The following is a 144,179-nucleotide window of genomic DNA, read 5'->3' on the forward strand; positions in this document are numbered from 1 at the left end:
TAAATATTGTAGACCTTTCTTTTAGCTCACCACATCTACGCCACTGGGTGGACCGCAATACCTTGAAAAAATTAGAAGTAGTCTGTATCCTTGAAAAGTTCTGCCCACCCCTGGTCTAAGACAACGCACAGTTGGATTATTTGAGCAGTTACATCAGCATGCGCTTGTGACGATATGCAAATTGGCTCTATTTTTAATGATTTTTATTGTTAAAATTTACTTTCGAAATAGACTTTAATGAACCTACTTTTGCAATTTCTTTAACTCTTGATAGGCTTTGTTGTGAAAAAACGCTGTTCGTTTGATGGCTCCCCTCCCCATCCCCTTTTTTTCTGAATCTTTTTTTCTGAATATTTTTTTCAATTTCGTGCACTTCGCTTCTTATAGATATTTCTGTTATTGTTAGGCATTACTTTTTGGCCTGTAAATATTTATTAAATAAATGAGAATTCCTTTAGCAGAGAATTTGGTGAGGCGTTGTATTTTTATCTATGGAACACGTATCCATTATTCGTTTTTACCATCTAAAACTCTGAAATGATATGTTGGCTGTTTTAGGCATCATAATGTTTACATTATTCGCTTTCAATTACCTGAGAAAAGGAGTTAGCTTTTTAATCCTATCTAGCTTAGATATTGAAACATTTGATTAAGCATTGCATTATTTCGATGGTTACAGAGACTGAGAGCATAACTTGCTAAAATGGCACCGGTTATTTTATATGAATGCTTTTGTGTGTAAGCGATGATTATAACATATGTAATTTAGTTATCGTTCAGTTGGCTGATCATAAATTCAATTGTGGTTCAGCAAATGCTGTATGCCTTTATATTCGGAGTAAATATGCAAATAATGCTGACATATGCAAAAACATCCAGTTGAAACCGAACTAATTAAGTCAGTCAAGCTAGTTGATTGGCAGAGAGATCTCATCTACAGTTAATTAGGTGATCTATTGGGCAGCACACACACAATTTGTGTGTTGCCCCAACATTCCAATAGTTCATTTACTAACATATAAAGCAATCAGACGGAACTATAGGTTGACTGACAAATGCTGTGATGAACAGTTTTAGGTAAACTTACCATTGATTGTTTTCTATATCTGCCATGACAAAGTTGTAATGAGCAAGTATGATCAGCTGAAAAAATTTCTCTACGCTTAGATTCTGAACAATAATAACTGGTCTGTTTTTGCCTACAGTATTAATAAGAAATAGATTAGTTTCCAATATATAACTTATAAAATTTCAATAAATTTCAGCGATTTTAGAAAAATTGAAGAAATCATTCTTCTTCTAGACTTTTAGAATCTAAATAAATTATATCAGAAATACAGTTCCTTTATAAAAGTTTCCATGTATCTCAAAAATAAATTATGAAAAATTTTACCACAGCCAGCTGTAAAAGAGAAATTCCTAAAAGGAACTTCATAAAATTCTGAGACCACTATGAAAACCCATTGAAACCGAAATGAATTGCTTTTCCTTCTGAAAAAGCTGAATTATGAAAAATCAACTTATACAACTTCGTGAAAAAAATATAGAGAATCAGATAAGTACTTTGAAAGGTTATATTTTTGATTCCTGTAAAACTAAGTCATATATGAAATATGCCATTTGATAAAAAAAATTAAAGTAAAGCCGAACCTTTAAACATCTCAAGCGTTCTATGAATTCTGGAAACATATTTCAAAAACAGAATATGTTATTTATTAGCGTAAAAAAATTATCTTTCAGGCTGTTATCAGTGGGGTGGTAAAAAAAACCCAACCTAACCCAAAACTGATGATTTATTTTTGAAAAATTGAAACCTAGGCACTGATATCATGATTCAATGAATTCCACTCGAAGAACTTTTTGGCAGTTGAAAAAAACTTGCCAAAAACAAATTAGGATTATCGAGTTCATAACTCTTGGAAGGAAAGATTTCAAAAGCGCAGAATTTCGGCTTAACAGAAGAAAAGTTTCGCCGAAAATGGTGTGGTTTTAGATTTTTGACTATGTACTTTGGAAGATATGGATGTATGATTCAATGAATTCATCTGAAGGATCTAATTTGAAAGTTGAAAAAGTTGGAACAGATAAAAAGTTTCTGAGATTGGATTAGAAAATTTACAATTCAGTTGTAAGATTGAAAAATAGTATAGATAGGTAGGGAGGGGGGGGGATTGGAAAGGAAGATTTGTATCTAAAAATGCCCTTCCGAAATACATACATTTCTCTTTCTTTTTTTTAATTCTTCTTATGTGTAATCTGAGAGATTTAGAATTTACAAAGTTTTCTTATATTAATTTAAATGGAAAGATTTAAGGTTGCTTATATAAATATTTTATATAATGAACATTTAATTGCATCAAAAATAACAGTGAATCTTTTGTTTTTAGATCACTTAGAATATATAAAAAGAAAAATATACTGATGAATGTCTTTTAAGTACATGCTATCAAATAATATTGATAATTATACAATTTTTATATCGTTCTTTTTTAGTGAACTTTCATACTGAGAACATATATATAAAGTAAATTTTCCGAAAAATGTCCCTGCTTAAAAATGGCGATAAGAAAAATGGAAAGGCATTTTTACATAGATGTAATAAATGTGTTTTCTATATCTTCTACCAATTCAATAATTTTATTGTTACACTTGTGGAAGAAAACTATTAATCGCGTAGAAGTTAAATAATCTTAAAAAGTTTTTATTAAAAATATGAGTTTAATATACAGAATATTTGAATTAAATTTTAATATGTTGAAGTAAATTACATGAGTAGGATTTCTCACTAGAAAAAAAAAAAAAAAACCTTACATTTTTACAAAATTTAAAATATGATTTTTTTTTAAATTTAAGAAAGCTTAAAATTTTAAAAGGAGAAAATCATTAACATTTTCTTAGCTTTTTTCTACATGAAATGGATAAATTTCATTTTCTGAACAGCTAGTGGTTGTGATTTATTTCAATTATTCAATTTTTAAGCCAAATCAAAGATTAACAAACCACTTGCTACTCTTACTGTAAATAATTATGTGTATTGAGAGAACAATTATTTCTCATCTTTTATTTCGGATTGTGCACATAATTCTTTATCAACGAAATGTAAATTTTACAGAGTTCGATATTTTAAAATAATAATCTTATTGACTCTGAAATTTAAGACAAAATATATGATAGATTGTTGATATGATTTTACATATTAATTGCGATCCAATGAATAATTAAAATACTGAAATTAAAATCAGGATAATGCTAATAATTGTTGATCACAAACATTATATTTTGAAAAAACTGTTTTTTTTTCAATTAAAAAAGATTTTTTATGATAACTTTACTCAGGCAATAGGAGAGTATCAAAAATTTAATCATCCGAAATTCAGATCCTAGTCCCGTTGTAGAAAATGATGTTGAACATATGACGCACAAAAATTTTTAAAAAAAACAAAAAACACTTAACATTTGTTAATTTTTAGTACTTAACGAAATATTTCAATTAAACTTTGAATACTATATTTGATTTCAAATTGTTATATGTTGTCAAGAAAATTTCTCATCATATTCTGACAAAAAATGAAAGGAAAGAGATATTTATTTAAATTTCGCCAAGCATTTGATCAAATAATATTTTAAAGCCGACCAAAAAGATCTAAAAAAGTGTTTTGTTCTTAATGGAACGGGAGAGTGATTAAATATATGAAGCATCACTGATAAGTTGTGGCGATTTTTACTAAGTTAAGAAATATCCAAAAATTTTTACAAAAAATATTTTTTTGAAAAGCTATTCAATCCGTCAACTTTAACATTATGAGATAAATACAGGATTGCAATATACATTTTAATAGATTACATATTCTCTCCAAAAATGAAGAAATTAAACGAAATAAAAAGAAGGAGGAAAAAAAGAACCGTACTACAACAATCCAGAAGAATATTGCAACAATTTTCACCTCAGTAAACAAATAAAAATGAATTTATAATTCTGGAAATATATTGCAATTAAAATCTTTTAAGAAAAAACATTTTCTTGCCTTCTTATTTTCTGATGGATATGGTGCAGTTAACTTACATTTCAATATCAGATGTCAAAATATCAGATGGCCGTTGGACCCTTGATTTCCCGCCGCTGCAATGGGGAAAAAAGTTTTGTAAAACTACCCGATAAAAGCTTTTGAGCTGCAGTTGACATAAGGATAACTATATCTCCTGTACCTGGCAAAAGCTTCCCCACATCCGGGTGATTCGATCGCCGAGAACCTGAGATTCCCATCTATTTACTTCCGTCTTACAGGGCTTTGTCTAGCTTAGACTTTTCTTTCTTGGAATACAAAAGTTAGCAGTAGAGAAAAATTCTAATCCTTTACAAAATTTTATCGTAGTCAAGAGTTGAAATTATTCCTTTAACATTGTAAAATACTGCAAAGGTTTTTAAACAATTTATAGAAAAAATATGCATAATTTAAACGGGTCTAAGTTGTTCTGATACAACTATGTTAAATTTGCTGTAGCGGAATTGTATTTAAAAAGAAATGTTCCAATGAAACTCACTGAAAGCAAATACAAATCTGTTTAATAATGCAAAGATTTTTAAACAATTTATAGAAAAAATATGTATAATTTAAACGGGTTTAAGTGGTTCTGATACAACTACGCTAAATTTGCTGTAGCGGAATCGTATTTAAAAAGAAATGTTCCAACGAGACGCATTGAAAACAAATACAAATCCGTTTCTAAATACAAATTGTTTAATAACCTCTTTGAATGCAAAACTGGCAATAAGGAGAAATTCTAGTTCTTTTTATTTCATTCTATTTCAATATTTTTAATATTTTTTCGATTCCATTTTCAATATTTTAAAGTAGGCGGGAATCGAAATTAGTTTTTTAGTAGATGGTTTTGAAATATGTCATGGGGAAAAAGTGAATATTTTGACTAATAGTCTGATTCTGGTGAGAATGCACTGAAAAAACAAACAAACTGAGCTATTGCAAGATCATGCATTTAAAAAAAGAGTGAAGTTTCAAAGTCCCTTTTTCTTATGAAGAACAATAAAGACAAAAATCATCAGTTTCTTAACTTTAGTTGAAAAATTTACACTCAAATAAAAAATTAATGAATATATTATTCAAAGGAAACAATATTTTTTCACATTTTAGTGAACATTGCAAATTACGCTAAATATGCAACAACTAAGCGAAAATAATAATAATAATCACATTAAAATATTTCTTACATTAGGATTTCTATTTCATTAGCATTGTGCAAATTTTTATCTGTAAAACTATAGATTATTAAAGTAATCTTTTATTGAACCGCTAATCTTTTTTTGGCTTCGCACAATGTTGTCGACTTCTTCCCACAAGAAATAATTTTAGAAATAATTAAATATGCATTTCTGGAAATAAACAAAATTTGAATAGCAAAGTTTTGAAATTGTAACACCATATTCATTAGTTTCGGTAACGTCTTTAAGATTCATGATTATGCTTAACAATGTTGGGGTGTTTTTTTTCTTTTTCGTTTGTTTGAGACATTCGATGTATAAACTGTAATGCCATCTTTTTATGTTTTCGTCTGACTATCAAAATGGAACAAAGATTTTAATGGATGTACGTCAATACAACTAAAAGACGTACGTAATAAAACCATAATAACGCTAATTATGTTAATAAAACGATATTTTTATCTGACTGATGATAAGTTCAATTATTGTTCTGCTATTTATCTTCTTTTATAAACATTAATTAATAAATCATTTTTATAAATTAAAGCAATCATAAAATTACCGATAATGCTCATATTTCTTTAAAATGTAGCAAAAGCTAGGAATTATGCAAACAAAGTAGAATCCAGTTTTTTATTTCCTCATGTGTCACCTCAGTAGCATATACCTAGTGGGAAATACTGTACGATATTAAACAAAATTCGCAATATTGTATAATGTTGCTAAATCTAATACAGTTAAACTTATTTTGGGGCGATTTTTTTACGTGGTATATGAATTCCAGTGGTGTTAGCATTATAACATCATTTTAATGTTTTCTATCTGTGTACATATGTACACTAATACAATGTATATGGTATACAATGCCTGTACATATCACGTCAACTAATTCTAGTATTCAAAAAATAAAATAAATTATATATTCCAAGAATAAATAATCTCTAACATCTTCAAGTGATGAAAGTGATTTTGAACTAGTTCATTGCAAGATGATGCGAGTTTTAGATTACGATGAATAGCAATGAATTTTGTGGATTTTTAAAATTTCTCCATGTTAAAAAGGGATAAGTAAGTAAAAAATATTTCCAGGCGTAATTTAATTATTTATTTTATTTGAGAAGCACTTTCACATTATTTCGTATATTTTCGACAGATTTACTTTTTTTTATGCCTGCCCCTTCGCCATATAATTTTTTAAAAATTTATTATAAAATTTTTTTTATAATAAATTAAAATTTATATAAAAATTTATATACATTTAATTTATTATAAAAAATTTTCATAACTGTAAATTAATTTTTACAGTTATGAAATTTATTGTAACATAATTTTTTCATTAGTTGTTTATGATGTTTCGGTATATTTTTCATGCGATTTATTTTATACGGTCTTTGTGAACTGCAAAAAATCAGGTTTGACTAAATAATATAATATTGTGCAACATTTTGTGCTACCTGGGTAACAAGAAATGATGGTGCAAATCAAGATTTGTTTGAGAATGGAATAAAAACTCATTGAAAGTAAATTTTTAAGATAAAATGAGATTTGGGTACATTGTCTCAACAGTCAAATAGGAAATGAGCAACAAAACAAAGTCTAATAGACATAGGTGAAATCTTAATGGAGATTTTCCATACTTGATCTCTAATAACAACTAGCTTTTAAAAACTAGATGATTCCAAATAACCCTCCATAATCGAAGATTCACTGATGCACTCCCCCATATTTCTATATTTATTAAGATAAGTGTCTGAAAGCTGGCGTCTTAATCATCCGCGAAATAAAGGTCTTTCTGCCTTTTGGTGGATGTAACATTTATCGAATTTAGTTAAAATGATGCCGGCGTCCTGGCATAGGGGATGCGCGTCTTCCCCATGGCCTGGGCGTCCTGGGTTCGAGTCCCGGTGCGGGCATGGTTGTTCTTCATCTGTTCTATCTGTGAGATGTGTGAATGTGCTCCCCTGTAAAAAGGGGTTGTGCAAGCGAATGTGATGCGTGAGTAGCTAAAACGTACTCTTGGCCCTAGTTGGCGCTACTAAAACAAGAGACGCTCCCTTAGCTTAAAATCACTGACTTGGTTAGTGAGCTTGTCTATGGCAAGTGCCTTTATAAACAACAACAACAGTTAAAATGATTTGGAAACAGAAAAGTTTCTTTGTGTTAGTATATAAAACTGAGAGAAAGGTTTGGAGAAAAATTCCCCCTTAAAGATCATTTAATTAATTCATAACTAAAGAATAAAATTTAAAGTTTTCATAATTCTACTAATATTTTTAACTTTAATCATCTTCAAAGAGTAAGTAAGAGAAAGTAATATAAAATATATAGAAAATAAGAGTAAATAAAAATTCTATGCTGATGCTGTATTTTTAAATTGATATAATATATAAGGAAAATCTTTAAAAGTCTTTTTCCCATATAAATATGACAATTGAAAAGTGTAGAAATTTATATTTACATGAAAATCTGCTTAACTGCAAGTACATTAACAAAAAAAAATATTTATTATTATTCAAAATAATATGCAATATGTTGCAAAATAAAATACCCTAAATTATTATTACAGCAAAATTATTTTGAAATAAATAAACTGTGAATAATAAAAATAGTGTTTTTAAGAGTGAAACACAATCTCTCCATTAGAATTTTCCTAGGGCTTGGAATTTCAAGCCCCATTTTGACCAACAATGCAGTTTAATTTTGTCTGTCAAGCCAGTTTTGCCTTTATTTATTAACATTTTAGTTGTTAATATTTAATAAATAAGTAATAAAAACAAAAATTAAATAATAAAGGATGTAAAACTAGAAGTGAGTAAAGTTAATGAGTGATAAATTTCTGAAAATGGTCATATGTTTTAAAGATTTGTATGTATTTTTATTCAAATCGAAGTATTTTATGACAGTTTCTTGACTATTCTGTTGTTAGAATTAATTAGAGAAGAACCTGGCCGATATGAAGTGCAAATATTGATTATGTTGGTTGTTCTTTGTCTGTGCATACGAATGTGGTTATATGGAATAATATAACCATGTGGTTAATGGTTATACAAATGTGGTTATATGGAATAATTTGTAATCTACACCAACAGAGAATATTCATATCAGGAATGATCCTTTATATTTGTTTTCTTCTCACAACATTTGACATTAAATATACCACTGCGATTGACAGGCATTATTTAACCATTTTTTTCATCCTAAAAGAATAGACCTTCCCCACCGCCCTTCAAGAATATTTGACGCCAAGATTTTCAATTTCTGTGATATTAATTGATTACAGAAATTATTGCAACAATGTTAGCACGGAAAATGTATGGGACATTGATTCACCGGGGATCTGATTTAGAGGGTGCCATGGATAAAAAAAATAATGAGTAAATATCCATATTTAAAGCTAAATATGATAAGGGGACATTAAAATTAATACTGTACTCACAGATGCCCTTTACACTAGCTATGGCATTAATGATTATTAGTGGGGGAAAATCATATTAGGTGCAGTTTTTCCTCACTGATGTATAAGACAAATAAGCATAATTTTACAAGATAGATTTTTTTTTTAAAGATTTTACTCACTATTACTCAATATTAAAATTTTACATTACTCACTGTTGAAATTTCTTGTAATAGTAAGTACACATCACTATTTAAAGCTATATATGATGAGGGGACGAAAAGGTAATACCATGCCTCACAGATGCCCTTTACGCTTTCTATGGCGTTAATAATTATTGTTGGGAGAAAAGTCATATTGTGTTTAGTTTTTTCTTACTGATGTACAAGCCAAATAAGCACAATTTTAAAAGATAGAATTTTTTCAATAACAGTTATTGATTTCATTCCATTCTATCGATCAATAGAAATATTCACATTTGAAACGATTCCGCCATTTTTTTTTTTTTTTTTTGAAAAAGACAAATTCGTGTTTAATGAGGCACAGGACTATCTAATATCAGATGGAATTCGAATATCACATGATTCGAGAAACCCAGAGATCATAGGAATAAGATTTTATTCGTTCAATGATACGAGTTGACATTATAAATTATAATATTTTAATTGCACTTTTTACATAATCATGGTAAAAATTCAGAAATAGGATATCATCAAATGATTCATTCAAAAATTGCCTAAGAAAACCCCACAATCTTTCGAACTATAAAAGTAATTTTTAAAAAAATACTTGATGAATGTGATTTTTATATTCATCATTTATTGTATAGATATTTTATTTAAGCGAAATATATTTTGCTTGAAAAGAAATTGTTTCAATCTAAAAGTCTGCCTTTAGTGAAAAAGATACGATGTTCCTTATTTTAATTTAAGTAATCAATACATAAACAAAAAATTACGTACTCTCAATGCTTGTCAATGCTTGCATAAAAAATTGCATTCCGGAAAGCATTTAAAAATATGCCTACGGAAAGTTGGTTTGCTCTTTAAGAATAACAATCGTATTTGTTATTTATTTTTAATTTATTACAATTATATTTATTGTTCCTTGTTATTAATAGCATTATAAATCATGTCTTAATTTTTGATACTTTTATTCCTTTATAAAAAGCCTTATTTTTCTGTACTTGAATTTACAGTCAAGAATACTATTGATGCAAATGATACATACATTCGTTCCTTTGCCTTTTTGGAATATAGATACTCAACAATTTTTCAACTGGGAAGTAATTTTTGAAACAGTAAAAGCATGCTTTTTGTCTAAAAGTAACATATTACTTTAACGCAGCTTTATTTTTAAATAACGTTGCATTAAGTGTCCTAAACATCAACAAAAGTTGGAGGGCATTCAATTTCCACTTCGAACTAAGAAACGGGAGTTGTAACCAACAATTGTTATCACCAAAACTAAATATGTGTTGCGCAACTATCCTCACAATTAAACAACAATGCCTGTGACTTGTACAAAGTGCCATCAAGTGTGGAATCCTTCCCCCCTCCACTGTCCTCTTAGCTTATTAGTATGTGAAGAGAATGAGTAGCAAATTATATTTGTCTTCAGCCTTCTTTGGAACTCTCCTGACGGCTGATGACTCAAATTCAAGTCCATAAAGGCCAATATCGAGAGTGAACTGACGTCACCGAACAAGAGCGTGTGCGCAAATATTTGCTCCAAATATTGCTCCGGGGTCCCTAAACCCATTGATATCTTCTAGAAGGTGGGGCAGGAGGCATCAGGTGCGATTAATTCAGAACGTCGATGGCCGCAGGTAATCAAGACGATCGCCCTTGGCAAACAGCATTGGATCGGCTCATTTTATTGTTTCTTCTTTGCTGACAGCTTTTCCACGACAAATAGGCGATTAGAGGGGTGTGCGGCTTAAAGGGGGGTTACGACATATAGGTCTATGACGAATGGAGTTACGCCCTCTGACCTTAGATAGAGGGAGGTTAAACGAGGGCCCTTCTCTTTGTGATCATGATCTATTATGTGTTCAGTTACCATGGTGATACCTTGTTGTTTGGAACTCCAAGGGGGTTGGTACAAGACAATGTCGCGGTTTGGGAGCAATCATAAAACGTCAAGCGGTCACACGCGATAAAAGAATACGACAGGAGGACATGCGAGGTGGAAGGGAGAGTAAGTGAATGATCTGCTCAATAAAGATGAAATTGTCAGGAACAGCAGATACGGAGATTGTTTCGGATATTGAAAGTAAAAGAAGTCGATGAGAACGCACTCGGTTAATATTTGTGATTAAGTTACATTTTTCTCAAGAATGTTTATTAGAATCGAAATTTTTCTTGAAACAAGAAAATAACTAAAATAGGGAAGCGGAAAAGAAATAATAAAAAAGTACATTCCACAAAGAAGAATTTGTAAAAGCTGTTATTCGACTTGGATACTATAAATAAAAGGAAATGACCCACCGAATTTAAAAATTAACTTAAATTTTGATTAAAATGTCGCATTTTACTATAATTAAGCAAACGAAAAAAGGAAGAGTGCAAAGAGGGAATAAAAAGTAGAGCAACAATTAAAAAATAGCAAATGGTGATCAAAGGTTTATTTAATATTATATTTATGGCAAGACTGCGATTTTCGTTTAAAAGACTGCAATCAACATCTAAAAGTGACTACATTAATCTTTACCATTTTTAAAATCGCAGATAATTTTACAAACTTGAGTTCTATAGTTCTATCAGTTGAGTTCTATCAATATTAATACAATCATTACAATAGCAGACAGATATTGTAATTAGAAAATGATATCCTACATTGATTTGAACATGACATTATTGTACCGTACAATATTGCATAGCGTACAATTGCATGGCATTGCAATACCGTACAATATTGCATAATATCGGAAAATATTGTACAATATGTTTTGCTACTTGGAAAGGGAAAAATAAATGAGTGATGAATTAGAAAGTCGCATAAAAATGTATCAACTAAAATAGAAAAAAGGTAAAATTCTATGATTTTCTTACTATTATCAGGAATTGTGATGCCAAATGGCATGATAACAGTCACGTGCTTTTCTATACATTTTCACTTTTAATTAGAACTGGATAGAGTTCGATGGGACCACAATAGTAACGTGATCTCGATGCAGCTGAATAATGGATGAATGATTTTAATTAATTAAAAAATTAAAACAAGACATTTCTAAATTGTCAAATATGAACTGTGGTGTCATTCTAGAAATGTAATTATATAAGTCTTTAAACTCATGGAAAATTATAGAAAAGACAGACGCTTTCGTTAAAAAAAAATAGTTATGTCAATTCATTAAATATTTTTTAAAATATTCAATTTGGTTCATTTAACGTGACAATTTCTTCTTTTAGCCAGCTTTGTATTTAAATGCCTATAAGTAAAAATGCATAAAAAGTTAAGAATAAATAAGTTAAGTTAAAATATTAAATATCAATGCAAAACTAATTTTATTTTTTATATAAAAGACAAAAAGAAGACTTTTTGACTTCTTTAAATGTTATTTAGATAATTTCTTACTCTGCAAAAAACTTAGTAGGAAATTGCCATCACTATTTAAAAAAATTCTTTTTATTAAAACAATATTCACCAATCAAAGACAATTTATAAAGTCTACGAAAACATAATTAACCTTTGAAATAATTTGAAACAACATAAAACATGAATTGGGAGCGAGAATAATTGGGGAATTTAGCAAAAAGTAATTGTTTCAACATTTGGCAAAGTAATAAACTGTATTGTCAATTACTATTTACCCAATGAAATATTATTCAAGTTGTTTAACAAGAACAGTGTTACATTTAGAAACAATTTCGATTGTACAAATCGTGCCGTAATTTCCTTTTTTGTTTGTTCAGATTCCTCGTAATTATGGAATTATTCGTAATGTAAATAATCCCCGTGAAACTTAATTCGCCAACAGAAACTAAAAAAACCTTTTTGAAAACAAAGTTTTACAAAATTAATTGTTCAATAGTTTTTCTATTGGGAATTATCATGTTTTCCAATTCAGAATCTCGCTTACAGCTCAAAATTTCGTCTTTCTTTTTTACGCAATTAAAAATTATTTGCCGAACTATCAGAAGCTTTCAAAATTGTTTTGAAAAGATTAAAATGAAAACTATTTAACAGAATAAATGAAAAAAAAAATTAGTCGGAGAATCAAAGTTAGTTATGAAGTGAATTCTGCCAATTGTTTTTAAATGAAAAAAAGGTATGGAGGGTATGCATTTGTAATAATTTTTGAAAGTAACTAGATATAACCTTAATTTATTTTGTTTGTTAACAGAAAAGATGAACTTACAGGCAAAAAGGAAAACCGTTCAAAATATTGCATTATAGAAAACAAATAAAGCCATAGTTGTTATTATGTTTCTGAAATATGAAGAAATAATTTAAAGAAAGTTTTTTAAAAATGATGTAATGTTGATTTGTAAATTACTTTTCGGTTAGGAAAAATAAAGAAATAAAAATGTTTTTTACTCACCGAAAATTATTTAGAACTGAACATAGTTGCTGTGTTATTTAAGTTATATATTAAATTAAAAAACAAAAACAAAACAGGGAATTTTTTTTAATCTCAAAATCAAATTGCATCTAACTAATCTATTTATTGACATGATTATTTCCTAGTCTAAGAAAAATCGTTTACAATCCATCTGAATAAGTTTGATCATTCAGCAAACCATTAAGAAGTTAAAGCTAACATTTGCACACTGACCCAATTCTTTTCAACTCTTAAAAATTTCAATATAGAAACTGAAGCAATAATTGAAGAAAGCATTTGAATTTAAATAATAATAATTTTTAAGCAACACCATAATAAGATTCAGTATTATTGATGCATTTTATTCACGTATTTATTCTTCAGGAATAAAAATTATTATTTATAATTGACAAGTATTGAGTCAGTAGGATCAATAGACTTGCCACTTGAAAAAGATTTGGCCAATCTATCTCTATTCTAAGATTAAACTCTTAAAGGAATTTCATAATATAAGCAATTGCTGGTCCTAACCAAGAGATATTTCGCAAAATCGCATATAACATTTTACGATACATATTGGCGCCTTGTAGTTATAATTCTAGTCCTTATTTTAATATAATAAAACTGTTTTTTCTCTGCAAAATCTTCTCATATATGCTTTTAAAGATTTGAATTTTTATTTCAATGTAATTTCAAACATAATTTAAACAACTTGTTGATATCATGTGTTTACAACTTTGAAATTTTTGAAAAAAAATCCATTTTGGGCTAGTTAAATGACAATTAGCAAAGCTAACTAGTTAAATGAGAGTAATTAAAGGAATTGAAGTATTTCATTGGGAGGTATTGAGTATGAGAGTTTCTGAATCGTATATACAAAAAATCCAATTGTAATTGTTGATATTTTTATAGTTCTTCAACACATACAAAAGAATAAAAGCCAATCAAGGCGAAGTTGCCTATCAAAAGATGGAAAAACCGCCTTTTCATTCATCCATATATTTTTTAGAATTGAAATACTTATTTCATGATAATTTTAAATCTTATAGAAATAACATCAAGTATTTACAATTTTAATATGTGACATTTTTTGAAGACGCTTAAAACTTTCTGTTAAATAAACTTATAACTCGCACAGATTTCTGCAAAATTTTTTTTAGAAAACCCATCGTGGTTATTATATTAGGATATAAATTTTTATTTTTTCGTCTCAAGGAATGCAATTTCGTCAATGCTAGGGAAAAAGAAAAAAAGTTTTTCTAAATAAAAGTTTAAAAAATATTTAAATCTGTGATTTGCAAGCTTTTTTTTTATATATATTCGTGAGTTACTTGAACAATAGAAAAAAATACGCCCTGTCTCTTTTGGGAATGTTGAAAAATATTTTTATTTTAGAATTATGCGAATTGAATTAACCAATATATATATATATTAAACACATATCACAAATGCAACAATAGCACGCATCACAAATGCAACAAATGTCTTAAAAAATCTAATAACTTAAATAAAACTCACAGCTATAAAATATATTTCGTGGCTACATAATGTCTATTCAGTTTTCTCAAAAATTGTGAAATCTATCCCCGAAAAATTCATTAACTTTAGATTAAGAGAAGCATTAACCTAAAAAAGAGGGGTTCAACTTGGGGGTCATCCCCGAAATAAATAGGCTTTGACAGTTATTTAAGTAAGAGTGCTCAATAATGGTTAGTAATAAAAATAAAACCAATTTCAATTAAAATTTACAAAATAAACCCATAAAAAATTTGCTTACTAGTTGCGATTAGTTATTAAGTTTCATTTCATTCATTAATTTATTTCATTCTCTTACTTTATTGACATTACGGATTACGAGATATTAATTTCCACGAAAATGGTTCTCTGAAAAGATGTATTTATTTTATTTTATTTTTGGCTGGAAAAAGATTATGAGTGGAAAGCATATTTAAGGTTTTAAACAAATGAGAAATATAGAACCTCATTCAAAACATCAATCTATAAAGCAGTTCGTTGAAACCAATATTCATTAGGTTGGATTATTGAAAGTTAAGAGTAGTCTCAAACATTTTAAACAGAAAGAGTTTTATTACACTTTGAAGTTCCATCTTATCAAAACTGCGCAAATGGGACATCTATGAACATAGTAGAAACTTTTGTTATAGTAGAAAGGATCCATCTATAAAGCACATTTTTACAACGAAAACCAGTCGAGTATCATTATAGTTAATGCCCTGGTAGAATTAGCACTGCACATTTTTTGGGGCAAAGCAAATGTCTGGGAAGAAGAACAATCGTCAAGGATCACAAACTAATTGACTTACCTCATCCAATGACCACTAGCTGTTAACCAGAGATGCGAAAGATATCTATCTCTCTCTGTTTAATAAAGGTTCTGCCATACGTGAAATCCTAACGAAGATTGGTGGGGTGGGGTGCTTTCTTTGAGAATGAGAGGGTTGTCCACTGCACGGGAGCGTCCCAAAGAGTGCGTCGACCATCCCATAAGTTCTGTTTCTGGTGCATTGTGGTTGGACGGTCTGAGAGCGCTCGAGATTTATATAGAGTTAGCTGTGTTTGCTAGACGGTGGTGGTGACTGTTGACTCTCGCCGAGTCCATAGCCTGACTCGAAGAGAAGAAAACTAATATTTGCTCTCCGTTGACAATATTGATCTAATATTGGAAGTTCCTCTTTTTCTTAAACCGCTGCACACTGTCATGCAACCAACCGGTTAGTTTCCTACAGGAGAATGAAAAGTAAAAGAAAAAGAAAGCCGCAGAAGTTTGCACCGTGGGGGCAATGGGGAAAGTACATAAGTTTTTTAGCTTCCCCCTCTTGCTGACTGGGGATGTCCGTCCAAGTTGGGCGCTTCTCAACCCCTTGTGACGAGAGGGGTCCTGGGAATGAAAGGGTGGGAGGAATTGATTAAATGTAAACAAGAATTGTAGTTGTGTGAGTCAATTACGTGTGTGGAAGTGCTGAAGAAGTTCAATTTGCTAACTTCTCTTTATCGTATGAAAATGTATGGAAATAATTAAAAAAAAAAGTCCAATTCATGGAAACACATTTGCCTATTTTACTTTTTTCATTAGCTGGAATATTTTATCTAGTAAAAAGAAGTTGTCATTTGAAAGATGAATGCTATCTATTTTAAATGACATTAAATGACTATATTTAAATATTTATTATCAAATAATACAAGTTTTTACGTCTTATTTCTTATTTGGATTGGCATATTTGATGTTCTATGATATATATCATAGCTTAAAATGGATATGAATTTCGGAATATGATTTCTGTCACTGAAATGCATATTTATTCATTTAATTCGAAAAAAAAGCGCAACATTTTAATAATTTTCTTCTTTGTAAATAAGTAGCCTGAAATATAATGCTGACTTGTCGATGTACGTCTCACTTGACTTTACTTCCGACTATATCAATTAAAAACATTTCAACGCACTTCCTTTGTTGTTTAAATAAATGATACAAAAAATTCTTTTGATTAATATTAATCCATTTACAAAAAAAAAAAAAAAAAAAAAAAAACTGCGGAATATTTTTGAATATTTTTTTAGTTTTTGTATCCATATTTTTATTACTTTCATTTTGATTTTGCCATAAAAAAGACAGGAAAGTTTTCATATTTTTTCCCCCACACAATATAAGTAAAAGATCAATATTCGAATCTGATAAATAAAAAGTCATTGCTAACGGTAAAGTATCTTAACTTATTTTGAGCAGCCAATTCTTTGTGAATCGATTTAGGGTAAGCAATCTGCGAATATAATTTTTTTTTTTTTGGGGGGGGGGAAAGGTCAAAATTTAAGTAAAAATTTTGAAGTGAATTTTCTCCTTTCAGAGCCATGTTGTGATTAATTCCTTTATGTTCAAATAAATTTATAAATAACAAAAAGAAACGAACTCTTTTCAAAGTGACTTTTATTGATTAATTTCTTTATATTTCAATAAACCTATAAATAACAAAAAAAAAAAAAAAAAAAAAAAAGGAAAACTGAACATTCAATAAAATTGAATATTACAAATAAATAAAAAGATTCGACAGTATGCTTTATCGAAACAAAATAGATAAGAGCTATTCACTTTTTTAAAGTCAACAAAAAAAGATAAAACTTCTTTCCAGGAATTAAATAAGACATTATATGGGGGGGGGGGAATAAAAATTTAGAAACATGTTTTTGTCGAAATTTTTCTAATGATAAAATGTTAAGCCAATGCTGGAGAAAGTTTCGATTTCGATAATCAAGCTTCTAAAGCTAAGCAATTTCATATTCGCTTTTATTAATTAAGTAAGGCGATTTGATTTTTTGATTCTTATTTCTTTTGAAAAATTCGAAAATTTGAGCAATTTTCAAATAAAATAGTATAAAATAGCTCAAATCACAAAATAATTCAACGATACCTGAAATGATGACCTCTGTTCTGGAAAAAACTCCTTTCTACTACTGTTCAATCAACTGATTGGAAACTACTGTTCAATCAACTGATTGGAATAATTCAGAGTTCACTTTAGGTAAAAATTGTTTACCTCAAATATTTCAAGAGAAAAATTGCACTTTATTGAATTAAAATTTCTTTACCTCCTGACGTAGCTTGATTGACTTAACTATCAGTGAGACTAAAATTCCTGGTTGCAAGTTAAATAAGTTAAAGAACAGTTTTTAATAGCACACTTTTATTAATGTAATAAATTGCAGAAATGTTTTGTCTTGTTTTGATTACTTTCTTCCTTCGAATCTTGAGATCTATTATTTCAAAATCTTATAATAGGCGACTACACGGGAACGAAATCAAAATTAAATTTAATTAAAATTTAATTTCTGAAAATTTTAAAATAACATAATGACATCGAGAATATCTGACACTATAGGAAGTGAATGAAAAGTCTCTTACAAAATTCCATTTTTATAAATATAAAACAAGTCAGTTTAAGAAAGAGTTTTAAAACGCCAGTAAGCAGTCACTAGAAAATGAGAATTCAAATGCTATATAGGCTATTCATCCATTTTCTCAATGTTTATAATGAAATACATAAGCAGTCGTTTATTTTAAAATACTTTGATTTTTACAATAATTATTTACTCAGATTTTGAATTATTATCTGTTATTATAAAATTTTCTTCGAGTACATAATGGCGTTTGTAAATAAGCAGTAGACAGAAGTTTTGTTTACGTTGTTTCGAATGAGAAATATCCTTACTCCGTAATTGAGAATGCTGTAAAAGCAAAGAAATCTCTCTCTCTGTATATATATATATATATGGGAAGAATACGTGTGATTGTTAATTAATTAGAAAGTAAAACAAAAAAAAAAAAATTAAAATTCACTCAAAAATTCCACATACGTATCTTAAAAAAAAACAACAACATAAAGTTGCACAGATTAATATTTCTGGGGTAAGATCTTTCATTACAACAAAATTAACAATTTAAAGAACTGTTTCAAAGTCAAAGTTATTAAACTGCTCAATTTTAACCCAAAAATAATAAATAATAATTTGAATATTTAATAATAACCCCAAAAATGTTGGGTTAATTCCCCCTCCCCCCTCCTTAGAAATGTGGTTAAACGTTGGTCGTTAAAAAAATGCACATATTTGCTGAAAAATGGTAAAATGTTGTGGTATTATATGAAGCATATATGCATTTAATTAATGTAAAAAAGGGATGAAAAGTGATAATATGCTGCAGTAGCATAGATGAAGCATAGTGGCATCTACAAGATATCAATAAAAATATGTATATTTCAGACCCTAAGAGAAGGAAAAAGTTTAAAAACTTGACTCAAAGAATGTAAAGAAATTTTGGTTACTACAGCTTCCGCCATGTAATGGAAAAGTAAGAAAATGAGAGAAATTTTTAAAAAAATATAAAATTAGGTTCCTGATATTATCAAGATAACATCTTGCTGTCAATATTTAGCAAAGAAATTCCATCTTTTAACCTACAAATTCAACATAGAGTATAACTACATCAAGTCAAAGCAAACATTCTGAAAAAAAAAAAGAGTAAAAATTCAGGATTTATGTAATAACTTTACCAACCTATTCAGAAAGATTACTGAATGCACCATACGTTTTGCACTTTTTTTATTATTGCAGTTGCCAAATAATTAAGTACAGGCCATCTTGGCACAAGATCTACTCTGGATAAATCTCGCCGAAACCATTTGAGAATTTATCGTCTTAAAAACTACGTTCGTGTAAAGAAATTCGGCATAATATAACATTATCGGCTATAACAATACACTAGACTGTTGGTTATAACAAATGCCATAAAATAACAGTCGTATGAAAGTACAGAACCAGAGCAGGGATTAAAATATAAGATATGTAGTCAAAACGTTAAATTTCTTTGATAAACCCAGTTCCATTTAAATAATGTAAGAGATTAAAAGATTGTTTTGCCTAATTATTAAAGGCGAAACCGCAAATGATCGAAATAAAATGTTCAATTTGCAATCATTCAAGAGATAAATATTCATCCAAATAAGTAAGAAAATAGTTGTCTCCACAATGCAGATTTATTGGCTTTACAAGTTTTGGAGAATTTGGAACCATTTCAAGAACACATATCTTGGATTATTGAAAACAGCAATGAAAAATGATATAAACTATTAATAGGATATGGAAGGTTGATGTAAAGGAGTGGGAAAAGGCATTTACTTTAATTTTACAAAACGAGCTATTATCACAGAAATAAAGACGGAGAATGATTGTTAGGAGCAGTATTAACCCAACATAACCTTAAAAAGATAAGAATTTTTTTAAAAAAGATAGGAGATACAGTAGAACTTTATTCATCAGAATTAAAATGAGATCTGTTCGGATCAGATATGTGGAAATTCGGATGGTCGAATGAAGTTCAAAAGTTAAGTAAAAAAAAAGGTTCATACATAGAAAAGCAGAAACTTTAATTCATGAAATCAAGTTTAATAAAAGCATAAGCTATATATTTCTTGTGACGATAATGTTGTGTCCGCGTTTCCTCGGAAAGATAATGCAGTAGCTTCTGAGGGTAAAGACCCCTGAGGACCCGAGGGCAGAAGTCTGACTTCTAGCTCATATGAAGATGACACACACATATATTCGCTTACACAACCCCTTTTTACAGGGAGGCACATTCACACACCTCACAGATGAAGACCAACTATGCCCGATCCGGGATTCGAAACCGGGACGCCCAGATCACGGGGAAGATGCGCTACCCCTATGCCAGGGCGCCAACTGTAAATTTCTTATGATTTAAGTAAAAAAGTTCACAAATTAAATTATGCATGAAGTCTGATTACTTACATATATGTATTAAAATTATAAATGAATAATACAATATACATGTAAACTATTTTAGTAGCTGAAAATAACCTTCTTCATTTGAGAAAGAATGCTTCAAAATTGTTGGCAAAGCTTCCTTTATTATTTTCCCAATTTTGATATCCTCTTCCATTTCTCCCAAAATCGATTCAAATTATTGGAGATTCGTATAATTAATATGTGGATGATTAAAGTTTACTGCATATTTTGAAAAACCATTGATGAAAATAATATTCAGTTGGGCAAGAGCGTGTCAAAACCGCTGACAGCTCTCCGAATTTTATTTTCCAATTTTTGATATTTTCTTTTCTTTTTTCCTCCCAAAATTAATTCGAATCTTTAGTAATTCGAGTTATTGGATTTTGGATAATGAAAGTTCTATTATATATTATGAAAAATATACGAAATATGTTTGAACATTAAGCTGAAAATTTTATCGAAGAAAACTGGGATAAAATATGTTCCTTTAGACATAAATTTTATCGTTTTCTGATCATACATCATGGCATCCTTATACTGAAGTATTGGATAATGCCTAAAGGAAAAGACTTCAAAATTTTCAAACATGTTTCTACGCTTTCCAATCAAATTCAAAACGAGAATGTTGCTTTCTTAAGAGAAGGAGCTTTCATGCCCTCTTTAAAAGAAGAGAGGGAATTCCGAGCAATGCTCTTAAATGGGTTCAAGTTACTTGCCAGTTTATAACGTGTGATTTGTAGACGTTAAAATTCTTATTTTGGAAAAGAAGTTGATAAGAGCATAACGTCTCTATAGTAACAAAAGATTTCTCGGCATATCTGGTTTTTCTTGACGGCTGCTTCGAGTGTAGAGCAAAGTATGGACGACGATATTTTAACACGGTGTTTTCAAATATTCATTGATGTACTAACCGTTTAGTTTTCTTTATCAAATTATTCAATTCTTTTTTATATATTCTAAATAATTCGTCTAATATAAAAATTTGTCAGCTAAGAAAATTAATGCTCGAAAGATAGTGATTTTTCCAAGTATATCTGCATTTTTTCAAGAAAAAGAAAAATGTGGGACACTTGTAACTTTTAGTATTTACAGCTGAACATTACAAAATGCACACTGTTTCTTAATTTTTATTATTGATACTGGATGTTTGAAATTCAGAAATTTCTGTGCTTTTTTTTTGTAACCAAATACTGTATGTATGATTATTCAAATTTCATCGATATTAGGTTAATTCTATCAATAAGAATGCTTTCTTTTTCTATGCAATATTTCCAAAATTATTTTTTTTAAATATAAGTTTCATGCAAATCTGAAAAAAACAACAAAAAAAAAACAGTTATTTATGTTTTTCGATCAAATATTAATTTTTTAAGTAGTTACATCGGGTTGAAACTGAATCAAACAAAATAAGAATTAATGTTATGGAAAACAAACTTTGTCAGCATGCTAAAATTAAAATTAATTTTTAAAATCAAAAATGTATATGCCAAAAAAAAAAATTGTAAAGGCGTGAACCATTCATTTTATTTATAATATATTCCTAATATTTAAGAAATGTTTAGGAACTTCTTTTCTTATGATATTCTTTTAGGCATTATCTAATATATTGTTTTCAGTGATCCAGGTTTTTAAAGTTTTGTTTTGTCTTTAAAGTTATATATATATATATATATATATATAAATTAATTTTCAGCTTTTTATGTTCCTCATAAAAGTGTTTAGGAAATCCATTTTATTTTAACTATTTTAGATTTTTTAGTCTTTAATGAATTGCAAAGTTCATTATTAGTGATTTTTTGGAACTAAAAGAAACAAATTCATAACCAAGCAATAAAAATTTTAAAAATTGCATTGTCCTTGGGAATTTATAATGGTGCAATCTTTCAGGATTTTTTTTTTTTTGTAAAAAAGTATTTTATCAATCTCTCTAAGTACTTTTACACATGGATTTTGCTAACTTTTTAAATTAGCAAGACTCGTCTATTAATTTTGAATTCTTTAGGTTTGTATGTTTGTACCATAAATAGTGTAGAGTTCTCAGGTTTGATTCTTGTCATTTGAATTTTGTTCATTTGAATGAGATCTGTTTCAAAATAGCCTTTATATAATTTTTAAACGAGGGATTAAATTAATCAAACTGAACTATATCACAGAATTTCATATAGCTCTTTTTTGCATACTTAGAATGACGATTATAAATTGTATCTAACATTGAGTTTTATATTTCGCAATGCAAACAGCTTTTAAAGGATTAATTTTTATTCAAAGTTAACTGAAGTCGCAAAGTTTTTCTATTGGAGACAGGCCTAATTTTCTAATGAATATTAATGTCCTATCTTTCTCGTAACAAAAATTCCAGGGAACTCTTTTAGAAAAGTAAACATTAAGATTTCTACTTAAAATCAAAACATAAAACATTTTCTTTTCACATTTATTACGTAATCATGAAAATTTTTATCGTAATTTATAGTACTTTTCGCTTTAGATGAAAGTCTTTTTGCATTAAAAAATTAAGACGAATATTAGTTAGAGATTCGAATTCCATTGCTAGACAATCATTTTCAGGCACGAAAAAAATCTATAATAATAAAAGTGAAATTCAAAAATTGGTAGTCAGCTATAGAAATCCAAATTTTTAAAAGATTTTCTTCAAGATTCATTCACAAATGCTTTATGAAATAAGAAAAGTTTCAGTGAAGGATTCGTGAAAATTAAGTTCATTAAGTGGATAATTTGTATTCATTAAGTAGATAATTTGTATGTAGGTAGTTAGCGTGCTATATAAATCAAATTTTTCAAAAGATTTTCTTCAAGATTTATTCACAAATGCTTTATGAAATAAGAAAAGTTTCAGTGAAGGATTCGTGAAAATTAAGTTCATTAAGTAGATAATTTGTATTCATTAAGTAGATAATTTGTATGTAGGTAGTTAGTATGGTATATAAATCAAATTTTTCAAAAGATTTTCTTCAAGATTTATTCACAAATGCTTTATGAAATAAGAAAAGTTTCAGTGAAGGATTCGTGAAAATTAAGTTCATTAAGTGGATAATTTGTATTCATTAAGTAGATAATTTGTATGTAGGTAGTTAGCGTGCTATATAAATCAAATTTTTCAAAAGATTTTCTTCAAGATTTATTCACAAATGCTTTATGAAATAAGAAAAGTTTCAGTGAAGGATTCGTGAAAATTAAGTTCATTAAGTAGATAATTTGTATTCATTAAGTAGATAATTTGTATGTAGGTAGTTAGTATGGTATATAAATCAAATTTTTCAAAAGATTTTCTTCAAGATTTATTCACAAATGCTTTATGAAATAAGAAAAGTTTCAGTGAAGGATTCGTGAAAATTAAGTTCATTAAGTGGATAATTTGTATTCATTAAGTAGATAATTTGTATGTAGGTAGTTAGTATGGTATATAAATCAAATTTTTCAAAAGATTTTCTTCAAGATTTATTCACAAATGCTTTATGAAATAAGAAAAGTTTCAGTGAAGGATTCGTGAAAATTAAGTTCATTAAGTAGATAATTTGTATTCATTAAGTAGATAATTTGTATTCATTAAGTAGATAATTTGTATGTAGGTAGTTAGTATGGTATATAAATCAAATTTTTCAAAAGATTTTCTTCAAGATTTATTCACAAATGCTGTAAGAAATAAGAAAGGGTTCAGTGAAGGATTAGTAACATTTCATTAAGTACTTAATTTTTTATTGATTAAAATTCTGCTTTCATATATAGATAATTTTGTTTGTACATTTTCCTTATTATAATTAAGAGCACATTTTTTAAAAATAATATAAAAATAAATTAATCTCATGCTACGATGTTTTGGGCTAATCTCCTTTAATTTATGGCTAAGATCTCTCGATTCTAAAGTAGTCCGATTAATCTCCAACCTAATTACCTGGATTATCCATATATTACCCTTATTATATGGATCGTCCAATTGAACAATTTATTATTTTTTAAATCAATATCAGATTAAGATTAAAGAGGAGGCTTTTCTTAGGAATAGATTCAAATGCAATAATTTCGAACCATTTAAAAAAAATTTAGAGCGTAGAAGCATTCGTAAGTCTTTTTGTCCAACTAGAAGATTACAGAAATTCCTAAATTTTAGTCCTTTTTTATACATTTAACGCTTTTCATGTTTGTAAAGATAGAATATCGTAATTGTAATTTCACTCACTTCTATATGTGCTACGGTTTTGAAATTTTATGCAAATATGTTTTCACAATGACGACATATTAATATTTTCGGAACTTGATTCCCTTTTAATTATTAATTAAATTAAAAATTGAATTCAAAATCCCATATTATGTACAATAATAAATCATAAAATATATTCGAGATTGAAAAATAGAAAAAAAATTTTCTTTCTTCTTACGCTAATAAAAATTTACTTTTAAAACTGCTTTCATTAAATTTTTTCATAAATTTCAGTTTTTTTAGTTATTTAAAAAATAAAAAGAATAGAAAACAATAAAACTTGAATGTATTTTGGTCATATAGAACAAGAAAAGTGTGTTCAAACGGAATTGAGTGTGTATGTGGTGGAATGGTTTCTAGTCGGTTCAAAATTCAGGTCCATGCTTCTTCACGTTGAATTGCTTCAGAGCATTTTTCAGTGATTAGAGATCACAGTTCCGAAAAACCTTTATTCTTTCTTTATGATAAAATTAAATTTTTGTAAAACATTTTTAATTTTTTCTTCTTAATTTTTTTTTCATCCAGTCACTTCTTCGCTTCATTCTTTTAATGCAACAAAACACAAATTTAATCGATGAGTATAGAAAATAAAAGAAATAATATTATTGAAAAATTAAGTTGATGAAAATAGCAAAACTGCGTAATCGAATGAGCCAAGAGAAAAGTAGGTAATATTGACTTCGTTTGAGATACGACATCTTTCATTATTTTTGAAATAAAAAAGTCGCATTATTTTTACAATGAATTTAGATGAAGCACTATAAAGCTCCAAAATGTTTTGTAACACTTGGGTAATCGCGAACATATGTTTTATTTAGTTGCTTAATTCGTATAAATCTTAAGCTACTTTAATATTATGGCATTCACTTAGCTATGCAAATCAAATAATTATTAAATTCTGACTTACAAAGTGCTTTGAAAATTTTAGATCGCTTTTTTAAAATCTAATTCTTTGTTTTGTTTCGACTTCAGTTTCAAAAAAAGAACATGACTTGTGCTTTCATACAGAGTAAAAGAAATGCAACTTTTATAATTCTATATAAATAAATCAGGAAATAAATTCTTAACAAACTGCTTCATTTGGAATTTTGAAATAATTAAGTAGTTACTTTTTTTAATTTATAGATTGGTACTAAATTAAAGACGGAAAAAATATGCATTTAACTAATTTTCTTTTAATTATTGCCAAACTTAAGTAAATAAAATTGACATAAAATACCTTTCCTAAAAGCTGTAGACTGTAAATATAAAAACAATATTATATTTGATGTCTTAAATAGTAGTCATGGGTTCCTAAGAGATAAAAATTTACTCGTTGAAAAACAGCCACACAGTTTATACAGACACTTCACGTGCCAGATGAAAAATTGCCATATAAGTAAAAAGGTTCTGGGCTTCCTTTAGTTTTTCCCAATAATAGCTTCTTAACAGCTCAATAGCCGCTATCTGGACGTTCTTTCTTGTATTCTCATAATTAGGTCTATTCTGTATGGTTATAAGAATCCGTTCCTTTATTATAATGTGGAAGCTTGGAGAAAGGGGTGTGGCTCAAGTATCGTCCTGTTTATCTGAACACGACTAAAAAAAGATAACGAAATTCGTCTCAAAATACCTCTAGTGTTGCTTACAAACGGAATGCAGATATCATAGATTTAATACTCCGACCCGCCCGAAAGCACACGTAAAAACTTGAATATACAGGACCGCCGCGACAGCAACACTGTCTGGAACTGTGGTTGAGTCCTAAGGGCCCTCACCGGCCACGATACAACCCTTCCCTAAGGAAGTACACCACGTCATCGATGGGAGGTAGTCACCCACACCCTTTCGTATACCCTCAAGGGTGACGAGAACCAATCACCATACCGGAAGTTTCTCATCCTCGATTATGAGGTGCCTCCCGAGGGACATGGAATGTAGATATAATTAAACTAAACTAAACCAAACAGTTCTAACATCTGTGTTATTATATCTGACAGTCCGGTCACTGAGATTTCCCATGTGTCCAGCAGTAACAGGCACGAGAACTGCTATGATATTATCAGCATATTTTACAAAATAGGTGACTTTTTTTGGCCTCATTGTTAAGATAGAAAGAAAAAAAAAAGCAATTTCACATTGTGACGATTTATCTACTATACGTGCTTTACAACAAAAAGCCTCCTAATAGCCTCTCTTAATACCGCAATTGAATCAAGATGTCAATAATTTGAACTTAGTGGATTCGAAATCTTTATTCCTAATTTTAAAAAATCCAAATCATTGATGGCAATAAAAACTTTAATGAATTTCTTGATTTTTATTACAAGACAAATCAAGAATATCTGAAATTGAAACTTTATTGAGTTTTAATCAATCATAAATTTGACCTTAAGTATGTTTCATTCAGGTTGACAGATAGTGAGTTCTAATATTATATCGTTACATGGCTTTTCGCGCTTGTTCACAGTATTCTAAGAAAAATACACAGTGCCGAATTATCAAATAGGCAAGGTAGGCACCTGCCTAAAAGCTCCCGAAATTTCTGTACATTTTTTGCGATATTTTCGTATTGTAGGAATTTTATGCTTTCATTTAATTTGAAAGGGTAAAGCAATCAAATTGAAATTAAACATTAATTAAATACTAAAACATTCTATTCTAGCGTTCCTACTTAATATTCTTTTACAAGTGTTATTTATGTAATTTAAAAACTTAATCTTGGAAAATGGGATTTTCAAGGTTTACTTTATCTATTGACCTCTGGCAATAAACTAAACTAATACTTTAAACGCTGTACAAATGGATTTGTGGAATTTCATCTTCTTCTATAATGCTTTTCTCAGAATGTTCCAATTTCTATTGAGGCCTTCTTTAGACCTTCTACAGTGCAAGGGTGTGATGGAAATCTCCTCTATAATCCTTCATTTCACTTAACTTAACCTCACTTCACTTTAATCCCTCAATAAACGCATTTATTATTCCTGAGAAAATCTCTATTCCTTTGTGAGAAATCTCTATCGATGTGTGGACGGATTTCGAGGAATGGCAACTGAACTGAATGTTCTCAATGTCCAATGTTCTCCAGATGATCAATGCTTTATTTGTTTCCTAGTATTCTTCAAAACGTATTCTAAATTTAAATAAACGAACTAATCTATTGTTTTCGAGAAAATCCCTATCACCAGCTTCTATGAATGGATCTGCACTTTCCAGAATTCCCAAGATGATTAAAGAGCCATCCAATGGACTGTTATTTTAGACATTTCCTAGTATTTACAATGTCTATTGCAGCAAATCTTTCATTTTTTGATAGTTTTGAAAGTCAGATTCAATTTCCAGTGAATAACAATTTCAATCTCATTGGCGAAGTATAAACATCAAAGAGAAAGCTATAGGGCATGAATTCTCCTCCAGGTGGCTAAATTCTGAACATGGAACTTCATGATAACTTGAAAAATTTATTAATGTGTTCATAAGAATGCAGTTGTGATGGTAATTCCATCATTTTTATTCTTACCGTCTGTCACAACCGTCAAGGAAATGGATAAAAAAGTTTGTAAACAATAATTCACAATTTATAGGGAATCGTAAACTCTGATTTTCAACGTAGATTGATTTCAGCATAGTTTAGAGTGTATCAGTGAATACAGAGTCCAAATTTTAACAAGTTTCTATAGAATATTGATAAATTTTTTGTGCGTTTTTAAACCCACAAAAATGAATTTTGGGTTTTTTTACATTTTAATAGCAATCTTACAGAGGAAGTTATAACGCCTAATTTCTTATCGAATAATGGGGCTATTGCATTTCGGCGGCTTCATCAAATTACCTGCATGGCCTCTGGCTAGGTCTGGGTATCGCACAGTATAACATGGGATGAGTTAATGCATTAAGCGCTATGTAATCACCGATGACTGCTACTGAACTTTCTGTTCGGACCTCGTCAGTCACCGGTGATTTTGTACATTTCGTTCAGATCACATCAGTCACTGTTGATTGACAATCTAATTTTCATTTAGGCTATTTCAGTCATTGTTACCTGATGATCTAATTGTCTGGGCTAGATGGAAAGAAACCTCAAACAAATTCTGCGTTTAACCAGGGGCATACGGCGCAGTTACCTCGGGCTCCCACATCAGAGGGGACCCTCAAATCAAAAAATACCATAAACAAGTTCTATGCACGGTTCTTTATTACTAAAGTAGTGAAGCAGAAGGGGCCCTCAAAGAAGTTTTTGCCCGGGTCGCAATTAAGCTAAGTCGGGTTCTGCGTTTAACGAATTAAATTATAAAATATGCCATAAGAATTTGCTGAATATCCTGCTCTAGAGAAATTTTAGGATTCGGAATCTTTCCATTTTACCATGATCAGTAACGAAATCAAAAATTTTGTTAATGTTTTTATAGGTAGGTTGAGATAATAAAAATAACACAAAAAATGAATTATCCCTTTACATTTTTATTCTTGGCTAGTTTATAAAACAAGTGTTCGCTAAAAATAAATTTTGAGGAATCACAGAATTTATCCTTTGACATACGAATTCATTTAACCACCTAATTATGCATTTATTTTCATTTTAATCTGTATAAGGACGTAAAGCAATCTTAAATACTTAAGTGTGTTCAAATGATTCTCGTCTTTTAAATTAATTGCTGCACTGACTTTATTACAGATTTAAATACCAAATACTCCTTAATTCGATGCACCAGTGAGACGTCATTGCATGTGAAAGAGTGAAGGAAATTTGCTCAGAAAATGTTGCCTATAACTCCTGTTTTAGATTAGTTAACATGAAGTATTAACATGATTAGTTAACATGAATTATCAACATGATTAATTAACATGAAAGAAGATTTATTCTGCAATATTTTAAGATACAGATGAATAAGATACGAATATTTTCATCAATTCTTTTTAACGGAATCTAAAGCCAAATATTATAATATGGGGTATTAAGAATTTATATTTTTGTCCGTATGCTTTTAGAGCGTATCACTGTATTTGTGCCTTGCTCTAGTTTTTGGTCAGCTTTTCATGTATTTTTTGACACATTATGAAGGCAATTGGAGCCTTGTATGTTGAATGAAATTGTTTTGGCAACTGTCATTATTTTCAAGAATTCACCGGACGTAAATGCGTTTCTCTTTACCATCTAAAAAATTAGCTAAAAATAGCATTTACACTGATACAACATTGTTCTGAACGTTTTAGTAATCATCCAGAAAAACGGTTAACGGTTAAACGGTTATCTCATATCTGAAAAAGCAACATCACCTATCTCAATATATATATATATATATTGCCTGGTGTGAGTATGGGCTTTTACATTCATACCAGTTACGAAAAAAATATTCGTTATAGGTTACGAGAAATCTAATTCAAATATTTTCTTTTGGCAAATTGTGATATGTGATGTTGCTTGTGAAGTGAAGATTTACATTTTTCGATTTCAATAAGTATCAGTAAACGATTTTCCTTTTCTTTTAAAAAACAAATGAAAAATCGCATGTTAATCAAGTCTTATTGTAACCATAAAACAATAGAGTAGAATATTGGGCAGAGTAATTATATTTGTAGGATCTCTAAAAGGTCGTTTGCAAACTTTATACCAGACATAAAGAAACAAATCATCTTTATAACAGAACATTGTACTGAAAACCTAAAGAGGGACGTACAGGGGGCTTTTTTGTCAGTGGGTTAAGTAAAAGAAAAGGGTATAAACTGGATAAAATGTAGAATGCATATTTAATGGGATACAAATTTTCAACAGCACAGTCCATTGCAAGTTGCATGCAGTATGATAGACGCTATAGTGAATAGTAAGTACGCAGTATCAACAATATATAAATATTTGAAGTAAAGTAAGTGTTCAAAGGGCTTGCCGTCTGAAGTTATGCATGCTTTACATATATGTTATTCATACAACTGTGCTGTATAGTTATCGTGATTTTGTATTCCATTATACCTAAAATACATGCTTTATGTGATTTGTCGACTTCTGTGACTTAATTCATTGACAAAAAATTTCCTTATAGCAGGCTCCCTTTGCGTTACGACCCTATGTTCTAATGTAAAAATGACAAATTTTGTGTATTTCATCTACCTTTACAATTTGCGACACCTTGTATACAATTGTTTTTGAGGATGCATATTGCCATACTAAGCAGCAATCATGGGAATTATTCTGTATATTTCGTAGGAATTATTCTGGATATTCGCCCACCAGAGTTTATTATTATTATTATGAACATAATATGAGATGTATACACCCAAAGTAATTGCTTAGTAGTTGCATGCATATTTACATGACGCTGTCGAATGAATGGTTGAGAAACGTGTCCATTGCAGACAGTTATTTTCGAGCATATTTATGTTTTAAAGAAAAAATCAACAACAAAAAATCCCACTAAAGTCAACATTCTATTTGGAAATTACATGTGCTTGTGAGTGAAAACCAAATGCAGCGTAAAAATGACGCTCAAACATTTTGAATCATCTCGGTTAATCGATTTTATTTCTTTTCTTCCATCAGCACCAAGGAGGTTGAGCTTAAGGAAAAGGAAGACTGGAGTTCCATCATGGCTCATTACAGGTCTTCGGGTGTTCCAGACACGGAAATTTCATCAGCGCCAGAAATCCAGAAGGAAGCTGATGATGAGGAGGGGGGGGAAGAAGGCATTTTCAGAGAAAGAAAAAGGAGGAACAATGCTTTCCATTTAGCTGACTCAAGTCTGCTGATTTGAACGCGATTCAAGAGTACCACAGTGTTCTTCCGCTCATCCAATCAGCAGGCCGCTCTTGTAATCTGGTCACGCGCCTCTGCGGTTAGCAGGCGGGATCCATTTTAACTGTACATAGACGTGGCAACAGGTGATTGGTAGCGGAAGATTCTGTGAGAAAGATAAACAAGGGGAAAATTAGGAAAGTTCACTCTCATCAATAAACTTTAAAGTTTTAATAAAAATAGTCTACAAGCGGAGCCTGTTATTATTAAAGGCAAAGCCTGCTTTTCTCGCTCCTGTTTATCGAAAGGAAAACCGAACTGAGAGGGAGAAACCGGAAAAATAGAAAGAAAAAAAAAAGTTGTGAACTGTGTTAGCTTCAGCTCTTCTTTTTCTTCCTCTTCCTCAGGAGAATAAAGACATTCCAAAGACAGTTGTGTTTTCGACGCTACTTTTAAAAGGCGTGGACTCGGGGGATTCGGGCCAATTAATAAATCCCGTAAAGTATTTGTAGACCTTGCCTACCATTCTTTTATTTGTTAGGCCTTTTCTCTTACTGCAGGAAATTTCCTGCCCCTTCAGCACAGTGTAATCTTTTTTTAAGCGAGTTTGCTTTTTTTCCCCCCTTCTCGTCCGAATCGATGTTTTCCTCCCACTTTTTTTCATTCTTTCGCACAAAAAAACTTTTCACATTCATTCTTTTTCTTTTCTTTTTTAGCAGTAATGATTTTTTTTCCAACTGAGATTTTTTTTACGTTGTTTTTTTTTCAGTTCCTTCTAAATCATAGATTTTTTTTTTCTCCTAGAACAAAAATAAACGACTAATTAATAAAAAGCACAAATCTGCCTGATGGTGGTGTATTTGAAACACGATGAAAAAGTTACATTGGTTCTGCAAGAAATATTAAATACATCAGCAGAACATACAGAATTGAAAATTTAAATTCACTGCAAGCAAAGAGATTGTTAAATCACGAAATTAGTTAATGTAATATGTTGGAGTACCAGTAAAAATAATTTGAATTACTACATTTTAATATGTGAAAAACTACTGATGGACAACACATATTTTTAAATCTTTCATTGATAGATAACTTCTGTAATTATTTCTAGTTAAATAACATATTAGCTTCATTAATGAACAATCTTACTTTTAAACGAAATGAGTGTCTATTTTACAGCTACCATTAAAAATACGACATGACTTTGGAGGAAATTTTCACAGTTGTTCAAATAACGATAGCCAATTTTTAATAATAAATTTCTGTAACATAAAATTGAAAATTACGAAATAAACAGTTAAATAAATTTTGCACAAAATTAAAAAATAGCTGTATAAAAATATTTATTGAATTCAGTCAACTTTTAAACAGCTTCGAAACAACTTCTTAAAAATAGAAAGTGGTAGAAAGAAAGAACTACGAACTTTTAACTTTTTAAGATAAACTTTCTATATATTTATGGCTTTTTAACATAAATAAAAAATCTATATTATTCGTTATATTATGAATATAGAAAGGCATTTACAAACGGCAAGAATGAGTGCTTTTGATGGCATTTAATGTGCTAAATGGCAGCCTTTATTAGTAAATGTATTATGTTGGTTCGTCAGTAAATATATTCTTCATAACCAGATTTTAAATTCAACTTTTAATAGGTGAAACGAGTGAAAATTAATTATTTATTTATTCTCTATCGCTTTTCGAAGATATCAAATACATAATAAGACGAAAAAAACGCTGCTATTATAATTTCTCTGCTGAAAATGGGTAAATTAGAAAAAGAGTAAATAATAAATGAAAATAGAACTAAAATAAAAAGCTTTCCCTTTATAAAAAATAGATACAGCATGTGATATTTTTAAATACGAGCTCTAATGTTCTTTAGGAAAATAATCACGTCTTAGCATCTGGTAGAAAAAATTTTAATACAACAAATTTTACAGCAAAAAAAAAAAAAAAAAAAAAAAAAAAGGTGAAGCAAAATTTCTTTTAAAGGTTGCTTTATGAAGGGAATAAAAAAAGATATCTTTCCTCACAATTTAAAAATTAATATTAATTTAAACCTTAGACAATATAATTGAATGAAAATTAATGAAAAATGGAAATAATGCACCCCAATACAGTGAATGAGCGAATGCCGGAACTCAAATGTAAAAAGTAGGTTATTTATTCATTTTGCAAATCTATACCATATATCTATATCTAACACTAAACACACAAAGACTATAAAATGAAAAAAAAAAAAAACGAAACATAATTATTAAACGAATTTCAAGGAATATTCCCCCTTGATATTCAAAATGTTGTTTTTTCTTCTTCTGCTTAATGACCAGCATATTAATGCCAAAACGAAGATAATTTTCCCCAAAAATATACCGACTTAAAGAGAAAAAAAACTATTCTAAATTTAAAAAAATTGCAAAATACCCAAATTTATGCAAAATTATATACAATATTTATACCTGAAAGAAAAGTTTAAAAAAGCAAAATAAATAAATAAATCTCCCATTGCTTGAAGAAAAAGAATTGTGATAAGCAAATGAGTTACTGGTTTGATATGCATTGTAATTCGAACCGTCTTTGTGGATTATCTATAATATGCGTATTTATTCATTACTAATGTATACATATTTATCCTTTGTCAATCTTAATATAAATAAAAGTCATTCTAGGCATTGTACGTGTATCATTGTATGTATATATGTACGTATGACTGTATATTCCATATCGCTTCCTAAACGATTGAACCGATTTCAACGAAACTTTGCACACTTATTCTTTAAGATAAGAAAAAGATTAATACGAAATGTTAAAGATTAAGTGATAATGTTAATTAAATATTCAATTAATTAGAAATTGACTGCAGTTTTGCTGCTTTTATGTAGTAACTTCAGAGCAAATTATTTTGTAAGAAATATTTTAATCCCATCTTAAAATGCAAAATTTTATCATTTCAATAATACTAAATTCCTTTCTCTGCAATCTTTCTTCGATTATTATTATTATTTTTAAAATTTAACGCAGACGATTTTGAAAAAGAGTAACTCTAAGACCCTGATCATATATACCACTATCTTTTGAAATATTTTTTTTTCATATTTCTTGGAATTTTTTATTGGTTAAAAGTAGTTATTTAACGATTCCTAAAGGAACTAATATATCTTTCATTTTCAAGCGATTGTAAATGATCAAGTCTCAAGAGAAGTCAATCAGATGATGCGGTATAATCAAAGGATTGTGCGTATAGTAAAAAATTGCACTAAATTATTTTTTATATTATAAATATGGTGCATGAAATTATTTAAATTCAGTGAATATAGCAATTAGTATATATATATTTATTTATAAATCAATTAGTATATATATGTTTATTTATAATTATAAGAAAATTTCGTATTCGCCTGTTTGTCTTCCCTTATTGAATGAAACTATTAAAATCTACATTATGCATTTAGAAAATCTTAACTGCAGTTACTTCATAAAATTCAAATTATTTTATTATTCTGAAAGGGATGACCCGAATAAGGTTCTATAACATTTATTCAATCTTAAATGAAATAACAAAAAATCCGTTATGCCATCGAAATGGTTTGATTAAAAATATAAATTGTAATTCATTTATATAAACACCTGCTAATCGAAATAAATACAAAATACTAAAAATGCATTTAAAAATATCGAAGTTCGGGAGCACTTATAACGGTTCCAAAAGAAAATTTCAAATCTACATCCATTTTTATATCTCAAAATAACACATCAGCGATACTAAAAATAAGGTTAAATCTTTGGATAAACTTTATTGAATTAAAACACACACACACACATATATATTTATAATTTTTCTTAAAAACAAGGATATTGCAATGCGTATTAAACAAAGTAAATTGAAATCCATAAATGTTCGGGAGAGTTTACGAGGTTGAAATGAAAAATAAAAGAATAAACTCCTATACTTTTGTATCGAAAATAAAGTGTTTAAAAAATCTATTATACTTTAAGAAAATAGAAAAGAAATGTTAATAATAAAGTAAAAGCAAAATAACCGACAGGACACTACCTACTTTTATTTTTTTTTACACTTGATATTTCGCCCGTTTTATTCCTAGGAAGAAGTTAATTTTTTTTCTTCTTGATTACTTCTTTCATGGATGATATTTTTTCAGCGACCGAATTTCTCTCTTTTTTTTTTTTTTTTTTCTTTCTTCTAATAACTTTTCTCATTCTTTTTGCCCAAAGAGCTTTCCTTTATTTTTTTCCTTAACATTTTTTTTTCTGCCTTCTATTCCATTCATGCTTTTTCTTCCGTTTAGAGGCCCTTTATTATTTTCTTTCGGAAACCAATCCAAAATGCGAGGAATAAATTAGTCTTTTTTTTCTCTCTCTTCTCTTCTTCTTCCTTTTTTTTTTTTTTTCCTTCTTTCTTCTTTTTTTTTTTTTTTACCTAAGCGCTTTTGATTATGCCTAATTGTAATTAGTTTTCGAATAGAGTATTAAACTTTATCCCCTTAGGGTTCTTGTAAGCCCTTTTTTTTTCCACCTTAACTGGAATTATGTTAAAATTTTTCTACGCAGAATCTAAGTTTATTTTTTATTATTCTCTTTTGTTTGAGAACTAATATTGGCTATATGCTGGAAATGTGAATATCAGTTTAGATCTCATTAATAATTTACAATTCATCTTCCGTGTAGTGATTAACGTTTTTTATTTTTTTTTCTTCACACCTTTTATTATAAGATAAATAACGTATGCATATCATCTTTGAGACTCGGCATTCACAAAACTGTTGATTAACTCTGGATTGTTTGCTTATCAAATGAGTGCTTGAGAACAGTATTTTTTTTTCGGTTCTTCTTTTATTATATATGATAATAATCCTACAAATAAAGAATTGATGAGACGCTTAGGAATTTTGCAATTTTACTGAAAAATATTTGAGTTAATGTGTGCTTATATTATACAATGAGTTTTTCAGTTTCATTGCCTGGTTCTTACGAACCGTCTCGATGCATGTAAAATTTACTACAACTTTTAGTCAGATTTTAAACTAAACATTTTAATGAATTACGGTAAAAAAAAAAAAAAAAAAATTCACACTGTCTCAGCATATTTCATAGACTACGATATTTAATATATGGCATCGGAATAATTTTTAATTAATATTTGGATTAGCTGGAATATTTAAATATTAATTTTCACTAGTGATATTTCTTTGGAAATATTTTACTTTTATACGAAATAAAGACATACTTCTTTATTTCGAATAAAATACATTTCAAATGCATTTTGATGTTCTGTCTCGAAAATCATCTTCATTTATTAGCAAAATTCGTAGAGCCATATTTGATACTAATAGACTCCTAGGAAAATTTTCTGAGATATTCATTTAATAAATAAAACTTTTTAACAATAAAAAAAAAGACTACTTTGATATTTTTCAGTAGCTTAGGAACATATATATGCTATTAGATTTTTTTTTTTTTTTGTATTTTATACTCTTCTACTAATTGTTTAAAGGCGAATCGACGTTGTACTCATTAACGATAATGAATAACAGATATAGCTACTTATAAAAGATGTGGGAAAAGTGGGAAAATTTTATAAGGGCATTGGTCATTAAGTTCAGATTTGGATCTGATTAAATATGCACATATTATTTGAGGAAAATGGTTTTAAGATTGAATTGTTTACCATGAACCTTGATAAGTCTTTTTCTTGAAGAATGTATTAAATTCTCTTGAGTTAACTTGTGAGAATATATTTTAAACAGAGTATACGTTGAGAATCAAATATCACAACTAAATCGATTCTTTAATGTGCACCACTAAAAGCTGATAGCCTTGTTTAATACCGGTAATCAGATGGTCGTGGGTTTGAATTGACGATTCATCCTAAGTGTGGGACTAGCCCTTTTTAATACTTTTGTTGCCAACTGCTAATATAATAAAATACAACGGCGAAATTCTGAGTTAATATATGTGTCATAAGCATAATACTTTAAAGCACAATACTTTTAAAAATAAGCATAATACTTTAAAGCATTATACTTTTGTTGCTAACTGCTAGTATAATAAAATACCACTACTAAATTTGATTTAATATATGTGTCATAAGAATAACACTTTTAAAAGTAAATGACTTAACTTTTTTTTTTTCATAATAAGCTTTTTCTAAATGTCTATAATATTTTTGATTAAATGAAGAAAATCAAATTTCAAGAACAAATTTTGCAGAAAAATAGTACTATTTTCTAATATAGTCGAAAACGTTTCCTATAGAAGATTAAAACAAATAGTAAAGACCAAATAAGAGCACATGTAGGAAGCAGTCTAAAATGTTTTAATATATTAAACTTATCTCTACAATAATGGCAGGCAAAGATAGGAATCAAGAAAAATTGTTTAAAATTCTAAACATTTTTATTAATTCATGCCTAACTCAAGTGTTGCTTTAAAACGGACGTTAATATAACTAAACTAAACTAAAACTAAATTCATGCCTAATTCAGAAGCTGGAATTAGTTGGGGTTAATGAATATTTGTTGAAATCTTGCGGATATTCTCAACAGGAATAGCAATTCTTGCCACGAATGTAATATGATTCTGATGAAATTGTATGCTATGTCTATAATTGTGTGCCAATAAATTTCACCTAATGAAACGTTTTATATTGTTTCCAGTATTTTATATTTGTTTAGGTTTTGTATAACTTTTAATATATGCGGTTGACACTACTATAGGTCATGCTTTCCTACATGAACCTGGTTCAAATCCATGTTTGTTACTTCACCTCAAATTTTTCCAAGTTAAATTTTGGAACACTCTGTATTGGTAAAATTGTATTCACCTTCTCGATCATCTTCTACTTAAGCATGTTTACCATGTTCATTCGAAAATAATTCCATAGCTTATTTCTGTGAAACAGCTGGTTAATCAAAGTTGTTAACTTATTAACTTAATCCTTTAGACATTATTAAATAATGATGAAATTAAATAGTTAATTGGTATTTTTATATTACTAAAAGACAAAAATTTGCACTTTTCACCCAAACATTTTAACATTTCTATCTCTATTTATATACGCTTATTGCGGACCAGGAAATTGAAAATTGACCTTATTAATTATTTATATGCGAAACCAAATAAAGGTAATTAAAGGATAAAATTCGGTAATGCATAAGACATATATACTCAGAAATTCGCAAATGTTTAATACATGCTTCATTAAAAGATTTTTCAAAATCTTAATCTATTTCTTTTCCAGTCTTCGTTGAATTCTCCTTATTAAAAGAGTATTAAATAGTGAATTTGCTGTTTTATGTTACTAAAGGACAAAAATTCCTACTTTTTGCCGAAACATTTAACATTTCTTTCCCCATTTATATGCATTATTGTGAATTAGGAAATTGAAAATCGACCTTATTAATTACTTTTATGCCAAACGATATTAAAGCAGTTAAAGGATAAAATTCGTGTAATCTATACTTAGAAATTCGAAAATGTATAAAACCTACTTCGATAAAAAAAAATTTCAAAATATTCATCTATTTCATTTCCAGTCTTCATTGACTTCATTGAATTCTCTTAAAAAAGATTTAAATAATGGATTTGCTCTTTTATATTAATATAGAATAAGAATTTGAACTTTTCTCTTAAATTTTTATTCATTTTTCTCATTTATGATACTTATTGCGGATTAATAAATTGAAAATCACATTCATTAATTAGTTTTATACAAAACATAACTAATCTAATTAAAGGATAAAATGCAGGCGATCCATAAAACTTATATCTAGAAATTCGTAAATGGAATGAGTTAAGAATTCATTTGAAAAAGTCAGAATAAATTAGTTAGAAAAATTAGATTATTTCAGTCTCAGACTTCTATGAAATTTCTTCTTAGAAAAAAAGGCATTAAACATAGAATTTGATCTTCTATATTACTAAAGAACAAGAATTTGAATTTTTTTCCTCCAGTATTCACACATTTCATTTTCCATTTATGAGCAAATATTTTGGATTAGAAAGTTCAAAATCTAACTATTTAATTAGTTTTATGCTAAACGTAACGAACAATCATGCATATGGAAACATATATCAAGAAATTCGCGAACTCATAATACATGTTTCGTTAAAAAATTTACGAATTTTTAACTTACTTCATACCAGATTTTTCGAAAAAATGTATTGAACAGTGAAATTGTTCTTTTACATTACAAAATGGCAAATATTAGAACTTTTAAACATGTGAAAATTTCGTTTCGTATTTATGCACATTTATTGTTGACAAGGAAGTTGAAATCCATCTCATTAATTACTTTTGTGTCAAACATAACATACGTAGGTAAAGGATAAAATTCATATGACGCATAACATAATATAGAAAGAAATTCGTACATACATAATACATGCTGAGATAGAGCCACGCAAAGGTAGTGCAAATATACCAACAGTTCATTTCCATAAAACACATGACAGAACGAGTCAGGGGGCATTTTTTTTCTTTTTGATATGTGTGTATGTGCGCTAATAATGTTTTTGATCGATCTGTTTTTCTAAAGGAGTATTTCGTGTAAAAAAATATGAAAACACATGGACTAGTGTTAAGTACTTAGTTGCGTGAAACTACGATCAACTTGCCTGTGTGATTCTATTGATCCTTTTTAAGTGAAATGCAACAACAATCTTGTATTAATAGTCTTTCCTGACTTTTTAGCTTTAAAAAAATCTACCCTTTTCTAATTATTGCCGTTTCTTGAGTCGATATGCTCGTTATTTCCGAACTTTTCAAATCGGATATAAAGCAGCATTGATTTCTTTTTGCAATATTTTGTGCCCTTTTTACGCTTCTTTTCGAAAAGGAAAGAATTTTTTACTCGTGTATTTCAATGACAAATTTTTTTTATCAGGTTATGCATTTGTTATATAACGAGATATATCCGATGCATTTATCATAAAATCAAGACTGAATTCATGTTTTCTTTTCCAATGCAAATAACCACTGAAATTCATTGTAATGATAGTGTAACTGGACTATTGGAAACTGAAAGCCCGGCATCATGGAAAATGAATTCGTTTTATTCAAAAATCAAAATTAAAAAACAAAAAATATCTTAAAATGAGCAAAAGTGGAGAAAATAATTTAAAAAGTAAATTAAAAATAATAAAAACACTTATTTTTTATATTTATTAACTCTATATTGTATTATAGAAAATAAATGACTAAACAATGAGTTATTTTAATAAATAAAATAATAATTATTGTAAGTAAAAGATTTCATGTTTCTTCAGTAATAATTTTAATGAATAAAAAAAGTAATTTTAATAAACAAACAATATACAACAAACTGAATGCAAATGCATAAAAATCTTTAAAATAAACAGTACAATTCACATGGAATGCATTAAATGATTAAAAAAGGCTTCCTTTTTTATTGTATATTTTCTTGAATGCTATGCAGGGAAGTAAAGTCCGTGAATGAATTAAGGATCTTATTCATTTACGATCATGGAGGAAGGATACAAGGCTAATAAAAACAATTCAGATTTTATTTTTTTTCTTCCAATTTTTATTTTTGAATTCTACTTAACAAAAATAAATTCTAATTAAAGATGATATCTGGATATATAATAGAAAATCCTAGAAATCTGAGAGGAAATTTGATGTGAAAACGTTGAAATAAGCCAAGTTTATGTGCTAAGATGAATCTCTGTTTTAAAACCATTCAAGTTAAAACATCTGAGTTTGCTTATCACAAGCACGATTATTTTAGAAGTATAATAAATAAAAATTGCCTAGAATTATTCTGAAAGAAAAAAGGCCTACGGAGTTTTCAATTTACTCTCTAGAATTTTATGTCATTTCTCTATATCATAAATTTGAAATCTCAGATGGATTTAATATTAACAGCCCGTTATGCACAGATGTTTTTAGGCAAGATTAAAATTTGAATCTGAAGAATAATCTTCCGCAAATGCGATTGCAATAGAATGAATGCTCTTCGAAATAAATTAGAGAGTACAAGATTTTTTTTTTTCAATTATATAATACTTCGATATGAGTGCAGGAAAAGTGGGCAATCTTTTGAGAATGAAAATACAAATATTTGATGTATTTTGATTTAAACGAATCTTTCTTTCCACTACAGTGAAATAAATAAAGCTATCTTCAAGTCCTTATTGTGCTTAGCTGTGCGTTATTGTTATTTCCGCGCTTTTGCACATGCTCCAATCTGTTTTGATTTCGCCGAATTAGGGGGGAAATGACAGCTGGAAAAATAGATGTTTATTTTTCACCAAACATATGATAACATTACACAGTTTCAAGTTAAATCAAAACAGTGTAATTCAAAAACCAAATAAAAACAACATGGTAAAAGAATAGCAGTAAATTCATTATTAAAAACGCGCCTAATAAAGAACCCCAGAAAAGTGTTCTTAACTCATTATTTATCAACGGTTTGTGGCGTAAAATCTTCTGAAGGTCGTAGGCACGTGATTATGAAATGAGCATTAGAAATGGCGTTTAGTTCACGCGAGCTTTTTGATACATTAAATGATAAGTGAATTATTTGTTGAGAAAATATTAGCATGCTTTAAATATAATTGTAAGAGTGAGATTTTGACTTTTAGTACTTGCGAACTTGTTTCGTTTGTGCGTTCTTGTCACTTATGTCTTGGAGAGTGCTCTAAAAATATTTTCATCTGAAATTCCATTCGAATTGCAATAAAGTTGCAATCCTTTGGACAGAAATCTTATTAGACGCCCACTTAGCACCTTAATGCTATGGTAGTTTAAAATATGTGAAAAGGTTCGAAAGACGCAAAAAGCAGATTATTTTCAAGCTTTTAGAAATAGAATGAGTTTTTGTTCTGTGTAAATTTCAGTTACTTTTAGTAGTTAGAAAACGAATTAAATTCGGAAATTTAAGCATTTTTTCCTCAATTTTTTAAAAAGAAATGTGTTTCTTAATGCACAATTTCAATGAAACGTTAAAAGTTTGCTTAGTAGATTTTTTGATCAGTGTGATTTTAAAATCAGTTTATTACACAATTTTACTGTTATGTGTTTGAGTTAGTAATTATGAAGCAATTATAGGACAAAAAGAATTTGATTCTCATGCATTTGTATGTTACATTCTAAACAGGATTTAATGGCATATATTTCAATAGATTTGCTTTGAATTTTGGAATTGGAAACTGAAATGTTGAATATTCTTGCTAAAATGTTAGATTTGACGCTTTGGAATAACGCGGCTATGAAAAAATTCGATTTTGTAATTATAATAATCCAGGGTTTATCAGATTATGATAAATGCACCACTAATTATGCATTGTATAATTTTTAGAGGTACAGTTTTTACACAAAATGTTTAAACAATATTCAAAATAAAAGTAAAACATCATCCCATCTAATATCTTTTAATCTGTATACGTGTATAATTTTTCAGCTTTATCATTATCCACTATTTGCTATAATATATTTATGCTTTATTGCAATGTAAAGATATCATTTATAAATAGAATAAAATAATACAAATTTATGATGTTTTATTATTTTATTAGAAGCATTTCATTTAGTATGTATCGATTTGCATTCGGAAAATGCTTTTATGGTACATGAGTGGTTTTTTATATGTTACAAAATTCAGTATTTGCGAACCGCTGCTATAATCTAACTATACCAAACGTGGAATTACAATTTTTATGCATATCGTCCAGAAAAAAATTTTCTTTTTAATCGCGCATTTTTTTTTTCTTTCTTTTTGGTCCGTTCTCTTAAAAATTGAATGCTATTTGGGATGGGACTATTTGGGATGGGACTTTAGCAATGCGTATTTCATACATTTTTATGATTTCAGCTAATTTTACCATTTTTTCTAAGGAAAAAAAATGAGGTTTTAAAAATACTATCTGATAGCGAATTAGATTCTGTAAAAAGGATTTATCTTATAACAACTGAAGTCTAGACAATGGGAACGATTTTTCCGGTTGTGCCTTAGTTACGGAACTCTTACGGTTAGAAACAATCAATAAAATCTCGCTGAGCAGACGATATCAAAATGCGGGCACATTTAGAGAGGATTTCTTAAAACGAAAAAAGGTAGAACTCAATTCATTTTCCGGAGGAACTATTTCCTTGATAGCTGCGGGATTGTTGTGAGGATGTCTTTGGGCAAGATAGTGTATTAGGAATTTCTGTTGGAGAGCAACTATTCTCACACTGAGTTGCTTTTCCATATTCGTAGTTATCTCTTTTCACAAGGCAGCGTGAGTGGAATTTCCAAGAGAGAATTAATTTGCTCAGTCAGTTGATTTTCTATAATTTCAATTCTCTCAACTTTTATGATTACACTCATCATTTGTTTATTGGAGTTATGAATATATGTTTGTTGCATGAATTCTGAATGGATAATTGTAATGTACAATTAACTCTCATTTGACATGGTTAAATTAATCAGCATTGAATTGTAAATGTGTTATACGAAGGTTAAAAATAAAACATGTAAAAATTTATTTCATGCTATATTGAAACCGCATTTTTAGTAACACATAAATGATACAGATCTGGGAACATGTACTATGTTATATATCGAAACCCTTTGAGCAAGATAGTGTATTAGGAATTTCTATTGGAGAGCAACTATTCTCTCACTCAGAGAATTTAATTCGCACAGTCCGTTGATTTTCTATGAAGTCAATTCTCTCAACTTTTCAGGTTACACTCATTATCTATTGACTGAAGTTATGAATATATGTTTTTTGTATGAATTCCGAAAGGATAATTGTAAAGTACAGGGTGGTTATAATTAAACTTCTCCTATAAACAGCATCCTATAACGCAAACGGATGAACTGATTGCAACGAAATTTGGTGTCTAGACTATATGTGAGATGCGCTCCCGGAATTAAAAAAAGTTCCAAAATGTCCTCCAGAGCGCGCCTTTTCCGAAAAAACAACATTAAATTTAACACAATAAACGACCAAAATGGAATACAGAAATAATATTAACAATCCAGAACAAGAATTATGAGTAATAAAAGGTAAAAACTGGAAAAAGCTGTCAGTTCTAGGAAAAAATGTAAAGATTTGCATGCTTGCGAAGAAGAGCAATTTGTATGCTGGCGAAGAAGCTTTATGCAAAACAGGTTAGGGTAAGAAACGTTTGCAGTCGTTGTCATGTTTTATGTCGATGTTTCCGGCTGTAATTTTGACGGTATCTTGTTGCGACGTTGAATGACTTAAAGATCTCCATAGCGCTTCATGTGCAATGCATCGCAACAGATTAGTTACATCCTGCTGCTGAACATACTGTCCATCGACTTGAAATCTTGCAGGTGAATGAGGGTGGTCACATGGAGCACCTTTCCCTACATCATCCTGGACACGATTAATAACTGCTCCTCTTGTGCAATTTCGTCCTAATAATGTTCTTGTTTCTGCAAACTGAACTGTTTTTTTTTTTTTTCTTTCTCTCAAACAACAGTGTGCTGTTATTTTTTCCTTACCTTTACTTAATGTGGTTCGATGGCAAGGTGATCAGAAACTAGTCAATAAATGTTAATATTGTTTCTGTATTCCATTTGGTTGTTTATTGTGTAAAAATTAATGCTTTTTTTTGGAAAAAACATCCCCTGGTGGACATTTTGGAACTAAAATTTTTTTTTTGAAATTCCGTGAGCGCATCTTGTGTACAGTTTATATACCAAATTTCGTTGCAATCCGTTCACCCGTTTGCGTTGTAGGATGCTGTTTATAGGGGAAGCTTAATTATAACCACCTTGTACAATTAACTCTTCTTTGACATGGTTAACCTGATCAGCACTGAATCGTAAATGTGTGATGCGAAGGTTAAAAATAACATATGTAAGAATTGTTTCATGCTATATTGAAACCGCCATTTTAGTAACACAAAAATGATGTAGATCTGGAAACATGTGCTATGTCATATATCGAAACCCTTTATGAGAAGCATATATATGATGGAGATCTAAAAAAGTACATCTTGTTATATTGATGCGCGATCTGAGAATCACAGAAGATATACAGATAAAGGAATATGTATTATGTCATACATAAGTTGTGTTTTGAGATATGGCATATTGTTCTACATCATGCATAAGAAAGCGGAAGTAGAAGTGTATAATTTTTAAGGATTTGAAGAGATGGAGTTTCCAATAACAAATTTAAATCATCAAAAATTAGTTAATAAAATTCAATTCTAGAAATGTAATAATTTTTTAATAAAGAAGGAATAAATTTGTGTCACAACTATTTTCTAAACAAGTGCCATTTTAACTTTATTATTATTTGCTGAAATACCTCATCAGATATTATAGGAAGGAATTTGATGTAAGCATCATTTTTCCCCTATAACAACAAAAAAAAATTATGGAAGAATCTTTTCAGGATTCTTTTAAATTTTTAAAAAATTAGTTTTATAACTATTTTTTAAAGAAGAGAAAGTTGCCTAAAAGAAAAAAATGGATATATAGAGCCAATTAAAACAATGTTAAAAATTTGTGTTTAATAATGGTATCTTAAATAAGTTGTGTGATATGGTAGTCGTGTTATTTGAATGACGTGTTACGGTTAATTGTATTCAAATAAAAGGAAAAAAATGGTAGATTGTGCCTGTTTATGACTGATAAAATGTGAAATCTGAATATATTTTTCATGAAAATGTCTGATTTTTGATATATATATTTGAATTACAAGAAGAAATAAGTCATAATAAAAATGCTCTTACATTATTATAATTATTTTTCATATAAATAATTTTAGAACACAATAGCACAAAATTTCACGATATAGCCAATATACAGAAAAGTTTGGAAACGATAATTTTCTTAATGATCAAAAGATGTGGAAGGAAAAATCTGATACAATATTGTGGAGAAATGTTGTTAACTTTTCGACTAAATAAAGCTAAATTTCAAAACTTCTTTAATTCTCAAAATTATGCAATTAAGGAAGAGGTGAAATATTATTATTTCGTATTCTTAGAAACAAACGATTTGTGTGTGGGAAAAATTTATAGTATCGTTTGTTTTTCTAAGAAATAAATCCTGTTAATATTCAAATTTAGCAAATTTCGCCCAAAACATCAATTTACTGATAAAAAAAATATTCCAGTTTAGACAGTTTGATTTAGCGATTGGAGAATATAAGGATAAAAGAATAAAAAAATGCAATTTAATAAAAAATTCTTCAGTAAAAATACAATTTTTGGTTATTGGCTGCATAGTCTTTGTGGTTTATAAATCACAAAAATGATTTTATTCTTTGAGATATACAGATATTAAATTTCATTAGTGTAAATATGAATGGAAATGGTGAAATAAAATTTAATTAAAAAAGGAGGGTGTCAGAAAATATATATTAGATTAAATATTTTCATAAGGCATTGTCTTTCACTTCCTTATGTTTTCAAAGTATCGTTGATTTTAACGGTGGGTATCTAGACACTCTGAAGTTAAAACCGCTTAAATCAACTTACAGAAACAATTTAATTACTCTTTTTTTTAAAAAAAATAAGTATAATGAATAATTTATTGATGTGTTTTAATACGATGCCATTCATATTACCCACGCATTAATAGAAAGAAACATTTTTCTTTAAAATCTGTTTTTTTTTGGTTTGGTTATATTAACTTCCCGTTTGAAGCAACACTAGGGTTATTTTGGGACGGACCTCGTAATTTTGAACCGCGGTCAGATGACGAGGACGACACCTGAACTGGCACCCCCCTCTCCACACCACACCACACCAGCGGGAGGACGTTTGGTCATGACTTCTTAGGTGGAATTGGGTCACGAACCTCAAACCCTCCGGTTCCGAAGCCGAGACCTTACCACCAGGCCACCACGGCCCCTTTAAAATCTGGAAAAATAACTAATTTGAATTGCCTGAGAAAGAGTTTTAAGAAATTGCACATTTTTGTTGTTTTTTTTTTTGTTTGTTTACTCGATTTCTTTCAATATCTGCTTATAAATACGATAGACAGATGATATAAATTAAAAACTTATTGAAAATGAAGTTTCCAAAAGTTGCTGGAAAAATAACCGATGAATCAATGATATATAATCCAGGATGAAAATATGAATAATAATAATATTTTCGTATACCTTTTTTATCTTGATATTTTTCAATGAAGTTCTTTTTTTTTTCAGAGATTTTATTCGCTTTCATTTGAAATAACTTTTTAAACTTTTGTTATTGGAATTTTTTTTCTTGCTTGTATTACTCGATGCATATTTACAGAGAACGATACTATCTTTTAGTTCAGGGAGGAAAAACAGAAAAATGAGGAAATCATGAGTTCGTATAATCCTTCGAATTTATTTTTTACAAATTTAAAATATCTACATAGTTTTTTTTTTTTTAATTCAAATGTTTAACCGCGAAACTGAAATCGGAAGCAGTTTAGTTTAGTTATATTAACGTCCAGTTCTAAAGCGACACTAGGGCCATTTTGGGACTGACTTCGTACTTTTGAACCACAGTCAGGTAACGAGGACGACACCGAGGGGCATCCCCTCTCCACGTCACGCCACACCAGCGGGAGTACGTTCGGCGCGGACGGATTTAATGTGCACCGGACCCACTTACACGACGGTTTTTCGGTGGAATCGAGCCACGAACCTGAAATCCTCCGGTTCCAAAGACGAGACCTCCCCACCTGGCAACCGCGGCCCAAAATCGGAAGCAAGAGCATATTGATTAAAACGTCAAAGGGAGAAAACATATTCAGTCGAATAATTTTTTATTTTATTTCGGCTATGCGATTACATCAGATGCAAAAAAAAAAGATACCTTTAACCTTTTATTTATGCATTTAAGTTATGTCAACACAAAATTATGTATATAAATAAAAGGAAATGATTCCTAATTTCCCTAGTCTCTTTACTTTTGATTCAAATAGATTAGGCTTATAATTGCTTAAACAATATGTACGTTTGTAAATGTCTTAATTCTGATTCTAATAGATTAGACTTAAAATTATTCAAAGCATACGTACGTTTGTAAATGTCTTAATCCTGATTCAAATAGATTAAAACTTATAATTGTTCAAACAATACGTACATTTTATATGTCTCAATGAAGTTAATTCATACTCACGTTAAACAAGTTATAAGCCTCACGTGAATTTTATTATGGATTTCAACATGCAAAGTCAGGTAAATATTAAATATTATGATCATTAACTCTTTGAAAACGGATGATTCTTCTCAGGGACATTCAAAACAGTGCATCATTTTGACATTTCATTTATTTATTTTTTAATTTTGACTGTTAAAAATATTTATGGCGTGGTTAATTTTTCGGGAAATTCAGTTTAAAACAATTACATATATTTATTTTTCAGTTTGATTGGTTTGTTGGATTTTATTGGCGAAAGACTCATGTTTTGGCTAAGTTGCGCGATACAAATGGTTAAAATTTTGGTCAAATTTATTTTTTGGAGCGATAAACAAGTAATTGCAGTGGGTGAATAATTATGTATCGAATTACTTTTCAGAATGCAAAGGATTAACTTCTATCATGTTAGTTAACTTTACTTGGTTTTTAAGCTAGATTCGGATGGATTAAGCTTGGACAAGCATATTTCATTCATATTTCGAAATAAATTCACTTTGACCTTTGAATAAAACAGGAAATTATTATTCCGTATCTAAATTAAATTTCACTTGTCATTTTTTTTATTTGGATCTGTAATAAATAAGTCGTGTTAAAGAATTGTTCAAGCTTTATATATGTAATTATGTTGTCTTAAATTATTTTCAAACGTAAGGTAAAATAAGTAAATAATTGAAAAAGATTCGTTCCAAAACTAGCCTACTGATTTTTATTACAAACAGATATTTTTATGAAAATTTTTATTTAAAGTCTTCGTGAAGGCAATTCAAACTCAAATGAAACACATTATATGCGTCGTGTGAATTTAATTTCAGAATCCAGTGCTCAATTTGTAAGAGAGAAAGCATAAGGGATTGTTCAGTTAAAGAACATGGGCAGTTACTTTTGTCACGTACATGTCAGTTTTGTCCAATTTCACTTTGGTTTCATGTTAACCCTTTCTAGGGCCATGGGAAATATGCTTCCCACCAAATTTATCAATCTTTGTATGAAATTATGTAGGTTGGCATCAATTCTGACAAATTTTTTTAGTAAGTCAGAAACTTAGAGGCAGGCTTCAGTTCTTTATCTCACACAAAAATGACGCGTCTTGATTTGATACTTAATTATTAATTAACCAAATTAATTAATTAATAAAATTAAATTTGTCTAATAAGCTAAATGAATCCCTTTTCTTATTCTAATTTCAAGCCTAAAAATCTTTTAATATAATATGACTAGAAAAAAAGGGCTCTTTGAAGGGTTAAATTCAGACAGATTAGATTTGGCCATGTGTATATCATTCATATTATAACAAAACATAATTTGATACTTGATAGGGATTCTTGAGTTTTTAATAAAAACTAGAACCTTTTTTTTTCGTAACTAAATAAAAATTGCAAATTGTGATAATTGAGCTAGTGGTTTAAAAAAGGTAAAAATCAAAATTCTTTTTATTTTGGTGCCAAATGCGCATTATTACACATATGCTCACTGTCAGTTACAAAAGAAAAAATGAATATGGCTAAATGCAAAGAAACATATAAAGGTTTGGTTAAATATAAAAAGTAAGGAAATTTAGGATGGTTAAAAAATTTTTAAGACCCTTCCACCTCCTTCCAGAAAACTGTTTTGAAATTCTCTCCATTTTTTAATCTGTTGGTTCAATTTTTTTTTTTCGAATTTATGACTACATCAGACTTAAATAAGATGTATGAATATACTCTTGATCCTTTATTTATTTATTTCCATATATTGTGTGAATCAGTTATGAATTATGTTCTAAATATTGATTAGAGTAAACAACAAAAAAATTATCCAAAACTTTCTTATTAACTTCTGCTTCAAGGTGATTTAATATTTGTAATTGTGTAAACAGCTACAATTTTATATAATATTGACGTCTTTTGTGTTGATGGCCATATCCAACAACCTTTTCGAGTTTGCTTTGGCGTAGAAAATTGACTCGCTCGACACTTAAAAGCGGCGACAAACCTTTCATCTTAAACCGACTCGACTCATTTCTGAATGTATACGAACCTTTCGCGATCTGTTGACAGAGTTCCTGCGATCAAATTTGCGAACGCAAATTATCCGCGAACAAATATGTAAATCTCACGAATATCAAATATAGAACGTGAGGGTGTTTAAAGCGACAATTCGAAATATTTAGATGTTCGACGAAATTCGATAAGCTGTAACAAATGAGTAGCTGAATTGCTGAATAGGCAACCAGTTGGCTGAAAAGAATGTAAACTTGTTTGATCTCTGCAAATATGATTGCATATAAGTGCGAAGATTTTAGCTCTTAAGATATGAATTCATAATGAAAGAAATTTAAAGGTAGTCTGTATTCAAATAAAAGGCTGAAGGAATAATGTGGTATCCATATAATTATTGAAGTGAGAAATAATTTTGTTAAATATCTGGAGAAAATCAGCATTTAGATGCGCTTAACTATTTTTGTGCGTTATCCAATTATGATAAAATGTACATTTATGCATGATTCATTACTCGCTGTTGTAAAGAATTTACTTTGCCATTACATATACATTGTTTATTCTTATTTAGGTAATTATGCTTTAAAATGCATTTTAGACATTTTTATGAATGATGTACCTTCAACTCTTAATTTCGTGATGTTTATTTTTCAGGTAATTCTGAAATTCTATCTATATGTGTTTTTATACTGCAAATGTCCTGTAAATCTTAACAGAGATAAAAAATCATTGTATCTGTTTATGTATAGATGAATATTTCACATTTCCTCCTAAACGACGGAACATATTTCTACCAAACTTTACACATTTATTCTTTGGGATAAGAGAACGAATGCTTTAACTTTTGAAAGTGCAAAAGTTAATTAAGTATTCAATTAATTAGATATCATCTGAAATTTTTCCGGATTTCTGCAGTATCATCGGAACAATTAATTTTGCAAGAAAATATTTTAATATCCTCTTAAATTTCAAAATTTTGTATTTTTAGTGATACCAAATTTTTTTTCTTTCGATTTTTCCTTTAATTTACATTAATTTCTTTAAAAAAATAACTCAGACGATTTTGAAATAGAGTAAGACTTTGATCATTTCATATCGTTTGGATTTTTTCGTTCAGTTTGATATCGTTTGAATTTATTTCAATTTCATATCGTTTGGATTTTTTCGTTCAGTTTGATATCGTTTGGATTTATTTCAATTTCATATCGTTTGGATTTTTTCGTTCAGTTTGATATCGTTTGGATTCATTTCAATTTCATATCGTTTGGATTTTTTTATTCATCTAAAATAGTTATTTAACTGTGCCTTGAAGAACTGAAGGAAGGAAATAATATATCTTCATTTTCAGCAATGACATGACCAAGGCCAGTCAATCAAGTTGTGCAATATATTAAAAGGATTATAATAATTTATAAAGAAAAATTTCATTTAAAATAATTTAAAATCAAAGAATTTAAATTCAGAGCAATGCCGGGTATATCAGTTAGAATATTTGTAATAATTAAGCATTATATTTATCACTTCTTCTCTAAGTTTGTTTTTGAAGGATTAAGATGGGTGAAATCTCACATAGTTATTGTATAACCATATATTTTATGTTTAATTAAATCTCTGTAAATTTAAAAAATATATTTTTTAAATCGGAAACATATACTTTAAAATTTTGCAGTTAACGCGTATAACACTTTATTTCCAGTAATGGCATTATAACGGCAATGACACATTTAGCACTATGTTACAAAGAATGAAAACATAGCAGAGCGGAAATTTAAAGCATAGTTTCATGGTAATGTTATCCTCAAAGAGCGTATAAAATAGTAAATTAATAAATTTTAGGGCGAAAATTACTTAGAAAATAACATAACCGACAATATTTTTAACTTCGCGTATCCTGTCTTAGGCAGAAATATTTGACGTTTCGTTGTATATTGCATGAAAAATAGTCATAATTTACTGTTGAATTCTAGGGAATATGCATTGCTCATGTATATAAAAAATGTCTGTTATCAAGAGAGAGTTATAACTAAAAAAGAAACTAATTTTGACGCATATATCTAGAAATACATTTGAAATTATCTGCATATTTTTTAAATATTGATTTTGTCTTTATTGTGTCATTATCAGTTAAATGTATCTGAGACAAGAAAATATAATTTTTAATTAAAAATAATTAAAACTTTGTTGTAAAATTTTTTGCTATGAAATCACTTCTTGTAATTTTTAAAATAGAATACACTTCTAATTAAAAGTTATTAACATTAATAACATTCAAACAAACAAAAAAAGACAGGGCTACGTTTTTGTTGCACGGACTACTTTATCTGCTTAAATGGCAGAATTTAAAATACAGACAAGTAGTTTTGAAAAATTTTCTTTAAACGTGGCTTTTTATTTTGGGAACTGTTCTGAGCAATTGGAAAGCAATTTATACAAATAATGTATAATGTATTGATACAAAGTTTATCGCTATTTATGTAACAATTTCATCTTAAATATAATAGCGCTTACCCGTTTATAATAGTTATGTATATATGTATAAAAGCGTTGATCACATTTTGTCAGGCAATTTCTAACCAGTCACCATGTTTTAATTTAACTTAAGATTGGCATTTTATACCATGTCGCGCGAAGTACAATGGACAACAATCTTCATTTTCCTCACCAAATGTCTTAAAATAAAAGGATCTTCTTTATCCATGAGCCATTATAAATATACTTGAGGTTTATTATTTCAACAATCTTTATGTAAAATCGTCTACCCATTTATAATAGCTACATCTGTATGTATAAAACTTTGATCACAATTTGTTAGGCAATCTCTAACCCATTACCAAGTTTTAATTTAACTTAAGATTGGCATTTTATACTATATAGCGCGAAGTACAATGGACAATAATCTTCATTTTCCTCACCAATTGAAATTGACTTGTCTTAAAATAAAAGGATCTTCTTTATCCATAACCCAATATAGAAATACTTGACGTTTATTATTTCAACAATCTTTATTTTAGAGGACTTTCTTTCTCAGACACTATCTCACCAAAAGATGCGAAAGAGATAACAATGAGGTAGAAGTGAGATTTAGAAGGGGGGGCAGCAAACAGAGGGTGGAAGGAAGCACATCGAAGAAGGGGGGGGGGAAGAGAAGGATGTTAGGGGCCGAAGCGATGTGTTTGTCCAATCCTTGTGTTCCGGGAAATATCGATTTCTAACTGCCATCCAATGTTTCTGGTCATCGAGCCGAACACACGATGCCTCGGGCATACCAATTTCAATCCCACCCTTCGGTCTACGCCCTCACCCCTCGCTTGTCTCCCCCTACAGAAAGTCGCAGGAATATCAAGATAAGTGTGCGAGAAAAGATTCGGCAGATTCTTCCGTCGCTCTCCCCACATAAAAGCTTCCCGTATAAAAATAGACATAAAAAAAAAGAAAAGCAATTTCCGGCAAAAAAGAAATGTAACATAAACTATTTCGTTTCTTTCTTTTATATTCGATATAAAAAAATAGGGAGAAAGAATCGCTTTCTTTTTATACATTAGTTTGGGAAACAAAAATTCTTGGTTGGGGGTTCTTTTGGTGGATATGTGTTCAGCTGGATTTTTTTTTTCTTTTTTTTTTCTTTTTTGGGTTCATTTTTTGATGATAGTCTTGCTCAAAAGAAATTTTCTTTGTTCATCCAATTGATTTCGTCTTTTTTCATTCCGTTCGCTCTGATGATGTCTTTATTTCGGGGAACTCAATATTTGCTGATATTTTTTTGTTATTTTTCAGTCTGGTTAATTTTTTTTTCATGGCAGATTTTATTTCTTATGAACAAAAATAACATCAATAATAATAAATAAAAACTAACAGTATTTAAGTGTTAGTGAGATATGCTCCATATGCAATACGATCTTTTTTCGCAACAAACTACGCCACGGATATATTTTCAGTTATAAAGTGATTTACAGAAATATTTTTTATTCTGTGAACTAAAAAATTCGAAGCTACATTTCAATTCTAAGAAGATACAAACGTGCCAAACTCAAAGGTCTGTAAGAACCAAATGAATTATGTGCAAATGTATGTAGATTTTAAAAATACTCCATGAATTTATTTCATAAAGTAGAATATCAAAATAGTAAATAGAGGGATGATATTTTTGCTTTCTTCTTTACGTTTGTGTCTTTTTCCTGCTGTCAATATTTTTACATAGCTTAAAACTCCTTTCTTAGTAATTACTTTGAAAACTAGCTGAAAATGAATATCAGATATTTTGAACCTTTCAGGGCAAATATTTACTTTCCTTTATTGTAAAAAATAATTGGAAGTGCAGGTAGCAATATGCTAACACGAGAATATAATCATACTTCATAATTTTACGATAATTTCAGTTCTGATTGGCAAGTATTAGTAAAATTCACGCAACTCGGCTTTATTAGATTTCCAATCAAATTTTACTTGGCATGTATTCTTTACCGCCATTTTGAAACTGTTTAAGACTATTCTATACTGAACTAGTAAATCCGAAGAAAAAAAAATGCTGTCTTTCAAAGATTAAATTTCTGAATGCCTTTTTTTAAAACTGAGTTTAAAGGATTAAAATTTCTCTATATATTTTTGATTCGATGAAGTTTTTCCCAAAAAATTAAGTAATTATTACATGAAACTTGAAATAAAAAAATAGGTTTAATATACATACTTTTTTTACGAAATTTTTTTTCTGTATATAATTATATATCAAATATATTAATTTGTTTTAAATTCCTACCATAAAGGACTTTTGAGTTCTTCAATAATCGTTTGCTTCTAACCTTTGTTTTTTTTTTCCTGGACTGCATGCAGATGCTCATTATGTTTACCGAAACGAAACGAAATAGAGACACACAGTTTAGATAAATAACATCCAGCTGATCAAAAATTATGCTTTCATTATTCTGTTTTTTTCCAACGCTATTTATAACCTTTGAAGCCAGCCATTGGAGGAATTTATAATTCTACAGATTTATAAAACATGCCTTCCCAAGGTGTGTTATAAGATGCTCATAATATTGAGATATGTTTATATTACGGTAATATTTTAATTTCCTCATAATCCACAAATTTCCATTTTCAAATACTACTGAATTAAATGCCGATTTTGGTTTAGAGTAAGGTTTTATTTGTCAATTTCTTATGAATTCAGTCCCATCTACGTTATTTCTGAGTCGCTTGATTCAAAAATTTAAACGATACATTAAAATCAATATATAATATATATATATATATATATATAAATTTTCTCTTTGGCAATAAGGGACAGGAAATTATTTTCTATTGTTGGCAGAGAATATCTAAAATATCATGCATATGCTTTGAATATTTATGTATGATGCTAATTTCTCAAACGTATAAAAAGTAAAGTTAAAAGAACAATTTCTTTTATCGATGCAAAAATCCACATATTTTCATCATACCGAGAGATATTTGTAGTATTTGATTTTTTTTTACCAAATTTCGAAGGAATACCTGAAAAAGGCAATATAACTGAAGAGCAGAATAAAAAGTATTCTATTAGAAATAAATGGAGAACATTATAATTTTCCTCTTTAGTAGAAAATAAAGATAGTCGGACGAATAGTTCGAGAGCTGCATGATTATTGTTTTTTATGATTATTTTCAACTTATGAATCATTTCTATAGTTCGTAAAAGTTCTATATTAATGGGAAAAAGATACTTTCTAAATATAATAAAAGGCAAGAAATCTAGATGATATTTTTGCCACTAGAAAAAAATAATCAATAAAAATATCTACAATATCTGTGTTGAAGATATGATAAAAATTAGGTACATTAAAAACCGAAATATCATTTATTAATATAATACCCCTGTTTTTGAATTTTCTATTTAAAAAAGTTTTTCAATGAATCGTTCGAGTTCGTTCATTGTACAAGGGAAAAAATATCTAATAAAATTAAAGTTACTATATTATACTGGGAAACATCATAAAATTTTTCAAACGCATTTGAAAAATTATTGAATTGATGATGTTGTTTAAGTAGTAAAAATATCATCGGGATTTCTTGCCTTTTAATAAAATTTGTTTAGCAAATACCTTTTCCCCAATAATACTGAACTTTCACGAACTATCGAAATGACTCACAAGTTCATAAAAGACAATAATCATGCAGATCTCGAACTATTTCTCCGATTGTCTTTGTGAGAGAATGAGAGGAGGAGGATGGGACATTGCAAAATCGAAACAACAAAAAGTAACGTTCTTCGTACTTTGGAGAGGCTGAAATATTTTTACAGTTCACTTGAACAACTATATGTTTGAAAAACTGTATAAATAAAGATGGTGAGAGGATTGCTCTTTTAAAAAACATATAAAATTTGCAGGATTCCTTTATACTGCAAATTATTGTAATGCATATGTCTGGTACACCTAGAAAAATTTGTCGTTTTTAAAAAATAATTATTAAAAAAAATTAGTACTAGAAATTAATGATTGCAAACAAACAGTATGCATGTATGAGTAAATGAGAATCTTTTTAAGACAAAAGCAAGATTGCTAGATTTCATATTGGTAATTGAGTCATCCGCAAAAAATAAGATGAATTATTCTGATACATCGCTAACTAATCTTTTTTTTTTAAATAATGCTATTTTTTTTGGAAATTACAATGAAATATATATTGTTTTATTATACATGAAATTGTCATAAATTTGCAGCAAAAAGAACTAACAGAAGAAATCAGAGAAGAAAATCAAGTTATGAATAAGATGGAACAGATTTTTAACCTGAGTTTAAATCGAGGTATTTGATTTTGAGCATTTAAACAATTTAAAGACGACTGTATAATTATGAAATAGAATGGTTGAATTATTATAAAACTCACTTTTAGGTTTAGATGTTACAATTAGCGACTTTTCAATTCTGCTTTTAGAAATCATAAGCAATTTTCAGTACTTTTCATTCATTGAAGAATTTCAAAGCACTCTGAAAATTGGGTGAAGAAATTTTGCATTTTCAGAGTGAAGGAAAGAGAATAAAAAGAAAAATATAATAAATTTGAATTCTAAATATGAAACCACTGATAGTTTACAGCTTGGATAAAATAAGATTTCAAAATGATTACTTATTCAATTGAAAGGTGTATGAAAAGTCTTCACACTATACTTATTTGAGAAGCTTGAGGACTAGTAATTCAAACTTAAAGTCAGATTCCGCTAAAGATCCACATTCATACAGATCGACATTCACTTCTTGTCATGAATGTGGATCTACATGGTGTTAAATTTAACCTTATTCTACTGGTGTGGAATTGAAGTTCAAATGTGATGTGTTGGCTTAGATGTCGTCATCTAACCATGTTTTTACATTACCAAGTCAGCCCCAAAATATATTGCTTCAAAGTAAGATGCCTCTGTAACTAAAAATCGAGAGCTGATATTATAAACTTTTCAACTATGTTTTTAAAAATGCTAGGCAAATTTTAGGAGTTCTGTCTTATTAGAAATAGTTTCAAGGCACTCCGCACGTACGGGAATTTTTTATTCATTTCCAAAATGTTTGAGAGAAAAAGCAGAACGAAACAAGAACTAGAATTCCGCATTCGACTAAGCAGGACCGTTTTCTCGACGAAGGCAAAATCACGAAATTTCATATTGGCCACTGATTCATTGGCAAAGGCGGGGAAATAATAATATATACATATCTGTATTCCATTCTCTTGCCAGAATGAAGACGACCGTAAAAATCCGGAACGAAGGACTGAGGAACTCTCGACATCTATTGGGGGATTTGCGGAGACCATCGTCGGATATCTCCTGCAAGAGTCAGCTCTATCCTTTTACGGTTCCTTCCTCTTCTCATGCAGAAAGAAATTCTTCCCCCAAATAAAAATAAAAATGTTTCCTCTCCTGAACGTGATACAAATTTCTTCCGCGGACTCGAGATGGTAAAAAAAAGTGACAGAAGCGGATAAATGGAAAAGATTCCCAAGGAATATTGAATGAATTATTCATGGATTCTCCTTCACTCTTCAAGAGCTGCAGAAGAAGCGAAGGAAGGCAGGGAGGCAGTGTCTGTAGCAAGGAGGCTGCAGCTTCGGACAGAAATTCCATTTCGTTCGCTTTTCCAGTAGTGTGGGAAAGGGAATATTCCCTGGGAGTCCACCGTCTCGAAAATCGGGAAAACTTTTTGATTTCTTTCCAGGGTTGCTACAGCAGAAGCGATGCCAACTTGATTCCGGGAGGGGAAATAAAATAAAATAAATAAACAAAGAAGGAATAAAAAAAGATTACCTTGGGATTTTGGCACCGGAAACTGAAAAGATAGATACTCCAGCTGTATTTGGAAGGCCGTGGAAGCAACGAGGCTTTATAGAAATAATAAAAAAAAAAGTTTATGATTACTATATTCGAATTCTACCAGACATGGATGGCATCAAACTCAATGAATATAGAATCTTATTTTTGTTTTTATGAGAAGAGATTGTTCCCAAATGAATACGAAGGTAATACTCCCTCAGTGTTTCAGTTTGCTATTTTGAAGTGGATTAGCATCTTATAAATTGCAATTATTGCCATGTAGATGAATATCTAAACTTGAAAGCAGTATATGTTTCAGAATCAGATATTTTTCTTACTATGCCAGAATAAAAGAAAGTTTTTACAAAAATTATGAATTGTGTTTACAGGAAAATTATTAAAATCAGATAAATAAACAAAGAAGGATTAAAAAAAACTTACTTTGAGATTTTGATGTCGAAACTAAAAAGATAGATTTTATAGATGTATTTGAAAGGCGTTTTATTATTATTATTTATCATAGAATTTTTCCCAATAAAGTATAATTTTTTCTTTCTATTTTAAATAAAAATATTCAGCTTGTTCTATTACTATATTCGAATTCTACCAGGCATGACATCAAGTTCGATAAATCCAGAATCTTATTTCCCTTTTTTTGAAAGCGGATTACTCCCAAATGAATAGAAATTCGTCTACTGCTTTTTATTTTGTAGTGTTTTGAAACGTATTAATATTTTATAAACTGCAGTTATGATTCGGCATGATATTCCACAAAACACAACGAATATTGGCACTTTGAAAGAGTGTATGATTTAAAATCAGTGGCACATAATTATAAGAATTTTTCTTCATGTTTCGATTAAATAAGCGTCGAATTAGATGAATATAGAAACTTATTTCATTTTTATGAAAACAAAGTTTTCTTATATCAATAAAAACACAATGTTTCCTGTATAAAACAATTTCAGAGAAATTATGCAAAAATGAATAGATATTATCTAAATTATTTTTCGAATAAAACTGTTTTAAGATGAATTGTCTTTTAAACTACTATTATAAATCATTACTACACTCTGTAAGATAAATAATGTTATTTCACATCTGTATATTATTTAAAACCAATCATGAATCTTTGTGGGAATTTCATTTTCAGGCGTAGTTGAAGTAAGCATGAAGTTTGATGAATATTTTTTATTTTTCTATTCTCTTTGGAGAGAGAAAAAAGAACTTTTGTGCTCAAAAGTTCCTTTTTGGAAAAGTATTGACGAGAAATGTAAAATTCCATGTACTGAACAGTTTCAGTGGAATTATGAGAAATGGGTAAAATGCTTTATAAATTATTAATATGACTCAATGCCCTCCTTTGTATATAACATTAACAAATAACATTATTTCATATCTACATGCAATTCAAATCAGTCCTACATTGTTTGAGATGATGCAGAATATGCCATTGTTAATACTGTACAACATTTTTTATCTGCTGCATTCTTTATAAATAATTATTAAGACTGGAGACGTTAATCTTTAACTTAAGATAGAAATCATAAAATGTTTCATATTTATTTTCTGTCGTATATCAATGCAAAACAATATATATCGAAAGTCACAGTTTTAAAAAAAATTGTACCATAATTGTTTATTTAGAAATGTAAGATTTGCTGTATTTTGTTAAAATATAAGTAGGACTGGAGAGGTTTATCTTTAAATTAAGATAGAAAGCATAACATTTTTCGTATTTATTTTCCGAAGTAAATCACTGCAAAATAATATTTATCGAAAGTCACAATTAAAAAAAAAACTTTTGTAATATAAGAGTTTCCTTAGTCATGTAGCATTTGCCGCACAAGGAAAGATGGAGAGGTTTATCTTTAAATAAAGCAGAAAACATAAGATTTTTCGCATTCATTTTTTATTGTAAATCATTGCAAAATGAGTGATAGTTAAAAAAAAAAAAATTCTTTTCGACATGATCTTTTATTCAGAAGTGTAAGGTTTGAGGCTCTATGTTAAATATAAGTCACTGGTGTTCATCATAAGCATCTTAGATAGTGGCGGCGAGTTTATTTTAAAATTTATGAAAGTAAAACATGCGATTTGTCCTTTTTTTGCTACAGGTGACCAATAATTTCTTTTATTGGATTTAAATATGGATAATTCTTTGATAGAAATGGGGTTTATTTTTAAATCAATCTAAGGACTTTTCAATTGAAATTCAAAATAAAGTGCTCCTTTGAAAATTTTTGAAAAACATGTCCTAGAAGGAAAACGGTTCCAGGTCGAATTTTACTTGGTTAAATTATCGTGTTTAATTATTTAATACAATTCAGATAAAGCTTCTTTTTAAGAAAATATTAAGAAAATTACTGAAAAGTTATAGCATACTGATATTCTAATAAAAAAAAAAAGAAAAAAATTCTGAAGAAAATAAAAAGTACTTCGATAAAAGTTGATGTTATTTTATCACCATTCTTGAAAACGAATTATAATATTTCAATATAATGAAATGAATTTTGTGCATATTTTTTTTTATTTAGACTTTTTTGTGGGCATATAAAGTCACAAGAATGCAAAGGAAAAATTAGCGTAAATTTTAATGAAAGATCGAAGATTCTGTTGTGCTTTCAGGACAAACAATCGAAATTTATTAATAATCAGATCCATCTGAATATATTCTATAAGTTAAAAAGGAACGCAATTTAATCAATAAAATTTGAAATGCCAATTATTTCGAAATACGCGAAATTACCATAATCACGCTTTTTCTTTTGTCTTAGTCAACAGAACGATTTTAAAATATGGACAAGTTCTTAAATTTACTGAATTTAAATTCCATAGACTATATTAATTACTATTTAAGAAATACTTTAAAAAATATTTCTGCTATAATCTCAATATAGATTGAATTTTAAAACAAACCTTTCAGTACAACTTAGGTAAAATTTATTCACCCATGAATAATAGGAGACAAAAAGAATACATAACATATTAAAAAAAAAAAAAATTTATCAGAACTTTTTTCTCTCTTTCAGTATAAATTAATTCCTATATTTTTATACCTATGCATATTAAGAATAACATATTGTATCTGAAACTATTCTTTATAAGAAGCAATGCCAAGGAAATTTCTTCTTATGTATTAAATACAGTCTTCTTAGAAAATTATTTATTATTCAAATCTTTTGAAGAATTAAATAATATTAAGATTTAAAATTTTTTACATGATATGTAAACCAGTTTTTAAATTAGCTGATAACAATTTGCAAAGTAATCATGATTTATTTTCTACGAAATGCTAATGTCCATCGTGACAAAATCCCTAGTTTATATATAGTATTTTTAAAGCGAATTAAAAATTGCCAAATGCAAGCAAATAAGACGTGATAGAAAACTAAATTGATTTGTAATCTAACTCTTTCGGCGATAATTCTTTAAAGAAGATATATACTTTTTAATGTAGAAATAATTTCCATTATGGTAGTATATGAGTCAATTAGAAGAAGAAAACTCCTCTTCTAGATATCAGATTTTTAAAGCGAAACTTAAAAATTATCAATTGCGAACAAATGAACCTTGTGGTGTGAGAAAACTAAATTGATTTGTAATCTTTATTCTTCGGCAATAATTTTTGAAATGAGAAGAATAATTCAATTTTTATGAAGAAATAATTTCAATTGTGTCAGTATAAAAGGAATAAAACTCCTCGTCTAGAGATAGCATTTCTAAAACGGAACTTGAAATTGCCAATTGCAAACAAACGAGTCTTGTGGTGACAGAAAACTAAATTGATTTGTAATCTTTATCCTCCGCCAACAATTCTTTAAATGAGAAGAATTCTCGCCGCTCATCCTCCATCTTCAGCAGGTGGGAATAATCGAGGTAGAAACATAACACAATCAAGTTATTTGAAAACCAGCTACAACTCAGTTGTTTGCTTTAGAATTTGGATGGTAATGCGGAGCAAACTGCTTCAAGTCATCTTAAAAGAAAGACTTCTAACAACAGTTCTTAGCCAAATCCTGTCCCAATAACACCGCATCTTCAAGACAACCTTATCCCAATCTTTTTCTGGCAGGTGAGCCACCTCAATGAAAAATTCTGTTTCACCCTAGCCTGAAAGAACATGGAAGGGGGGGGGGAGAGGTGGGAACGCACGAGAAAAATGAGACATAAAGGTAGGTGGGATAGAGGAAGATAATACTGGGCTGTATACCCCCCTCTTGCTTGAACCCTCCGAATCGCGGCCAACGCGAAACGTCAGAGCTCGTGCGTTCCTCCGCCAATCAATGAAGACCCCAAGAACATAGGAGCCCGAAAGCTATGCTCGGCCAATCAGGAACAATGCTGGTGCCTGGAAAATCGATAGGGCCTTCTGTAAACACCCCTGCAGTGGATGAAGATATGGATGAACACTTTTAGGAGAAGGGGGTGAATTCACGGGCAAGAGGAAGAGGGGTTGGGGTACTTCAAGAACAGACTCCATACTTTGGCGACAACTCTCGTAGTTGTATTGGCGGTGTCACACAGTTTGCAGGAGTTTCGAAGTGGTTGATGCTACCCATTCTTAACCCACAACTAACTTCTGATCCTGAACACACAAACGTATCTACTTTTGTAGAGCTAAGCGAATCGAATCCCGACAAGAATTGAACCCATTCTACCGACTTTTCAACACGTTTCAAACCCTTCTTTTGAGCTAAGGAAATTTTCAATTCGATTTAGACGTTAGGCTGATACAAATCTCCTATATGTATACTGTAGGAGCCTTAAGCGATTTCAAATGTTAGAATAGGTTTTCCTGTATTAAAGAATTAATTTTCGGCTTAATCTAACACCACTTACTTCCTACAGCGGGACTTACTAAAAAAGGCTTATAAAGGTTTAAAATAAATGAACTTTTTTGAGAAGGGGGGAGGAGATATATTATTAAAAAATGTGCTCTTCTGAAAGAAAGAAAGAATGAAAAGCAACGTTAATTAAAATTTCTCTTTAAAAATTGTCTTTGCGAAAATTAATTTTCCTAATCTAGATTAGGAAAATTAATTTTCACGAAGATTATAGTATTTTTGAGCGATATTTTTTTAATTATTATTTTTTAGAAATATGTGTGTGAAAAGAGAATGTACTAGTTCTGAAAAAAAATAAAAAATAATGATATCGGTATTTTATTACTTTGTTTTATTAATAGTAAGTAAAAGGGCGTAAAATGATAATATATAAAATGAAACAGGCTGATTCTTCTCTAAAGATACGAGCGATGTTTGCCTTTGAAAAATTGCATTATATCTGATTTGCTTATATAAATTCAAATTTCGTTACTCTCAGATTAAAATCAGAATAATGATTTTAAGTGTGTTTTTCCCTCTTTTTAAAAATTCGTTGTTGTTGTTTTTAATATATTTTTGTATAAACCCTTGCAAAGACCGACATGCCGTCAAAAAATTATGTTTAGTTTCTAAAATCATTCGCCTTTTTCTACATAGTTCAGGGTGAAAAGTTTTGGGATTAACAAAATAACATTATTTAACAAGCCTCTAATTTATAAGTATCATAAAATTCAAACAAGAAAAATTGAGAGTAATCAGTTGCTGCAATTATAATTCAGGTTTCTTCATCCAATCTGTTTTTTTTAATTATATAAAATTGATGAATTTATGATGAAACTGGCAAGCGGATATAAAGAAACGCCACTCCACTATAAATTTAAAAATGCAAAGAAGTAGAAAATCATTTTGTGATGAGCTATTTCTTTGAAAACTATAACACCTAACTAATCTAGACTTTCTAAAATTTTGTAGCTTTTCTATAGACAAGATTTCGTGAGAAAACTAAAAAAGAAGTTTTTAGAGAAACGAAAGTCATTAACAGATTTATAACAAGTTGGGCGATAAAATTTTTACAACAAGAATGTTGTTAATTATTTTTGTATTAGGAGATTTCAGGAGGATTTCAAGAAATTCATCGAAATATACTTCGTAAAACATTACAAAATATACTTCGGCTATCTGTCTTCATATTAAAAACCAATAAATCAAAGTCCAAAAGTTTAAATCAAATTACGAGAAAATAAATTTTTAAACTGATTTCCTAGCTGACAGAAGCGGTATACTCATTGTTTTTGAATTCTCAAAGATTCGTAATTCATTTTACCAATTTAGTTAACAATTTTTTTTAAATATGAACTTATAAACAAATAACTGCAGTATATATATTTTTTATTTATGACAAATAATTGTAACGAACGAAAGTAAATAGTTGAAGAAACAATTGCTGCTTATATTTTCAAACATTGTTTCGAATTTGTTATGCACCAGCAAGTATTAAATTGAGCTTAATGATTTTTAAAATAACAAACCCGTACTTCCGTTTAGTATTTTCATTCCTGTAAGTGGAATAATAGGTCCACAACTATGTGATACTCCATTTTGAGAAGATATTCATCGTTTAAGTGAGCGACTTTAAGTCAAAATACCATTGATTACTTTTGAAATAAAAGACCGCTAGTTCAATACCTCTAGGTTTTTAACGTTTCATTTCATGTTTCTAGCTATGTTCAGTACATAACTGAAAGGTCAACAAAACGCTAACATTTTTCCACCATCCTGATGGGTACTCGACTTTTTCCAGAGTACAGTCGCCAGGAAGCACACCCCTAAAGAAAACCTAGAGTCCAATATTCTGTCTAGAAAAATTCTTTTCTAGTGTGGAAAGATCAAATGTAAAATGGGCGGGGGAGAAGCAGTGAAGCAAAAGAGAAACGTTCTATCCAATCGACAATTCATGCCCACGGTCTTCTCGCAACAGTCTTTATTAAATTTGGAGGGATTTTTTTCCCTTTTCCCCCTGCTCCCTTCTTTCGATTTATTTGCTGGAATACTCGAAAGGGTGCAAGACTGACTAAAATAGGTACGACTCGTTTCAAATTCTGCGTTTCCAACTGAAAATGTCGGGCCGGTGAATTGGACTGCGTTACACGTTCCGGGTTTTGATTCACTTCACCGGGGACTTCGGACTTGAAGGAAAATAGAAAGAAAAAGAAAGGGGAGAATGTTCCAATTGCCTGGTACTCTCCAGAAGTGTTTTGCATTAGTTGTGCATAGCAGAAGTGGGAAATCTCATTCTTGAAAAATATGGTGGCGGAAGGAAGGATGGGTTCAACAATTTCCAGACGATCCTTCGTCGATGCAAAGTTACGAACCGTTCAACATTCTTGAACAAGGAAATCGCTATTTTTCAAAATTCTTTAAGAGAGTAAAAGAATTTTAAACAACAAGCTGCAATTTACCTTTTAAAAATATATTAATTTTAGATACATTTCAATTATTTGAACTTATTAGTACCGCATTTCCAATGAAGAATTCTTAAATTTGAAAATTATTTCTCAAAAACAATTAAGAGAATAAAAGAATTTTTAACTACTGATGAGTTATTTACTTTATAAATGTCCTTTTAAATAATATAACATTTCCCATTACAGCTATAAACAGTACAATATTCTTGAACTTGGAAGTCCCTATTATTCGATATTCGTTATGAGAGTAAAAGGATTTTAAATAACGAACTGCTATTTATTTTTTAAACACACTTAGGCCACATTTCAATAATTTAAATTTATCAAATTATATCGTCATTCTTGAACTTATGAAATGTCATTTCCCACAAATCATTAAGAGAGTAAAAGAATTTTAAATACCTAATTTAACTAACTAATTTGCTTTATAAAATCTATTCCTTTTTTAAATATCATAAAAATAAATTAAACTAATCAATGAATCAAAAACCTTTTCTCATGAACCAGTATACAAATCATAACCTTATTTTCTGATTCTGTTTGATAATTGGTCGATCACTAAATCGCCAATTATTTATTTGTATTTTGCAATGAAGAGCTTTCAACTAAATTACTTATTTTTAATGTTTTCTTTTGAAATATTCCATTGTATTTATTTTTTGTAATGTATGTTAATTCATAGAACTAAAAAGGTCAAACGGATATCAAATATTTACAAAAAGATGATTTATTAAAAAAATGATCAGTTAATTTAATTTTATTAACGATTAAAGTTTATCTTATCACGAGATCAGATAAGCTTTAAAACTAATTTTGTCACTTATGTATAGAGAAGTTGATTTTTCATTACCTAAGAAAAGTTCAATCACATACAATTTCAGTTATAGTTTAGTTTACTCCTTTGAATTGGAAGATTCTATGCTATAATTTGAAAAAGAAGTGAAGCACATCAGTCATATTCGGAAATGTGGACATATTTTCGTTTTAGAAGATCAAATTATGTTTGATAATTTATCATTTCAAGAAATCATCATGAATTGTATTTTGTAATGATGGACTCATTTCAAATTTACATTCGAGATATCCCATCATTGGAGTCTTTCTAAGTATCAATAAGAGCGAAGTTATTTTGGATGCATTTCGACCAATTTTTCTTCTGTGGTTGATTGTTCTCTGGAAGTAAAAACTTTTTTCGTTTATAAAATTCGTTTATAAAATGAGAAACAATTTAATTAATTAAACAGTAGATTTCAAGGATCAAACATTTCATCGTTTAACCAACAATACAACATATCCCAATTTTCTAAATTTTACAATGGGAAGAAAAAAACTGAATTTCTCACAAACGAAAAGAATAAGTATAAGAGATTAAAATTATTTAATAACCAAATAATACATTTAAATGAAATAATATAGTTTTAATCAAATAGGAAAACATTTGTTAAAACTAAAACTTTTTTCTGATCATAGAAGTTTGAATGAAATTTGTCTTCAAAATGAATAGGTTTTAATATAAGCATTTATAGAAATTCATGCATTATTTCCATTTCTTAATCGATATTTCATGAAAAGTGAATATATCTAGCACTAAGAAAGAATCGGGTAAAGGCATTCTTAGAAAATTAGACTTTAATTTCTTTTTGGCTGAAATATATATAAACATCATTAATATCATGAAATAATCATTTTGAATTTAAAAAACGGAATGGTTTAAAATGGTCTAGGTTTAAAAGTTCCAAATGAAAAGCAAAAACGCATATATTCTTAAAAAACTCAGAAGGCTGAAAAGTTTTCAGCATCGTTATTGGATTTATGAAATTGAGATTTAAAAGCAAAAGCAAATAAAATATAGTGATTTAGTGTATTCGCAGACAATGACATATAAACCTTTGTGAAAATTTTAGTAAAAACTCCCTTCCACAAGTGCGTATCCATTATCATACAGAAATACAATTCGAAATGGAGGAGCATTTTGATTAACAAAAGTTTAGCTTCCCCCCAGATCGAAAACTCTATTCTTTGTATTAAATCGAATCCTTCGGTATTTTAGTCCTTAAAACGGAGTCTCTTTTATTCCTAAAATAAAAATAACCTTTTTTTCGACCCAGCTTGTGAAGTTATTGCCTTTTTAACGTAAATCCTTATCTGCAACGTCGAAGAACAAGAGCACAAGCAATGCAGTTGTTCGTCAACTGAAATATAAACTCAATATTAGTTTTTTTCCGACGTTTTACTAGGATAATTCAAATGATTGAAAGACTTATTTGTTGTCGTGTTTTCTTATCGTCTTTTATTTCTGGGGAGATATTGTGCCTGGCGTAAAGAAAATGAAGCTGCTCGGATCCCACTCGTAGCGGAGCAATCCTACCAGAGCAATAGGGCAGGAAAATATTCCAGCTATCGAAAAACGAAAAAAGAAGTTCTTTTCCGTTTAGTATTGCAAATAGGACTTGCCGCCGTTTTACTTTCGCGAAACATCGAAATTCAATAAACGCATCTTTCTTTTAGAAGAAATGCTTCCTCTTGCGAGTGTTAAGAAAAATGGGAAAAGGGGAAAGCAGTTTTCGAGATCAGAAAAATAAAATTGTTAAATTTTTCACACGGAATTGAATTCTACGGGACGTATTCGAGGAATAAGAAAAAGGAAAAGGCGCCTTCCTTTTTTTATTGTTGAGATGACTCGAAGCTTTTCCAGCGACGATAGACTATACAATGTGTTAATTTTATTAAAGAATGCTCAGTTGTAAGACATGAGATGTGGATGGTAGCTATATTAAGTTTGATTTTTCGTTCCACCTCAGAAACAGTTGTTCAGAAGAACGAATTGTTTCCTCTTTTGTTTTTGAAAGCATTGTTTTTAAAAAAATCCAGTTTTATTAAACCTGTGCAAAATATGTTTTTATTCTTGGGATAAATCCTTAATCATTTTCATAGTAAGGATAAATGACGCCCTGAGCACGACAATGCTTTCGCCCTTTCTTGGTATTTCTATTTAAATAGTGATGTCAACATATTAATGTCTGTTCCCTTGGCATCACTTGCGCCCGGAGCATCTATATCTCCTGATCACTGACCACAGTCATTTTATTCTTGGGATAATTCCTTAATCATTTGCACAGTAAGGATATATGACCCCCTGAGCATGGCAGTGATTTTCGCTCTTTCCATGATATTTTTATTTTAAAAATGATGTCAACTTATTAATGTCTATTCCCTTGACGTCACTTAAGACTTGCGCCCGGAGCATCTACATCTCCTGATCACTGACCACATTTATTTATCATCTGCTAATCACATAAATAATACACATGCATTTTTCTTTTATTAGCTTCTTTTAAAACATTAAATTTTGTATTTTCCTGTAGAATACTAATCTACAGGACTAATATACTACATTTGTATTAGGATTGGGCATTAATACAGGACATACTCTGCATTTTTATTAGGACTAATTATCATAGTTTTGTGAAGAAAAATGATCAAAACCGGATGAACATACCGTAAAAGAGATTTTATATTTACGAGATATATTGCGATATTTAAGAAGGAAAATGACTGAGACTTGGGTTAAACAGCCAATTTTTAGCGATGAATATATTGAAGAAATCAAAAATCAGGACCGGACGAGCCGGATCAACATATCGTGAAAGGGATTTTATATTCACGAAATATACTGTGGCATTTAAGAATGAAAATGAATGCGATTTGGGTAAAATAATCAATTCTTAGAGTTGAAGGAATTCAAGAAACCTAAAATCAAAACCAGCTAAACACACCGTAGAGTAGAATTTACATTCAATATTCTTCTGCGACCATTTAAGAATGAACATAATATCAAAGTTTAGATATTATATTCTTCCACAAGGTACATTGTTACCATTTAAGAATGATCATAATATCATAGTTTGTTGAGGAAAAATGGTCAAAACCTGATAAATATATCGTAAAAGAAATTTTATACCCGCGAGATATATTGAGGCGTTTAAGAATTAAAATGATTGAAACTTGGGTTAAGCAGCCAATTTTTAGAGATGAATATTTGAAGAAACCAAATAATCTGAATTAGATGAGTCGGTCCAACATATCATAAAATTTCATATTCACGAAATATATTGAGGCATTTGAGAATAAAAATGAATATGGTTTGGGTGAAATAACCAATTTTTAGAGAATTAGAAACCAAAAATCAAAGCTAACTAAGCACACCATAGAGGAAAATTTGTATCCAACAGTATTTGTATCCGATTTTTAGATATGAATCCATTTAAGAAACCTAAAAACTTACCTTTATTCATCTTCAATATTTGTAAGTAATTGTCGTTATATATAATTATTTTGGGTAACTTTTTCAGACAACATAAGTCCTTTGATATCTTAGTATAAAGACTCATTAAATATCTCTGATTTAAATAAAACTGAAATAGTCATTGCATGAAATGTACTCCTTATATATATATATATATATATATATATATATATATATATATATATATTGTAAAAAAAAACTTCCATACCCAGCAATTTAAATGAATTCAGTTAGAATAAAAATAAACATTAAATAAGCACAGTCTTTAAAAATGAATGAAATAGCAGTGCAAACAGAGCAAATCTCTATAAAAGATAAAAATTGAAAAAAGTTTTAATTCTTCAATGAATTCGAAAATAAATAATATTATATCTTAAAAAACTTATTTTCTCAGTTATTTAAATTAACCTAGCTAAATTAATAAAAAACATGAAATGCAAATTATTTTATTATGAAAGTAGAAAGGAAATTCATTTTTTTATCGATAAGTCTGATCTTATAGAAGTTTTCCCGCAAGCCATAACAGATTTTTCGAATATAAGACCCAGATTGAAGCTTTTCTCTTCCCTTTTTCTTTCTTTTTTTTTAAATAAGATATTTTTCGATAAATACAGTAATAAATTCTCCCAGCATATGGATATTCATAACAACTAAAAATATTAAAAATCGTCTGAATTTTTCAACGGATTCAAAGGTTGAATCTTTTTTTTAGAAAACGATTTTTTCTCGGTGATTGAAATTAATGTTCTAAGAAAAATAAATACAAACGAGATTTAACTTTACCTATAGATAAACAAAACAAATTCGAAAACAAAGCACAATCTGAGTTTTAAAATAGTTATAAATGGAAAAAATGTGCGTTAATTTTTAAATGAACACTTGAAATTTGTAAATAATTTTTTGAAAAAGCCATCGAATTAAATAATTCTAGTTAGAACAACAAAAATCACGCAACACATTTTGTTATGAAATTACCAAGAAATCTTGTTTTTTCATTGCTAAATTCGATATTTTAGAATTGCTTTGTAGAAAACAGTAATAGATAGGAAGGTTTTTAGTTCTAAATTCCATTTTTTATTCATTTTTTTTGTAACTTGGTGTACAATAAATTTGATAATTAGTTCTCTCATTTTATAGAGAATTAAATAGAATCTACATTATTTTTTTAAAATACATGTTCAAACAAAATAATACGAAATGATAAAATATTTCCTCAATTTTACCTTATCATTTTTATATTATTTCACTTACCGTTTGAGTGCATAGCTAAAATTATAATCCCGATGAAAACATATAAAATTAGCTCCGAGGAGAAAAGTTAATCATTGAATACGAAAGTCAATGATGAAATAAATTTAAAAGGAGAAAACATGTAAATATTAATAAAAGCACATCACAATGCAGAGTTAAAAATTAATTGAACCAAAAGCTACTTAAATATATATAAAATATGCAGTCTCTGACTTTTATATTCAAACAGAAATAAAGTCGTTTCTTACAGGTAAATAATAATAACCGTTTTTATCAAGTTCAATTTATTATTATTTTTTCGTTGTGTTGACTAGAAAAATAGATATATTCCTGACATAAAAATGCATGATATTGTTTAAGAAATAGCTTTTGCTAGCGATAAACAAAGACATCAGTTTAGACGAAAGAGAAAACTTGCTGTTGAGTGTTTTATTAAAAAATAAATACATAATTAAATTGTTGTTTGGTATTTAATCTCATATTTTGTTAGGCAAACAAGGATTCCCTATTGTCAAAAATATTTTCTTTAAAAATTTAATTTAATTGCTTGTGATGTTCCTAAATCGTTTTATGAAATTTTTTAAACAATATTATTATCATTTGACAAAGAAGCGGGATTAATTTTTGAGGAACTGGGGAAATTAATCTTTATATGCAAAGCGCTGACATTGATATTATTTTTAAATAAAAAATGTATTGTTAGGTAATTTATTTTGCATGCGTCTGTGTTTGAAAAGCATTTTCTAAAATATCATATAATATTTAATGCAGAAATTAATATGCTTTTTTAAAGCAGAGAATATACTGCAATTGCTTTTGCTTAACAACAATTAATTTTAATATTTCTGTGTTTTCGTTATTACTGAAAATATAAAATATCAAACAGAAAGCGAATCTAAAATCACATGTTTGTTCAATAAATGTTTGAATTATTCTCTTTTACAGAAGATACTGCTTCTGAAATCTAGAAAAAGATTTTATATCTGATTTATTTTCATTAAATTGAAGTTTTTGAAAATACATGCATAAAAAATTCTTTTGTAAGCCGTGAAATCACCCTGAAATCAACTTAGCAGGAAAACCAACTGGATTAAAAAAATATCAGAACATTTTATAGTTTCTGTAACATCAAAAAACTTATAGCTTTACTAGCATGTGTAAATGAATTAGATTTAGTTTTTTAATAATAATTACGTACTTCTGCATTGAAGTTTCGTTCAAACTGTGAATAAGCCATCAAAAATTTAAATATTTGCCTAAAATTTCTAACATGGCAATTCAAACATTCAGTTTCAAAATCATAACAATTGTCGGATAGATAAGAAAATATAAGCTAAAGCACACTTTTCAAAATTAAATAAATAACAGCTTCGAAAGAATGTTCGCAATATAATTTATAATAAATTTCTAAAATTTATGAAATATTTTGGAAAATGGTTTTAATGAAGAACTGACTCTTTTATTTATTGAAAAGGAATATTTGAAGAGAGTAAGGAAATGAATGCTTCGTTTCGAATATTGTACATATTTTTATTAAATTAAATAAGGAAAAACTGTATAGCAGTTTTTCCTTTAAGTAAAACAAATAATGAAATAGTCAAACTAACATTTACTCAATGCAGTTTTAATCCTTTTCCTAAATAATACCTATTATATCCAAAACAATTGTTATAGTAACTTCACAAATTCAGACAGTGCGTAGTATCTTTATACAGCATCGAGTTCTGAAATTTATAACAATAGGAAATCGAACACAATGACGAGAAATTGTTTTGATAGCGATAAATGAGTGATGGAATCATAAAACAGTTAAGAACCGAACGCTTTGTTACTGAGCTAATTTTATGTCAATACGTGCGCTCATAAATATATGCGAAATATTTCTTTGGAAGATGCAGCAGAGCTCTTCAGATTAAATTATCTTATTATGATTGTTTAAATCATGATGTGCATTTTCAATTTAAAATAATTATAAATTGTATTAAAATGCCTATAATTCTGCATTTTGAGATTTGTATCTCTTTTATAAACAAAGCGTAGAAATTTCATGAAATATTATAATACAATGAAAGTTTTCTAGCAATTTGTTGCTAAATGTTTTGAATTTAATATATTTATTCAAATAAGAGTGGGTGGCCGAAAATGTTCCAGAGTTTTCTGGAACTCACGGGACACTGGAAAAGATACCTTGGCTTATTTTTGAAAAGTAAGCTTTGAATATGAAGCCATAAAGTGTGCTCTTTTTACATAAACGTTTCTAATGCATAAAGTGATAAATTTTGATTGTTGATAAGTTGATAATTAAAAAAAAAACCTGTCCTTAATTTTCCCTTATACTTCCATAATTTCTGAGATTATCTTAGTTATATAATGAAGAGAGTCAAGTACACATTTTAGATGTCTTTTCTTACACTAATTGGATCTAAAATTTGACGTAGATTTGCTACTTAGATATCAAGTCCACATACCAAATTTCATTTATCTATCTAATTGCATTTTTGTGGTTCACATTAGACAGATAGAGAGAATACAAATCAGATTCTTGAAATTTTTTTTTCAAAATACGACAAACAAAATTGTGAAATAAAAGAAAATACTGCAATTCATTAATTTTCTGAGTTATCGCTTTCGCAAACACAAGAATAGATAGACTGAAAGATAGTTAATCCGTTTCAAAATTAATCCATGACTCGATGCTGACTTACGTTCCAAATGACACAAACATATGTCTAATATGACATAACTAATACCTTGCGTTTTTTGAATGATCATATTCACATATACATAAACCAACAGGCATTTTACAGATTTCATTGAAAATTTGATAGAAGCCTATAGTTTTAATAATAAAATACCACACCAAATTTCATTCGTCTAGCTGAATTAGTTTTTGAAAGGCATATTCTCAAAAATACATAATTCCAAAAATGGAATTTTACGAACTCTTCTCGGTGTAGAAGATATACAACAAGAAATTTTATCGAATTTATGACGATTACAATATTTTTTTCGTATGCTACAATATTTTATTTTGATATATGAAAAAGTAAAAATACTTGAAAATCACATATATGCAAAAACTGCAAGATTCAAAAATTCAAAATATTCAGAATTACACACACACACATAAATATATATAAATAATCTTTTAAAATTTATCAAAGAGCAGGGATAAAAAAATGTCCATGATTTTTCTATGTAATTCTAATTGTTTCTGCTCAGCAAAAGCGAATTATCGAAATCTCACTAGTCTAAAAAATACTTAATTTTAAAAATTACAACAAAAATCTCAACAACAGCCAAAAATTTAAAAAAGAGCACTATTAAATTATCACAAGAAGCTTATTTCAATGAAAGATTAATAGTTTTCAGCTAATCAAAAATCAATTAGCAAAATCGGTCTAATTTAAAAAGATGCTTGATTAAAGAAATATGTGAGAAGAGTTTAGAAATCTATGATTTGGTTGAAAATGAATTGCAAGATCTCCGATTATTAGCTAAGAGTTGAATGAAATGAATAATTTCATGAAAATAATTCAATAAATCTACCTATGGTTGAAACAGTCCGAATTTTCATATCCAATTCATTCAATTTCATGAATTAGAAATGGAAATAACGAGATTTTCGAACAGTTTAATTTCTATGAAAACATATTGTAGATCGGCTTTATGATGATCGATTGTACAGAAATAAAAGTCCCGTTTTTTTTTTTTTTTTTTTTTTTTTTTGCTCTCTACAATTAGTTGATGCGACTGGCATTCGAAAAATCCGAAATTAATTAATTAATTAATTAACCATTCGAAATGCCTCGGACAGTGTTATGACGATTTTCAGTTTCCTCAGCGAAATCTGCCCAAGTTAAGTTATCTTTAATTTTTTCAATTTACGATTACAAAGGCATACTTTTTTTATGTTTAGTGAAAATAATTGCTTGTTACCGAAAGAAAAATCATTTATTGGTGAAATAAATGCTCTTTAGCGAAAACAATTGCAATTTTTTAACAAAGCCTACGGAATCTACGATAGAAATATTTCAATTCCTTATACTATTTCAACGAACATTAAGAAGAAAGTAACACATTGATGAAATCGCTCTTTGTTGTTTACTTTTTGTTATACTCTCTTAGTTTGAAATTATTGCCTTTTAGAGAAAATAATAATATTTGGAGAAATAAAATCTCTTGGGTAAAAGCAATTGCTTTTTGAGCAACTGATAACCTCTGAAGAAATAATTACATTTTGTTGAAATTTGCTGCTTTTTGGTGAAAACAATCCTTACTCAAATAAATGTTTTGGTGAAAATGATGGGGTTTTTTTGTAAAAATAATAATCTATGCTGAAATAAATATTTTTTTATAAAAATAATTGCTATTTTTTAACAAAAAATACAAGGCTTAGGACACCATCATTTCAGTTCTTTATATTATCTCAACGAGCAATAAATAATAGAATGGGCCCAAAAATTCCATAAAATCATTAAAAGCAATCATTATATGCAAAGAACGTATAATTAATAAGGTATTAATCTAGATGTAAATATTCAAATTTTGATAAATTTAAATTCAGTATGAATATTTAAACATACGAGTTGCAAGAAATCAACGCGTGAATTTGTTTGTATACCTAAAAGTGTTCAAGGAGATGGAACTGAATTAGAAAAAAAAATAATAATAAAAGCGAAAAAACTTTTAAATTAAACGAATTAGATTAGAAAAATAGCAAATTTTGCAAATTTAAAAAGTAAATATACTCTTTAAAAGTCACCGCGAAACACATAAAAAGGCAATAGTATAAGCTTTGAAAAATAAAAGACATTATAAAGAAATGAAAGAAAATGTAATTTTCAGAATTTGCTTGCCTTATATAGAGAATCCTTAACATTGTTATTTTTTCAAGGAGTAACGAAATTAGCTCCTTAAAGCTTTATTTAATATAAATTTTGCTGATTCATTTAATCTAAATTTCGAAAAAGTAAGAATTTAGAATCACATTACATTGAAAATGTCCAATAGATAAATATTTGAGCTGGTATGTATTTTCAGCTTTCCCAAGAGTGAGAATAATTTCTTGAAACTTCAAAAATTTAATTAGGTAGAAATTCTAAGAAAGAGAAAAGAAGAAAAATGAAGAAAAGGATTGGAATTTGAAGATTTTTTTATTATTCGAAGCCTATTTAATGCTCCGTATTTATGCTTGCATCTATAAAAGCAAAAAGTAAATAGGAATCAATGTAATTTTCTGTTAGACTTAAAGTCATGCTGAATTATATACATTATTATTCGTAATGCAATTGAAATAAATTGAAAAATTCTGAATCTTTTTGTAACAAGAAAAATAACTACTAAGTTACAAGATTATATCTTTTTTTATTTACGTATTTTTTTAAATAATTGAAAAATTGGTAAAAAAGTTATTGCCAAAATTATTAGAAAATTAACTAAAATGGTTAGACTTTAGAAATGAAACAAAATTTCTTTCTCCTTATATTTAATAACAGTTTTATACCTTTTTCCTTCTGATTTACTTTAGCGTTGTAAAACTGTTATGAACAATCCCATTGCCAGAAACAGACATTACAAAAAAGCTGAAGGAACATATTGACCTTTACTCGATATAATTTTTACTTATTTATTTACAAAAAGTTTATAGCAAAAGACTTTAACAGTAGTAGTGTAAATTAATAGAACTTATTGAATTAAACTTTTTAGTTTCATATACAAAATGAAATTTGTTAATGTGTTTTAAATTATTTAAAAAAACAGAACATATGAAAAATAAATTTAAATATTTTCCTGAAAATCATACAGTACGCTCTCACAAACTTTATTTTTAACAGTAATTGTATGATAAATATAACAGGTAATCAAGAGCCTGCTTACTAAAGAATAAAATAAGTTTATATACAACATAAAAATAATATCAAGATCATTATCAAAGTTTAATTGAATGCTTTGCTTTGAACTGGGAATCTGACAAAAAATAAAAGCTCGATAAATTAATTTTCCTTAAAACTTAATATTTAATAAAATTACTCGATTTAAATCTGACAATTAAAAAAATCTTAATTGGTATTAAAAAATATCAAAACACTTATTTTATATACATTCATTTTTAAAATTTTATACGAAATATATAAAATTCTATTTTTCTGTTGACAAAAACTGTAATTATTTAGTTTGCGGGAATTTATTAAGAAAGACGTATCTACAATAAAAAAGGCGAAAAATTAATAATTCTTAAATAAGTTACTATTGATAATCAACTAGATGCAAGTAATTAGGTTTGAAACAAAGTTTTCTAAAGTACACATAATTATGAATAATTAAATAGGCTTAAAATGATATACTTAAATATATTTATTTGAGAATATTATTGATCTTTTAAGAAGGAAACAACTATCCAAATACTACTAAGAGAATGTGAATCACAGATATATGTGCAAATATACTTTATAAAAACATTAAATTGAAATCTAGCTATAACAACATGTTATAAAAATTATCTTATCCTGTATCACAGGGCATTCTATTTGTTCTTTTATAAATTTTCTTCATTTATTTTAGGAAGCATCATTTTAAAAATATAAAAAAGAATGGTATAACATTTACATGTTACAAAACTCGTCCTGAAATCTAATTTCTTAATAGGAGCAATTATTTTTATTGCATTTTGATATCACAATAGCAAAATCTGAGTTTGCAGAACCTTAAATATAAGAATGTTATATACTTGAACATGAATTGAGAACTGAAATATTTCATGATAGAATTATACTTAGACTTCAAAATTTCATTCAAATTATACAAATAAGAGATAGAAGCTAAAATAATTTCATAAAATCTTTTAAAAAATGTGATGAATCAATTATTTAAAACATAAAAATACAAGACAGGGAAAATCCTCGACAAAAAGTCTAGAATTACGGAAGTAAAAATTTTAAAGAAATTTAAATAAGTGAAGAAGAAAAATTACTAAAATTTTAGAAATAATGAAAATAATTATTGAAAAACGAGGAGCCAGATCGTCAATTTTAATATACTCGTCAATTATAATAAAAAAGCGAGCATTGCATATTGTAGCACTTGATGCCAGAATTAAAAGTTAACATATATTCCGAAATTAGAAGTTGAAATCATTTGATACAATTTAAACCAATGGGATTGGACAGTTGATTTAAAAGCTCATAATCTAATGATAGATGAGTAATGCGGTGATAAGGAATATAATATCAGAGGAATAAAACTTTTAAAGAAAATTGAGAAGTTCAAAAATTACGAAATAATGCAATAAAATATTTGAAAATGCAAAAAAAGAAGATATTTTTTAAAAAAATAACTACATAAAAAATAAAGCAACCCACGATATCTGTAACTTGCATTTCAAATACAATAATATTATTATTATTTTAAATATCTGTTTTCAGAACGGACTCTTAAAGTGACAGAACCGACTTTTCCTATTCTTTAATTTCAGCTTCAATGCTTCCAGCTCATATAAACTTATTAATTAATTAAATTCTTAAACATAATTTTAAGAATAACTTTAAAAAGAAATGTATCAGTTCCGTGGATTAAATATGAATCTGAAATTTGTATTTCGACATTTTTTTTTCTGTAACTTATCAGTAGTTTTGCTGATCAGTAGCGACGCGCATTGTGATATCAGTTTTAAGAGCTTACTCACAGGTGAGTCACCTTAAAAGAGAGTTTTACTCTTAGATTTACTTTCACTCGCCGTTTGAAGTTACACATTTGAGTTAGAAAGAATCAGAAACATTATTCAAGTCAATGAGCTTGCACTTGTTATGTGTAAGCAGTGAATAAAAACAGATACAAATGGATTTTTTAAAAGTTTTATCAGCTGATAGAACACACCTGGATTCGTAAATGACTCACCTTTCTAGTATCTTCAAGAGCCAGTTTTCTTGCGAATCTCGAGCATGAAACATCCTTAAAAAGTGTTTACACATTTTATAATCCCACATTCTTTTCTAGAAACTCAGATGTTTGTTCTAAGTGAAATAAATGTGTTGTAAATGACAAAAACGCAATACCTTTCTCACATGCAGCATATAGCTCAGAAAAGATACAAGTAAACAATTAATAAAAAAAGTCATTTTTAATTTTCAAGCACATGTTTTCTATGTAAACAACCAATTAAAATTTTTTTTCGACTCATCAGAATTTACGAATTACATGTTTATTTTTTCATTTCTGAATCAAGAAGTTAGAAGGTTTAGATACAGAATTAAGATATGGAAGCCTGTGCAAAAGTAAAAATATTAAAAAAAGAAAATTGAAATATAATCCAAATAAATTTCCAAGATATTATAGGAATCAAAATTGATATATAAATTAAAAGTATTCTGATTTTTTCTATTTTTGTCTGACAATTATAAATAGCTATGTTCAGCTTTATTAATGTTTAACATAGCAGCACTTATCCTTTTTTTTTCCGTCGAAATCTGTGAATTTTGAAGTACCAGGTTGATTTTTTCGGTTATGAAAACAACTTTTACTAAAGCTTAATTATTTGATAAGAATTTTTTAGTGCATCTAAATTTTGCAGTTGAAGCTGCATCCATGGAATCCGACAGAACTGAATAATCAAACGTTCGCTATTAAAATTTCATATTCTAAATATCACTTGTTATATTTAATCAAAACTGAGAATTAAGTTGTTTCTGGGAGTTCATTGTAGAATAATTGTATAAGAAAATTGATAACAAATTCAGTCTATGCGATTTATTTTTTAATCTCTGATAATATTTTCATTTTCAAATCGCATTATTAGTGACGTTATAATTAAATACTGAAACATCTTTCCATCAACCGTAATGTCTTTGCATGCTTAAACTTGCTCACTTCCTTACACATACATAATAAAAAGGCAATATGCAGTTGTTTTCTGAGTTTTTCTCAAAAGGAATATCAGGAACTAAGTTTTTGATAATGGCATCTTAGAATTTTGCACGTTTAGAGATGACTAAGAATCTTGTACATTTAGAGATACTAAAATCTTGCACATTTAGAGATGACTAAGAAGAGGTGACTAAACCATCCTAATAGAAATATTTTGACATATTCACGTGATAAAAAAATGGTAAATGTAGTTTTATTTATGAGTTTCCATTGAAGAACTGCAGCAAGCAAATTTTCTGGTAACGAATACCTCAGAATACTTCTTATTTAGAGTTGATTCAACCTTGCCACAATCCACACAGTCACGTATTCACATAAGTATTGTTTTTATTTATGAGTTTTCCTTTGGGAAAATACAATGTACTAATCTTCTAGTAGCGGAAATTTTAGAATCCTGCACATTTAAAAATGCCTAAACCATATCAGAAACCATAGAGATATATTATCACGTTTTCCTTTGAAGTTGGAATAGACGATGCACACACTCCGGATTCGAACTCAAAGTATTTTTCTGCTTGCCAAGTGAAAAGGTCAGAACAAATAATCGTGCATTCCATTATTCAAGGCGACAGATATAATAATCTCCTTTTTTTCTTAGACATGGCAAAAAAAAAAAAAATATTTTAACACAGTATACACGAAGAAACTTGACTGTTTAACAAATATACTCAGATACAGCTTGACCTTAACCATTCAGATCTAAAATCCAAATATAATCTTCAAAGAAAAAAATATCTTGAATTTTTTAAGTTATGCACATAACACGATTCCGATTTGTATATTAGTATTATAATTCTTGCACACGAAACTATTTTAGATTTTGATTACCATTCTTCCATGTATTCCTGAACAAGAACTTTGCACGCATTCCAGACTCGAGTCGAAAACCGTTCTTTTTGGCGGCTATTATTATTTCCCCGATTTGAAGTCCGTCAGAAAGACATCGAGAGAGCTAAATCCACGATCTCCTTATCCTTTGACGATCAGTTGAGTTCTGGTAAAAGCTGGGCTCTTTCTCTGCGAAACGCTGACAACGCGAAGAGAACCGCTCATCTTGGTACATATTTGGTCTTGAAATATTTACATATTTGTTCAAAGATAATTTGTAAGGTTGGCAGATTGTGGGTAAATATATTTCATATGCAAACAGTCCGGAATTGTCATTATGTTGCGGCGCCTAGATTCCAGTGCAAACACTGACAATCTTCGAGCAATATTTGGTTTAGAAATAAAAGAGATAATTTTGCTGGGGACGAAGAAAGAAAACACGCATAACCACGCACACACTCACACACACGCACTGTGCCTGTCCAATCAGATTCTGGGAGTTGAGTAAACTTTGGATATACTGTGGGATTAAACAAACTCGACGGCTGGGCTTGGGGGCAATTGTTGAAATAAAAGAGAGCGAAAGATACAAATGCTTACAATTCAGCTCCAAACGAAAAATAAGAACTTTTTACCACTAAGTAGACGGTCGAAGAAGAAGTCCCACTTTCATAAAGAAGGATTGAAATAAAAAGTAAAAAAATAAAATGAACGAAGAAAAGAAAGCGATATGGATAAGGATAAAAAAAAATGTTTCTTGTAGTAACTTCATTTTTTCTTTTTATAAATTCTTATTTCTTAAATGTCGTATAAAAGCGCGTCAAAAGAAAAGCAAATAGAAGTGTTTGTCTACCAAATAGCGTCACAACCGTTCCCATAAGCTCAAGAGATAAACGAATCTGGAAAAAGAATTTGTCAAATATAAGGCAAGCCTCTTATTCTGGGAAGATTGGTTAAAGGAGGGGGGGGGGGTAGAGAAGGGGGGTGCAAAGAGGGAGGTTGTCGGAACAGGTCGCAATCAATAGCGAGTGAAATAAAACGTTTTCTTTTTTATTAATCAATTGGAATTAGTATTGACCATATTTGACGGTGCTCTTTGCTGCAAATGAAAAGCGTTTAGTTAAGAAAGGCAGAATAAGTGAAGAACATTTCCAAGAAATTAAATATGCGTTTCTTTTCTACCGAGTGGCTTATTGCTTCTTCTTCAGTGCCGACGTGTTTCGCTTATTATTATTAGCATTATTACTGATGTTATTATTATTTTTTTATTATCTCTCGCTCTTCTTATTTTTCCTCGATCTATTTTTATTTCGGTTCTTTCTCGGAATTAATTGCCTCGGATGCTTAAAAAACGAATAAGGTTTTCATATTTTTTTTTTTTTATCGCTCTTTCTCCTTCTTTTATTCCTTCTTCAGTTTTCCGGGAGAATAATTCTTAAGGAATGAATGAAGGTTGAGGACATTTCAACCGGGAATATCCGGGCTGCGTTTTCTGCTTTATTGAAAAATACAGTAATTGTATTACATTACAGCCAAAATGAAAAAGACTCCTTAGGCAGTTGGAAACGGTTATGTTTATTTCATTAGTATCCGAATTTTAACTCGCGATCAAGGATTTAATACATCCTTTTCATCGCTCAACAGTTATCGCACCGAATATTATTAATAAAAAGAAAAGAATAATTACAACTTTGATGATATAAGTGTTTCTCTTTTGCATTGTGAAAAATTTTAAAGGAGAAAAAAAATATATAAAAATAAAAAAGAGAAAGAAATAAAAAAAAATAATAAAAATATTAAAAAAGAAAGAAAAGTGTTTGAATCAAACGAATCAAGAAGAAGAGAGTATTTAAAGACTGAATCAGTGTGCTCTGGGAATTGCTTTTTGCGCTACAGAATAAAAGAGAAGATGAGTTTCAAAATTCCGAGCAACATAGAGGAGAAAACAGATGTTGCTACAAAAAAAGAAGCAAAAAATAAACAACTAACATTCTAGGTAATTAATTGTAATAAATAATGCATGAACATTGAATAAGCTTTTCTTCTGCTTTACGCGATAAATAAACGAAATGAATTTATTTATTCTTTAATGATTTCGGCTCAATTACGTTGGAAAGGGAAGTGTTTTTATTATTTTTGCTTACTTTTTAACGGTTTATCACTAATGAAATTATTTTTAACTTATTTATTACACGGTGTTCGAGAAAAGGAAATGATAATATTATCGAATGCTTTTTATTAGATGAAACTGCGAGTAATTATTTTTCTCTGAGTTACCGAAGCGAGTAAGTCGTATTCTCCAGACGCGAATTACTTTTTTCTCTGCCTTAGAAACAAATGCATTTTCGCGACTGTGAAAAATTTGTAACGTCAAATGAACTTTTAGTGAGACATTATTTAAAATTTAATCATCATATCTAATTTGAATAAATGTTCCTAAATTAATCGAGAAATTTGTTTTTCGGTGTTTACTGTTTTCTTTCTGCTTCAAATAAAATAAAATAAAATGTAACCGTAAATGTGATATTGTTCTCGTTAATATTGGCACAATTGAGGAGAACTGTTTTTGATAAATGAGTAGATTAATTAAAATACTAGTTTTAGGATTTAAAGGAAGTAATTATCAAATTAAAAAAAATTACAATATAAGAGAATATGTGCGATTTAAATAAGATAATAAATATTAAATATCTTTAAAAACATAACAGTGGATTGTTAGTAAGGTTCCTCTTCAAATTCTGAGATCTATCAAATGTCGATCATGTATATAGGTATAGTGATGATAAGATCTGATATTGAGGTTTCCCTAGTCCGAAAGCTTGGAGAAGAGGGTGCTGGCCAGGGATAGCCTTTCTTCTGTTAGTAGGCTTCAAATTTACCAGGTTCGTTTCAGGTCTTTTCCCAGTCATCTATAGACGGTCTAAAATTACCTAGTTCTTCATAGGCATATCCTTAGGTATTTGGCCAGGGTTCAAAATCACCAAACCCTTCCCAAAATAATCATCGTGTCGATTCCAGACAGGACGTATATAGATATAGATATATATTTATTTAAATTGAGTTAAATCATTTAGAAATTGTACACGAATAGAACTGTGCATTCAAAAATTAAAATGAAAGTAAACCGCAATGATTGATTACAATGATAAGTATCGATTTATTATAATAAGCCGTATTGATTGATTACAGTAAGGTCACTTTTCGAGAATTGTAATCAGATATTGGAATGGATCCTGTAATTTTGATTCGTAGTCAGAGAATGATATCAAAATGATGTGGAATAAAAATATTTTCTTTTGTTGAAAATGTTTATAGATCAAAATTTTAATTTAAATATTGCAAATAATTTCGTTATTCCATATTACATTTTTCATAGCCCTAGAAAAGTTTAAATAGATTAAACAGGGTGTTCCTCAGAAATTTAGAATTCTTAATAAAAATTTCTCATACAATAAGAATGTTTTAGTCTATGCTTATTGAACTGATGGTAACAGCTTGGGTCTTTAAGTTATGTCGCATGATTCTGGATGCATGAAACACCGGCATTAAATGAAAATGCATACTTCGTTCATGCATTTTTTATAGGAATAAAATGTGTTACGGAAGTCGAGAAAGATGGCATCAAGAAAAAATACATTAAGTGAAACGTCATTTTATTCTTGTACCAAGTTGAGAGAAGAACAATTATTTCAATATTTTATTATTGGCTTTTTCAGTATGCTAATTAACATTATGTTAATTGAAATTTTAAATAATTATAATAAGTTCAAATTTGTTTGGTGTTATTACCAATAATTCTAGACTTGACAGATATTTATTTTTATAAGATCATTCCATAATTCTTGCAAAAATCTTTCGAGGATTACATTTTAATCAATAAATTTAACGAAATATTATTACTTTTTCAATAACTTTATGCAATTCTAATTCATTTAATGTTACTAAGGAATTCAGTTTATTCTAAGTATTGAGAATCCGGTTCGAGACTATTCAATGGAGGTAAGTGATGTGATGTAGGTAGTTCCCATAAGTCATAATTACATCAGAAATATAACATGATTAAGTATTTTAACATCCTACCATCATTTGTGTTACTTGGAACTGTGATGTTGCATTCTTTGATTCTGGCGAGACAAGCAAAGGATTTCAAAATTAAATTGGCACATTTCACTATGCGTATGCCATGTGAGATGTAGAATCTGCTGAAAACAGTAACATTCCTAAACAGTAACCAAAAGTAAGTACTTGATTTACTGTGTAGTAAATCAAAAGTTATAAAAAAAGAATAATATTTTTATAAAAAAAATATTTAACTTAATTTTCCTCTTTTCACTAAAAATGATGTGAAATAAAAACATTAAAAAAACATGTGACGTGAATTTTATGTTTAAATATAATTAGGGATCAACTTTATGATGTTACGATTCTAAAACTGGTCTTAATCTTTTAAAAGGTCAATTTTTTCAAGTAATGGCATATTAAGACATTTTTAGGAAAGACATAAATTTAAGAAAAGTGATTCATTTAGCCTATTAGATAAATTTTTTTAATAATTAATTTAATTAATCAATAAAACTAAAACATCTTGGTTTCTGTTTTATTTAAAAAATTGGGGGATCTTATGCTAGCCTGTATAATTGCATACAAATATAGATTAATTTAATAGCAAGTATATTTTCCATAGCTCTAGAAAGTGTTAAATGGATTAACACGGTGTTCATCAGAGATTTAACATTCTTAGTAAAAATTTCACAATCATACAATAAGAACGTATTTAGTTTATGCTCCCTTAACTGAAGACGAGAGCTTGTGTCTTTAAGTTATGTCATATGATGCCAGTAATATATGAAACTTCGGCATTAAATAAAATATCCAGACATATTTAGACAAAGTATGAAGTATGAAAATGAACCCATTGCATATTTTTTCTAGGCATTGTGTGTAATATCTAGGCATTCTGTTGATTGGCAAATACTGTTTTTTGTAGGTTAATCATTGGGTATTTTAATATAATACATGAGAAATATGTTACATGCAACGAATGAACGCTGGCAATGGATAGAATGTCTAAGCATATTTAGGCAAAGCATAAAATATGTGAATTATTTCAATTTATTGCATATTTACTCTGGGCATTGTTCATAGTACCTATATATTTTATTGATTGATAAATTCTGTTTGCGCAATGCAATATTCTAAACAAATCGGCAACATATTCCATTCTCTGCCCGTTTGTCATTTGGTATTGTATGAAATATTAATTGGAAATGAATTAAATATTATGTGAAATATTCCACTGGCAAAGGAAATTCGTGAAATATTATTTGTTCTACACTTTGCCTAAAAAGGCATAGACTGGTTTTCAAACTTTGTAGGTAATGCATAAAATTGCATTGTTTTCTCTATTGTAAATATGCATGCTGTGAAGTTTTAACTTTAAACAACATTAATGATTTTTTTAATGAACCAGTTTTCTTTCAAGATTCTCCAACATGGCTTTAAATGAATTAACCTAGCCTTTACAAAAAGTTTAATACTGAAGAACTTCAACAATTATAAAAAGCAGATCATACTATTAATATGTAAAATAATATATCAATAGTAGCTTATTGTTTCTTATGGTTTCTCAATCAAATTAAACTCTTTTTTTAATAACATGTTGCATTTTCAAACATGTTAAGAATGTTTTTGAGCTGTTTAATCTTTAAACCTAATTATGGATATTTTTTACGATGCTGCTACGATACATAGTTTTTAGTGAATTGCCATAACGTCTACAAGACAATTTATATTAAACAACTTTAAAAATAATAAAAATAGAATATACCCTATTATTAATATACAAAATACTAAAATATTAAACATATTAAAATTTGCTTATGCAAATTACCAGTTTTATATGTCATACTGGTTCCCAATCAAACTTGAATCATTTTATTATGTGTTGCGCTATTTTAAACTCTTACTGAAATTTTATCTCTTAATTGAGCAAATATTTCACGAAAATAATTTGTGCAAAATCATGTACTCAATACAATTTTAAGATCAATCTTTATGAATTATTATAAATAAATACTTTTTTTATTTTTAATATAATACTCGTATAGGAAATATGTAAAGAAAAAGACTGTAATCGTCGAACTCGAGATTTTGACGAATCTCCATATTTCAGATCTCCCAGAATTCGAAAAACACATTTTGGAATTATGTTTGTCTATCACTCGGTCAATATGTCTGTCTGCGGACAGGAAAACTAGAAAACTTGTGATAGACTGATGAAATTTGGTATATTGCTTTAACAAAAAAAAAAAAAAAAATGAAATAAAATAAAATTTCTATAAAATTTCGAGCGAAATTCATTCAAAGGAAATATGTTTGTTTGACAACCCAAATACCAGAACTCCAAAGCTAAAAGAGCTAGATCGACAAAATTTAGCAAACAGATTTAGCATCTAAAATGTAAATCAGTGTCAAATTTGAAACCAAATCTGCCAAGGGGGTGGCCTTACTTTGCATGTATGTAAACGCAATAATTAAAAAACATAGCAACTTCGATAAATGAAATTTAGCATGTGATCTTGTGACTATATTTGTAGTACTATGTCAAATTTTAACTTCACTCGGTTAGAAAAAAAACGTTCAAATTACCTATTCGATTTTCTGGTACTTGTGTATTAACGGATTTTAGTGTTTAATCATGAAATAGACTCTTTTATAATTATTATTAACTAATGACATGCTGTAAATAATACTCAAGTACCAATTTTCGCCAATATATTATGAAGCATGCAACTCTTATGAGAGGGACTCTGAAAATAAATATCTGAGTACTCATGGCGTTTAGAGTCTAGCCCAATATCAGCAATTTTGTGCGAGAGTGGGGGAGGAATAGCACAACAATTAGAGAGCATGAGAGAAAGTTTGTGGAGAACATTATCTTTTTTCGTTTGATTATGATGAAGCCTTAATTTGCATTGGAATTATTTGTATACTATACAGTTCTATAGATTATACAGAAACTCTATCAAAACTATATTGCAATAATATATTAGATAACTATCATAATTTTGAGCACGTAATTATCTCTGTTTTTTGCCGGATTGCTTGCCAAAAAACACGTTCGTTTATTTTTCTAGACCGATCCCAACAAAACATGTTTTCAATATTTTCAAAATAGTTTCCTAATCTGTCTGAATAAGATTTTGAGAATACATTTTGTTATGGTAATATTTATTATTTTTAATAATACACACTCTTTAGACTAAATTTCACAACAATATAATATAACAATATAAGGCATCAAATTATATTTTCATAGCCAGAATAAGACATCAAATTTATTTCTAATGGGATATTTTTTTCGGCAAAATTTTTTAATCTACACGTATTTTTCGAGTATATTACATTTTCTAATCGATGGAAACATTCTGTTGAAATTCTAAATGTCAATAATAAGAAAAGAATCATAATGAAATCTTTTGATTATAAAAATTTTAATTCAGAAATCAAAACAAATTTTATACGTTTAAAGAATGGGATACATTCCGGTGGTTTCAATTTAATTATCCTTTAAAGAGTAGTTATATCGGTTAAAAGTTATGATTTTTGAAAATGATAGCAAGCCTAATTATTCGTAGGTTAAAAGTCTTTGATGGAAAAATTGTCCTCTATAAAGAGTCCTTTTATTGTTAAATGACATATTTGTTTTTATTAAAGACTAGCCGCCTTTGGCGACCAGCCGGTTCGCCAATCTTAATGTTCGTTAAAATTTTAATAATTAAATATTTTATGCAATTTCTACTTTAATAGCTTCTTCATCAAAATATTTTAAAACTTCAAATTTTGATTATCATATAATTTATTCATAATATTATAAAGGCCTTCAGTCATAACGTAATATGTAAATCTCTCATTTTCTGTTAGCACCCGTAGAATTTATGCTTTAAATTAAAGTGGAAAGAATTTATCTTCAATTAATATAATAATATTTTTTACTGAAACAAAGCATTTTTTTATAATCTGATTACTGAAAATAGAGTCATTCAGCGTTTAAACTTTATGGGCACTAAAGAATATCTTTTTTAATTTATGTAATATCTCAAGAGTTGGTCAACAAAATTTTCTTAGATTCATTATGAGCAGATCGATTAATTAACAATGTTTAAATTTAAATGCATCAAACACTAAGAAAATAAAACGAATCGTTTAAAATAAACGGTTGAAAACAGATTTTAAAAAAACTACTTAAAAACGATGTACTTAAAACTATAAGCATATACAAAAAAATATATAACTAATATAAATACAATTTATTTACAAAAGCATGCAACTAACCCAAAAATAATTTAAATCATCCATTGATAACGTTGTCATGGCAACAATCAGAACAGAATGCGCATGCGTGAATTTTCTTCGCCGGTTACGTAACTCAAATACGTTATTTTTTCTACTCCAGTTCGGGTAACGCTATGCGGATTAGAAATTTTTAGTTTCCTTTATTCTGTTTTATTTTAATTCAAAAGTACTTCAGAATGAATCTGAAAGATCGATTCATTAACAATGTTTAATTTTAAATGCATCAAACATTAAGAAAATAAACAGAACCGATTGAAATAATCCGCCGAAAAATTTTAACCCTAGCCTCATTACTGTTGGGAGAAAAAAAAAACTGAAGCCTTTCTCGTTTGGCGCTGGGGATAATGGAAGATTTTTTTGGCGGGAAAGTTGGCGGTGGGGAAAATGGAAGATTTTTTTGGCGGGAAAGTTAGTTTTTAATTAATAATTAAAATTCTAATTAAAAATTCGAAAAAAGAAACCCCAGGTGCACATTCCCAACCTCCAAGGTATACATGTACCAAATTTGGTAGCTGTATGTCAAACGGTCTGGCCTGTAGAGCGCCAACACACACACACACACACATTGAGCTTTATTATAAGTATAGATAAATTCAAGAAAAAATAATCTAAGATGAATAAAAAATAGACTCAATTAAAAAAAGAGGAAATTCATTTAGAAACTGATGAATTGTTTTCTCATGGAATACAGTTGCTATAATTAGCATCAGTTAACAAAGATAACCAAAGAGATGTCATAACGGGGTTTATTTCAATTAAAATTGTTTTAAATTGTAGCGGTACTACAACGTGCAACTAAATACTGACATTTGCCACGAGGTTCAAATCACATTGATAGTGCCGCTTTGTGGTTATTTTTGATCTCGGCAAGTATGCAAATTAACGACTCCTTCAGTCTCATGCGCACGCTCTCTACACGCTTAAGCTCGCGAAGCAAGAAGTGAAAAAAGAAAAACAAAAACGCTGCCGCGACCGGAACGCTTCTGACTGAATCTTTAAGCGTTTTTTCACTAATCTCGCAATTGTACAAAGTCTTGTAAATATGTTGTAATTAAATTTTCTTTAACTTAAACCTTGTTTTCTTAGCTCTAGCATATTTTAAATTAGGCAGGCAAATTTGTAGGTTAGGTAACTGAAATTAGCACTAACCCACAAAATAACGGATTGTACATAATTTTGCAAAAATAGGTCCGTTCGAGGACATGGGGGGGATATGGTGGTAAAGTCGTAACCGGAGGGCTCCAGTTCGATACCCAATTTCATTGCGGAACCTCAGGGTCATCAAGTTCAGGCACTTCCCCTGTTTTCTTTCTGAGGCTTAAAATTATAAAGACCTTTCAAAAATATCCCCTTCCCCCAAATTCTTTACAATAAGACATAAATATAATTAAACTAATAAGAATTTGGGGCAGCAGTTACAAAATAGCATAATACAGCAAATTTGGGCCAGTTGAGCAAATAGGAAATAAATGTCGTTTTCTCCATTTTCTCTATCATATTCGAGGTATATAAAGAGAAAGAATTGTAATAATCAAATATTACAACTTCGAGATTTTGACGAAGTTTGTTTCAGATCACTCCGAATCCAAAAAATGCATTTTTGGAATTAGGTTTGTCAATTTTTTTACGAACTTGATAACTCAAGAACACTTTAAACTAAATGGATAAATCTGGAATGCGGTCTCTACAACAACCATGTAGATACCTATCAAAATCTGAAAGAAATCTATCCAAATGAAATTTGTCTGTCCTAGCGCAAGTGAACGCGAAAACTTTAAAATCCAAAGAACGAGTTAATTAAAATTTGGTATATATTTTAGGTATCTCAAATGCAGATTTATAACGAATTTTCAACCAAATCTGTCTATGAATTTACCGTCTTTCGGTCTGAACTTGTCGCAGACATGTACGCGCAATAATTTTAAATAACTGCAACATCTTTGATAAAGGAATTTTGATATATAATTTTGTTGCTAAAATTTCAGTTCTGTGTCAAGTTTTGGTTTCAATATGCAAAAAAAAAAAAAAAAAGCCTTTTCAAAATGCCTATTTTGTCTTTGTCTCTGAAGTATGAAACGCAAAGCGCTCATCTGTGGGATAAATTAAATAAGTTTTTAGTACACTTTTTCAAGAGTGATGAATAAGTGTACTAAAAAGGAGTTTTTTTTAAAAAATTGCTATCTACTTTTTAGTCCTGAGTTTACAATTCAATAATATAAAAAATAATAGAGTCTTGAAATCATTTTTTTTATATTTACAACCACATTGCTCAATGCAGATGGAGAAAATCTATTTAGTTAATCCATTAACTGATAATCAGGATTTGAAAATATTAAAATGCGTATTATCACTGAGAAAACTAAAATGCATAAATTGTGGATCTCTAGTACATCAGGAAAAGAGAGTAAAGCTGATAATACTTACAAGTATGAAGCAAGTGAAGATAAATAAAAGATTTCAAAAATGTATGACATTCGGCATAATGTCTTTGTTTTTATTTCTCTTTCCATATATATACAACGCTAATGTATGTGGCACAGAAACCGATTTTATTACATACTGCTGAATAGTAACAATCAAATGTATACAAATCGCAGTACAAACATTCCCGACTGCGTATTTGAATATTTTTGAAGCTGCACATAATTGAACACTTTCGTTTGAGAATCAATGGAAATTAGCCTTAGAAATGCTTAGAAGAAGGCTCATCGTGTTCCTGAAACTTCCATTCAATTAAATGAAAGAAAATGTAAAAGAAATCAATGTGAAAGAAATAAGCCGCAAACAGCAACTTTGAATGAGTTCGAAAATAGGCTTTATCGCTGCCAGATAGGTAATCACAGGGACTTATCTGTGGAAACTGATGTTCATATTTTCTAAAACTATTATCTCACAAAAAAGAAAATGATTTTTGTATTATCTTAAAACTCAAAGATTCTGTGCACTTTTTCCTTTGTTTTTGATGTATTTTTAAAATAAAATTTTATGCAAAACCTGTAACATCATTTTTTGTGATATGGTGAAATTCAAATTTATCTATCAAAATATTCAGTAGCGTGCTTTTGCTAATATTAAAATCAATATTTTAAAAAATTTGCTTCCCTCAAACATTAATTCCGAAGAAGAATTTTCACTTTAGCACTTTCATTATACACTTTTTATTTTGTCTATTCTATATTTTGCAGTAGACTGATTCAATTAAATTCGTGAATCTGTATCTTATCAAATAACAAAGTAAAATTTAAAAAAAAGAAACATTCCGTGCTAATCACTTAACAGCATAAAAAAGCCAGTAGTCTGGTCCAAAGAGATGAGCTCCAAAGGCCGCAAGTTATTTATTATTTGATTCACATTGCATTAACCTATTTTCCCCAGCGTGTCTTTTAATCATATTCTTTCATCATCGCTCTGACTAAAAGTATAAACATAAATATTATCATTAAGGTTTAGACTTTTAAAAATAAACTATTTTTCAATTCAGTTCCTTTGAGTTAACCAAACAACTCTCGGGTTTTGTAACATGCATTCAAAAATAATCATATTTCATTAGCCGATTAATTTAAATTATTTCCGTTTTACGGCTCAAAAATCCTTTTCTGGAACAATTTAAATTAAATGTTGACGGAAATTGAATGTATAAATCAACAAATATATAGATTAATTTGACAATTAACTGTTTTATTTAATTATTTGCATGACAGTTGATTGTAAATCCTTGCACCACAAATGCTCTATCTATTTAATTACTTTCAGGAGAAATTGATTAATGTGTTTCCAAGCCTAATGAAATGTTCAACGTCAGAAAAGCCATCTGGTTTCGTAAATTCAAACAATATAAAGACCTAATCTGAAAATCTATTCTGCTTTAAGATGCTCAAATACTTTCCAATTTAGCATTTGATATTGTTTTACTCATCAAGGATTTACTCCTTTAATTTTAATTGATTCATGCCTCGTCTGATTACTCAGAAAAAATTAATTAAAGTACTTTAAAGCGTGATTAACGTGATCAAAGTCCGAAAAGCTATTCAGTTTTCAATCTAATTTTGTGAACTCAAATAACATAAACACATTATTTGAAAATCTGTTATCGCACAAAAGTGTCCAAATATTTCATCCTCTAGTATTTTGCAATCGTTTACACGCCAAGGATTCATTCATCGCATTTTAATTAGTTTATATGTTTAATTACTTAAAAAAATAATCATGGTATTTTAAACCCTGATAAACACGATCAAAGCCAGGGAAGCTAATCGGTTTCCAATCTAATTTTGTGAACTCAAACAACATAAAGACTTAATTTGAAAATCTGTTGTTGCATTAAATTCACATGTATTTCAAGTATTTTATAATCGTTTACACGGTAAAGATTCACTCGATGGATTTTAATTGATTTATATAATTAATTACATGGAAAAAATTATCAAAGGTATTTTAAATCTTAATGATTAGGATCCAAGTGATAAAGGCTATTCACTTTTTATCAAATTCTGTAAACATATGCTCTGTAGTAAAATCGTATCAAAACATTTGAGTGCAATCAAAGTATTGAAATATTTGGTCAACACCATGAAAAGTTATTTACTTATTTCGTTTGCTTAATGGACAAATTAATTTCAAACATCTAGGAAAGATTATTTTTGGTAAGGTATCTCCTATTTGATTAGGTTCTCAATTTCAATATTTCTTTGCTTTCGTTTTCAATTTCCCTCTTCGTTGCCTCGCATTAACTTTCCATTAAAGCAGTCAAAATAATTAATTAAATTACATTATAAAACTTCACTTTCCTTCCACCATTTATAATGAGTAACATAACCAAAGCATTTAGCTTTTGATCTGAGTGCCTCTGTTTAAACTGTACTGGCACAGAAAGTTTCTAAGCTTTGGTGTTATTTGTTTGAAATGAATCTCCTATGAATGATAAGAGAAGGTTATCAGCACCAAAACTTTTCTTTTTTCGCAGATAAGAATTTACCACTCTCTTTATCTCGGTAGAAATGTTTGCATTAAAGGGCCCACTCCTTAAATACCTTATCTTGAAAATAGAACGTAGATGGTTAGACAACGTTTCGCAATATCCTTTGACTTATGAAGTATGTGCTTCGGGTTATCCAACCGAAGATAATTTTGAACACTAGCGAAGGATCATTCTGGGTTCTTATTGGAGCATGAGCGACAGATGTTTGTAATTCATTGTATTTATTAGATTTTAGCCTCTCAAGAGGAATTTGCTTTGGGGAACCATAAACAGTAACAAGTTTATATCTGCGTCTTCATTCGGAGATTTTCCCTTTCATTGCTTTGAAAGGGAAAATAACATTTTCATTTTGTTACACCATTACACATATCTTATGTTCTTTGTAATTAACGTTCTTTAAAGTGAATTCGTATTACGTTAGCGATTTAATTTTGCCGTAATCTGACAAGAAGGGTGGAAAATAACCCAATCAAAGGATGTTTCCATTTCCTTTCGACGCACGTGTATGATGAATTATTTGCTTAATCTTTGTTATTGAAGATTTTCATTTCTGTTACATTCAATTTCAGATTTATTTCCAGCTCAGTTGAAAGATATAATGTTTATTCGAAAATGGGATGTAACTGGAATGTTCTTAATATAAACTATGCATTCAAAATATGTTTAAGTTTTATTATTTAATTTAGGATGCGCGTTGCTAAGCATGACGTTTTTATTCAGTTATGAAATTTATGATGTAAGGCTTTAAATTATTTAATTATTCACAAATCATTATATTATTATATAATAATAAATGTATAGTTAAACATAAATAGTAATGATTTAAATAATTAAAATGGAAGGTTATTAATAATTGGAATGCGTGTAGATAACTGAAAAGTACTAATGCGTCTAATAAAAAGTTGAATTTTGCATTCTGGAAAATACGGTAATATTGTAGTGTACTTTCGAATATTTTATCTAAACTCAAAACTTCACTTTTTAAACTATGCTTTGACATCTGTCTTGATTTCATGGTTATAGTTCATTTAGGGACGCAAGTAATTTTTAAAGAAGCGATCAGCACAAAGGTATGATTAAATTACATAATAAAGATTGAAACAATAAACAATAAAATTGAAAACAGCAAATGCGAAGTCTTTAATGTTCTTCTGGTTTTTGTCTAACACGTATAAGGAATGCATACAAAAGATACTGAACTAATAAATAATGATGGAGAGCTTGGAAGGTATAAGGCAAAATTATATAAATTATAGGCGGGTGTCAACATGTAGAATTTCTTTATTAAATATTTTTCAATAAAAATAACATCCCTTCTACTGTTTTTTAACTGGGAGAAATACCGAAACTGTCTTCCCTATACTTTTTCGTATATTTCCACATGAGCGAGCAACTAAAAATAATCTTTGTCGATATAGCGATACTTTGTTTATTTTAATAAAAAATATCAGATATAGACAAATTGCCTATCCTATAAATGCTTTTAGTTTATAAAGTGATTTTCACCTACAATTTAGTTGGAAGAATCGCTTGATAACTTTCATTTTTTTTAATGATTTCGATGAAGAATTTCAAAAAAATCAAATGTATTGAAATAAAAATTTCTGGAAGTAGTTTACTATTTGAAAAGAGAAATATCGTCTACTATTTTTAAATTTATTTTTCTTTCAAAAGGTCGCTTGTAAACAAACTGTGGATTGAAGGATATGCTTTCTGAAGAAAAATAATCCTATAATTCAAAAATGTTTTAAACTATATGGTATTCAAATTTCTAAGAGCAAAATAAACAACACTGTTAATTGGAAAGTGAAAAAGTCTCGGTATCACTACTATATGAAAACAAGAATCCAAGCAAATACGTGAAAACGTATGTACTATTTCAAATATTTCTTAAGTAAAATCGCTGATAAAAGAAGAAAATAAAAATTTTCTACAATATGAAGAATGGGAAAAAAATGTTAAAATCGACTTAAAGAGTTATCAAGTTATAGTTTTGCGTTCGATGATCATAGAAGAAATTCAGATTCTTTATCTTAATAACTTTTAAAAATTGAAACTTTTCCCAGATAAAGCTGCAAGATATACTTCAAAAAGTGCCACTGCATTTCGTAAAAAAATGAAAACTGATATATACCATTTTAATATATTCCTGCAAAGCCCCTTGACGTGTCACCTATGGACTATTGTGTCTGGATTGTTAAGTCAGCCATCTGACTCTCCGACCCGCCACGAAGGCACACGGATTTAAACCATAAAATTGAATGACCGGACCGCCGCAACAGCAACACAGGCGGGAACTGTGGGTGAGTCCTAAGGGCCATCACCGACCACGGTACAACCCTCCCCGAAGGAAGTACGTCCCGTCATCGATGGCAGGAGTCAGATCCCCCACCTATTAGTGTACCCTCCAGGGTGGCGAGATCCAACCACCATGCCGGAAGAATCTCATCCTCATTTCGAGGTGCCCCCCGGGGGTTTCTTTCGATTGTTAAAAAGAACTTTTTATAAGTACAAACCCACCACAATTGATGGATTCTAGAAAGTAATAGAAAAGAAATGGTAATCATAAATATACCTGAAAAGTTTACGAAATCCTTTCTATCATCAAAACGATGAGATTTAGAGTTAAAAAAAGGGGGGAAGGGCTATCAGATCAAATATTTTAAAAATAGTCTTTACATCTTAAACATCAACTAAACGGACCGAAATCATTCTAAAAAAGTGCAAACACCCTTTGTATTTAAATGTTACCCTTTTAAGTTATCAGGGCTTTATACGTACATATACAGAGATAGATAGATCGTCTTAACTTTCAGGGGTTTGAGTAAAAATTCGATAATTATCTTGTGTAAAAAAAAAGAATCCTAAGTGTTATGCATCCTGCTCATTTCATTTTGAGTTATCGAGTTGTGCACCCAGACAGGCATAATATAACACCACTCTACGGACCTACAGCTATAAAATTAAAATTACTTAAGCAGTATCGTGAACATGAACTTATCTTCTGAAGGTAATCATTTGTCTTGTAATTTAACCTCTCCTCAGAATTTGGCCTGCTGTGTCTTAGATTGACAGAAAGGAAATTAAAGAATTGTTTTCTGTAATGCTTAATTTTTGTTTCATTTTATAAAGTTAAGATTTCATACTTCTCGTTCTCATGTAAAACTTTCTCTCCAAGGTGAAAAGATTAAAAAAAAAGATATATATTATTTCATTGTAAAAAAATCAACAAGGTTTCTGAAATATCTTTGTTTTTTTTTAAATTTTGTATGCACAATAATTTTGTATGTATAATAATATAAAATATGATTTTCTTCTAATTTATTGAGTAGAATGATCAGTATTATAAAAATAACAATCGAATAATAAAATTTCTCAACTGGTCACAACATGCCTTACGGCTTTCGGCATATTTTCGTTGAAATGAAGCTTTCTCATATCATTCATTGTACAATATCTGAAACATTTGCCTAAATTGCAAATTTGGCTTTATAACTTCTGGAAATGAAAGTTTTTTAATTTATAAAATATTTTATAAGTAGATTTTATCAAATTATTCATGTCGAATATTAACTAGGAGAAAAGAAAAATTATATAAGATATTGCATTTTTCAAATTATTTACAATGAAATTATGTTGTTATGTTGATATTACAATGTTATTTTATTTAACATGTTGTTATTTTATTTAAGGTGTATGTACACACTTGAAACTTCGAAAATCATTCCAAAATATCGAATATTTTTTTTATTGCTTAATAATGTTCTCTGATCCTTTAGCTTTCAAACGATACCAAGATGTAGTCAATATTCGAACTATTTCCCGAGTTATAATTATTTTTCTTGAGGTGCTTTCATAAAAACTCTAGTTACGGTGTTTTTAAAACTCATTTTATGAAGAATGATATTTTTCGACTATGTTGCTTCATTCAAACAATCATAACTCAACAAGAAATTAACCAAATAGAGTTATTTATATATCAAAATAATCTGTATGAAATAGTGGATGTTTTGTGCTTCAATCAAAGTTATATTTAGCGAAATAAATTTTTAATAGCTATTTAAAAGTTAAAATTACAGAAAAAATCTCACTTTTTCTATTCATCGTTGATGAAAAAATTGTTTTAAAAAAAACTATATATTTTTATAACTTGATTGAGGCAGACAACATGAAGACTAATATTAGGCATCATTTCCAACTAGAATTGTGTGTCTGTATAAATTAGAATTTAAGATATCATGTTTCAAAAATATGCTAATTAGCTCATTAAATATTATTTAATTAATTAATAATTAGTGTAATATGATTATTTCTCACTGAAATGAGTTTAAACTTATATTAATGACCTACTGTGAAAAAACTGGGTTTTTAAAGTTAAAATTAAAAAAAAAACTTCTAGTGTGTACGTACACCTTAAACAGCTTTTAAAATTAATACCTTAATTAGTAGAAAATAGCTTGTTTAGCATTATGGTCTCTTCCCATGTTTTCTTTTCAAATTATAAGTTATACCTTTCGAGATTTTTTGTCTGGCCTCTACAAAAAATTTGTATTTCTCATTTTATACTTATAAATTTGTTTACATGAATTTTTAATATCATTCATTATATAGACTAAATATGTGTTAATTATATAGTTATATTTAATTTTGTTTTTGTTAAATATTTATTCGAGTATATTGATTTTTATCCAAGATTAGATGAAACCTCAAAGTTTATCCACTTAGAAAAAGTAATTTGTTTGGATTTATAAATTATATTTTTTTTTTGTGTTCAAAACTAAAATAAATTTTATTTGACAATAAATGGAGGTTCTCTATCATATGATCTGTTGTAAAGGTTGAGATTTATAAGTTATTATTTTATGCTCATATCTGAATACTCTTATTTGCATTATATTCGAGCAATATAAAATCATTTTGTTTTAGATGTCAATAGATATATTAGTTAAAAATTTATAAATTTTATATTCTTCCTTCAAATTTAAAATACCTGTCATAAATCTGAATAGAAATTCGGGGTTTTCACATACTTTCTAAAAGAAATATATTTAACTGTAGTGTAAAATGGATAAACAATAAAAATAATTTCAATATATTATTGTCAAGAAGGAAAGGATTTATTATTTACTTAGTTTCATCAAGAGCGAAGAATTAAAAGGAAAAATGGTTGATCTGAATATAATATTTATATTGATCTTAATATAATATTTATATTGATCTTAATATAATATATATATTGGTCTTAATATACTATGACATTTCATTATGCCATGGATATAATTTGCTTTTATTTGTCGTTTATTGAAATAAAAGTTCTAAAATTACATTTGAATTCATGATATTTTAAACATAATCGAGAAATTGAAACGTCTGAATTGATTTAAATCATTTAATGCTGTTATTTAATATTATAAGACTTTTAATTAAATTAATTATCATTATCTTTTCTTACTAAAATAAATATACGTTTAAAGCATTTGTTTTACTTTAATATGAAAATAAATCGTCTGATATTCCGTACATATCTGTATCGAAGTAGTATATCCTTACCATACCGTTACTCTTAAAAATATTTGGAGGATCTTTCTAGAACATTTTAAATGTAAAAATTTCTTTAATAACATATTATTTGATATCCAAAATTTATGATTGAATTATATTTTAGTGGGTGACTATTAAATCACTTTTCATTCGCGAATCAGCAGCTTTGGTTGCAAAAAAGTTCTCTGAAATTATCAACAAACAAACATAAGTAGGAGGATAACACATTAAAATAAAGCTTACGTTAATGCTGAAAAAATGTATCCAATTAAAATGTTTATTTCTAAGATTTTACAGAGATATGTAATAAATAATGATAGCTTTGTCTATTTGTCCGCTTACGAAACCGTTAAGGTTGCAAAGGTATTGTCTGAGTCATGAATAAACATATATTCTTTGTTCGAATTCCGAGAATATATATAAGCACATGAAATATATATTAATGGTGAAAAGAATTCAATCAATTAAATATGCTTATTTATTAGAATTTACAGAAAGGCATTAAATTAAGATAACTCTATCAATTAGTCCACTCAAGAATTCGTTTCTGCTGTAACAATATTCTCCGGACTCATAAATAAGCATATACATACACGGGTATGGATCATATGAAAATAATGATTAAAATTTTTAAATGTGCTTATTAGCAAGATTTTATAGAAATATATTAAATAAAGATGATTCCGCCAGTTAATCCACTCGATTGCAGACCCGTTTCGATTGCAGAAATATTTTGTGTCACAATCCATGAAGAATGATTTTTCGTTGACCCAAGAGTCTAAACGCAAAACGAAAAGGAAGCGTATAATGACGATGAAATAAATGATAAAATATCTGACTAAATGTGTTTATTTGTAAACTTAAAAAAATATATATACATTTAATTAAATTCTTGTCCCCAATTTTTTTTATGTTCATGATAAAGAATTCAATGAAAACACCCCTTTCATGACTAAACAATTTATATGCATGACCCTATTTAGGGTCGAGACCCACAGTATAAGAAAAACCATAATATAGTATATTGAATTTTTGATTTCCCATACACTGCCGTCTTTCATGCAAGTCTAAACTCCATTCACCAAACATTTCGCCACACTAGCAGCATCCAGCATTTTTAATATAATCAATTCTTCTCTTTTTTTTCCCTCCCCCCCATGAATAACTTCTGAGTCTAATCTAAACGGGGACAAATCATCGAAAGGATCGTGATTCAGCTACTACCCCCATTGTTGACAGAGATCTCACTTTGTCGGGTAAACGCCCCCCCCCCCTCAAAACATCCCACGGACATTTCGGAGGACCCCTCTGTTTGAGGACCCTGGGGAGAGAGACAGCAGGTCGACGGAAGAATCTCCATCCTCTCTTCAGCGTCCGCTTTGGGGAGGATGGAGAGCGGTACAGCACTTACGCGCTTCACCATCTGGTGTAAGCTACGCGGTCAGGATTGTCTCAGCACTGCATTCAAAGACCATCACATAATGAAATTTTAATCGAGTTCGACGCCTGCACAAAATCCATCGCAGATGGAGAATACTTTTTTTAGGGGGGGGGGATTTCTTTCTCTTTGGGCCTTGAATGATTTTTTTTTTTCCATTTTTCTTGCATCATTGTCTGATTTCATTCTATTCAAAACAAGTAATTTTGATTGTCATTTTAATGATTGCCTACATTTTAAATTTGAAGTTGAATTATTTTGATAAAAAATGAAAATATTTGTAATTTTGATTTTTTGAAATAATGTTGCGTCATCAAAATTACATTTTCATTGCCATGACAGTTTATGATCATAAAAATAAAGGGAATTCTAACACAATTTCATGGCTATCTGGGCATAAATGGCAATCATTGCCAAGACAAGGTTTCAGAAACTGCTCAGAGAGTACCAATATTTATCTTCCTGTAAGTGATTTTAACGAACATGAAGTTCATCCTGTAATATTTCTTATATCATTTGAAATAAAAATATTCTATGGTTTGTCATATCAATGGAGCTCTTTTAATTTACAGCATACCTTATTTTGGTAAGAAAATAAAAATATTTCTATTTTGATTTTTTAACATCATTGTATCATCAAAATCATTTTTGATTGTCCTGGTATTACTTAGTATAGAGCTTCCAAACGCACATTTTCATATAAGTAATTTTAGTAAGTACACTGACCTTTTAAAATGTCAAAATAAATCAGAATTTCAAAAAAAAAAAAAATTAATTAAATGTTCTGCTGAAGACAAAGGAAGAAACAATCTGCTCATTTTTTTCTCAATTTACACGACGAACAGACAGTGAAATTACATAACAGCAAAAAGTAGCTTGCAATCCGAAATAAATTACGCAGATACTTAAGTTTTTAAAGACACTATATCAATAAAGTACACAAATAAACAGATCAGGTGTAAGGCTATTAAAATAACACTGCTTTATTATTTGTAATAATTTGATGCTTGAAAATGCATCATAAATATTAAGCTATTTTTAAGAGATCTAATCGCAATTAAACACAGCCGATATTCTGGCTGAAAGAGTTGGTCACCAAAGGCGGCTATTTATTATGTATATTAATGTCTCTTCGATATATTTAATGGTGAGATAAAAACTTTTATTTATTTTTATCTATCCTGTATAGAATTTATTCATTTTGATAAAGGTACTTTGAAAGAATTTGGATCAAGCAAAGGGGCCAAAAATCTAAAAAAGTTTGGACACCACTGGATTTTTTAATCAAACAACGAAAATATAGAAAACAAAGAATCATATTATCTATGAAAAAAGCAGCCTTTCAATTAGAATGTATTACTTCTTACTTAAATTTTAACTCCAGAGTCTTTATTGTTTTGAAAATATACCGCGGGGGCGGAAGGTGAGGGTTAATTTCATCAAAGATGAAACATGATGCATCATGTCATTTTTAATTACCAAAAGAATCCAACAATTTTCGTGAAGGCAGAATCATTATAATTCGAAAAATTTCTATCTTTTTGGATTTTATTCTTTCTTTTCAAATTCTAATCTTGGGAAAAATTGAAATTTCAGTTGCTGAAATTGAAAAGATATTTCCTCAAGAGTTCGACTTAAAGGAGGATGGGTAATTTGTATATAAACGTGCAACATGTGCGCTACGTATATAAACCTGATAATTTTGATAAACGTGTAAACGTGATACGTAAACGTATATAAACGTGATAATTTCAAAAAACAAAAGAAGAAATAATTAATCAAAAGTCTATTATTTTGCAGAAGCAATTTTTGAGCCTGAAATGGCGAAAAGAGGAGCATAAAAAATAAAGAAAAAAAGCAGAAAATTGAAGATAAAGTAGAAATTTGATAAGTTTCTGCCTTTCAGCTGCTCTGCCTGCCTGTGCTTGCTCTCATATTTTTCCAACTTACTTTCGTATACAGAATTTTAAATGTTTTTAAGAACATAATTTTTATTAATCATATTTTTTATTTAGGAGATGTTTAACGTGGAAATATGTAGATAAATTTTAATTGAATAATTGTAGATAAAAAAGATTAAAAAGTGTGTTTTTTTAGTTTGTGTTCATCTTTATTTTTATCTATTTGTATTGATTTTAGTGTGTCTTGTTTTGGAATAACTTTGCGTATAGATTGCGTATAGATTTTTTTTGTTCATCTATAGGGATATTTTATTCAACTGCTATATTTCTCATGTTCCATGCAGACAAACTTGATTACATATTAAAAAATTTTTATACTTGAATTTTAAATGTTTATTTATTTCATATTTTGGTGCCTGAATGAATCTTTGCAAAAATTGATTTATTTACTGTCCAAATAATTTTATGTACTTTAATAATTATGCAATTAAATTCCATCATTATTTTTCAGTATAGTGCATTTAATTATAATCAAAATAATTTTGTGCACTTTATTAATTATGCTGCTTAACTCCATCGTTATTTTTCAGTATAGTGCATTTATTTATTATCAAAATAATTTTATGAACTTTAATTAATTATGCTATTTAATTCCATCCTTATTTTTCGGTATAGTGCATTTAATATATTTCTGAAAGACATATTAAATTGTTAAGGGGTTGGATGTAATGTTTTCTGCCTATGTTAAGAGTGAATCACTTGTTTCGCATACCTTTCCTCGGGTAGGCCGTGTCGGTGTGAGCATTTCTTTCATTTATTCATTTAAGTCACTACAATTCTAATTCAACTTGTAGTGGTGGAGAGAGTCTATTTAAGTTGCATAAATATGGTAGGTAATCAGATATACAAGAATAAATTGATAGTTTATTAATTGAAATAAACCGATTAAAATTAATAGTTATAAAATATATAACAATTAAGCAAATAACTTCATCATATCGCGATTGTTTTTCAAAGCGAAAATCTGCGTGGAATTCCTCTTTCTGATATTTATGCCCATTGGTAGCAATAAATAGCTATAAAATTAACGTTGGCTTCTTTGAATGTTGAACTAAGTAGCGAAAAACGAAAAAAAAAATATTAATCAGTAATTGCAAAAGCTTTAAAAATCAGTATGAAAAACATACATAAAATGAAAATATAAGTACTTGTAAGACAAGGCTGTGTATTAAGGCCGATAGCTTATTCAAGGAGATTGACGAAAACAATTTAATGAAATATACGTAAAAGCTCATTTTATTTTTTGAATTTTGATTTTGGTGTTAAAATCTTATCATTTCGAATATGAATTTTATCACGAATCTTATCATTTTGTATATGAATTTAAAAAAAAAAATGAAAATTTTAGATCTTCTCATATTACTCTATTAGGTTGAAAAATTCTGAGAAACTTCAAACGAATTTTATGTAAAATACTTTCTAAATGTAAATGTAAAAAAAAAAAAAAAAAAAGGAAAAAGCATGATTTTATCAGTTGTAAAATCTTTTCATTTGAAATTTATTGTTATCCTTAGAGTGAATATAACAATCATCTTTGTTTCGAAAAAAAAAAAAAAGATTTTAAAGAATTGTCTAAGTTAGATTTTTAGATTTTTATTTTTACACGATTTTTAAAATTTTTTAATACAATTGTCGTGTGGAAACTTTAAAGAATTGTCGAGCTCTAGATTTTACTTTTACACAGTTACCAATACGTTTTAATGAGACTTAAGTAAATATTTTCTTTTATAAATGTGAACTGCATAAAGAATTGAATAAAATTATTTTCTCTAGAACGGCGAATTTGTAACTAATATTCAGATTATATTTTTCTATATATATGACTTGAGGATAGAGAAAGTGGAGTAAGATAAATAAACTTCCGAAACGTTACATGAAATACTTAAAGAAATAACTTGGCTTTTATTGACTGATATGACCTTACAATTTAATAAACTTTCATTCAAACTTCAATCAGGAAAATGTGCCGTGAAAAATGAAGAAGCATTAATTTAATTTGAGGTTTAAGTCGGGGGAAGTTTTATGGATAAAAGCCACTACCACGTGTCCAGCCTTGGAACTCTGTTTACATTTTATGTTTACTTAATGGAGAACAAGCTCCGGCTTGATACTTTACGAACGCCGTCCTTAGGGAGGAAGATGTGTTCGTGGTCAAAAAACTTTTACACTGGGTGAGGAAAGCTTTTGTGACTTTGGCGTCCGTGATGTTGCCACTTATTCTTACGAAATTCTGAAGAAGAAGATCGAGGCAAACCGAAACAAAACGATAGTCCTCTTCTTGTAAAAAGAAAACTGCGCTTCAGGGAGAGAAGGGGAGGGTCCTCTAGTTGGGAAGTTTTTGTTTCAGAGTTGATTTTCAAGAAACGGTATCGAACAATTTCGAGGAATTGCCAAGGCGGCCTAATGGAAGGAACACCTCTTCAGTTACCATAGCGACGGGCGAGATTTCATCCCTCCGCTCCGTTGCTATAGCAACCTGCTGGCAAATATTTGCCATGCCTATCTCGGACTGAACGGGATTACTGCGATGGAGGCTCTCTCTCTTAGCCTTTGTCTGTGAGCTGTCGACAAGGGAACGAGGCAAAAGGGTTTCTCTTCTCGGCAGCGCTTCATCACTTAGTGGCTCAGCCTCACTGCTGTCAACTTTTCGAATTTCAATCACCACTTTATTCAACTCTCCTCTGTCCTTCCCCCTCCTTCAGATTTTTTCCCCTCCTGTCTCAGATTTTTTCTTTGCTTCTTCTTCTTCTTTCACTTATTTTATTTTTATTTTATTTTCCTACAGGCAACTGATTTGCAAACTCACGAATTCGTTTTCATAAAGAATCAACGCTTTGTTTAGCAAGAGAAGGAGGTGAACACCTTTCTTATTTCTGACTCCTTTTCTTTCCGACTTACTTACACGTGTTCCTCGTCGTCCTTCCGACGGCAACCCCGCCAACCCCACCCCCCTCAACCCATTCAGAAAGAGAATTAAATGCGGGAATTTAATAATAGATTTGATTCAATTGATTACATATAGATTAAATTGAAATAAAATTTCTATCCCACCCTCTAATGCATACCTTTTTTCCATCTCGTCGGAGATTATTTTCTGAAGGGGCAAAAAAATTCAAGAGAAAACAATTGAAGTCAAGTTTTTAATTTTATTTTTCAAAAAAGCTTAACAAAAAAAAGTCCTTTCTGTGCTTTCTTTTCTTTCCTTCTTGCTTTCTTTCTTTTTTCTTCTTATCTTCAGCTAAAGAATGGTACTCTGTTATTTATGCAGGAAAATTGTTGTATTCTTCGAAGAATTTTTTGAATTAAAACATCGTTGAAAACAACGTTATATTTCAATTTAGATACAAAGAAAGATTGAAAGCAAGCGCGATTTTCTTTAATAATTTCAAATATATAAAAAGCGAGACTCGGGTATTTTAAATTTTGCTGTCAGACGGGAAATTTCAAAATCTGTGTATATCTCAGAATTTCAGAAGCCGTGTAAAATTAACTATATTTTATGTTTCTAAAAATACATGTGAATTAAATTGAAATAAATGTTCTAACCCCTGACCTCGCTGGAGATTATTTTCTGTGGAGGCAAAAATATTCAAGAGAAAACAATCGACGTAGTCAAGTTTTTTATTTTATTTTTCAAAAAAGCAAAAGAAAAAGTCCTTTCTGTATTTTCTTTTCTCTTTCTTTATCATCAACTAAAGAAGGGTTATTTCTGCAGGAAAATTGTTACATTCTTTGATGAATTTTTTGAATTCAAATATAGTTGAAAACAACGTTATATTTCCCTTCAGATACAAAGAAGACTGAAAACAAGTGTGATTTTCTTTAATAATTTCAGATATGTAAAAAGCGAAAGAGACTTAAGCATTTTAAATGTTGCTACTAGATGCGCCAGACGGAAAATTTCAGATACTGTATACATGTAAAAATAACTTTATTTTATGTTACTAAATATACATATGAATTAAATTGAAATAAATGTTCTACCCCTTCGTAGGAGGTTATTTTCTGTGGAGACAAACAATTTCTAGCGATATCAATTGGAGTGGAGATTTAATTTTGCTGCATTTAGAATGCATTCATTCACTTCTTTCTTTAATTCTTTTATCACCAGTAAAAGAGTGAAAAACCAATATTTTCATAGAAAATTGTTGTATTATTAGGCGATTTTATTTGAATGAATGTACTTTTGAAAACAATTTTATGTTTGCCTTGAGATACGTCGCGGGTAAAATCTTTAAGACCATAAGAATATTTTTGAGGGAAGAAATGTAAATTAGTATTATTTCAAACTCGAAATCTTAATCGAAACGCCAACAAAATATAAATGTGTGTATTTTATTACAAAAATAAAATTGTGTCAGAGAAAAGTTCTATTTCGGTCTGTGTTAAAACTTCCTGGCCATCAAAATAAAAGCTATATAAAATGCTGAAACAAATAGTTGATAATATTTTAGACATTTTTTTCTCAGTAAAATTCAATTCTAATCTTATTATAAATCAAATTGAATGGGGCTACGTGTGTATATATGTACGCATGTATATTCCCTATCCTCAATTGTCTGATTTCAGCCAAACTTTGTTCACTTATTCATTAAGACAACTGAAAGAACACTATCAATTTTTCAAAGTACGAAACTTAAATAAATATTCACTTAATTAGTAAGTTTCCGAAGTTTTATCATTTTTCTGCAGTAACTTCTGAGCCATTTATCTTACATTAATACCATCTTAAAATTCAAAATTTTGCTTTTTCAGTGATACCCAATTCTTTTATGCGAAATATTTCTTCATTTGTTATTAACTTTTTTTTAAATTAACGCAGACGATTTTGAAATACGGCAAAAGTAAGATTTTGATTTATTTTACCTCTTCTTTTTTTGAAATCTCTGTTTCGAATTATTTTGATTTTTTTTATTGGCTTAAAGTAATTATATAGTGATGTTTTAAAATACTAAAGATAGAATTGATCATTTTTAAGCGATTGCAAGTGGCTAAGGTAAAAAAATAAATAAATAAAATGGTATGGTGTAGCAAATAGATTTTGTGTATTATAATAATTTATACAAAATTAGTTTCTACATTAAATAATTATGCATCAACTAGTACTATAAAATTTCTGAATACTTTTTCATGGTTTCTTTTTCTTATTTTCTACTTTCCTATTCTAATTGCATTTCTTCCGGTCATAGTTCGAACAAAGGAATTTTAATACTGATTAAAAATTGAGCTAACTCTTTATATATAGTTCAAACAAAGGAATAGAATATATAGTTCAGAAAGACTAAAATGTATAATTAAGAAAGAATAAAATATATAGTTCAGTTTATAAAATAAATTTCACACCTGCTTTCATTTTTTCAAAAATACCATTTCACATATGTAATATAGTCAATTAATTACAAATTTTAATTAATTTTTTTTCTAAACATTTAAATTCAAAATATAAAATAATATGTAGTAAAATGAGTAAATAAAATATTAAATAAAAAAATAATAAATAATAAAGTAACAAGAAATAGTAATTGAAATAATAAATAATAATAATAACAACAAATACTTTAACTTCGGAGTTGAGAGGCTTTTAATTCCCAGAGTCAAATTACTGTAATTTCTAACTGATTAATGTTGACCTGCCTCATCATATAAAAATCACACGTCTAAAAGAAATGCTCGGTCAGCTTAATTCCGGTAAAATCCACATATAAAATGCAAAAAAAAAAAAAAAAAAAAAAAAAAAAAAGTTGAAAGCTTTAGATGTAAGCATGCTACTCTGGTTTTTGATCATGGTTTTATTAATTATGCTTTTCGTGCTTTAATTATGCTTATTAAAGACTTTTACGCGATTATGAATAATAGAAGAAACAAACGTGATTTAAAGGAATATTCCCTTCCACCCTTTAGCAAGCTACATTTCATGTATTTAGTTACACCTCACACTACATTTTGCAACATTTAACATGAAAGAGATCCAATTGACTATGAACGAAATATAACCAAGCAGACGAAAGGATGATTACAGGATTCCCCCTCCCGTTGTACTTTTTTGTATCAATTTGTATGCATCCATGTGGCTCTGATGAGTCCTTTTCCATATGCCGCTTTTCAAGGTTCCCTGGCTTTGACCAAATATTCGCCTTGTTGAACCTTTGTTAAAATCCCCTCTGGGCTAACTTTCCCCAATTCACTGGCTATGTTTTCATTAGCCGCCTGCAGGCACCCGACTGCCAATCACGTCATCTTCATTTCACTAGCCAGGAATATTAGGTCTGCATTTCACTAAGACGCATGAACGGAATAAAATGCAACCTTGTTCTATTCTCCGGTGGTATAGATAAAATACTTAAACCCGATTAATGGAAAACTTTAATTGAAATTTTTTTAGAATCAAGCTTTTATAAGTGTACTAAGAAGTTGATTTTTTTTTTCTTTTTCTAATTTTCAAGTTTTTAGTCTTTTATTTATAATTCATTATTATATCGGTTAGGGAATTTTAAAATCAGCTTTTCTCGAATTCACTATAGAATCCTTATTTGGAATCAAAATTTAGACATATTAACCAATTAAATAATCATTGTTTTGAAAATATTAAAATAGTGTATTTTCATCGAGAATGCACAAGAACAATAAATTTTGGATTTCTAGCTTATCAGGAAGTAAGTGAAAAATTGATTACAGAATTTCATTTTTTCAAAAAAAAAAAAAAAAAAAGTCAAATAAAAGTAAATGTTATGAATGTTTAATGCAAATGTTAATGTTGCAAATGTTATGAAGTTTTTCAATATTGTTACTGAATAAATTAAAAGCAGTGTATTCACTGATATTGTTAAGTAAGCCCATGAATTCAATAATAGCTGGAAATATAACACGACCAATAAATTCAACATGTAAATGCAACAAATATAATTTTGGATTAAAATATGCAGTTGCATTTATTTTCTTCAAATTATTTAGTTTTGTATTAAAGTAAATTAAAATAATTAACCAAATTAGAATTAGAAATAAATATTAAGTTTACAGCCAAAGAATCAAAAAGAAAGATAAAATGAATCCGGCCTGAAGACTTTCTTAAGGGTCACTCTCAGGCAAGGATTCAAACCAGGGATTTTTTCTGTGAGGGGTCTTTCCAATCATTTGCAATGGAATGATTGGAAATGATTTTACTTGTTTTAGTATAATTATCTTTAATCTTGTGATACTAATTTTATCTCCACAACCTCAATTTTCTGGGATTTTCGGGTCACGAGGGGTCAGTTTGTTGGACGTAAGTCAGACCCCTTACAGAAAAAATTTCTGGTTTGAATCCTTGCCTGAGAGTGACCCTTGAGAAAGTCTTCAGGCCGGATTCATTTTATCTTTCTTTTTGATTCTTTGGCTGTAAACTTAATATTTATTTCTAATTCTAATTTGGTTAAGTTCATTTGTGTTTTAGTTGTAGCAGCATTAGCGCTCTCTAAATACAATGTATATTTTATTATATAGATTCAGGAAATTTTATATAGGTGAATTTTCATATTGGTTATTTCTGGATTGATAGTTTCTTAAAATAATTAAAAATGAAGTACCCTCGACCAGCTAAATGAACTGGTTGATTGGTCGTTATGATATTTAATCGGAAAATGAGATGAGTGCAACATAGCTCCCATTACGATACGATTCATGCGTCCATCTCTAACTTTAGAGGCATGAACAATCATCGGAGGAGTGGTAACTGGACCCAACACCATTATTGTACCCACTAAAGAAGTTAGTTTACAGTGACCTATATAAAGTGAACTTTTCATCCCTATATTTGAGGTGTTACCTAATCGGATAGATAAATTACAATAAGAAATTTTTCGACTATATATTTAAAATTAAAACAAAAAAAGAATGCTTGCTACAAATACAAAATATAAATTCCTTTTTCTTTTTCCAGATTTTAATATGTTAAAAAAATTAAGTATATTAATCTAAAGTCAGAATTTCTAAACATTTTAATTTGCTATAAAAATATGAATATTTTCATCAAAAGAACAAAATGTATTGAAAGTTATCATCTAGTAAAATGGGTAAAAATAGAAATTTGATTATTTAAATTTTTTTAAAAATGCATATTTATTTTTCATTGCAAAATTCATTAAATTTCGGTTACCAACAATTCAGTAAATATACTAAAAAAATGTTGGGAGCTAAAATTCTTAAATGTTCAAAATAAATATAATAGCTTAAATAAGTAAAACTGTGCGTATTTCATACGTACAGTAAAATATATAGATAATCTGTAAAAACTTTCAATGAAATAAAAATTTTTAAGTTTCAAAAGCCTTCATTCACTTTTCAGCTTTGAAAAAATTTAACAAATATAGAACAATATTTAAAACTGAATTCGAAGAACTAGAAAAACAGCGAAAAAACAGCAAAACAAATGTTAAAAAATAACCGAAAGGAGAAAAAAAATTATAAATTGTTTTTTAGTTGAAATTATGTTACAAGTAAGAAACCATACTTAAAGCGAAATCATTTTGAGTCTCATATTAAAGAACCAACTGAAATACTGAACAAATAACTCGAAACGTTTTGAAAACATTGATATTTATAGCAAAATTATGTTAAATGAATTGAAAAAAATATCCCAGTGAAAAAAAATTAGCACAGAAAAAAGAGAAGAAAGTGTCAAGCAATCAATTAAAAAATTCTTGAGCGCTATAAAAATAAATAAATTCGTAATTCCAAAGCTAAAGCAAAAAAATAAAATTGATAGGTTTAATTTTTTTTAATCAAATAAAAATATAAAACTGGAAAATTCCCATATCTAATTCAAAAATACGTGATAAAAGAAATTAGTTTTTTAAAAACCCGTTAAAATACTTTCATGTACAAATGGTGGTAAAAAAACACACACAAAAAAACTGAACAATATTTAAAATGCATTTAAATTGGGTAAAAGATAAATCAAATTTGTTAACGCAGAAGGATAATGACTTCAACCGTCGTAAATTTTAAATAAAAACTCTTCAAATGTAAATTTTTTCAAAAATACATATGTGCTTGTTTTCAATAATAAGTATAGCTTTTCTTTCTGCATTAAGTGAAAGTAAATGAAATTATTCTTGAAGCAAAAATGTATGTTATTTTTTTTTCCTTTTCTCTAATGGAAAAAAAAAATCGCTACAAATATGTTTTCCCATTAGAGATCTCAACAAAACAGAGAATATTATACAGAAAATAAAATAACAAATCAATGGTTGAATAAACATATAAAATAGTTCATGTACTGATGTAGTAAATTTGCACATCAGGAGATTAATTGAATGATGATGAATTAAAAATGCTTTAATTAATTTTTTGTAGGTGTTATTACATATTCACGATGAGTATGAAATGAAAAGAACGAATAATTGCGAAGGAGATAGTTTAATAATCTTAAAGCAATGATTTAAATATGAAATAAATGCTAATTATAGAAAAGAAATGGTTCAGTATATATAAAATTTATGGTAGAATAAATATATAAAATTGTTTCATGTACTGATGTAGTAAATTTGCACATCAGGAGATTAATTGAATGATGATGAATTAAAAATGCTTAAATTAATTTTTTGTAGGTGTTATTACATATTCACGATGAGTATGAAATGAAAAGAACGAATAATTGCGAAGGAGATAGTTTAATAATCTTAAAGCAATGATTTAAATATAAAATAAATGCTAATAATAAAAAAAATTGTTGAATATATATAAAATTTATGGTTGAATAAATATATAAAATAGTTTCATGTACTCATGTAATAAATTTGCACATCAGGAGAATAACTGAATGATGATGAATTAAGAATTAATCATCGAGTAGTTTTTTTAGTACTTGTAACTTTTACTCGTGGATCAAGAAGGTAAAAATTTTAAAAAGAAATCTCTCTTCCTAAATCCACTTCTTGAAAAGTTTAATTGTTGCAAATGCAAAAGTCTCAACTATTATCTTTTGTTTAGTAAATATCAGTGCAAGAAACAGTTTTTAATATAAGCTATGCTTCATACATGTATCAACAATTTAAAATTTTAAAAAATAAATCTTTCCACAGAAACTCTTCTCTACAATTTACTATTGTAAAATCTCAGTTTTGTGAGTGCAATAAAGAAACCAGTCTTCACTGGTTTCTTTATTGCAGGGAAATAGTTAAACCTAGGATATGAGGGAAATAGTTTAAACCTAGGATATGTTTAGCACACGGAACAAGAAGTAAAAAATTAAAAATAGAACAACGTGTGATTTCACTTGTGACATTAGCCCATTTGCCGCAAATGCAAAACTAATTTCCAAAGACAGCGATTCTCAACCTGTGGGACGCGCCCCCTTAGGGGACCGCGAGCACACTAGAAGGGGGGGGGGTACGAGAATATCCAAGAGAAAATATTATTTTAAAAAACTGATTAACTGACTGAAAGGAAAGCACACGTACACATAGAAAAAATACATTTCGACATATTTAATAATTTATTAAAGTAAATCAAAACATACTAAATTAAAAACAAATTTAATAATTATTAGTGACTTTCTTGGGCCTGTCTTGCAAAGCAAAATTTTTCGAAGGAAAGCTTAATATTAGAAATAGCCACTCTCAGTTCTGTTTTTATATTTTGTCTTCAAAGAAGCCACAGCAGAAAATCCAGTTTCATAAAAGTTGGATGTTGAAAATGGTAATAGAATGTGAAATTCCCTTGTTTTCAGTGCAGAAAAATCATCCTTACTCCTGCCCAAAATTCAAACCAACTAGTAACTTTCTATCAGTTTGTCGTCAGCAAGAAAATACTTTTTAAAATTATTTACCAGCATGGGTAAAAGATTTTCAATGGTTACCAAACAACTTTTACATGTTCTTCTTCAGCCTTGTAAGTTTTAGTACAATCATCCACATTTGCAAACATTGTTAGGTTTTTTGCTTTAAATTTCTGCTGCACAATTCCAATTTTCTACAAAAAGCATTAACTTTATCACTCGTATCCAACATACATGCGTATTTGCTCCTTGGAGTTGAAGATTCAAGTTATTTAATTTCTCGAATATGTCGACCAAGTACTTCAATTTCATCACAAATAAACCATCGCGAAAATTATCGGCCTGTTTTCTTCTGCTAAGAAATTGGCGATTTCTTCTCTTTATTCATAAACACTTTGCAAAAATTTCCCATGTGATGACCATCTTGCCTCGCAATAAAATAGTAATGCTGAATGTACTGAAACCCATGTCTTTACAAAGAGCGGAAAAGATTTTTGATTTCAGGGGTCTCATTTGTATATAATTTACTACGGTTACAACCGTAGTTAACACAGTATTCAGACCAGGACTCATTGCTTTCGAAGCCAAAGCTTCTCTGTGTCAAGCAACTTCGAGAAAAGTTGTCACTGTACATCTTCGGCTATATCGCCACTTCGACGAGCTGCAGTATCATTTGAAAGAGGTATGGACTGCAATTGTTTTGAAAAATTATCTCCAAACATAGTTTTTACAATCTCAATTGCTGCTGGCAAAATAAGCTCTTCACCAATGATGTGAGGTTTTTCACATATGGCTATTTTATATGAACTTTGTAAGATGCAATTAAAGCTTTTTTATTCACAGACAAAGTTTCTTTAAAAAGGATTTTTGCTTTTTATATGATTTTAATTCGAAAAATCTCTGGGTTTGTTAAAGTACTCACTATGAAGCGTTTCCAAATGTCGTTTAAGTTTATTAGGTTTCATGCTGTCTGCTGCCAATATTTTTGAGCAAATGATACACAGGGGCCTTTCTTCTTCATTTACTTCAGCACTGGTAAATCCAAAATTTAAGTATTCTTAAGAATGTTTTTTTGATTTTATTTACGGAACAACGCTCGGCTGTGTACTTGTTGAGGCTTGACTATCGCCTAATGCTTGCTTACTTCCGCTTAAAAATTTATCCATGAGTCTGAATAAATCTGCTGCCGTGAATATTTAATATGGTGAATTGCAATTAACACGAAAACATATATAACATACACATTCACTTTAGATTCGATAGCGATAAAAGGATCGACTCGAATGAGACTGGCTGGAATTGAAATTTGCGTTTCCATTTTCCTTCTTCCTATGAGAAAACATTTGCTCCTCGCATGCTCGAGACGGCATAGGTCGTGTGGATTCCCTTCCACAAACATTACTTATTTTTTTTTTCACTTTTGTTTAGTCATGCTTCTGTTTTATTTCTTTTATTATTCGAAAAATGTATTTCCTGTTTCTAAATTTAGCACACCCCGTTTAGGTTAACTTTCATTAACGAATTTTTTTACTTCCATATTCTTTTGACGTTGTCTCCCGGTTTGGCTTTCATTTCAAATATAATATTTTCCCCGTTTTCATTCGCTTCATCTGTTTACCACCGGCTTGTCCAAAATGCAAGATGTGGTTTCTAGCCAACGTTGGCTCGCTTTTACTCTTGTTTTGGCAGTTAGTTAAAAATAATTTAAAAACAGAATCCAAAATACTCAATATACATTATTGTTGTATACAATTTATTGTAAGCGGGGGGGGGCGCAATGGAAATTATGATTGAAAACTGGGTCGCAAATACTGAAAGGTTGAGAAACGCTGTCCAAAGAAGTTTCTTATATTAAAAATAAAATGAAAAACTAAATTAGCACTTGTTATGGCGAAATTTTACTGTTCTGATTTTTTTTTTGGTGTGTGTTTTTGTTATTCGATTTATTTTGTTAATTTAACAAATTTTTGCTATTTATTTCATAAATAAAATTAAATCATTAAAATATAGAAGTAAATACATTTTCAATGAAAATGAAAATCTTATTTACAACATTTCGAGATTAGAATTATACTTGAAATATTTCATATACAAGATTTGAAATATGATTTATTTATGTTCACTTTTTCAAAGAGATATTATTTTTAAAAAATAACAGTACATAATTTGATGAAACATATTTAATTTTCACTATTATTTCACTTATTTCACTTATTATAACACATAAAACAAATTCCATGATTTGTGCTTCATGTATCAAATACAAAGTATTTTCTAAGTTTATTATGCATCAAGTACAAATTATCTCATATGTTTGTCATTTCATGTATCAGATACAAAATATCCCCCATGCTTATTGTTTCATGTATCAGATACAAAGTATCTTCCATGTTTATTCTCTCATGCATCAGATATAAAATAAAATATAAAATATATAATTCTTTCATATTTACTGCCTGATGTATCACATATAAAGTATCTTCTAGGATTATCATTTTTTTCTATTAGATGAATATTTTTATCCTTCCTTTTTCCGTTTATTTTTTTAGTTTATGCTATAATGGAAAGGTACAATTTGATTCAAGATACTGGAATGAATTATTTACATAAGGTATTTACACTTTTTGGAAAGATTCCGGGCCATTTTATTAATATTTAAAATGTGAAGATCATTTTTTGAATGTTCGATTTGATAGCTTTTTTTTTAACTCTAATTCAGTATCTTGATTTCCATGATAGAAGGGATTTTCTTAATATTTCAGGAACATTGATTTCCATTCTTTTACTATTTTCCAAAGTCCATCAATCGTGGCGGGTTTGCATTTAGAACTCTTTTTAACAGACTGAAGGTACAATAGTCCATAGGGGAAATGTCAGCAGACTTCGCCGGAATATTTTGAAAAAGTATATATGCAATACCTATATCAGTCTTAAGTTTTTCAAAGAATGGAGTGGTACTTTTTGAAGCATGACTTATAGATAGTCTTGATAAAGTTTCCCTCTTTGAAAGTCCTTAGGATAAAGAAAGGAATTTCTTCTGTAAACTTAGGACTTAAAACTTTCTCTTGATAGTACGTTGAATTGATTTAAACTTTTTTTCAAACTTTTTTTTTTTAATTTCCCATTGTAGGAGAAACCAGCAGCATTAATAAAATCCCTTATTGAAACTTTCTTTTTATGGCTGGAACTAGGTTTATACACTCATTTTTCTTCGTTTTATGTAGTAAATATACCTATTTTTGTTGCAGTCATTTAAGTAAACAAATGTTTCACCAAGAGTTACAATGTATTTCCAATTATCTCTTGTTAAATAGTTTTCGTACAAGTTCTACAAACTATTCTGCATTGAGTCACATGCCTCTGCCATCTTGATGTTATATTTTTTTTTTGGGGGGGGGGGAGTGGAAAAGCATGTTCTTCAATCTCCAGCTTGCTTACAGCAGACATTTTGAAAGAAGAATAAATTCAAAAGTAGCAGACGATATTTCTCATTTCAAATGATAAACTATTGCCAGAAATGTTTATTGCAAAAATGCTTTGCATCTGCTTTTTTCATAAATCTTTATCGAAATCGTTCTGAAAATGTGTGAATGCCAACTGCATTTTCTTGTAAAAAGTTGCTTTATTATTTGAATAAAATACAAGAAAAAGTACAGAAAAACGTGACCAAGTAAAAACTTTACTTATGTAAAGCTATTTCGTCATTCCCTGCAGATAGGGAATTCGTCATTATTTTTATGACTGCTTGTCTTGTGATAAGCCAGGAATGAACGGTTGGTTAGAAGAAAGAATGAAAGAGTGAGGAATATGTTGAGCAATCCGTCATTTCAATAAAAATGACGGAGATTTGAAATACGGTTCTTTGATGTCGTTCACTTCTATCAACAATTTCAGTTCCTAATCTGAAGAATTATCAACTCAGATGTTTTTATAGAAAAAAGAGTAATAAAACATAATTTTATAAAAAAAATAAATGATGGAAAAGAAGATAAGGAAAGGAAAGAGATTTTTGGTTTAAACTAACTGACTTAGAATTCCTTTTTTTTTAAATCTAGAACGTACGTTGAGTGAGAAAAAAATAATGTTTTATTTAGATTTTTGATTAAAACGATGACATCCATTTTGTTCGTAATTCTCAGTAAAATCACAAATGTAGCATATAAAAGAAATGAAGACATAGAGTGTTTGAAAAAACTGCATCCACAAATAAATAGCTTGCAATTAAATGAACATTTTTAAAGCTTTTAAATTTGAGAAAATGGTTGAGATGACCAAGAAAGTTTATTGTGAAGTACTTCTGGAAGTACAAAAACGTGACATGGTGAAAACTAAATTCAGAAGACAGTTTATGATCGATCGCTTATTAAACTTTTATGAAAAATTATGTTACAAAATTTGCACAGAGAAGAATAAAATGTTGCATTTTATATCTCAAAACCTGAAACTAGTGATGAATAAGACAAGCAACGGAAAAAAAAGTGTCCAAATCAACAAAATGAATCGCAACTTTTGCGAATCTGTTGATTTGCGTTGACCACTATGGCCTGGTTTCCAAGACTCAGCATCCAGTTCCAAAAACTAATCCGACAAAAGAACTGTCATATAATTGGTTCTGATCCATTTTAGATCCATGATCCATCGGCATCAAGTTTTTATGTTAGTAAGATGCGGAACTTTGGAGAAGAAATGCTGGTTCAAGTGTCGATCACGTAATTTAACGGAGACTCAAAATTGCGAGATCCACCGAAAATAGCCTTCGTTTCAAGAGTGGCCGTAAATTTAAGTAAACAAAACCGTAGCGTAACGCTGCCAGCAGTACAAAATTAGGACAGTTATTAATTTTAAGAGAGGCAGTGAAGTAGAAAAAAATATTTATTTATGCAGTTCCTTGTGAATATTGAAAACAATCTGCTTGATAATAAAATAAGTTTATCATTATCATTAAAACTTTATTGCAAGTTTTAAAGTCACCTTAGATTTATTCAACAATTTATTTGTATCTTTTTAAAATCAAGTGGACTTTTTTGATAAAAAAACATATATTTACTTCAAGTTAAGATTTTTTTTAAGCATATTTTATAAAACAAACATATCTTTACTTCCAATTAAGATTTTCTTTTATTTAAATATATGCGGTCATGAAAATTGTAAATAAAGTTTTAAACCATTTAAAATGAGTTACATTTAAACATAAATCTACCATAAAATGACAAGTGTTTTTGTCGAATCTTACTCAATATTTATTTTCAGTCGTATTATTTGTTTGTTAACTCAATTTCGAATCAATAAACTGAAAGAAATTCCGAAAGAGAAGTGCAAGTAGATTCTTCTAGATTTATTTTACCTCACAAGAATCGTAAACACTTAGATGTTCAATGCCTAAGATTTTTCAAAATCATTCTCAAATAATTTTATCAAACAAATTATTCAATTCAAAGATTTCAATTTAACATTTGATTTACCGTTTATATTTCCATTTATCATTTTATTCAAAGATTTATTCAAGTTTTCTTATTCAAAGATTTCTATTTCGAAAATTTCTTATTTCTTGCGAAATGGGTTTTTGAATCTTTTTCATTTTTTTCTAGAAGGCAGTAACAAAACGACCAGGATTGAAAAAGACTTTTAGAAACTCCAAATTCATTTGCAATGATATGAATATATATGATTAAACCTCAATATTTACAATTTGTATCATATCTTTAGAAAGAGCGTCAGCGGTGCAGTTTGTTCATTCGCTTGATGGATTTGGGGGGAGGGGGTAGCAATGGGGCTACCGCCAAAGACTTGAAATATTCTTATTTTTCCGCAACTTTTACTCTCTTAATCAATAGTCTTTTCAAAATTATTTGCCTACACTTTGACAGCACGGTTCCAGTGAAGCATGTAATCAAAGTGTGGGGACCTGCAATCAAGGCAGATATTAAAATAGGCTCGAAATTCCCGTTGAGCTGCCATCTAATTTTGTTTGTCTTCGAGGAAAGGCTCGGTGGCTTGTTTTCGACTAAATAACGTTACCAAAGTAAATGATCTTGTTTTCCACATGAAGTCACTTCAGTTTTCGTCTTTCTAATTCAAAACTTTGTTTTTGAGTTTGAGTTTGAGTTTCGTGGACGCAGCGTAGAATGTGACGTGCCGTTGTGAATGTGACGTGGGTAAAACTTTTCATTTCGAGCGTATATAGTTTCAGAAAGGAATTTGGCAATACCTTGTTTTGGTTCGGTGGAAAAATAATAAGACGCGCAATTTAGAATTAAAATTCAAGTGAAAACTGAGTTTGAATGACTAAAAAATTATTCTCAGAATGCAGACAGATTCAAATTATTACATATATATTCTATAAGTTAGGATGTTTCAAAACTGCTTAGATATACTTACTTAATTATACTGCATAATGAACTTAAAATATATCCATTAAATGATTTTTTTTGAATTTTTTCTGGATATTTTGCCACACAACTGATTCATTAATTCTAAGAAATTGGTTTTTTTTTTCTAGATTCTATATCTAAAACCGGTTTGAGTATGGGAATTTTAAAAACCTAACTTACTTGAAAGTTAGGTGTTTTGGTTCAGTGGAAAAATAATAAGACGCGCAATTTAGAATTAAAATTCAAGTGAAGACTGAGTTTGAAAGACTAAAAAATTATTCTCAGAATGCAGACAGATTCAAATTATTACATATATATTCTATAAGTTAGGATGTTTCAAAACTGCTTAGATATACTTATTTAATTATACTGCATAATGAACTTAAAATATATCCATTAAATGATTTTTTTGTGGATTTTTTCTGAATATTTTGCAACACAACTGATTCATTAATTCTAAGAAATTGTTTTTTTTTTCTTTTTTTTTTTCTTTTTTTCTTTTTTTTTTTTCTAGATTCCATATCTAGTACTGGTTTGGGTATGGAAATTTTAAAAACCTAACTTACTTGAAAGTTAAACTGCTTAAAAGTTAGTTATGAATCGACCCTTTTACAAAGAATAATATCAGTTATTTCATACATAGATCGCAGTCAATCATGAATATGTGACAGTAATTTTATAACTGTTCATAATTCGATCAATGTTTATCTGAAAACCTAATGTAAGCAATTTACTTGCCACCAAAATTGGAAGAATGATAGTGAATTTTCGTTTGCAAGAATGCGCAATTTTTCTTTCAGGTTTATTTAGGAATTGTTAATATTTTATTATAGTCGCAATCATAACGAAAACTGAGTTTACAAACTCATCATTGTATAAAGGCATCATTCACACTTTTTCTCATCTTTTCAAGACATAATGCTGGCATTTTCTCATAACTGTGCCACATTGCTATATTTCAACAGTGGTACAGCAGACGAGAGGACAAACATGTCAGTGCCTTTATGCCACTTTTGAGGTTTAATATGATGAGAGCATAAAAAAATAATGCCATATTCCAAGAAACATTTATAATTTTTAAATAGCTGATAACGATCCGGATGGGGGGGGGGCGAAATATATTTTATACATTGGGCGTCACTTAACTTTGTTACCCACTACATTTCAAGATAATGCAACGAATCGCTTATGCATGAATGTTTGGACGATTCTTCAAATAATATAAATGTAAAATATGCTTAATCTTGAATTGTCACATTACATTACATCTATATTTATAATTCAGAAGCTTCTCACAATTTTAAAATGTTCTAATACAAGATTATTGAATTCTCCCCCCTCCCTCCTAAAAAAGCTGATTTTTAAAAGTATTCAAAATTATAATTTATTCATCAGAAAATGAATAAATTAATAAAAGATCCTCTTTGTTTTACAAGCTTCCATTTAAATTTTTCGTAAGAGCTGGAAGTCCAATACTATGTTTTTTTCAAGCACACAAAAAAGAAACTATAACTAGATAGAGGCTCTTAAAATTCTTTAAATATAATTCACCTTAAGATTATCAATAACTGGTCTATTGTGTCAAGGAAGAAAGACTCCATTTCAAATACAATTTACTTTGCTTTGATATCAAAACAATGCAGAAAAAAACAATTTTTAATTTTTATTTTTTTAATATTTGCTTTATGAATAGGAAGAATTTTTTTTCATTTATATCAGATTTATATAGTAACACATTTTTAGCCAGTAGGAACATATTACGTTTTGCGTAGACTAATGTTATTCAGTCGGAACGACATAATTATGCTGTATCAATATTCATGTTTTATGTTCTATCAATATTTGCCTTTATTAATCCGTAAGTCAAAATTATATTTTATGCACACTGTTGGATATGAATGGATATCTACTGGATGAAAATTCAGGAAAATGAATAACAATATTTATATTCTTATTTAAATAAACTCGCACTTCTTTTCAATTCAAAGCATTTTACAAATATGAAGACTATTTCTAATTCGGTTAAGTTCATTTGTATTTTAGATGCAGCAGCATTGGCAAGATCTAAATACAATGCATCTTCTTTTTAATAGTTTTTGACTCAGGAAACACTTACTTTATAAGTTAGTTTTCGTAAATATTGCTTTAATTTTATGGTTTGCAAGAGATATCTTGTGGCCAATCCCACCGAAAACAAATAAATGAAAACCAGTTAATTATATATTTGATTTACAAATATAAAATATGTGAGTTCGATATCCTGATGCGACTGTCTAACAATATTGTAAGCATCAGAATTATTTGTTATTCTTTCGTATTTCTCTGCCACTTTTTTCTTTGCCTTCCAGTAGGAAAACTGGACCATTTTGAGGATTATAGAGGCATCTTCAAGTTGATACCACTTACAGCAATTGAATGAAAAATGATGATATAACTGATAATATAAAATTTATCAGCTTGATATTCCTAGCCTCGATTTCAAAATTCTAATAGTTTAAATAAATGTACAACATTTGAAGTTAAAGATTAACAGTCATAATATTGAACAATTTTATTAAAAAATTCGCAACAATATTGTGAAAGGTTTTACGATGCTTTTCGAGTATCATTAAACATTGTTCAATTTTTCAATTCAACCTTTTTCCGACTCATCTGCCATTTTTTTCCCCCTCGTCTTCTTCCCGGAAAACCGGTCCATCCTGAAGAGAGCAAGAGGCATCTCCTGACTGATCCCTCCAATACTCAGCATCTAATCCTAGCTGCCGAAAGGGCTGCTTGCTCTCCCACGATGCAGAGGATTTGGAAGATGGGGCGGACTCTGGGCGATTAGAGATTGTGAAAGAAGCAGACCTCCCCCTCTGCTTAAGCGCACTTGTTGCCCATCCTGCCGGACTAAGTAGGGCTGTTAAGAGCACATCTGCATCACAATGTAACAAATGGTCCATGCCTCGAGTGAAACTCCAAGCGGAACTGAGTTGAGCTTCAATATTGCGGATCTCTCTCTCTCTCTCTAGAAATGCAAGCATCCTCCCCTAATATGTACTAGACAATGAACTGGGACTGGTAGAGCTAATGGTAGGGTGTAACTTCAAATTAGAGCGCAAAGCTCGTATTTCGGACTGTGTACAGATAGGTAATAGTTGAAACCGGTACTGTCAGAAAGGTATACGTCCATGCACAAATGTACAGGGTGTGATGATTGAAGGTAATAGGCAAATTCGATTCTATCGAGGTTGTTTGCTTGGAAAGATGCCTCAAAACAGAAAGGCGAATGAGCTATTAAAAGACTTCAAAAAATGAATGTAATTTTGAGATCTTAAGCGGTAGATCAATTTCAAATTAACTGATATAACTGATTAACTGATATCAGGTTTCACATATTGTGAGATATGAATAATGCTGATAAGATATTCAAGATGAGAGGAGATAAACTGGTGCATTGTCCAATAACAACGTTAATATTTCATTAAAATATATAAATTAGAATGCTTTTAGAGAGAAAGATATTGGGAAAATAAGGATACATTTATCTTTTCAATTATAGAATTGTTAGAAAATATAAAGAACATTCTCACAGAATAATTTTAGTTATCCAAAGGATAAAACAGATTGGTATTACTGGATTTAAAATCCATCATAGTCATTGCTCGAAATATTATCAATTTATGTTCGCTAAAAGTGTTTTCTTGTATCCTCATTTTCGTCTCGGAATTTTATACATTTTTCTGCCATTTAATCATGATTTTGAAATATAGTGAATTCTAAACAAACAATATTTTATAATACTTTATATGTTTTTTGGTATTTTAACGATTATTTTAAATACTCATAGATCGTGCACACTTCTATGCTTATTTCCCAAAAATAAATTTTGGTACTGACTTGTATCAATTTCTTCATGCATCTTTCAAACCTTTCTAAAATTCTAATTTGCAATACGAAAAGCCCGACATTTTACTCTAGAATAATTCATCATTAAGGTTATTCAAACAAAAAAATTAATGTTACTGCTAAATGAAATCTCAAAGCATCCTTTGAAAACAGGAAATATTTACTCTTTTCAGTGGGCGATATAATTTTTCATTTTTTTTTATCATACCTTAGGTTCGTTATAGCATCACCCTATAGTATCATCTTTTAGCCATCACAAATGGATGATACTATAAAATTAGTTGATTAAAGAGCAAATAATCTAGCACTACGTAGTGCGAAAAAAGAAATTAGTTTCTTACGTGCAATATGTATATCATCGCAAGTAAGATATTAACGACGATCTTGCTAATGCGAAAATGTGCCCTAGTAGTGAATGACAGGAACACCGCAAATAAGGCTACAATGCTGGAAACGGCGCAAAGTGATTCATACAAGGAGCTCTCACAAGAAGGTGTTTCACTATAGAAAATGATGATCATTTTTCAAACCCAATATAATGATTTTGCCCCTATAGGGAGTGGAGAACCTGCTTGCTTGAATGACAGCTTCTCATCCTCGTGCCTAAGGTGTCGCCGGAAAGGTTCCACTCGTTAGAAAAAGGCCCATTTTCCTAGATTTCGGTTTTAACACTTCTCTGGTTAAACGTGAGTGGTAATAAATCGTTGGGCATGATATTTTAATATATAAAAGTAGATTATTTATAAAAAAATCCATCATAAAGCGAAATAGGATTGTCAAGCCCCTATAAATGTTATAAAAAATAATAACAATTTTCAAAATTTATCAATGATTTCAAAATTAAAAGATAGCTGAGATGGAATTCGTTAAAACTTTCAATGAGAAATGCAAGAATACAAATGTCTTATTCTTATAATTCTAATAAAACGGGAACCTGAAACAGTGAAGTAAATAACGTAACATCTGATGTCAGTATGGCTAGATTAACGTCTCGTTTTTGAAACTAGACAAGGAATATTTTGAGAAGACATCGTAACTTTGAACCTCGGGGACATGACAAGGAAGACGCATCAGCCAGAGCCTTCTATTCCAGATTCCACGTCGCGATAATTCACGTGCGAGTTGGCACTTGCTAGATCTATGTATATCGATATTGCAAAAGAAATCGAGTTAGGAAGTTATATTTTTCGCAGTCTTTAAAATATGTAAAACAAGTTTAGAGAAATCATATTTGTCTATACAGCCAAAAGCACTTTCTTATAAATCGTCTCGTTTCTTATTAACACTAGAATATCATAACTTTTTAAGGAAACTATCATATAATTTAAACCCGTTAAAACTTCGATGAACTGTTATTAAATAGTAAGATTGTAACTCCATCATTTTTCTGTAAACAAGCTTTGATTTTATTCAATAAATATCCTAAATATGTTTATATAAATGTATTATTATAAGAACTAAAAATAACTGAAGACGGTATTTGTTTGAAGGCATTTTTGTTGTTTGTTAAGACATTGAGAAGAAATAGTAAAGAAAATATTCATAAACTACTTCATTAAATAGCAAAAAAAGCAATTTATAAATTTAATCTTTTATCATTAGTAATTAATCATTTCAAATGTAAGAAAGGCCAAAGACACTTATTAAGAAGTGAGAAATTATTTCCGCAATTCCTTTGAATCTTTCATTTTCCAAAAATGAAGTTTTGATTTATACTTTTTTAATTAATTCTAATAAGTTTGAATAAATGTATTTAGAAAAGAAAAAAAATCAAAGCAATTTAGTGAAAGAAGAGATAACAATAAAAAAAGAATTAATTTGCAAACGATAAAATAGCATGGTAGAAAAAAAACAACTACCATGCTATATCAAAAATCAGAAACTTTCTGCTTTGTCGTTTGTAAACAATGACTTCGAACTTGGGAAAACTGCAATATTCTCTCATGAGAAGTTTCATAGTTTCCCGTGAAACCTTCATTTTTCAGAAATAAAGTTTAGACTCATTAAATGATTCTAATAAGTTTGGATAATTTTATTTAGAAAATGATCGAAAAAAATCAAAGGCATTTTATTGGAAGAAGAAATAAAAAAGAGAGAATAAAATGCAAACGATAAAATAGAATGGTAGAAAATACAATTCATAAACTTTCCGCTTTGTCGTAAGTAAACAGTGACTTCGAACTTGAGAACTGCTACATTCTCTTATGAAAAGTTTCATAATTTCCTCTGAAACTTTCATTTTTCAGAAACAAAGTTTTCAACTTTGCTTGATAAATTATTTTAATACATTTGAAAAAAAAATGTATTTCGATAATGGTTGAAAAATAAATTCAGGTAATTTGTTAAGAAAAAGTGTATGTAAACTACGACATAAAATGGCAGAAAAAAGCAATTCGTAAATTTCCTGCCTTATCGTTAGTAATTAGTCCTTTAGAACTTGAGAAGTGCCGAATTCTGCGTTGAATTCAATAGAATTCATCGCGGAGCAAATAAAATGTTTTTCAACACACCACATTCGGAAAGAAGGGGGAAAAGAAAACCAATTTTATGTGAGAAAAGACGTAACGCCATCGCCACCAACTTTTACTCGAAATCCCAAACTCATTAAAAAATGCAAATAGACTTATGTGAAGTGAGTACAAAAATTTTTATCAGAACTACACAATCAATTCTCCAAAAGAAAAAAAAAGCACCCCTCAATAAAACAAGAACGCACTTTGCATTTTAATAAGTCTTTTTTCATTGCCTCCCTCTTCACGATATTAAAGACGGAGTATAACAAACCGGAATCCAAATTATAAGAGTTCAAACAATCGCTCCAAACAAAAGCTAAACTTGGTTATAAAATTTGTAGTGTTATTTTTATCTAAACAACTGCTTCTGCCATCTAAACGAAGCGATTAAATTAAAGAAAGATTGCGATAAAAACTTGGAAAATATATTCCCTTAAAGAGGGTACCGGAATAAAATTAGTCAGCAGGGCGCAAATTAAATTTATTTTTCAATACGTGTTTTTATTTGTTCTTAAGAGCTATCGAGGGGAATTGTTTTAACCTTTTAAAGGGATAAATATACAGAAAAAGAGATCAAATAAATAAGGAACAGCGAGGAAAAAATGAGATGCGTCTTATTTCAGAATAATTGCTTGTATTTCATTTTCTTTTAAGTTGAAGCTTAAAAAATTGTTTACTTTTTGCGGTTGGAATTTGAACATCAGAAGCTAATTTGTCTGGTTAAAAATATCTTGCTCAAATAATCGGTAATTTAGATATGTTGGGAATAAAAATTAACCAGCCGAATTACACGTCATTTTTTGTACTTGTAAATTTACAGAACGGATCTCTTTTTTGTGTTTAGTATCGTAGTCGCGAATAGAATCGGGTATACATTTTGGACCTCATCTTTGAAGTGACTGGGTTCAAAATCTGATGTAGATTTGCTATTTTGATGTCAAAACCACACATCAAACTGAATTTTTCTAGTTTATTACATTTTCGAGTTATGTTGTTCACATTACACGGATAGAGAAACACAAAATCTGCCTTTTGTCGGATTTTGTTCAAAATATGACTTAATTCCGATGACAAAGTAGCATATTGAAATTTGTTTATCTGGATTGCTGCATTTTTGAGTTATCATTCTCTCATACATGCAAATACGAAGACAGACAGACAGACAGACAATCATTCTTTGAAGAATATTATACATGATAAATCAGATGTCGGGAGTCAAGTGTCCTCCTATTGGCCTGACGTGGAATTTAGAGAGGAAAATGCTAATTCCCAGTAATCTGATGCAATGTCAGTAATAATAATCTGATTACTGTTCAAAATAACCTTGTTTTTGTTTCTAAACTGAGCTTTAATATAAATAAATTAAGATTACGGTTGGACGAAATCTTAAATATTCTCTGAAAATGAAGTTTTCCACCCAATAAACACATAACTGCTTTCCTCTGTCTCAAATCCTTTGATTTTAAGATCTACCATCCTTTTCTATTGCTTGAGGAGTTACTATACTTGCCATCTTTTATTATCAATAAATTTAGTTATCATACTGTACTGCACTGTAATGTTACATAAGTACTGTTAAGTATAATTACTGTTGGAATATTAGAAAATATCTGACTATAAATAAAAGCTATAAAAATGTATAGCAGCAGCGTGTTAGAAAATAGAATATATTTCATTCTAAGTTTTAGTTCCTTATCAATGAACAAGATCTTTTCAAGTGAAATTATTTATATTAAAACTAATTCGTGTTCGAAACATTGCTCTAAAATGGCTAAAAGTGGGAATCAAAGTCAGAAATTGTTACATAAGAATATTCAACAAGATTCTTTTCGCTTTTACATTTTTAGTCACTTTCGAAACACGAGTCCTTTATATAAGCAGTATGGCAATTAAAAAGACAGTGAGTTTCTTTTTTAATAACGATTTTTCTGTGATTTTTAAAAGGCTATTAATTATTGGAATTTTCCTAACTTATTATGATTTTTCTTTTTTTAATCAATGCTATTCTCGAACGTAGCAATCGATTTTCTTCCGTATCTCATTAAATCTTAAAGACTGACAACTTTTGATTTTTTAACTAAGAAGCGCTGTAAAGGGTCTCATCGAATTTTGCTTCACCACATCATTATGTTTAAATATAGTTTCTTTTTTAGTTTAAACTCTACGAGCATGCTTGGGCAATTATGTTCGCTTAGTTTTTATTCAAATTATCAGAAAGAAAGTAAATGAGCTCTGTTTTTTTCCCTTCAAAATATTGAATTGTTGTCGATATAAAGTTAATAAATTGTGTCTATTGAAAAAAGGGTTCCTAGAGAAGTTCAGAACCACAGCGAGTGAGCGTGATGCTATGCATCCACTAATAACCTTGTACCCACATGTAATAAAATGCTTGCTGAATCATGACTTTTTATTTAGATGTTTTATAACCGAAGAAAAATGTTAAAACCGCAAGAATTGAAAGAATCTTGAAAACAGAAATAAAAATTTTGCAGTGAAATTTCCTTTTCTAAGAATTGTTTTCATTGATATCTCACTTTTATTATTTTTTTTCGAAGTTAATCTTGTTTATTCAATATAATTTAAAATTCTGACATATTTTAAGAAAAATATTTACATTTTTGAGAGATATTTGCTAATATTGATTTTCATCTACTATTCATTGCTTTCGAATCTATTTAATTTAGATGAAACAATATTCGATGCTTTGGGGAAATATTTTATTATTAGGTTTTTTTTTCTTCTGATTATTAAAATACTTTCGTTCATTTTAATTTCATGTCTTCATTCAACTCAGTTTGCTATCAGTTTACATCATTACGTCATTCATCACATCATCATCGTTTATATTATTAAATCTTTAATTACGTTACTCATTCTGCATTATGACTTTCATTACATCATCATTATTTACATTATTACATTAATTGCATCACTCATTTTACATCATTATGTCTTTCAATACATCATCATTTATATAATTTATTTTACATTACTGCGTCATTCATAACATCATTCTTCCTCATTATTACGTTATTTTATATTATTTATTAGCCGATTCACTTTACATCACAGTCACATGACAAACATAATATTTCAATTTCAATTTACAGCACCCTGTATTAAACTGTGACGTCAACTGTGACTTTTTCATTATAAAAGATGTGTAATGGATTTTGAATTAAACTGACTCTGCGCACTCGACGCGTGTAATGTCAGCAAAAATGGACTACATTTGCTATCAGGGAATGATGAGTGATTTTATTATCGTTTTGGCAGACCCATGAAAAGAGAGAAGCCATCCTAATGGAAATCTATCTAGTTTTTTTATCAATTTGCATTACACGCTTTAGTCAGTAACTAATTGGTTATTAGTTCATTGCATTAATTATTCTATATATTACCACATTTATTATGGTAAAAAAAGATAAATTCTAACTCTTTACTCTAATGTTTAAACTTATCTATAATTTTCTTAAAAATATAAACCTCTTAAATATTTATAAAATTTAACTTTCCAGACAAAAAAAAATGTTGCAACTATATGTTTTGTTGTATGCGATAGTAATTGTAGTTTTGAATAATTCAGGAAAACACTTATTTTGCCTTCTCCCTAAGTAATTTGTCAGTTTTGCTCGCAGTTTTTTCGTTGTAGTTTTGAAACTTCTCAATAGATGGCACTATATAGATCTATGTTATAATAAAATTAATATATAGCGCAAGTTTGATTTATGTGAAATCTTATTCCAATGAAACTTTATTTAAATCTATCATGATGCTTTGTTTTGGCGAATACCTGTAGTTTTCTTTTGCATATTGAATTGAAATAAATGATATCGTTTCATTTCCAACATATCAAAGAAAATAAAATTAACGGACGTATTTGCTAATTTGTAATTAATTGTAATTTGTAAGGGAATTAACGGATGTATTTGCTGATTTGCTGAATGATAAAATTTGAATAACTTCCTTAAATTTACTAAAAATTACAAATATGAAAAAAAATAAAACCACCTCATTCTAAATAGCGCATGTGTCATACATCTCAAATTTAACACGTTAATCGTCAGGTGAACCAAATGTGTCTCACAAATAATGTATTCGTTCGGACCGTATGAATTATACATGCTTCACGTGAAATCTTTTGCCTTTTGATCCGTAACTCAGCGACAGTTTATACTGATCAAATAAATGCATAATAACTGGTAGAGCGTGGTCTATGGAACAAAGTAAGCAGGTTGGCCTTCAGTTTGTGACACATTATTATTTTTTTTTATTAAAGGCTTATTGCTATTTGATACCGAATAGCTGAATTCATCCATGGAAACATGCCTTGGGAATCATCATCCCCTTCATCGAATAGAATGTCATTCATTAATTTCTGACTTTTCCTTCTCATAATTACCCATATTTCTTTAACACACGCACACGCACGCACGCACTCTCTCTCTCTCTCTCTCTCACACACACACACACACATATATATATATATCTGTAATATATATAACATATGTAATATATATATATATATATATATATATATATATATATATATATTTGTACATACATCTGCATATCTGTATCACATATATATGAGAATGTGTGCGTGTGCGCGCGCGCGTATGCATATACACGCTTCAACTATTTTTTTTAATTGTTTTGATCTAGAAGGTCTAGGATGACTCACTCGCTCAAGTTAAAAAAAAATATTTTTTACAGCTTTGTGACAAAATAATTTTTTCAATAATCACAATGCCAATATTTTTATGATTTTCCGTGTTTCAAACAATTTTTTGCGTTATGGTATTAATGTATTAATACAAAACTGATATCTCGTCATTATACCTCATTTAATGATATTTTATGAAAAGCTAGTATTCAGTTTCCCGTAAGCACAACGATTAATTAAACCCAAACAGAGAAGCAAAGTTAGATAACAGCGTCTCAAATACTGAATTATACAACAACACTTGAGATCAAACCATTAACGTAATTAGTATAGATTCGAGATTCCATTTATTACACAAGAGCTCGAATAGTTCGGAACCACTCCAGCTAATTAGATGAGTAGAAGGAATATATGTCCAAGGATGTAATCGAAACGACCCTGTCACGATCGTTCGGCACAGAACACGCGAACCTGCCCCTAGTATACAACTCCTGTTTCATCACGTAAGTTAAAAAGAAACTGTTAGTGCGTGCATTCAGCAACAGAATAAAAAAGAAAAAAAATCACATTCCCTTTTTTGATTCGTCCAGGTCACCAATTGGCTGTCTGTCCAGCCTTCCAGTACAGTCAGACACGATAACTCAGAGAATTTTCCTTCTTGAAATTGAGTTTGAAGCGTGTGTACTCAGCTGTTGCCCAGCATGTGCACAACTCACTCGGCAGCATTTTTACCTGCTGAGTAAATAATCATTTTCTGCTTAGTGTAAGGTAACTTACGGTTGATCATAGCAGATTGGAATCCCTTTTCCGACAAATGGTAAGAGCTCTAACTGAATTCTATAGCCGCCATGCTCAATTTTTCAATTTCTCACACACGTAATTACCAATTTGTTATTGTCGGTTTGTAAGGGGATTTTTTTTATGGTTGTTGCAACGACTTTTTAACATTATGAGAGAAAGATGAAACATCGATGAGTGAGAAAAAGGAAACAACGATCTTGATCTAAAGTTACCGTTTAATTGTCTCTTTTATTCATTTTCTTTCTCTTATATAAAGTATTGTAATCGCAAAAATTTCGATCTCGAGATTTGATGAATCTGAATGTTTTAGATCTTCTCCCTGAGTTTGAAAATGCATTATTTAGATTGGCTTTTGTGAGCGCGTAGTTCAAAAGCGCAACGAATTAAACAGCTTTACATCAAAATGATCGATTTCTATCAAATTAGTTTACGAGAAGTCAGTCTGTCGTGTGCATTGGGACACGATAGCTCAAAAATGAAGGAGCTAAATATATGAGATTTAGCATACGGTTTGAGTCATCAGAATCATAGGTCTATCAAATTTATATTTGTCCATTGTCCACATATCCATTTGTATATTTACATATATGTAAACGCGATATACAAACGCGCTTAAAAAACAAAATATCGCTTTTACATACATGCAAATATACATATGTGCGCGTTTTTATATTTACAAGTATTGAAAACACGACCATTCTGAAACGAATGACTTACGTAAATGAAATTTGGTATGCAGTTTTAACCTATAATTTTTCCCCCTGGGGGCACTTTAGGTATGGGAATGAGAAGTGCCCGGTATGGTTGTTGTTTCTCACCTCCCTAGTGGGTACAGAAATGGTGTAGGGTTAGCTACTTTCTACCGACGACGGAACGTATATCCTATGGTTATACCGTGGTCGCTGATGGCCCTTAGGATTCCATCATATTTCTCATCTGTACTGTTGCATCGATCCGATCATTCAAAAGTGTCGACTGTCTTAGGGTGGGTCATAGTCACTTAAAAGGAAGGAATTAGGTATTTTGAGTGAAATTTTAAGACTCTACCAAATTTTTAGCCTCAATCTGTCAAATAGAAATTTCCATGTTAGTTCATCCGCTTTTGTGCCCGTTAAAGCAGTAGTTTAAAATGCAGGAGCTGATATTATTGAAATTTGGAATATAGTCTTATGGACAAAAGTATAGACGTGGAAAAAAATGTTGGTTTGAATCGGAAAAAAGAAAGGCGCACAAAATGCATATGAAGTTTTCTTCGATATTTTTAGGAAATTCAAAGCACATCAGGTTACTTTAATATATGAGAAAGTCGAAGGGAAAACAAATCTCTCCAGATATTCTTAAATTTTAAATGCGATGATTTATGAACACGGCAGAATTTTTTAATCTATATATAGCTGTAGCATTCACAAATCGATTTGGATACTTGTGAAACGTTTCAAAGTGTTATCTAAATGAAGGCAAAAATAGTGAAATGTAATTTTATGCTATAATAGTAACTGGTAAATATACTAACCCTGGAAATTGTTGGAGAATATTGACTTCCAATACGCGATTCTATACTAGAGGGTTAATTATATCTGATAGAAAAAAAATCTTTGTTGAATCTCAACAGAGTCAATTTATATGACATCATTGTCACATGATAAATATAATAGTGCATGCCATGTAGTATTTAATTGCTCATTCCCCTATGCGTTGGTGTAACATCAAAGAATTTCAAAGTTTCATTTATGTGGTGCATTTGATATTTGTTACGTGAACATGGATTAAATCCATTATGGCTAAAGAAAACATTTTCTGATGTTTAAGAAACTTATAAATCCGGACTGAAACTTAAGATATGGTTTGAATTGTACTCAGAAAAAGGCTGGGGAAGATTGACTTAAGTGAATCATCTAAGCACTTTTTTATGGTTTTCTAAGTGAGATGTCATTTCAGTAAGAAAAAAAAAGTGAGAGAGTACAGTTCAAGCAAAAGTATTTTTTGATATTCAAATTCACATCAGTACACATTGTATGAACCCAAATATGTCATTTTATGCACTGTATTATTTCTCTTTCTTCTTTTGTTTCTTCATACATAATAAAAAAATCTCCACGAAGTTTTAATTTCTTTAATCCGCATTTGATCAGTTTAATGCCTGTTTGTTGTTGTTTTCATTTTAGTTTTTTTTTCAATTCCATTTTATAAAAATTGCTAGCAATTGTAATTAATTTTTACAAATAATTATAATTTTTACTAGTAACTTTTTATTAGCAATTTACTAGTAATTATAATTAGTTTTTTTTCAATTCCATTTTTTGAGATTATTAGTAATTATAATTACTTTTTGGACTATTCCTCTCCTAGGTAATAGCCTCTGGTTAGACAGGTTAATTCAAGCAACTATTTGTGTCGATTCTAAGTTCATTCTAATTTTCTTTAGATGACAAAAAAAATTCTTTTCTTTAAACTGTTTCAATTAAATTAGTATAGTAAATTCTAGCCCAATAAATTTCCCCTCTGGGAATGCAATGACATATTTCTCCACTTATCTTAAAACAGCTCAAGAACTATTAATCTTTTGTTAAAATATTATACCAATGAGATCTGAATGTAAATATTTATCCTGCAATTTACATTTAGCGCTTTCTATAAAAATAAATCCATAAACCATATTTACATCATTGCAATATAATTTTCCTAATTTACAGCTCACACATCTAAAAAAATTGATTTGATGACAAAGGTCCAGTGTATACAACTTTCGCCAATGCAATCTTACTTGAATGTATAAAATGGAATACTATAAACCACATTTATACTGTAGCAACATAATTTACCTGTTTTATAACTCAAACATCTAATAGAATTAATAAGATTTAGGTAACTCCCGCCTGTATAATTTCACTTGAATGAGTAGAATAGAATACTATATACCACATTTACATTGTTGCAACATAATCTACCTGTTTTATAGCCCAAACTTCTAATAGAATGTATGTTATGCTAAAAATCCAATATACGTAACTTTCGCCTGTGTAATCTCACTTGAATGTGCAGAATAGACATTATAAAAACATTTACATTGTTGCTGCATAATTTGCCTGATTTATAGCCCACGCCTCTAATAGTATTAATATTATGATAACGATTCATTGTAAGCAACGCAAGCATGTATGATTTCATTTGAATGTGTAGAAAATAATTTATTTAGCTTGCCTTTAAATAACATATGATTGAGCAAAAGTAGCGCATATTTTGAAGATAAGAGTAGATATAAATATTAAATTATAAAATTATATAAATAATTATAATATAAAATTAAATAAAAAATATTTCGTTTGCCTTTAAATAATATATGATTGAGGAAAAGTAGTCCAGATTTTGAAGTCGATATCGATAAGTGTAGATATATATAAATGAAGATGTAATAGTAGCCGATATAAATAAGTGTAGATATAATAGCAGTCGATATAAGTGTAGATATAACAGCAGTCGATATAAATATACGTATAAATAAGTAATAAGCAAAATCTAAAAAAAAATCATATTTGTGGGCAATTTCTGTTGAATTGTATCTGCTATAAAACATTAAAAAGTTAAAAACTTGAATAAACATTTTATTTACTAGAAAGAAATTCATTTTATTATTATTTATTAAAGAAGAGAGCAAAAAATTGTGTTACCGGTGTTTTATACTATCAAAGTTTTTTTTAATAAAAATATTGGTTGAAATTTATTCAGAAAACTGCATAATTTAAAGATTTCCAAGGCAATATGCATGATTTTAGAGTATAAAAGAGAGCTAAAGATTGGTTTTGGTATCAGCTGCAGTTTTGTGTAATCTTTGATGTAAAAAAGAGAAAAAATTGATCACGAATATTGTATAACAGTGCCACAACAAAAAGCTTCTTAAGCAAACTCTCATAGTATGCATATCAAATTCAAGAATCTTTGATGCAGGCTTTTCATTACTTTCGAAAAATTGTTTGCAAATATTTACATAAGAAAAACCAAAATATCGTAGTACGGAAAAATTTTTCTCAAATATTTTCATATTTTTGCCCCACCCTTTGCATTAAGAAAGCTTGAAAACTCATAGATCTTTCTTTCATTCTTATTTTATTTTGAAAACACAGTTTTAAGTACCCTTTTAATTTCGGAAGTAGATTGAAATTCATATGCAATTTAAAATATTTGTAATTTTGTAAGCATATATCCGATAGAAAGAATTTGCAGAATGGATTAATAAAGTATATAATAGTAATTAATAGTTTGTCAAGCTTAATATAAAAATTATTAATATAAACTTAATATTAATAGTTTTTTTTTTTGTAAAAAAATTTACCGTTCGAAATATAACTTAGAAATCCCTTTTTTTTTTCAGCATCATTGTTGATTCATGGTTTCACTAAAAGAGAAATTAATTTTATTTTAGTTGAGTTCATAATTATTGTTGCTGAGAACCCAGTAAAAAACATATCGCACCGTAATTATATATTCAAGCAAATTCAAAAATTTAATTTTTCAGTAATTTAATATCAAAAATTTAATATATTCTCAGTAATAAATCACAGTTTCAAAGACTATAAGTAATTGCAGAAATTTAAAAGTTGATATCGTTTATTGATAAAATAAATTATATAAAAAAAAGAATTCGAATTTCTGTTCTGAAATAACTTGGCTTGATAGAACTATCAATTTAAAATACATTACTTATATTATTATTTGCGGTTTTATGTCAATATTTTGGCACCGCTTCCGAATCAAGTTTATATATACATAAAATTGTATACAAAATAATACAAAATGCGAAGTACTTTCATTGCATTTGAAACAAAGACACGCGAGCAAATCTTGAAAAATGTATATTCTTAAAATGGAATTTTTATTAATTTTTTGAGTTAAAGATTATTTTGTTAAATCCGATAGCATCGGGAAATGGATTACAAAAAAAAAATTTCAAAATCGAATAAATTGCTAAAATGAATTGCATTAAATGTTATATGACAAATTTAAAAAATACTTATTAAAAATTAAAAAAAAATTCAAGTAAATAAGTGTGATATCGCAAAAAGAAAACTAATTTTTTGAATTGAATATTAAAAATTAAAAATGGATTTTGAGCTATAATATGCTTTGAAGTAAATAAAAAAATGTAACATTTTGAAATTTTTTTAATTTATTAAAAATTTAATTAAAATTTCAAGCAGCTACTACCTCGAGTTTGATACCACTAGGTCTCGACGATGTGTTCCTGAGTAGCTGTGTTGAACGATCTTTGTATCACGTAATTTACAAATAATATGTCAGTCTAAATGCATCATCATATTCTAAAACACAGATGTTCTTTTTACTAATCCTTTTGCATATTCTTTGTTTCAAATAAACTTATATTTAAAAAACTAAGATTATTTTAAATTGTACGTTAGCTTTATATGCATCATATGTAATAGTTATTCCTTTATAATTGTAGTAATGCAATATTTTTTTAAAAAACATTTTACTTCAGTAATAACACGGTCTTTAGTAATTCAAAGTAAATAATTTACGACAGTTTCAAGCTATGAAATTCAAACTGTTTAGTAAAGGATCAAGAGCAGGAAAAAGTGCATTCAAAACGTATTCAATTTTTAACCGTGTTAACATTCCGCTGTGGTCTGGTGACTGAGTCTAGGGTTTGGCGTCGTGAGGTTCGCAGGTTCACAACTCGGCTCTAAAAATTAGCCGAGCTAATTTTAAAATTTAATTTTTTAAATTGCTAGCCATTTAATTTATCGAGAACCAAAGTTCTGCCATTATTTTGTTATGGAAGTTTAGAGGGGGGGGGGTCTTTTCTTGTGTCGTCATTGTCTGATCTCTATGGTTCAAAGTTGCAGGCTGGTCCTTATGCAGTTTAAGAAATGGGATGCCAATTAAAACTGCTGCAATGAAAAGGAATCAGATAAGCCATCAACCTTCTTTTTCCTCTAATTCTGCCAAAGATCTTCTCCGATTTCGTTCTTTAATTTGGAAGAAAAATCATTATTAAATATCTGAAGGATTCTCAGTATATTCTTATTAAAGTACCATGTTTTTTTAAATCATTATTTTAAACGAAACACATACATCTGTAATAGTTATGAATTTGTTTTACTTGAAAATGGGCATTGGAGATCTGTTTTGTTGAAATTTCAACATAAAATATTTCGTCTAAAATTAAGAACACACATTTTCACTACCTCACTAACAAAACTGAGGGCTAAAGAAATAAATATTATCTATAAAACTGCATAAGTAGGACGTGGCAATTGAAGTAAGTATTGTTAATGTTCAATTTCTTTTGAAAATATAGTTGATAAAAATTTTAGATCAATGGGGAATTAAATTACTAAAGGTCAATACAGCTTAGAAATAAAACAGTTATCAGATTAATTAAATTTGTTTCTTGCAATTTATTAAATTGTTTCTGAATTAATAAAATGTAAATTAAATTTTGAATTTTAATAACTTTTCAAATGGGAGTTGTGGCATTTGTATAGCTGAAGAGCATTTGTAGAATTGAATAAAAAAGCGATTAAAATCCATTTTAATTTCTAAAAATTCATTTTAAATTTGAGAGAAATAATCTGAATTTACCATTATGTGCATAGAATATCATAATGTATTGATCATTGTCTTGATTGTCTTGAAAAGACAATCAAGACAACTTTGAATTATTTTTATAGATAGATTTATTAATTTTTTAGATAGATAAGACATGGATTACATTCATTCTTTTCAGATCAATCAACTAAATTGTTTCCAATCTCTTTATCGTTTTTAAAAAAATTAATGTATTTACATAAACACTTAATATAATTGCAAAAACACGCTTACATAGAAATAGTGTGTAAAGACGTATATGGTCTTTATTAAATTAGAATGCAGGCATCGGGACAAGAATTTATGTATTTAATTTTCGAGGCATCTTTGTTTTCAATGAATCTTAAAATCAAGTAAAACAATGTTCCTTAAATTCAGCATTATCGTCTTCAGATGAATCAACTGAATTTTTTCAATCTTTTTGGTTCTTAAAAAACATAATTTCTTTACGAATACATATTTACAGGGAAATAGTGTGTAAAGACATATATGGTTTTCATTTAATTAGAATGTAGACATCGGGCCAAGAATTTGTATATTTAATTTTCGTGGCGTCAGAGTTTAAAATTAATTTTAAAATCAAATTAAAAAAAATTCCTTAAATTTTTCCTTTTAAGTCACTATTTTAAGAATTATTGCCATTAATACTTTTAAAAAAATTAGAGGAAAAAAATGGGGATTATGGAGCATCTTTATTGTTTCGAGACTTACTTTATTTATTTTCAATCAGAATAGTTAAAAACTGAATTTTTAACCATAATGTAATAACCATGCAAAAGAAAACATGTTTTATTAAAAATGTCTCATTCCAAAAACAATAAATATGAAGTCAAATCTTTCGTCCCCCGAAATCTCCAAACCCAAGAGGTGCTACAACAGATCCCCGCCGTTTCCTCAGTACTTTGCTTCCATCAGTGACGAAACATTTATCTTTGCATATATTTGCTTTTGCTCACCCCTGAATTCATGAATTTCTATTAGTCTAGATGTCAAAAGCATTTCTCGCGTATCTAAACCCTTCTGCTTATTACTTACAAATAAATAGCCGGCAAGCGGCAGCGTCGAGCGCCATCTGTGAAACAGAGGCCCAACTAAGGCTTCTTAGTTGGAGAGGAAACTTGAAAATGAATAAATGAAAGAAATTTCAGGAGGGAAAAGGTGAAAATTTTCAATTCGGGGTTTTTCATTAAGTGTTCCGATTTCTAATGCATTCACAGTATTAAGCATTGATTCATGTTTCTACATGCTTTGGTGACATATATAAATATAAATAATTAAACCATACATATGGAGATAAAAGTTAATGATGATACAAAATCCTAATATCTGGAATAGACTCGCCATGTTTTATTTAATTATTAATTTTTAACATCGTTTCTTTATATATTTGAATTGATTTTTAGGTGAACTACATTCCTATTTTTGAATATTTGTCAGTTATTATTATTATTATTTTATTTTCAACTTTAATTCATAATTGTAAATGTTCATCCTCATATCTGTAACGGATATTCAAGTAATAAAAGATTATTTTTTCATTGTCAAGTTTAATTCATTGATGTAAATTTTCATTCTCATATCTGTAATCGAAATTCAAGCAATTAAGGATATTTATATTATAATTATCTGTTATTTTAGCCGGTTGAGAGTCTGGAATTCATGCAAGTGTAGCCCGTAAACAGGGAGTTGTCAGGGAAATGATAGTAAGGTTTAGAAAATAATGCATAAATATTTAATTCAGTTGTAGAAATGAATTAGCCTTCATAAACTGCATAACATGTTCAGTTTATTTTCTAATGAACTTTATTGACAAATTGTTTGAAAAAGATTTTCTAACTTAATATAATATGTGTTGAATAATCATGAAATATCCGACGGATTTTCAAAACTTTCTGTTGGTGATTAATTAACACTTCATTAATTTGATTAAATACGATTCTTTTTGTTCTCTTTATATTTATTTAACAATGCATACTAGCATAATTCTGGTATTATAGTTTTCTCTATTTTTGATTTTCTATGATAAAAGATGACAATTATCTTTCTTACTGTGTATACGTTTGAAAGAAAACTCCTTTCGATTGTAATTGGAATATATTTTTTACAAAAGTGCAAAGTCTGAATTATGATTAAGTATCAGAGAAATAGTATGCCAATGATGCCTATATTTCCTTATATTATTGTGAGAAGAAGATGCCAAGGAAATTAATAATTCTGCTCAATTACGTAATACTTACCTTTCATACATAATTTTCAAAATATTTTGTAGAAAGAAAAATCAAATCATGGGTACTTGTATTACTAAATGAACTGCCCAAGAAAATTATTTTACTATGTTTGTAGTTTGTTTCGTCTAAAGTCCATTCAAATGGCAAATTACAATGATAAAGACTGAAGGACCATGCCGTTTTCTAAAAGACTGTTTACAACTATTTCAACAATACCTATTCAAACTCTTGTATGAAGATATTTAGGTATGTATTAAAATATAAAAAATTTTCAGATGTCAAAATTCTGATGAAGTTCATTTCCGGTGACGTTCCCGTCATTTAAGTACAATTCAAAACTAAGAACACAACTATCAACGATCTACTATTATACTGAGACAAATTGAAAATCTCACCAGAATAAAGAGTATAATTTCTGTTTTTAAAATAATTTAACACAAAATCCACTGATTACATAAGAACTTTTTACTACTTCGTTTTTCAAAAAAAAAAAAAAAAACTCTGAGTATATTGTTCGGAAAATCTCATATAAAAGACCCAGAGGGAAACTGTGGCTAATTTTTTTTTAATTCGACAGAAACGAAAAACAGAATTTCCAGTCATCGTTTTCTTCAGTCGTTTGATGCTTGAAACTTGTAATTTTGGAGAAAAATTATCCTCCTTTTAAAAATACATATAAAAAACTGTTTCAACTGACAAATGGTGATAAAAATTCAAGAAAAGGAAAATTTCAAATTTAGTTGATATGCCACTACAACTGGCTACAGATTGACACTGGTCATAACTCAGCAGCAGTTTCTATTGCAGTTGCTATTCCAGCGTCATCCTCATCGTCTGATTACTATTCAAAACTATGAATAAAATTATCAATAATTTATAATGCTCTTCTTGACTTTAATGTTTATCCACCACGTCAACAGAAACGTGGTAGATTTGTGATCAGATCTAAGCGTTGACGCCATTGAATTCCAGGTTCGATTCTTGATTCCGTCAATGATCCAGAATGTTCTCCAGGTGCACATTAAATCTGACACAATCAAACGCCACCACATTGATAAGATGGAAAATTCGTAAATGTTGCCGAGTTCCCAATGTTCATTGAGCTCCAGAACGTTACGAATCGTTTTATTGTCTTCCTTCTTAACGAAGCAAATAGACATAAAATGTTAAACAAAAAACTTTGAATATATATATTATTTGTAAGTCTACACTTGTAACAAATTTATTTAAGGTTCAAGCAAAAAAATTTTCCATGTAATACCTAAAGATTTACAATTCACCTTGCTCTTCAGTCATTAAAAGCGTGTGATCCACCTGCACAAACAACCACGCTTTTAATGAACTATAAGCGGGCGTCTCATTCGCGTTTTATTACAATCGTGAACCTTTATAACAGTGATATTGGAATTAAAGACTGAAAACAAAAAAATGATAAAAATGATTTTTGCTGCAGTTGTTTGGGTGCGATCTCTACCAATTGTTAAATGGTAGAGATCACCGATCAAATGGGAAATATTTATATATCTCCCAAGAAATGTATTAAGAGCATTCACTTTAATTCATGTTTTAATACAAATTTGCTTACATTTTAGCCTTAATAATGTAAAATGCCTTTATTTTCTTTTTATTCGACATTGTAATTCAAATCTGTACTTTTTTGGTTTCATAATAATTTAATTTTTTATTGTTTTAGAGGAATCAGTATGTTAAATGAACTCTTAGGTATGATAGTTGGAATTCTGTCTCTGTGCAAAATGACAGCTTTTTAAATAAAACATGATTTTTGATGTATCAAAAGAAAAAAATTATTAATTCCGTTTAATCTCAGTTTAAGAAAATAAAGCGACCACAACAAAAACGTTAGATTTAGACTATTTAAGGAAGGTGGCTATCAAACACTTCAAATGAAATATTTTAACTGATATCTATTAATTTAACTGATAGCTATGAAAATCAAACCACACATTTCTGAATAAATATGCAAAATATGGCCATTTTTATTCATTGAAACAGATTTGTCATTTCATAAAAGAATTCGATGCAATAATCATTCTTTTCATAAGTGTCTTTATTTAACTAAAAAAAATATTTTTTCCAATTGCCTCCAGTTTTTCTGTAGTAATGAAACCTTCTAGAGACATTAATATGCATTACCTGTCTTTTAGATCCAAAGAAAGAAGTATCTATGCACAGATTCAACAGACTGTAAGAATAACTCACATGGAGGACTAAGAGAACTTGTCAATTTAAAATGTGCGAACTATTCCGCAAGTTAATTTCACATTTGGTAGTAAATTAATAAATTAAATGTTTTTAGATCATAATCCAAAAGCGATTGCATGTATTTTACTTTAGATATAGAATAGATCGCAATAGGCAGTAAACTCTGCCTTTGTTATTCAAATACTCTTACGAAATTATGGAACAGAGTTTCATTCTGAATGCTCTCCAAAACCTTTTAGTAACTTAAAATCTGTAACTTAATAAATAATGGCTTTTACAAGATACAGTTTTTGATAGAATTATATAGCATATTTCCCATATAATAATATCAAAATGAAAGGTATAATAATATCTTGCAAATTTTTACACTGATATTAAGCGACAGACACTTCGTTAATGCATTAAAATTACTAATGGAAAATGGTCAATTGACCGGTCGAGGTATATTTAGTGGTAAATTGAGAAAAA

The sequence above is a fragment of the Argiope bruennichi genome, chromosome X1, assembly GCF_947563725.1.
Source record: "Argiope bruennichi chromosome X1, qqArgBrue1.1, whole genome shotgun sequence".
NCBI lineage: Eukaryota > Metazoa > Arthropoda > Arachnida > Araneae > Araneidae > Argiope > Argiope bruennichi.